At 52.5% G+C, this 140,233-nt stretch overlaps 1 protein-coding gene and 1 long non-coding RNA gene across 4 annotated transcripts; one reads left to right on the top strand and one right to left on the bottom strand.

The window, feature by feature from the left end:
• The first annotated feature begins 10,851 nt into the window (after window positions 1-10,851).
• On the top strand, window positions 10,852-88,265 carry ETS1 (ETS proto-oncogene 1, transcription factor). Of its 3 annotated transcripts, none has more exons than XM_048063358.2 (10): window positions 10,852-10,985; window positions 17,617-17,699; window positions 19,961-20,105; window positions 63,313-63,432; window positions 64,089-64,289; window positions 67,754-67,831; window positions 68,648-68,896; window positions 72,546-72,806; window positions 82,762-82,880; window positions 83,459-88,265. In XM_048063358.2, exons 2-10 carry the CDS (start codon window positions 17,628-17,630, stop codon window positions 83,672-83,674), a joined length of 1,461 nt encoding a protein of 486 aa, XP_047919315.1. In that variant the 5' UTR covers window positions 10,852-10,985; window positions 17,617-17,627; the 3' UTR covers window positions 83,675-88,265. The 3 variants fall into 3 exon arrangements, with proteins under 3 accessions (XP_047919315.1, XP_047919316.1, XP_047919318.1); XM_048063359.2 differs by lacking the exon at window positions 10,852-10,985 and adding an exon at window positions 14,922-15,209; XM_048063361.2 differs by lacking the exons at window positions 10,852-10,985; window positions 17,617-17,699; window positions 19,961-20,105 and adding an exon at window positions 39,842-40,188.
• A 46,918-nt stretch (window positions 88,266-135,183) lies between these two features.
• Window positions 135,184-137,871, bottom strand: LOC106040546 (uncharacterized). The gene is made up of 3 exons (XR_007163285.2): window positions 137,664-137,871; window positions 135,466-136,248; window positions 135,184-135,357 (listed from the first exon to the last, which is right to left on the bottom strand). It is a non-coding gene; the product is annotated as an uncharacterized lncRNA (long non-coding RNA).
• Between the last annotated feature and the right edge of the window lie 2,362 nt (window positions 137,872-140,233).

Raw genomic sequence — 140,233 nt, forward strand, 5'->3', positions numbered from 1 at the left:
TACAAACGGCCCCTGGGGGCTGCAGTGCATTTCACACGTCCATCACAGGGCCGCAGCCTCAGCCCTTGGCACTTGGTCCAAATGCAGAGAAAAGGATGCTTCTGGTGCCCCGAGCTCTCCAGCCCCCCTCCTGCAAAGCTACTGTGCGTACCTGGCCCTTGAAGCACGTCTTTATGTCAGGACACCTTTTTTGCCCAGAGTAGGTATATATATATATACACACACACCTGATATGTATATAAATTTACTATATATACCTGAGAAGTGTATAAGAAGTGGTTCTGGGGGCTTTGCAAACACCTACCAACATCGCTTTCGCTTGCTTTCCGTGCAGGGCTTTGGCAAGACTGGCTGGGGCAAAATTCAGCAGAAAGCAAAGTCGCTGTTGTGTAAGTTCAGTTATGGAGAGATTTTTTCCACCAAAATGCCATTTTCTGGTGCCCCCCCTGCCTCGGCAGCACCGACCACGTGGGCTGGGGCGGCTGGCGGCAGGTCCCTGCCTGCGGCACCCGGAGAGGGCTGGCAGCGAGCGGGCTCCCCGACACCTCCCTTCTCCGGCACGGGCTGGAGCCTTGTTTCAATTATTTCCTCCTGGGGATCCGGCCGCTCTGCCACAGGCCCTCGCCTGCCACTTCCCCACTCCTGGTTTTTGTTCTGAGTTTCTTTTGTCCCAGGTTTCCTCCAGGGGGTCGGGCGGGGAGGGGGAGAGCGCAGCCCCTGCGTAGCCCTGGGTTTGCCCATGGGATTCGGTCCCTGAGAGCCATTAGATGTGTGCTGACCGTGTTTAACACATCCCTGGAGCATGCAGGTGTTGCAAGGGTACTGGGATCAGTAGGAGGCAGCGGCCAAGCTGAAAGATGGGGGAAAGAGAGGGGGGGACATGCCGTTATCCTGGCCCCGGCCCCTGGAGCTAACGGCATGGGCATCCTCATGCCGGGTCTGAAAGGTGCTGGGCATCCCCCGTTCATCCAGCTCACCCAGAGAGCCCCAAGCCTCTCTTGGCCTTGTGTCCTATTGCTGCATGAACACCAGCATGAACAGGAGGGTTTCTGCCACTGTCTATCTAGGATTTACCTAATAAGAGCAAATCTAGCCCCAAATATTCTAAAGCCGTGTAAAAGAACAATTCTTGCACCCCCCTTCTCCAGAGCTACCCAGAAATGGGTTCCCCCATGCTGTTGGTTTCCTAAGTAACTTTTTTTTTTTTTGGGGGGGGGGGGAGGGGGGAATGGATAAAAAAGGAGTGCAGACTTCCAGGTCCCATAGGTCATACTGGCACCGCACACCTCTAACAGCGGGAAGTCGCTCCCAGCGATGGCCGGCCGCCGTCTGGCCGCACGGCTCGACGTGCCGGGATGCCAGCGGGTCAGGAGGGACGAGCAGGGCTAAATTCAACCCGTGCTGCAGATGGGAAGCGAGATTAAGCCCTCCTCCGTCATCGCTCCTGTGCCCGGCTCTCCTGACAAAGGCTGGGGGCTGAGCCTGGTGCGAATCCAAGGAGCCAATTTTAGAGCGCACGCCGCGGACAATCTCCGATTGTTTGCCCCGGTTTGAAGTTTTCCCAGCCTCACCGTCATCGCATCCTGTGGCTTGGCAGGAAGGGCTTTGCGCAGGCAACGCTGTGCCAAGCAGCCCCCGAGGTGGGACAGCACGGACACCCCCCCGCCCCCTGTTCCCCCCACCGGCCTCGGGGAAGGGCTGGGTGACCTCCGTTGGAGGCAGCGGGGAAAGTGCCTTGGAAGTGGCTGCACCGAGGGGACCCTGCGTGGAGGTGGCAGCTCAGGGCCACGAGGCCGCTGTGGGGACCGCTGCGGGTGGCTCCAGCTGGGCACAGCTCCGGGGTGCCCGGGGAAGCCAGGACGTGGCCGTGGGATGCTGCAAGGAGCAGGGGATTTGTCTCTGGGCTGCACACCCATGTGGGAGAGCCATCGCAATCGCAGCAGAACTCCTCCCCTTCCTTCTGCTTCAAAATAACGCCTTTTTCCTCCCAGCCAGCTCCCAGCCCCGCGCCCCCAGTGCCTTCTGCCCCTTTTTTTTCTGCCCCACCACCCTCCAGTGCCTGTGTTCCTTTTCATCTGTCAGTGGTTTTGCCAGCTCTGCCCCAAAATGGGGCACGGCCACGGCAGGCAGAGGTACCTGAACCTGCTCCCCACGCACTTCTAGTCTGGGCTCAAGATGTTTCAAAGCTCCCCCACTTCTATTTCTATCCTCATTGTCATCCTGCTTTGAGAGGAAGGTCTATTCTTCCCCACCCCTTTTCTCTCTACCAAAATGGGACATTGTTTCTTCTTTCTTTGATTTAAAAGCCAAAAACAGTTATAGGAAACTGTTCAGCAGATGTTTTACAGTATGAACCTAGAAAAAAAATAAAAAATAATAAAAAAAGAGCTCTCTGATTTTGCTTGAGGATCTATATTTAGCCTAATGCTTCCTCCGATTCAGGGTTTGTGTTGGCATAGACGAGGCGTAGGTTTAAGCACTTTGATTGTAGTATTTATTTTATTCCTCCCATTTGCTGCATCCATTAAAACCCGGAGCAGGAGCAAAAGCAGCTCAGTCAGTGAGGAGGTAAAGTCAGGCTGCCCTGGGTTTCACCAAGGTCCCTGCAGCCCACAGATGCTGGGGCTGGGACTGAAAAAGAGCATTTCTCATCCCATTTGTGTTAGGATAAGTGAGGCTGTGTCCGTCACCGCTGCAGTGCCTGGTGTTTCTGCCCAGGGTGGCAGCACAGGGGGGGGCAAAATAAAAACTCCCAGCTGAGTTCTGTGAAGTCTCTGGGGGAGGGAGACTTACAGGCGCTGAAGTGAATGGATGTTGTGAGCTCTGGTTCCCTGTGACGTGCTGAAAATTTCATGCTCTGATTTTTGGAAACGGCTTCAAGCAGGCCGGCCAGAAATCATCCTTCAAGGCAAAGCAGCCTTCCCCAGGCCAGACTGCCGCTGACTTCAGAAACCCGGGGAGCTGGTACCGGCTGAGCGGATGGGGCTGGTGTCAGCGACAGCGGCCGCGTGTGTTCCTCGAGCACAAGCTTATAGAAAACTATTGCATGTGGGAACTAGAGCAGCCACCCGCTACCTGTGCCCGTGGGCAAGTGATGGCACCTACCACCCTGCGACGTGCCTGCAGCGTGGTGACAGCGCGGTGACAGCACGGTGACGCCGCGCCGCCGTGCTCTGAATCAGCCCTTCCTGCAAGCCTGGCTCCCTGCTTGCCCGAGCCAAAATTTCCGTCTCCTGCTGCGGGGCATCCGCCCTGAGCCGCCGGCCTCGTCTCGTCCCGCCACCGCCCTTAGTCACGGCTGAGATGGCATTTTTAAATCCTGCCCTTGGGGAAAACCTAAGGGACGTGCGCGTAGGCGGACAAGGCAGCAAGCTGGCTTGCAGAGGTGCAGCGTGCCCCGGACGTGCATTCAGGTCCCTGGATATGGAAGCAGGAGAAAGAGGCTCAGAAGTGCCCTCAGGAAGCAGTTTTTTTCCCATTTTTATGCTGAAAACCCACGGGTTCAGAGTCTATGAATAGAGGGAAGAGTAGGACTTAGTGCTGGGTCTCCTAAGACTGATCTGCAGTGGGACAAGACCATGCAGGAACTGTGCGGGTCAGTAGGAAATGGAGAATCATCAGAAGAGGAAACCCAGGAATTTAATGCTATTTGAGGGCAAATAAAATGCATGTTAATGGAGATTTCTTCTGCAGCTGATGCCGTGACCTAGCTCAGAGATCCTTGGAAAACCTCCTTAACCCACTGCAGAGCCAAATCCAGGACCAAAAGCAAACCCCACACTCACTTCTTGTTGAAAGCTTTCAGTCAGAAAAGGCCCCCCCGGGGTCTTACCTCCAGGGCTGCAGACCCAGAGCAGGGGGAGCAGAGTGCCCCCAGGTGTAAGGGCAGGGGGGGATTGCTCGGTGCCGGGACGTGGGCTGGCCCCGAACGGGGCGCTGGGCAGAGATCTGCACGGCAGTTTCCAAATCAAAATCAAAGCTATGTTTCCAGACATTAATGGCTTGTTTGTAGTCTAAGATGGTGGAAAACCAGATAAAAGTTGTAGCCCAAATGACCTGTTTGATTTCCAATAGGGCATTGTTTGAGCAGTTTCTAAATAGCCTGCATTAGAAAGACAGAGCAATTAAAAAGGCAAACTCACCCAAATTCATGGGCTGTGCTCTGGGATGGTGGAAGGATAAAGGTCTAATTCATAGAAACATCTTTGGCCCCTTTATTTAGGATTTCTGTATATTATATATGCAGACAAGCAGGAATGTCAGTTTTTCCAGACTGCTTTTTGCATAAATTAGGATCGCTCGCTGTTCATCAGCTAACCCCGCCGTGACCCCCTCCCAGCCATCCCCCCTCGCCCTGCCTAAAACCAGCGGGCCCGTGCCGGCCGCTGGGGACTTCTGCAAGCACTCGGCAGGGGGAAGCTGGGGCAGCCCCAGGAGACTTTTTGGAGCTGTGGTAGAGATGGGGAGGTCACTGCACCCCTGGATGGCATGGGCCCACTGCGTGCCTGCCTCGCCCAGCCTCGCAGGACGGCTGCTGGGGTGTTTTCCCCAGGTGGTGCATGGACGAGTGCCTGAGGACCTCTGAGGGTGGGGGACATCTGAATTGCCCCCAGAGATGCTTCTGCTTGCACCGTGGTGTGGTAGGGTCCCGCGTGTGCCCCGGCACCCGCTCGCCGCATCTCTCGGCGGGCTCTGGAGCGCAGATGAGCTCCAGCGGCAGCTGGGCGAGGACGCCTCGGGAGATGCGGAGCCTGTGTCTGGGTGGAAACCTGCTCGGGCCGCTGATAAATGAGATGCTGCTGCTTCCCCTCCCACCCACACACTTCCACTTTCACTTCACATGTGGGACCCAGCACTGCGATCTGGAGCCGGGCTGTAAATAACCCCGCCATGAGCAGCCGGCCACGGTGACAGCGCAAGTTATCCTGCCCCTGCGGGCGCTGCTTTTCGTCCTCCTGGGGCGCTCGGTGTCCTGCACGGCCGGGACGGGCACACCGCTCCGGGGGTGCCACCTGCGTCCCGTTATCCGCCGCTCCCCTGGCAGTGGATGGAGGATACAGAAGAGAATCCATCCGAACGTGCGTGGTGGAGGACCTAAATATGGGCTTAAATATGAGAAGACACAGCTGCTCACAAAGCCGGCTCCTTTCCCAGTGTCACAGACAAACTTTCCTTGACCTGGAACCATGTGGAAAATAAACAGAGAGGTAAAGGACATGTTAATAACTCATTTCCACAAAACCAAGCCTCGCATTTCTGCTACTGTTCCCTCCTCCTCTGCGTGCTGTAACAACAAGAAGCGTTTTGTACGACATCTACCTTTTGGTGTTGGCTCGGACGCGCACCGAGAGCACGGCACCGAAATGTCTCCCACCTGGGCTCCGCGCACAGCTCCCCGGCCCTCCGGCTCCTCGCACGTCAGCGCAGGACGATAATGTTTTCTTGGCGCAGCCCGGAGCTGCCGAGGCACTGCCTGTTCCTGGCGGTGCGGTGGTACCCAGGAGGGCGCGGATTTTGGCTGGGCCTCCAGAGAGCGTCGTAAAAACCACAGCGCCTTTGTTACACACCAGCGTGCGTTGTCCGATGGATAACAAAAAGATCTGCTTGATATGGGGAAGAAAATGAGAGTTCCCCAGGTTTATCAGCTAACCATGTAAAAACCTTTTTTTTTACAGCATTTTAACCCAACGACAATCTTATTTTTTAAAAGAAGAGGCAAAGGGAAGAAGTGAAGTGATAGCAATTCATTTTCTGCATTGCTACAGCAGCCTGAGAAGCAGTTGACTTTTTAAAAATGTCAACATTTTCACCAACGTTTTGAATACTACAGCAAGATGCAGGGAACATTTTATCTGATAAAAGAAAATAAAAATAAAAATCTCTCTCTCTCTCTCCTTTTTTTTTTTTTTTGCCCCCATGTTAATAGTAATTTAAGTAATAAAGAGCAAGTAATTATCTGGCTGCTGAATTCATTTGGAAATCTGGCCAGATGTGTTCTAGCAGGAATCGTTAGTCAACAACATTTTGTAAATCTGATCTTCATTTATATGCTTGCCTGGGAAACGAGCACTTCTGAAATCTGGCTTTATAGTCCTAGATTAAAAGATTTTGGGTGAGGATTTTAATTTACAGATTTGAAGAGGTTATGCGTGACACAATCCTATCTGCTTTTCTCCGAGTACATCAGATAGTCTAATAAAAGATTCCCCTCCCAGCCAACAGGCCTAATATTTCTTGAAATCAGAACTGGCAAGCGATAACTGATTTTCCAGTTAACATATTCATAAATGATAATGAATTTACCTTTTTATTACAGCCTTCAAGAGCTCCTGAGAACCTTTCCCCTGTGCTTTTTAATGGCCTGAGTGGGGCAGACACCTGCGCAAAGGAGATTACACCGATAATATTTATGTTGGCTTCTAGAAAAGTGATTATTCTTTGTGCCTACAAGGCAAAATTTGCAAATTTGCATATTAAGGGCACAGACTGGCAATGTTATGGCTAGAACTTCCCTAGAGATGTTGCTTCACTTCAGACTTAGAGCTGAGTGGAAATTTCTCACTTCCTCTTCCAGAATGAGAAGATGGATGGCACTTGGTGTTATTTCTGGTTTTATCATGTATATATATGTACGCGTATTTATAGTCATGCGTAGAGAGGGAGATTGTACTAAAAATGAAAACTCAGAGTAGAACGAAGGAATTTTTCCGCACATTGTATCACACGCAAGCCAGTCTCACATCTTCAGACACCGGCGTTATTTAAAGCTGGTTTCTGCACGGGTCTCATGCCCCTTACAGAAGTAAGAAAAACCATGTATGAGCGGGTTTATAGCAATTAGCTCAATGCATATGAAGGAGAATTAGCTGCAGCAGCTTCTAACCTAATGTAGACCCGCTAAAGTCATGTGTGGACCCGTTTTAAGCATTCAGGATGCTCCTGTGCCCCCGAACTGCCTCTCTTTTTAGTGTATATCCTAAATCCATCACATCATGTCCAAGATGATGGATCTGAGCTCCTGCTTGACCCAAGGATGGAAACGCACTGCTCTCTTGATTTGGGGACAAACATTTCCCCTTGACTTGGGTAAGGCACACCGTATTCCTGGGCTCCACCCAAGGAGGCAGTGAATCAGGTCCTCATCCCATGCCAGCGGGGCCAAAAGGGCTGAGCCCTGGTGGAGCCTCCGCTTTGCTCTCGGGGCCAGCCAGTGACGGAAAGCCTCAGCACCTGGAGGCCAGATGTGCACGGCTCCTGGGGGACCGCAGCTGAACCATCTGTGGCACAGGCTGCGTGTCATCGTCTCGATTTTGAGGAGGGTCAGGGGGGAATGCTGCTGCAGCCTGGGCTAACCTGCCGGGACATTCGCAAGCACAGGCACCACCCTGATCTGGCCGTATCACCTTTTCCCAGGGCAAACAGTGGCCAGGCAGATAACCCTCCAAAACAGATCCCCACTTGTACCGGGGTCACTGTGTAACGCCAGCTGAGAGCAGACACTCAAGCACTCAGGGCCCTTTTATCAGTTCCCGCTCTGTTTTTGCAGCATAATATGGAAATGAGGATACTTACAGATCCATGAAGTGATGTGGAGGTTTATAACACGCAGCTTCTCACCCTCAGTTGTTTACAACCCTCTGGTGGACCACGAGTCTGAGGGATCTCTCCCTGGCAAGGAGTCTGGGGGCTGCAGGGGGTGAACCGGGGCAGACGTCAGCCAGGGTAACCCCAGCACTCTGGCTGGGATGAATTTTGCCCCAGGGGATCAGTGTTCATCGTCCAGCTCCAGGACACAAGCTGTGAACTCCCCCAGTCGCAGCCATCCTCAGGGTGATGCTAATCTCACTTTCCATCCATTCCTCTACCTGCAAAGTGCAGATAAGGATTTCTCAGCATACCGGGACAGGGCTTCCAGGAGGAGCCCAGGGGTCATTCGTGTGCCCCTGAAGTTAATCAGCCTACCTGTGCACAACCTGTAAAACATCCCCGAGACATCTCAGATTCAGTAAAAACGTTAATAACTGCTTTAATTAGACACTAATGAATCATTTTATATTTTTTTATGGGTATGAAGAAAATCCAAACCATCTGGAATGGAAAGTACTTTGTGTGCGCTATGGTTTTATAAGCTCCATGAACCAGCCTAAATTTAACCCGACTTTTTGTTGCCAGCTGCAGCACCTGGCTGAGGCGACTGAAGTGGCAGCAGCGACCCCAAAATCAGGCGGCCACGTGCAAGCAGTGCCTCAGCCGAGCGAGGTGGCCTGCACGCAGCAGCCACCGTGCTGCCTTCGAAGAGACCTCTCCAGGCAGAAGCCTCTCCGTTTTGCAGACACACAGTCGATTGGACAGCCATAATACAGAGGCTATTAATATATAGATTGCTGGATCGGAAAGACCGTCTGCTGCAGAGCAAAGCCTCCAGCCCAGGGAAAGACATCTTGCTCGCAGCTGCCAGCGGGGTTATCCTGCAGCCTCGGGAAGAGTTGCCCAGATAAAAATTGATTGCTGGATGCATTCCACTCCTTTGGCGCTCAGACGTGACCGAGCCTTTGTACCAAAGCCCAGGAGGCTGGAAACCTTCCTGAGAAGATGGAGCCCTGTAAATAATTTCCTGAGTTAAAATAGCTACAGGAGCGATCCGTGCCGTACGGCTGCAAGTTCAGCAGGTAACGTGTGCTCGTGCCACCTGTCGCTGGGCGCTTCCAAGTCCCCGCAAGGGCTAGCACAGATCCATGCTTTGCTTAGGAGCTTGTGAAAATCCTCGAAGGACCCATTAATGGGTTTATGTGCATACATGCTGTGGGTGGGCGGTTTTGGCTGTTTGTCGCTCCGTGCGTTTGAGCGACCCGGTTCTCCTGGGCTGGGAGGTGAAGAACAGGAGGGTCCTTCGCGCCTGTGAGCACGGCGGTTTCGCACATTTGGTTCCTCTGGGAAGCATTTGGCAGCGGTAGATGCCACAGAAGCCTTGTGCAGGCAGAAATTAAGAAATTACCCACGTGATAGTGTCTGCAAATACTGTTTCAATCTGTGCTTTGTAAATGTCCACTTAGCTGGGAGTAGCCAAAATACCAGGTTTTGGACTAGGAAAGGAGGTCCCTGGGAGTTATTTCTCCCCGCAGGCTCCGCAGGGCTTCAGACTGCATTTCCAGTGATGGCACTTAGACACATGCTGCTGCTTTTTTTTTTTTTTTTTAATGGTAAGGATGCTGCAAACTTCCTTGTAAGCTGACCTCTTCTGCAAGTTTTCTGGCGTCAGTGCATTCAGGCAATAAGGGCTGAATCCCGTGGCTGTCCTCTCACTGTTATATTAAACTTTACTACCAGGATTTCTGGGAGAAATCAGAGCAGATGTTCCCGGCCTCCCATTTCATCCATAAACAAAATGTCCCAGAACAGCACATTTTGGTGTTTGGGCTGCGAATGCTGAGGGGACAGCAAGAGCCTGGGGCTGCCGTAGGACAGGGGCAACCGGAGCAAAGCAGGAGCTGCGCAAAGCGGAGATGGGAGCAAACCAAGGGGGAAATCAGGTCCTTGTGGGTGATTTTGGGCTGCAGAGCTGAGGCTCGCGCCCAGATCCCAGAGCTGCCATGTGCTGGCTGGGCTGGGGGATGCGAGAGGGGCTGGGACCCGGTGCTTCACCCCGCTGCTGGGGCTGCTGGCTGGGGCTCAGCCGAGCAGGAGCTCAGGAAGGTGGCGTGGCGGGGACGTGTGCCGGAGCAGAGCGCATTTCCAGCCTGGAGCCCTCTCCTGGAGGAAAAAGCAGCTCTGCAGGACGGGTGCATCCTCCTGCATCCAGGGGCTGGGGGTGGCACTGGGAGTGTGGGGGTCCCAGCCGGGCTGAGAGGCTCGGGCAGGCCAGGAGGAAGGAGGCAGAGCTGTTCGGAGCAGAGCGGGTAATTTAACCCCAAGTTTTAGGAATGAGCCCACTGCAACCTGTGTTTCTGCCTCGTCCCTTTCTCTGCCCAGTCGGGAGAGCGCTCGCCTGCTCTCCGAGCCCTGGCAGCCCCCTGTCTGTGTACAGCATCCCCAGAGAGCCCCTGCCCTCTGGTAGTGCCTGGGTTAAAGCCGCCTGGGGGGTGATGCAGGATGGGACCATCCACCTCCAGCAGAGGAAGAGGCTGACCCAGGGGCTCCCAGTGCTGCCCGAGTGCTCTCCCCACTACGGGTCTGTGTATAAGTGGAGATTGCTCCAGCCTTTATGATTTTCAAAAGAAGCAGCAGCTACCCTGGCTTCTTTTGGCATTCCTGGTACCAGGAGCACACGGTGAGGGTTTTGGGGCACAGCATGCTCTGCTTGTGGCAGCAGGGGAGCCTGGTGGCCGGATCCTGCCCATGCCTGGGGGTGAGGCAGACACCCAAAAGCACAGCGGTGCCTTGGGGTGTGCGCAGGAGCGGGAAGCCCAGAGGTGCCCAGGGGACCTTGGACGGAATAGCAGTTTCTGGCATCAGGCACTGCCAGGCTGAGCTGAGGTTAGGGGCTCGGCGCCCGGGCTGTTGCTGGATAAACCTTGCCCAGATCGCGCCCTGAGTGCCTTTTTTCTCGGCCTCTCTGCAAGAATAACGCCCACCTCACGGGGACTCGGTGGGGCCGGCTGACCCCCTCATAGCACACCGAAACCCCGGGACAGCTCAGCAGGAGCCCCCAGCACAGCAGCAGCCGTGCAGACCCAGCGGCCGCCGCCGAGGCCGGGCACCCCACGGTGGGCTCGCGGCGTGACATCTGCCAGAGGTGGTGGCCCTTCCTGGCTGGCGGTGGCGGCCAGAGCGTGAGCGGCGTGGAGCTCGCCTTTCCCACCGCCCTGGATGCGGGGCTGACCACTCCCCCTCCCTTTGAATAGGCGGCCCTGCCGCAAACACTATGGTATTTCCATCCTCTCCAGCTCCGGCGCAGAGGATAGCACCAGGTAGCTGGAGAGAGATCGGAGACAAGTGTGGGAAGCCGTGGAGGACATAAGCTTTTTCCCTGGTCTTCCAGATAAGTAGTAAGTGGCGGTGGGGAGAGAGTCGCTTTAAACTCTGCTGTGGGCTGTAGGTACCTGTGTTCATTTTCAGGATACGTCTAAGATTTGTTTTGCCGGTGATTTACTTTTTCTCTCTCCATTCCCAGTTTCACCCAGTAACTGATTCATGTGTTTGCTAACGGTACCGCAGGGTCTTATAAGTGTCTGAGCTGATGCTTCCCTTAAAAAATCCTTTTTATTTTTATATAGAGAGTACATAAAGTTTATATGCATGTTTTGGAGAATGCTATTGTGTTCCTCATCTAGGCAGAAGGCTGCGCCTTGGCATTATTACAGTGGATTGCATTTGCAGTTCCTCCTATTTTTCGAGTTAGGTTTTTGTTTTCTGGGTGGTGGTTTGTTGGTTTTCGCTGTGAGGAGGGGGAGAAGCGAGGTGCCCGGGCTCAGATGCTCGCTCGGCTCACTGCAGCCAGTGCAGCCGGGGGCACAGACACACGGATGGGGAGCGGACAGGCTGACGTTCACCCCTCAGATGGGGCTCGCTTCTGTCTAGGGAGATGCTACAGGGCGTTCGCTGCTGCAGTTCTGCGTGTTTTCACTAGCAATGGCATCCCCCAAAGGGCAGAAAATGCCACAGGTGCCAGTGTTTGCGTTCGGTAGGAGCTGGAGTCAGGAGCCCTGAGTGTGGGAGCTGTGGGGATTTGTGGCTGCGCCGCTGCGGTTCCTGGGGAAGGGCACAATCCTGCACCCCTCGCCCAGCCACAAGGAGCCAGCAGGAGCCGCGAGTCCCTGAGACACGCACGCAAGGCCTTCCCCCTTCCCTTTAGCCTCTAAATCCTCGCTTTGCATGTGGCCACTCGCTTGGTACTGCAGTTACGATCAACTTCCCATCCTGTGCTGTCAACTGACACCTTTGGGGGCTGTGGGCTGGGTCCGGAGCTGTTTCCTGGTTGCAGCCTCATTCATGCTGCCTCTAATCCGGCTGCGTTTTGGAGCTCGCCCCTGCCTGTCCTGTAAACAATTTTCTGGCAAGCCAGATATTTGCACCTCGGGCAGCAGGGAATGACTGCTCTCATCCAGTGGTTGTGAGGTTTTTGGAAGATTGCAGAGCGTTTTGTGCACCCGGCATCAGGACCTGTGCATGTCCCCAGCCCTCAGCTTCACCCCTGGGCTTTCGGGGTACCACGCACGTCTCCAAACCAGAAAACGCCCCTGCGCTATACTTTTTTACATCGGACAATGTACAGAGAAACTAGTTTCTCTTTTCTAACTTTCTACAGCTGTTTGAATACTTAATGCTTAGCATTTTCAAAACACCAGCAGATTTGGGCAGTCTGGTCCCAAACAGGGAGTCTGGAGCAAAACACCAAAGCACAGCTGGGCCTTTGATCCCACAGGGCAGTTTGGGCTCTGTGACATGGGCAGTGCATGTTCCTTGTGGGGCCAGATCCTTTCCCAGGGTAGGGGAACCCTTGCAGAACAGCGAGAAACATGTCCTGTTCTTTCCCCATTTGCTTTGCCCCACCTGGGGATCTGGCCCATGACGCTGTGCTGTAAGTCTGTTATTTCACAGAGGGAAATACATGAGTGAAATAACAGATGACCTAATTAACCCCCCCACCCATTCACATCTTCCTGCTGCTGCAGATAGCTGCTCTGATCCAGGAGCAGCAGTGTGATTATTGGCAACCACCTCCCTGCTTTAGCATCCCACCCAAACCCCCTGCTCGGCACCACCTGCAGGTGTCACTTCGCTATAGATTTGGTGATGCCGTCGATGGTGGCATTACTCTGGCTAAATTACGATATAGAAGCCTAGTAGTAGATGAATGATCAGGGTAAAGGAGAAGTCTGAAGAAGAAAGCAGCTCACACCCAAGCGCAGAGAACAAGGGTGTGTGTGCGTGCCTATGAGACTGATCTGAACCACAACCGTGCTGGCGCTGCCTTGTCAGCAGCCATCCTGCCCAGCCGGGGTTTGTCTGGCCAAGCAGGCAGGCTGCCAAGGCACCACCAAATCTCCTTCAGGTCTGGCACTTACCGAGAAAAGCAAAGGCACGGCGTTAGCACAGGGAGTGATGTGCAGATGGGCAGCCCCCCGCCCCACGAGCTGCGCCAGACCCAGACCCAGCACCGACAAACTTCGTAGGGCAGTGCCAACCCCGCTGCAGTCACTGCTACGAAGTTAAGGCAGAGGCTTAGGGGCACAGATACTCAGCCTCTCACCCTCGCTTCCTCTGTATGAGCTTGGGCAAGTCCTTTAATCTCTGTGAGTATTTACTGAAGGTGCAGGAAAGCAATTAATATATTGTTCTATTTACTGTAGCAACATTATTTCCCACCCTGCCTGGCTTGCCTTCAGTAAATGAAGTGTTATCTTTGAGGATGCTGCGAAGTTTCTAAATCAGAATAAATGTAGGAGCCCCTGATATGAAGCAGAGACAGGAGGTGGCCGATCTGTTAAAAAGCATGTTTTGTAAATAGCTGGCAGCAAGAGAAACATGCTCATTTCTATTGCTTGTATCCCTGCACCAGGGATGCTCCTTTTATTTTAAGCTGGTGCCAGGGTTTGATGAATTGGACGAGCTTTTTAACATGCCAACAGATCAACAAACACTATTCCCCCTGAGGACTGAATTGGCAGGCCGCCTGGAAAGTGTTAGGGTTTCAAGGGTTAAAACCTTGCGGAAGAATGTCATTTCCATGAGCTATTTTCCCCACCCCCTCAAAGATGATAAATTATTACTTGATGAAAAAATAAAATGGCTATCACTAAGCAACTTTGGGGCAGTGAGCTGCCAGCGCAGCAGCCCGTGGAGGATGGGCACGTCAGAGGCGCTCCTTTGCATTTTTAAAGTCTTCACTCCCGTTCTTGAAACTAGAAATATTTTGATGGGGTTACTAATGCTGCCCTTTGCTCCTGACTCCCCATCTAATCCCAAGGAAAGGGAATCTTGTTGGTTTACTGGGATGGAAAAAAGCACCCAAATACTGATTTGCAGCTGTCCCAGTCGTGCTGCCCTTCAGTGAGACCCCTGCTGGGCCGCCTGCCTGGGGATGAAGGATATGGCGTGGGCAGAAGCCTTGCGTGGGCTGACAGCTTGGAAACTGGGGAGCGCTCTGAGCCATGGGGTCTTACAGAACACAGGGAGACCAGTGCACAGGGTGCTAAACTGGGAAACAGAGACGGGAGTCTTGTCTCTGCCACAGGAAAGTCACCGTGGTCTCGCTCGGCTTCCCTTTCCCCATCCTTCAAACAATGTAATACTTAGACACTACAAGGGAATCTTCTAAAGGGTCTTCAGGCATCCAACAGATACAGTTCACCTTTGCTTTATGTACCTTTTAAACTTTTCCCTATTTTCACAAGGGTGTGCATTTAACCAGGAGGACAAATCATTTTTCCCTTTTTAAACTAAGCTTGGTAATTTGTTTTAAATACATCTCATGTAAAAGAGGAGGGAAGGATGTTGAAATGAAATTAGAACTTTAATTTGGTTTAGAAATGACCCAAGAGTCTAATAGCTTCGGCCGGTAGCTGATCAAGCCCCAGAATAAATGCTGCTTTTCCCACACATGTTTTCACAATAAGACAGGAATAATAAGAGCAAACAATAAGACTGAAGTCAAGCTGTTAAGTCATTAAGGATTTTACCAAATGGCTCTGATTCCCCTCTATTTATTAACAGTCTGCAGCGAGCTGTGGACCTTGATTATCTCAGTGTAAATCTGCAGTGATTTCCTTAATTTTGGCCAAGTTACCTGACACAAAGAACGTTATCATTTAATTCAGTTCAGCTGCAAGCTCCTGAGTGGTCATTAAAGCTATCTAATGGCATCCAAGGGGAGGAGAGGAACTATTTAGGCTCTTATTAGAGAAAGCTCAAGAGAAGAAAAATATGGCTCGAACATCAGGGAAACTTGCTGACAGTGAGAGATGTATTGGGCTGTGAAGTAGTTTCCTATGGGAAGTGGTGGAAGTTCTGTTAAAATTAGCCTGGACAAAGCACTCCTGAGCTCCCTTTCTGCTTTTGTCTTGCCTCCTGTTGCTGGCTTTGCCCACCTCATTTTCCAGAGCACAATTTGTCTGCTGTCTGCATGGACTCTGCTCACCTGCCTTTTCCTAGCAGGGCTTGTCTTCCAGCTCTCTTTCACTGTCTAAAAATCTGCATCAGGCTGGCGGGTGCGTGTGGCTGAATCTAACTTGCGTTTGGACTGGAGCTGCCTTAAACTGCCAGGGGTGGAGGTACGACCGACTGCTGAATTTGCACTGTATTTCTGCCCCCCCAAATTGTTCTTTCTAGCAGTAAACTTGCCTTGAGCACAGTGTGCAGGGGCAGAGAAACAGAAGAGTAAGCTCTCCTTGGAAATTTATTGGAGGCACCGGACTCTGTCTAGAGATGATAACTCCTCTTCTGCAGTGCGGGGCTCAGGGGGGAGCTGCCGGTACTGTATTGCAGTTCTGTAGCGATCTTATTAATATTCTTTATTGCATGAAGCCTTGTCCTGGGTGTCAGGAGGGGTTAGTGCTTCTCCAGTGTCTGAAGCGTTGTACTGCTCTGAGCATCGACGTGTGGTACTTTGCTGGAAGGTTCAACTGGCAATGCTATCTTGAAAAAAAACACAACATTCAGCGAGGCATGAAAACAGTTTATGAGAACCGGTGTGACTTAGGTGACTTGATCAAAGGAGAAAAACAAAGCCAAGCCCCAACTGCCTCCTGCGCAAGCTGCGAAGCAGGAAAAAGAGCTGCTCGTGGGTACTGCTGGTTCAGCGCCGTAACTCCTTGCTCTCAGGCGTGTGTGCTATTGAACTAGGTGGATTGGGCTGAAGATTTCTCTGTCTCCCTTCATTTGCCAGTGTCTGTTGTGTTTTGATGCAAGCAGTTTGGTAGCACTAGTCCAAGCCTCAGAGCATAAGGCAGATCAGTCATTTCTAGGTGAGATGGTTATGCTCTTTTAAGGCTATGAGCAGGGCACAGGCATGTGACTGAATGGGACGAGGTGACTTTCCCTTCGTTATCTGAGTCACAGAAACGGGCTCCATGCACCTTCTTTGTTTTCTCCAGCTGCAATGAGATTAAGCAAACATGTTTTAACGCCTAGTTAGAGCAGGCTGGGAGGGTGTGCTCAGATGCTAAGATTAGTTAAGGCTTCTCAGCCACAGCAACTTGCAATATGTGTGCTTTCAGGTTTGCTCGAAGTGCAAAGAGAAACAGCGTTGTTGTTCTTTCACCACATTGGTAGTTTTCAGCTTTGAGAATTAAAAAGAGAAGTAAAAAAAAAAAAAAAAAAACACAAAACTGGTGTTAGAGCAAAAGTTAGTAATAATAAGCAGGAAATGATGATGATAATTTAATACGCATACACATGCAGGTGTTTCACGTTTGGCCATTAGTCACACCGTGTGGTGGGAGGCTCTATCTGCAGTCCCTGTTCGCTGGAGCAGTGAGCGAGGCACGGCGGAGGCAGGCTCTGCCCTTGGCTTTGGTGTTCGCTGGCCCGGGCAGCAGCGGAGCCCCCAGCCCTGCGAGCGGGGAAGGTGCAGGGGGAGGCCGGCAGTGCCTCTGGGGGCTAGTTGTGGGTGCAGCGTAGAGGTGGAGGCTGATGGTAACGTGGCTCTGCCTGGATGACGGCTCGGCTGAGGGTTTGCACCTGCAGCAGTTACAGTTGGTAGCAGAGGAGGTCTGCAGAAATCCAAGGGCAGGTATTCTGCGGGAGCTGGAGTTGCTGTGTCCTCAGAGAGGTTAAAGCAGTGGCAGCGCCTCTGTTTCTTGGGCTATGCCCTGTATTAGCGTGATGAAAATAGCCATTCCCTTTGGCTCCAAGTCATATCCTGCTTGAGTGAGGCCTTCTGAGCTCAGGCAACTCCCCTTTTACTCTTTCCTCCCAGCACCTTTATGTTATGTCCTTCAAAGCACAGAAAGTTCACTGGCCCTTTGTATTCTGCTGTGCGTTTAAAGGAGAGGAGGTAAAATATCTACTTATTGGAAAACAGAGCTAGATTTCAGCTACTCAGCTCTGAAAATGGGCTAACCAGTGATTAAAAATTGCATCCAGCAAATAGCACCAGAGGGAGGACTTGCTCAGAGGAGTACATCCCATGGCAGGAATGACGTTAGTCAGGAATATGAACCTGGATCTCAGCAATACAGGGGAGAGCTTTAGCAAGGGGGACTGAAGCTAATTCAGGTTAATGGAAGCTGTTTCTGGAAAACAGAGAAGTTTTTTGGTTTTGATGAAATTTTTACAGGAAAGGTGTTGATCTCAACAAATTGGAGGGGGGAAAAAAAATTGGCAACAATTCTGCACTGGTTCTCCAGCAAAGGAAATATGATCTCATCCACCCTCAGAGCAGCTCCATCAGCTTCCAGGTGATAATTCATTCAGCATTGTCCGGCTCCCATCAGTTTACACTAACGGATTTGTATTCGCGTTGTTATGTACACATCCAATCACAACACCAATTATTAATACAGATTTTTTTCCCTTTTACTTTTCCAGCTTAAATTCATTAAGATGATAGCCTGGTCCCACCTTAATATGGCTGTGAGAAAACACAAGTTATGCAGTGGGTCTAGCTGCTGCTGTCAATTTTTATGCCATGCCAGACTCCTGCAGCAGAGCATCTAATGTCTGTCTCCATTTCTGCAGGCACCTCAGAGATGATGAGTTACTATATGGACACAGCCATTGGCAGTGCAGGCCCTTATCCTTTGGCTCGCCCTGGAGTGATGGTAAGAAGAGAGATTGGGTTATTTTTCTATCTCTAGAAGTGGGTTTTCTCTTTGGCTGCTGTGACATTGCCAGACCATTCATTGACACGGCTCGGTGTTGACCGCTAAATCGTTCCAAGGTTTCATGTAGTTCAGAGCAGTGTCCAAATGCTGAGTGTTTACCCAGAGCTTATCTCAACCTCTTGAGCTTGCAAACCCAAGCTGGAAATAGGATCGCTGCATCGGATTTCCTGTGCTTGTCGTCAGAGGAGGATTGTTAGGGTAACCATTGTCCTGCAGCCTCCGCTCTCCACACTGACCTTCACCTGCTGTGGATGAATGCAGCGGCATCAGCACAAAGCAGATCAAGCTTTGGAAAAGCTTCGGTTGGTTTGGCTGGAGTTTTTTGGACAAATATGGGGCTTCCTCTCCCCAGGCAGTTCCTTTCTGTTTGTGGAGTTGACGGGTGGTTGTGTGCAATATACGTTACGGTGTGATGCTGGGCACGCCTGTGCCAACTGCCAGCAGCTGTGGGATGGGTTTGACAGTGCCTCGCGTTGCTCCTGAGCTGGGACTGTGCTTTCTTTGTGCTGCCCGTCATCTTATGTTTACACATGACCTTTATTTAGAGAAATCACAGTAATGGACATTTGTCCAAAAAAATTATGGCTAGTGTTAAAGATCCTAGATGAGGTTGGATGTAAGCCATAACTGAGCTGACGCAGCAAGGGATACAGACAACTTGCTAGAAAGCAGAATTTTCACCAAATTAGGAAGAAAAGGCCACTATGACACATGAAAAATGTCTAATACAGCTCGATATCTTCCTTCTAAATGATTCCAAGAATGCATTTGGCATTTAAATATTGATTGGAAATGAAGCAAAACTATTTCTGTGTGGGGAAATAATAAATTAGATGACTGAAAACATCTTGAATTTATTTACAGGTTTCACTACATGTATGTATATGTTATTCTCTTATCAATGTATTCATATATGTAAAATCCGATATGTGGTATACATGCACATACATCTATGTATGTATATATGCCATGTATTTTTATAGGGCATATGTATATATATATTTTACAGCTGTATATATAAAAATTATATCCTGTGATTATTTCCACATATCTATGTATGCTTGTGTGTGTGTATGTATATATATATATATATAAAAAATTTTACGGATCCATACAAACAAGGATGTGGATTACATATAGTGACAATCACAACCTAGGACTATATAACATATGCCTACATAACACATGATCCATACATGTATCTGTATGGTATAAGTAATGTATATAGGGCATAAGCATGTAACAGTCTATTATGTGAAGCATATGCAATAATGCATGTTTATGCACATACATACATTTATATGCGTACCTAACTATCAATAAGATAAATAATTATCACAACAATAACAAACCCAAACAATGCAAGCATCAATGTGGCCGTGAATACAAACACAGTGCTGAGAGCCAGCACATCCTTCACTGTGGGTCCCCCACAATTTTGGGGAGACTGTGGGGTCTTCTGCCTCAAATTGTCTAAAAAAAAAAAAAAAAAAGAGTTTTTAGTTGGCAGGGATGAAATAACAGCCCTCTTTTGGGGTGTCCTTCCCGTGGCACCTCAGCTTGCCCTGGGACTGTCCCTGAGGAGGGCAGCAGTACAGGTCCCTGCCTGCTGCCATTTTGATCACCACAAGCCCCCCACCCCCCTTTTCCTCCATTTTGTTTTTAAAAGGAGCTTTTTGACCTTGTCACGACCTGCTGGGTGAGTTTTGAGGTGAATTACACCAGATGACACTGTTTCTTCAGCTGCTTGACTCCTGGCTGCTCCTTGAGCCTGTTCAGCACAGGCAGTGTTTTACCTGGGAAACAACCAGGTTTAATGACAGGGAGCACAGCTATGAAAAATAGTATTTTCTCCAGAGGTGCAGATGGGTGGAAGAAACAGGTTATAGGGCTGGTGTGGTGGCTGCAATTAGCAAACCTGCCATCCTGGGGATGGGTCTTGTTGCTCCATTGACTGCTGTGGCTTTGCCTCAGTTGTTGACAACAAAAATCATAGAACCATTTAGGTTTGAAAAGACCTCTAAGATCAAGATCACTGCCGAGTCCACCATTAAAAATGCAAACTCTTCCTCCCTTTTGCTGTTATTTTGCACCTGAGTGGGTAGGAAAACGCTTTGTGACTTTCAGCTGAAAGGGGGTGGATGCTTCTGGGTTCGCTTTGCTTGCTGAGGTGACATTTTCCCTTCTCCCATGGCCAGAAGCAAGGCGCTGTCGGCTCCTGCGAGGATCCCTGGATGACCTGCGGGTTCCAGTCCGCCTGCTACCAGCCCAGGGCCTGCTACCCGCTCTGGGATGAGTCTGCCATACAGGAGGTGCCCACCGGCCTGGAGCACTACAGCACGGGTAGGACCCCTCGTCTGGGGGTGTGTGAGGAGGGGTGGCGCGTTCCTCCTTTCTTGGTGGGGTTTGGCGGTGTGCTCAGGTGGGAAGCTGAGGTTTAAAGTCCTGGTTTAATGTGCCTGAGGAGTGTATTCTCCTCTGTCTTATGTATCCATAGAAGAGCTAACAGCAGCACTTCTGGAAAGCAGATCTGTATCTCCCTTGCTGGCCATCAAGGGTCTCCCTCAGAGGAGATGAGGCTAGAAAGCGGATAAAAGCCTTAAAGCTGCTTTGCTTCACTAAAAGTTCTTCTCATGCTGGAAGTGATGTTAGTCCTCCCTGCTTTCAGGTGGGGACTTCTGCGAGGTGTGCAGGGACGTGCACGCACAGGCCCTTACGTCCAGGGATTGCTGCCCTGTTTTTTACTCCCTGGGGTCTTGACAGATGCAGGGTTTACAAGAGGATACCGTGTGCTGTAGCAAGGCAGAACTGCCCAGCTTCTTGTTGCATCGTCAGTGCTTCTAACGTGTCTAATGGCATTAGCACAGCCTTCAGCTGGTTTCTTTTGGATGATGATGGGGCCTCTGTGGAGCATGGAGTGGAGCCCGGGTCTCCTGAGTTTTAATGCTGCTATTACAGTAATTTTGGCTCTCTTGCCCTTGTAGCTCAGCTCTGTTCCCTTGCTCCTGGGGATGGTGGTGGTATAGTGTTCAGGCGGTGCAAAATAACCACAACTGGAGCTGTGTGGCTGTGCTGTGCTGTCAGGGTTGGATGGTTGTGGTGTGCGGTACAGTTAAGCCATTTCACTGACTTTGACTAGATGATACTATTCTCTAATGCATTCATACTTTCAAAGTCGTTACAAAATCGCCTGTGACTAATTCTTGCCATGCACATCGTTCAATCTGTGAATCTTGAAGCAGAGCTTTGCAGTTTGGGCTGCTGCTTGTATAACCAGCCGGCAGTGGGGATATCAGATGGGTGGTGAAGGACTCCCCAGAGACAAGGCATGAGCGAAGAGCTTTGGACCTTGGTGCAAGGCCTGTTTCCACTGCAGTGTGGTGTGTTCCCTGACCCTGTGTGCTGCTTTTCTTGGAGGTTTTGCCTGTCCACAGCAGTGTGATTGGTTTGGGGAAGAGCTTCCACCAGATATCACTTCCCCATTTGTGCTGTGGCAAAGGAGAGGGCTTGGGTACACTGTGGCACAAGCCAACCACAAAACTGAGTGAAAGAGCTCAAGTTGCATGAATGTGACCTTTGCAAAGGGCCAATATGAAGTTTATGTTTCACTTAAGTCCCACATAAGCCTATCATGAAGCACATAAATCCCATGTAAGCTTTTGCATGGCATGTGCTGGTCTTCTGTGACTTGTTCCTGGCTCGTTAGTTATGCACATTGGTCCCTTGGGAGGGGAAAAGCCCTGATGTTTAGAGACTTTTTGCAGCTAAAGAGTTCAGCAGAACCAGTAACTGTTGCGGTCAAATGTACAGTTTGAAATCTCTCCTTGGCAAATATTCAGGCATTTTGATTTTTTTTTTCCTTTGGTGAGCACTTGTGTGTTAGCTGGAGATGGACACAGAGAGCTGTGGCTGGAGAAAAACTCTGCTGTCTATTCCCAGCCGTTCTTATTTCAGCTATTTGCTCAACTCCTGTGGGTGACCTCTCTCAGCGTGATGTCAACTCTGCTCTGATGAAATCTGCCCTTGCAGCATTTGGATTTACTCAAACATTTTGCAAATCTGTGCCTGGAAAGTTTTCTTTGTGTTTTTTTTTTTTTTTCCCTACCCTCTCCCCTTTTCTGTGAAAGTGCTCTCTCCAGGGACCAACATATCTGCAACCCAGATCTTCATTACCCCATGCTGGGTCTGTGAAATTTCTTGCTGCAAAGTTTGGAGCCTGGTTCAAAGCTCAGTGAAGCCAGTAAAAAAAAAAAAAGTCATTGTCTTCAACAGGTTTTGATCCAGCTTTCATTACACCAGGACTGGTAGGACAGGCCTCTCAATCTCTTGCAATACCTAAGAATTATCTTTTAGTTCTTCCTGTTGCAGTGCAAGGTACTCTTTCTCTGATATTTTTTTAATATACTGTCGTTTCTTCAGAGTCTAGAGCAGTTTCTAATTTTAAATGAGAGGAAACTCTCATTTGTATACACTGCTAGGAACGGTCTTTCATTTCTCCTTTGTGTTTCGGGTGCACATTACAACCATTTGTCATCTATTCTTCTGGTGTACTGGAGGCTATTTTGGTTTTCATGGTCCTGGTGTTGGTGAAAGAAACAAGTCAACAAGGAAAATGCAAGTGTGAATATATCCTCTTGTAATAGAAACCCGCAATACTTCTAAAAGTTTTAGAGCTGCTTGCCTTTAGAGAAGGTATTTTGCCTCTGAAACTTGGGTGTTTATTTATGTTGCACTTAGTCTGCTAAGATTATTTGGTGATAAGCATAAAGGAAAGCTTGATGTGAATTTAGTTTGTCAATAGAGACAAGGAGAGAGATGTGGTTTTTTATTATTATTATTAGGCAAGAATTTGGAAATGTATGTAGTCAGTTTTATTTGCTACTTTGCTATCACAATCTGCAATGCATAGGTGGGGACTGTTACTGCCCGGAGAACAAACTATGCTTGGTTTCATTGCAAGTAAAAGGCACATCCCCAAAGTGTTAGAAAATAACTAGCAAGAATGGCCTGGTTATGAAAACTAGCTCCTATGGGAACAGGAGAGTAGAAGCCATTGGTTCTTGGTTGCATTATCTGGTGAGCCAAAACTAAGGGTGCTGCGTATCTACCTGATGAGCCAGGGCCACTGACAGAATGCTGTCATACTTAGCACTCAGATGTTTAGTGCCTGGGGCAATAGTATCCTAATATTACCCTTTGGTAATATTTTTCGGCTGATACAAGGTTAGGCACAAAACTGGAGTGGAGGAAAAGATTCGATAGTGGTATCGGAATTTCAGCACTGACATCGTCCCGGCTGCGCTGCCTTTTTGAGCCAAGGTCACTTTGACAACCCCTTCCACTATGAACTGGTTTATTTTTCTTAGTGATAAGGGAGATAAAACTGTTGTTAATGGCAAGAGAAAGATGAAATGACTCTCGCGGAAGAAGTTTCTATGATTGTTGTTGTGCTGAGTTAGCATTCTTGGACTGAAGGTGTTTCCAGCAGTTTGGACACTACAGGAGCCTTTGGGTGAGTGGTTCTGTTTTCACTCAAGCAAACGGGCTTGAGTTTGAGGTTTGCAAGACAAGGAATGAAATTAAAGCTTCTAGAGGAGAAATTAGAGCTGTGGGTCTGACCCTGCTTCCCTAGTTTATGCTGCTGTGAAAGCAATGCTGCTGATTTTGATCAGGCTCCAGGCACTGAGACGCTGTCAGAAATAAAAGGCACCGCGTCGGGCTGATCCCCAGCACCCAGAGCAGTTCAGGCCAGTGCCGTGGGAGGGCACGGTGCAGAGAGGACAGACTGACCCAGCCTGTGGCCGTGCTGTCTGGCCACATCGCCTCGGTGCCACCTCTCAACCCAGAGCGTTTAGGGTTTGTTAGCTTGGGGGCAGCGTGTCCCTAAGGCAGCGAGCCTGCATCCAAGTGGGCGCCTTAGGTTGGGTCCCTGCAGCCTGGGCCATCGTGGTGTCACAACGGGCTTGGCAGGAAAGTAAAGCCCTTGGAGCTGAAACAAAGCATCGCAGCTCGATGCGTTGCCCCGTGCAGACAGCGCAGGGATGCCCTTCCCTTTGCACCCACCCTGCTCTGGCTGTGATCTTTCTCGAAGCCCCGCTCTCAGCTCAGACCGGGCCGCAGGCAGAAATCCCCCAGGGGCTGCCTGCATCCATCGCGGGCTGTCCCTGCTTTTCCCCACGTTGCCCTCCTTTGCTGCAAGACCTGCTCTTTCCCCCGCTGGGTCCCGTTGGATAGCCCCGGAGGAAAGCTTTCTGTGAGCATTTTCTGGGCTGTCTTCCAGGCCCACGCACGGAGGAAGGGAGCCTGGGGAGGGGGAGAGAGGGGGAAGGTGAAAGCCGACCAGGCTCAGCCCGATGGCTTCTCCAGCTGCAGCACATTTTCCAAGTGAAGCTTAAAAAAAAAAAAAAAATCTGCATTTTTTTTCATGTCCTTTTATCCTATTTTTAACTGCGGCCTCCTTCCTTTTCTCAGCCTCCTCCAACACTTCCCCCCCTCCCCTGCGCCGCTGCCTCCCCCGCACGCTCTCCGCGGAGATGAATGGGCGTCTTTTCACAGGGCACGCACATCTGCTCGCGGCTGCGAGACCTAGCAGGACTTCTCAGGCAGCTCGTGACGGCTCCGCTGGACCGGCCCGCCTGTCCTCTCCCTCCGAAATAAATGAGGAGCGGGCAAGGGAGGACGTGGAGGAAGGTGAAGGGAAACAGCAGGTGGGGGGGAAAAGGAGCGAGCCACCGCGGGGAGGGACCAGGGAGCGCCAAGGCGGTGGGTGCTAATTCATGTCAAGGCTCAACAAAAGCCATGAAGAAAATCCTCTGTGTAGCTGCCTCCGCCCAGCCCACGGCCGCTCGATTCCCCCGCACTCGCAGCTCGCCCTGCCTCGTCCTTGGGATCCCGTTGTGGCTCTGCCACGGGGCATGAACGAGGCCTTTCTGTTGTCATCCTCTGGCCAGTGAGGCAGCGCAGCCTCTTGCAAGCCTTAGGGTCTGGAGCTGTTTATAGCTGGCTGGAATGGGTTTTCTTGACCCTTTTTCTTCCTGGCAGTCTTTGGGTTTTTCATTGGCTCTAGTTCAAGTCATGTCACACCTACCATAAATGAGTGCTCTGGGTTTGTTGAAGGGCATACACAATTTTCTCCATTAAGAGCACTTACTCGAATGTAGCGGTGAAGAGAAAAGATCCCCCTATGTCTTGCGAATGAATTGTAAAGCCACTGGCTGCCTGGGGTGTCTGCCTCTCTCCTGGCCCTTTTGCGAGGGCCCTCTGAAGGATGCTGAGCAGTTCCTGGTTTGCTCTTCACGTTAGTGGGAGCTGAACTCAGCGTCTGATCAGTGTGGATCTTCGTTTTGCAGGTGAGGAGAACACGTGCAGGCGACCCTGCGATTCCTAGTTACGCTCCCTCTGCAGCCCTGCTGTAACCTGCTGCGAGTCAGAACGTGGAGAGGTTTATTTGCACTGAAGCAATAGAATGACAAAAATCCAGGCTTTCACTTTTCTGTTTGTTTCCTGCCTGACTCTGGAAAAATCCCTGTCTCGCCTCGCAGAGACAAAACCCCCGGGAGATCCCTGCATGTTGGGTCATCACCAGAGAACGAGCACTGAGCACTTTTCCCACTTGAGCTGCAGACTGGTGTCAGCTGGGGATCGGCTGCTGCGCGGGGAGGAATCGTGCTCTGGGCAGGGAGTCGGTGCTGGATGAGGCTGGGAGAAAACGGGAAGGCTGTTGCACGTTTTTGGGGGTGCTGCCTACAGCTTTGCTAAGGGCCTCCAGCAGAACAGGGGGGCTGGAGCTCAGCACGAGGCAAGGCGCTGGTAGTGCACTGCACCAGGAGCATCACGAAAATGAGCAGCAGCACCGGCAGCTTCGGTGTGCTGTGGGGAAGGAGTAACTCGATGCAGGAGGCACTAAGCCACAGGCTGGTCCTTAGTGCCTTGAGGGTGGCTGCAGATGCCTCGTTTGGCATTGCTCTTGGAGGAGCATGGATCCCTCTGTAGGGGTGGAGTGAATCTCCCCCTGGATATACTTGTTTCCATCCTGTGCCCCCAAACGCTTGCTTCAGGAAGGCCACGCAAAGCGCAGATGCTTCTTTGAGCTTTCCCAACCCCCTTTGCCTACACAAGTGTGCTGAGACCCAGGAGCGTTTGCTTCAGGGGATACCGGGCAGCAGAGCATCCCCTCCGGGGAGCTGGGGATGCACGTGGCCAGCCCTTCTTGCAGCAGTGCCCGTGGAGGGCTTTGCTGTGCTGGCTGGAGCAGGGAGGGCAGCAGAGTGAGAGCAGCTCCTGTTTTCTCTCTGGATGGACAGGGCTGGCTGGGTGATGCTGGGTATGTGCAGGGCAGGCAGAGGGGGACGTGGAGAGCATGGGGGGGCTGGGACCCTGAAAACAGCCTGTTTCTTTCAGCTCCTGGCAGCGTGAAGCACCTCTCTCTCCCTCCAGATGTTCACTGTGTTTATAGCTGCTGAAGCAAGAGGCTGAACTCTCTCATTAATACATTTCTCTCTCCCTCTCTCACATTGAAGCCAGAAGTCTCAGCTCAGAGGTTGCAGCTGGAAAGGAGCTGGGGGTGAGGGGTGGGAGAGAGAAGGGAGGTGTATGCGAGCCTCCCATCCCATTCAGCTCCCCCCTCCGCTTTCCTCCCCCCGAATCCTCCCAAAATACACATGCCCCGAAAAAAGAAAAACACTAGCAGATTTTTTATTTCAGAAAGTAAACACTTAGGCCATGGGGGTCTGGAGGTTATGGGAAAAGAGGAAACCATTGGGCTAATCAGGCCGGGACACACTTCCCCTGCTGAAATAAACCAGAAATCATTGCATTACAGGGCGCCGCCGCGGTTAACCCTGGTGCTGCCAACACAGCTGAGCGCCGGGGAGCTGCGGAGAGCTCGCAGCCTGCCCACGCGTTCCTTCCCTGCTCCCTGCTTCTGAAGCCAGAGCGAAGAGCTGCTGCGGAAGGGGAGCCAGCGCGCTGCAGCGGCCCTTTGGCATGCCAGCCCCTTGGGAGCGAGTCGTTGGGAATTTTTAGTAGGAAATTAAACCTTTTTTTTCTATGGTTTATGAGCCGTCCTATAGAATTTCATAGCTATTCTTGCCTGAGAACTCTGCCTGACTGCTGCAGACATCTACAGAAAGGAAAGCTTTCTCTGCTTGGGTCAGCAAGATTTGGGGGTAAAGTCTGCAGACCCTTGAACAGTTCTCAGAAAGCTTTCCGCCCTTATTAGGATTGCATTAGGTGTATAAATTATGAGATTACTGATTACTTGGTTGCAACCCTTGGGGAAGGAATCCTTCCTGCTTTCTTTTATGCCCGTGTTTGCAGAGCACACAGCGTATGGGGTCTGCCTGTGGGACGGGGGACCCTTGATGCTCCTGCAGGCCGAAGGATAGCTGTAGTCCAGGTGTAAGGGAGCTAGTTGGCCCTTTGTAGCTACTTTACAAAGAGAGCTCGATTTTCTCTCTCTAAGCCTGGTGTTGGGCTTCCCCTGGCTCCGTTCACAGTGTGAGTTGCGTGCTATACATACCCCCGTGGATACCCGCGACCAGGTCTCATGCATCTTCCGACTGCTGCAGCTCTCTGGGTTTCACAAGGGCTGGATCTCTGAGCGTGAATGTTTATCGCTGTAAGCGGGTATTGGAGATTGTCTGTTACCACAGGCCCGGCTCTGTTTCATCAGCGCTCCTTGCTGTGGTTGCTGACGCCCTTTTCATCCTGCCAGGCTGAGATTGCAGGGGAGCCCCGTGGGCTCAGCACGATGCCCGTGCTCACGCAGCCTGTGGTGGGGTGCGTGGTGCTGCGCTTCGGCGCCCCGAGGCTGCGCTCGCCCTGCAAGCCGCTGCTGGCAATCACCGGGAGGGAGCAGAGCCGAGAGGAAAACCCAGCACGGAGCGCTTTGTAGCCGGGGGAAAGTGATCTTCCCAGTGACACCGCTGCGGGAGGCTTTGCCTCATCTGTTTCAGTAAGCGCTGGCGGTGAAAGGTGCCGTCACCGGTTCCTTGAGCCGTCCGCCAGGCCCTTGCAGCGTTCCCACCAGAAGGCAAAGCCCCCGATAGCGCGCGACCGGGCAGCGCTGCAGACCTGCGGGTCCCGCCCCGCTATCTCAGGAATGCATTTGAACAGGAGCTGTTACTGCAGCCTCTGGAGGTCGAAGCTTCAGATGGAAATCAGGCTGTATGGAGATAGTCCCACAGGGCAAATTTCAGAATTTTTGGAGTTGGTGTTCAGCTCAGATAAGCCCTCGAGAGCTCAGATACTTTATCTGAGCCTTATCTGAGCTATTTGCATCACTTCAGCCTGAGAAACCATGCTGTCAGACGTTTGGGGCGGGGATGAGTTGTCTTAGGATGGTCTGTCTGTCTTTTTATTATTTCTAACACACAGACACCTCCAGGACGGGGCTGTCCTGTGCCACACACAGCTCAAAGGCTGGGTAGATGGAGAGCAGGAAGGAGAAATGCCCTGCGCAGATCCATGCGGTTGTAAGGGCAGGGTTAGGACCGATGTTCCCTGAAAGCTCTGTGACGGATGGCTTCTCTCTGCTCCCTTGCTAAAATTGAATAGAAATAAGGCTGAGCTGCCCGTGTGGTCAGCTGTGGGTGATGTGATTCCTCCTCTTCAGAGCAGAGCCAGGTCTGAGATTTCTCAAATGTGGTGTGCTTTCCGTGCCTTGTTTCCTAGACCTTTGGGTTTGTGCAAAGACCCTGCTTTGTGCACGTGAAGTTCCTTACCTTGCCTGGAGCTCCTGGGGGCTGTGCGGGGTCAGTGCTCTTTTGCTGCTCTTGTAGCATCTCCCCTCTTCGTTCCTGCTTTGCAGCCACGATCTGTTTGACCAAAAGCACCCCGGAGCCCCCGGTCTGTGTAAAGCAGCATCCTCTTCCCTTCCCAGCCTGCGGGGCGGCTTCATTCACCCAAGCTCCCAGTCCTGGTGGCTCTTCCCCAACGGTGATCTTCTGGAGGAAGGGTTCTCAGGGAAAAGAAAAGTGGATTTAGGAGAGTCTAAAAGCTGGAGTTTGGAAGACCTTGGCTACGTGACTTAACAGGAAGTCTTCAGGCATTTAAACCATGCTGGTTTCTCTTGGAGTGAGATGCCTCAGTCATTCAGAAGCCTGCCTGTGAGCAGTTTCTCACGTCGGAGATACAGATGATTAATTCATTGCACATTTTATTGCGATGCTTAATTCATTGAGGTCAGGCAAGTGGCTGGAAGTCTCCAGAGAATGGTGTTGTACAAGTGCTCAATACTGGGAAAAAAAACCAGAACAGACATCTGAAGTGACACCCAGGCACTGGCGGGGCTGTCCCCTTGGAGCTATGTATAGCTGCTGAAACACGTGCTGAAGTTTACGCGGCCCACCGGATGGGCCTTCCCCGGTGGGGATTTGTATCAATAGGCTGTGAAAAAACTCGCAGCGGGTCAATTGTTGGCTGTTTCACAATGGATTCAATGCCGCTGCTCTCCTGCAGCTGGCTCAGGGAGGGGAGGCTGCCTGGGGCAGGCAGGGCTGCCGAGGCTGAGCGCGTCGGGAGGACCGTTTCTCTGCCAGCGAGCGGAGCGGCCTTGGAGGAGCTGCAGCAGGAGGCTCACCAGCCTCCAAGTGGCTCGTGTTAGGTGTGGGAAAGGCTTGGGGTGAAGCCTGGGGTGGGATTTGTACGTGGGCTTCTTCTTGGCACGAGGAGATTCTCAGCTGGCGTGAGTTGGTGCCGGTCCGTCCTTCGAGAGCTGTGTTTGGAGACCTCCGGTCCCCTCCCCTCTTGGAGGCAGGGCTCCCCATCGGTGGTTTTCCTTCCCCTGCCATGCTCCAAGGGCAGCTCAGAGTTCAAGGCCAGGAACCAGTCTTGAAACCCCGAAGCAAGCTGCAGCCTGCCTGAAAAGCGGGCCGGCTTCACCCCGCTCGGTGGGAACGCTGCCATTGATTTCGCTGAAGGGGAGTGGGTGCGTGCACCGAAAAGCAATACAGTAAAGATCAACAGTTCATGGCAGGACTTCCCTTCCTGGAAAGGGAAACAAGGCTGCTGACATGGCATATGCTGCGTGAGCAGCGCTACGTGGCAGAAACACTTGTAGATATTTGTGCTTCCCGTAGAGCGAGTGGGACGGAGCAAAATAAATTGCTCCGCCGAAGTGGGATGTGATTTTAAGAAGCAATGGCCCAAGCTACTTCTCCCCAACTCATCAGCGATGACTTTTCAGGAGTCGCAAATGCCTTTCTCCCCTGGTTTGCGTGATTCACCCTCCACATGCAAAGTTCAAGGCGGGCAGAGGGCACTCGTTTTGGCCGGAGCGATGTCGGCATCGAGGTAGAATAGGAAAAAAGGAGGAGATGCCCCAGGGGAGCCTGCTCATGGAAAATTTCTAATTTGGTCAGCTCCAGGCATCTCACAGAGGAGCCTGCGCTTGGGAGATTTCAACCCAGTTTTGCAGGCTTGAGAGGCACGAATAATTATGGAAGGCTGGGATGGAAATAAAGCCGGCATCTCAGTCCTGCCCTGGACCAGCTCTTCACCACGCCGCAAGCCCGGGGTGCCCGTGCGTGCTGTGAGACGGCTCCGGGGGTGCTCAAACCTTCCCTGCCCCTGCTCTGCATCCGTTACTGCCTCACCCTATGAGACCAGATGCTCCCTTTGTCTGGCAACTTTTGTTGTGTTCCTATCCAGGCAAACAGCTACTAGGCGAAAGTAGGAGCAGTTTCCCTCGCTTCACAGTGATCAAAGTGACAGGATAACGAGGTGAGCCGGTAGCCTGCTTCACCTTCCACTTGTGCCGAGTTCCAGGCTGGGTGTCAGCTCCGTCCCTATCTGGATGAAATACTGCTTTTTGTCTTTTTTTTTTTTCTTTTTTTCTGTTGTTGCTGCCAAAAGTGACGGATCGTTCTGCAGAAATCATCAATGTTTTGTCGAAACGAAACCCAAACATTTCCAGGCAAAACTCAGCGTTTTCTGGTGCTGGCTGTGGTGATGCAAAAACAAATCTCCGTGGGAAATGCCAACATGGAACAAGAACGGGGAAATACGTCGGAGTGCTCTGCAGGATGCTTCCCGCAGCTCTCACACTTAACTGTGTGCCCGAGGGGCTGCGAGGCCGAGGGTGGTTGAACCCAGGAGCTTAACGCGGATCGCTCGGGGTGCTGATTCAGACCAGAACGGTTCAAGCAGCCCCGCAGGCACTTGGGAAGGGCCTGGTCTGTGCCACAAGGTGTGCGCAGCGATGCTCGCTCCCTCCTTCCCAGCCGCCGGGATGCGACGCCTCATCCGAGCCACAGCTTCAAGCTCCGAGAACCGACTTTTTTCGGGTCTCACCAATCTGTCCCCGCATTGCTGCGTATCACCCTGTCTTCCTTTCCCCCACGCTCGCACCTAGCAAGTCTGTCGGTCTGGCTCCATGTTCGGCCTAGCAGATGCTTTTTTTTTACCATCCGTCTTCCGACGTCCCTCCCGGGCCCTCACAGGGCTGCAGCGAGCGGCGGCACCGGGCCGCGGCGGGGGCGCTTTGTGCTCCGCACCCACCTGAGGCGAAATGGAAATGGGTTCGTCGGGGCTCTCCCACGCCTGCCAAGTGCATCCCGCCGCTCCCCTCCCCGCCGCTGCCACTCCTCACTTCATTAGCGCTGGAGATGTTTATAAATGGAAGAGATAATATTTTTCGTTTCCAGTTTGGGTTTCCAGGGCAGCCACTTTCTGAGGCACTTAGGAAGTTTAGAGAAGACGAGGTTATATAAACGATTTTTCCCCCCTGGGCTCTTATTAATCAAGTGGCCTGTGGAGCCATTCCCATAGCTCCGGGATAAAGGGCACTAGCTGGGTGAGGGGAGGCAGGCAGTTAACACAAGGCATCTTTTTTTTTTTTCCTTCTTCCCCTTTTTTTGTACCTTTCCGATGAGTGGAGCAGTCAGACCTGGCTGCTTGGGTTTGAAAGTGGACGGAGAGCTGAGTGGCGCGCTGGGGCTGTGTTTTGGGCTTCGTTCCTGTACTAGCCCCTCGTAGGCCTTGAACCAGGTCGTGCAGCACCTTTTAATGACCATTTACCCGGCCCTGTTGATAAATCCTTGTAAAATTTGATTATCCGATGTAAGATGTTTGCATTGCCTGAGCACAGGGGAAATACGGTTTAGATAGCGATGAGCCGATCCTTGTGCTTTCCACAGTAACACCCTATGGACGTGCACACGCACGCAAACACTAATTAATACATTTCCTGGCAAGCTCTGATGCGTTTCCGAAGCTTCCCAGCGCTTTCCCACCCAGGCTGCAGCAGCAGCTGCTGCCCAGCGTGGCTGCGAGTGGCGAGGGCAGCTCGTGGGCTGGGAAACCAGGAGCAAGCTTCGCATCAGCTCCCCCCGTTCCCACCAGAAGGAAACCGAGCTCTGCCTCCTCCTCCGGGCCCTTCCTCCCACTGCCTCCCCACCAGCAGAGCCGAGGGCTGGGGTCTTTTCTGTTTTCCTTGGGTGGAAAGAGCCCTGGCTGTTGCGCGGGTCCAGCTGTTCCAGTCCTGGAGCCGCAGGTCCACAGGAAATCAGCTCATTTGTCCGCTGACCCACATTCCAGTTCTCCAGCCATGCTCTCTCGGTGTGAAAATGATGATTTAAATAGCCAAGGGTGGAAAATAACGATTTAAAGGAGGTAAAGGGAATATTCGCAGCTATTGCTGACTGTAGACTTGGCAGAGGGATGCTGTATTTCTTCCGGGTCTGGGGAGCGTGTGGGAAGCGGTGGGTTGAGGTGTTGAACATCTGGAGTGATTTAGCAGTTTTGTGCTGTCGTGCGAGGCTGTGTGGTGCAGGAGTAACTCGTCCTGAAGAATCGGGGAGGATCTACGGAGAGAAAAGGTGCTCGGCGCGTTCGGCTGGAGCAGGTGCAGGTCGGGCTCAGCACAAGAGCCGTGGTGAGCCGCCCCAGGGACAGGGGACGGGTGGTGGTGGCCCCGGCATCCAGCAGCACCGCTCAGGATGCTTCAGGCAGCTCCCGTGGTGTTTGATGAGCTCTGAATGACTTGGCTCACCGGGCCAGAACTGATTTTCAGACCGGGAGGAAACTTCAGGCACCGTGGTACAACGCAGAGCCACGTGGTTTGTTTCATCTCGCTCTTGATGCTAAAACATGAGTTGGGCTTCCCTGCTGAAAATGCGTCTGGGACCTATCCCTTCCACGGAAACTTTGGTGAAGTAACTAACAGGGTGCAAAGGGTCTTCTTGTTAATGGGTTATTTTTAATTGACCTTCTTCATTTTGAAATTTCTTCCCATTTGAACAGTGCAAAAATGAAAACTTTGAGCTCAGATGGAATGACACGTGACTTTCCTTATTTTCTTTTGGCTACTTTAGCCCAATGAAAAGCGTGTGAAAAAAAAAAAAAAGGTTTGCGTTAACCCAGAACATATTTAGAAAAAATATTTGTGTCTACTTTTTTTCCCTCTGACTACCAGCAAAACGAAAAAAAAAATCAAAAAAAAAAATCAGCTATTTACACAACTTTGGCCGCAGGCGGTGGGCAAGCGGACAGGGAAGCAAACCAGTTAGTGTGCCGAACCCCTTGTATCTCTAGATCTCCATTCAACAGCTTTCAGAAGATAATTAAAAAACTGAAATAACGGGTGATGATGAGAGCTGTATAATGGGTGATGATGCTTGGAGTCGCAGGCCCCTACCGACCAGCTGTCTCTTGCCCATTTACACCACCGAGGATTTAGGGCTGAGGCGAGCTAATCAGGAGACCCTCATGGGGAGAGAGGCGTGTTATTTAATTAGCTGCACAATGGACTGACTGGGAGGCACGTGGTGGCTCTAATAGAAGGAGATAGATGTCCTTTTAGCTGGGCTAATTGTTAGGAAATAGCAGAGGCTTTGTTCAGCCCCAGCATGTGGCCTGTGATCTCGCAGAGCCTAGGGGCTGCCCGCTTATAATTTTAGACAGATCTATTCAAGCCTGCTCTGCAGCGCGGGGCCGAACAAGACGGGTATTGTTGGAGAGCCAGGACCGCTGTCCAAGAAAACCACCCCGAAAAACCCAAACACGTGTAGAGCGGAATAGTTTCTGTCGTTTATTCGCTAGCGGGCCCGGCTGCCAAGTGGAGACAATTGGAAGCGAGGAGGTTTCCGACGCGGGGCGCGGGTTTTTCTCTTTGAAACACACACGCGGGCGAATCCTTCCTCTGAGGAGCGCCGCGGCGTGCAGGGGGATGGCCCCGCCGGCACAGCGTGCCCCGGGCGGGCGGCTTTGGGTGCCGAGGGGCCCCATCCTGCCACCCCTTCCCAACAAGCCTGGTCAGGACGTGACCCTGGTGTGCTGGGCCGACCGGGCCCATCTCCATGGGTTTGCTGTAGGCACTGCCATGATCACGGTGAGGTGGTTGGGATGGAGGGACCATCTCCATCCTGAGCTGCCCCCTCAAATCTCTTCATGGCTTGACCCCGTCACGGTCCCCACCCCCTGAGCTTTTCCTTTGGGACCGCGGAGCCGATGCTCCCGATCCTTTGTGAAGCGAGCAAGCAGCCTTCCATTAAAGCAGGGGGATGGAGGCACAAAGGTTTGTAAGAGGTCATGTGGAAATATTGACCAGGAATTAAACTTCCATGTCTTGAGCCTCTCTGTCCTGGCCACAGAGTTAACCCGGGGGTCATCGCACGCCAGGGTTTGATCCTCCCACCGCCAACTGGCTGCGTGCAGGCGCCTTGTCCTGGTGCCTGCCCTTCCTCAGGCTCTCGGTTCGTATCCTAGAGGTTGGCACCGGACCGACCTTCCCGGGAAGGTGCTTGTGTGGCCCCTGGCACCTTCATAGAAATAAAATGTTGCTTAATATTGCCTGCAGCTTCATGTTCTGAAGCTTTTCTCGTCGCTGTTGCTTCTGAAAGATTGAAGGAGCAGAGGAATGTTAGTGACTGGTGTTTAGCTGTGCAGGAGATCTGCTTTATGGGGGTATTAGCGATGATCCCACCGCCTCTCCTTTGTGATCCCTCACCTCTTTCCGAGGGAAGTGGGTTCAGAGAGCAGCAGAAGTCAGTTCAGCAGCCTCTGTCACCAAAGATCAGTGAATGCCATGGGGGAAGCTGCGAACAGAGAGGTGCTGCCTGAGTCTGATCTGACTGCATCTCTTTCTGTTGAGGAGGAGGCTGCCCGGGAGATCTGACCAAAGACGAGAGGCCCTACAAATGAGGTTTGATGTGTATGGGCCGTGCGTGCTCAGGGCAATCGTGAGCATCACGAGTTAAACAGCAAAAATCCTCAGGTTATGTTTACCAAAAACTCGGTGCTGTTACTTGAGGACGGGAAACGTAGGAGAACAAACAGCGCTGGAGAACAGCTTACGAGGATTTTCCATCCAGCCAGCTCTTCCAGCGGGGTAACGAGTGAGTGACAGCACCCCCCGCCAACGAAATTCGAGGCAGAATTACATCGCTCGAGCCCAGATTAGCTAATCAGGTTAAGAAGCAGCGTGGGATCGCTGGGAAACCAATAGCAGGAGACACTCAGAGATGCTTAGGCCGCCTGCGGGAGCGCTGATTGAGGTACCCACGGCGTGCCGGCCGGGGCTGGGGCTCCGTGGCAGCCGCGCGGGGCTCTGTGAGCTGGGCTCCTGACGCCGAGCTGGCCACAAAGATGCTTTTGTGAGCCATCTCCGCTGGGAAGCTAATGAGAGCAGGAGTCGTGGAGGCTCGGAGGCGGCTTCCTCTGCTCGCGCCCGGAGGGCAATCAGAGGACGTTATTGTGGCAGCGCTGTCTGGGCTGCTCGGGGCCGAAGCCTGCGTCTCCGCGGCGCGAACACAAACTGGCTTTTAGTGCAGGCGCTGCGGGGGACGGGGACCTGCCGTGGCTCCGGGCACAGGGCGGCCGGGGGACCCCAGAGGCTGCGGCCGTCTGGGTCGCGCAGCAGCCAGCGCTCTCGGCATGGCCACCATCTCCCGGCCACCGACGCTGGACGTGAGCTGCCTGCCTTCCCCGCGGGGAGCGCGGGGGCACCAGCGGCGCGTGCCAGCCGACGGGCTCTGCTTCCACATCAGCCGCTGAGCCACCGAGGGGAGGCTGCAGCCACCAGGCCTGCTGACCCAGCCTCCCTTTACCAGCGTAAAACAACTCCCTCAGATGCTGCCCAGCTCTTGCGGCGCTTGAAAGAATTTCTCATATAATTTTAAATTCCAGGAAAGGTATCTCCCCGGGGAATGGTCACGGCAGCTGCCTGCTCTTTCCTCTCATTGCAGCGGGCCACCTCCACACCCAGAGCCACCTCCCTGCTCCTTCCTTTCTTGGAGTGGTGGCTGCTGCTCCTTCCAACAATGACCCCCTTGCGATAAGTCCTTTCATGTCTCTGCTTCTCCCTGGGATTGCAGGACACTCTTGTGTTATTTTTTTCCTTCCCCTTTGCTCCTGATTTTTGCCTCCTGCCCTCTGGATATTGTTTGCTTGACAAAACATCAAACCGAGGCCCTGACCGCTTGCGGTCATTAAAAATCCCATGGCAGTTTTGGGGAAGGCTCCAATTTGGCTAATTACGTTCCGCCATAAATATCCCCCTGCAGTTTTAATTGGCTGTGGTGTTCTTCATTTCCTGTCCATAGCAGCTGGGCGGTGTTGCTCCGCGTTGTTACGTAGCCCTCGTATGTCGCCCCAAAGGTGGCTGCGCTTCGGTGCTAGGAAAGCGCCGTCTTCACTCGGCCAGCAGCCGAGCGGGTGAATCCCAGGAGCCGTCACAGCCACGCCACGTCTGGAGGAGGGCCAGCAGCTGCCAGTTTGCAGAAGGGCCGTGGCAGGACAGAATTTGGCCCCGCCAAATGGAAAGGGCCAGCCCCGGGTTGGAGAGAGGTGGTGGAAGGGCAATCCTGCCCGCCCTGAGCCCTCGGACATCGCGGCAAAGGCTCTGTAATACCTTTCCTCGGTGCTAAATGAATAATTATTATTATTCTTTTAGACCAAGGTTAGTCAGCGTCCCTGGGAACAATGTGGCATTATTGCCTGGCCTTTCTTTGTTCCAAACTGTTGAAAAACAATCAGACCGCATTGTGGAGGGAGGGCAGATGGTTATCTCCGATCAACGGCGAGATCTTTTGACTATATTAATGGCAGGAGGGCTGTTGTCCGCAACCCAGCACCCTCCCTCGACAGGAGAGAGCACGAACAGATATTAATGGTGAATAACGGCAGAATGGAAAGGGAGGGTGAGACTTGGATGTTGAAGAGGAAAGATTTTTCTGAAGCCTGTGAGCAGCAAATAGGAACCAGTTGCTGAGGCGAAGTCATGTTTGGCAGGTCTCGGACTCCAAATGGTCACATCCCAGCTGAAGAAACTAATCAATGGATTCCTTCCATGCCTTCTGCGAACACTGAGCCATTGAGCGGCTCAGCTGGAGTTCAGAGCCAGGGCTTTCATGTTGCAGGCTCTGAAGTGAACACAAATTAAGGCAGCCGCTAGGACGGAGTTGAGTTCGAAGGAGAGATTCAGCTGCCCTGGGAGGAAGTTTCTGTCCGCAGCCTCTCCGTTCTTTTCCCTCTCCTCTCCTCCACTTTGACTTCTTTTGCCCCAGAGGTGCTTCTGGAAGCGCTTCTCCTGGTCCTGCGGGGAGGGGGGGGCTGTGCATCGCACGAGCAGAACGAAGCAGAAATTTGGGGAGCAGGGCTGGGGGCGAGGCGGGGGAGCGGAGCAGCTCAAAGCCTCGCCGCAGCCATGCTGCACCAAGCTGTGGCGTCGTGTCATCAGCTTTGCGGGATCAGCGCTGAGCCGGCATGCCAAGAGCGTGTGGATCTTCTCTAATAAAAAACACACAAGCTGCAAGAAAGGTCTTTATTAGAGCCTTTGTACTCGTCCAGAAGAGAAGGAGCCTCATTACAGGTGCATTGGACTTGAGCCAGTCCTTAGGACTGTAACACTCAGAGGCGAGGCCGAGCCAAACGCATCAGCCCGCGGGAGCAGGGCTGAAGCGCAGGCACCGGAGAGGCAGCTGATGCCGCTGGTGCCGATTTTTAATCTTTTTTTTTAATCTTAATTTTTAACTTTTATAATCGGCGGCTCCTCTGCTCCGTGCAGGGACCATCTCTGCTGGGGGGAGCCTTCTCCCGCGCCGTGTCAGCAGCTCGTCCCCGTCAGCTGGGGCGCGACACCGCGGCCTCGCTGCGTGCCTCGCCTTCTGCCTGTGTCTGGGGACCGCGGTTTGCTGCAGGAGGCTGCGCTCGCTCTGAGCGGCGAGGATCACCGAGCACCACCGAGCCGGGGGAGCGGTCGGGTCATTTCAATACGGTTGGGACCGCAGGTGCTTTCTGATGGCTTCGCCGCCACAGCCAGCTGCGTAACTGGGCCCCCCGCGCCCTCCCAGCCTGGCCCCGCTCCCCGCCGCGCACCGCAGCCTGAGCGGGGACCTGGCGCTCGCAGCGCTCCGAGCAGAGTGTGGGAAGGGGAGGGAAGGGAAAGGAAGGGAAAGGAAGGGAAAGGAAGGGAAAGGAAGGGAAAGGAAGGGCCGTCAGGCTGCGATCGCTGCCTCGGGTTTCTCTTCCCAAGCTGCTCTGGAAGGGCTGCTACAGAGAGGCAGCTGCTGCTTCTGAATCCCCTTTTGGTTTTGAGCTAGAAACTGCTCAGCCTCCTCTCTGCAGTCTCTTCCTTCAGTCACTGCTGTCCATCTCGTATGGGGTAGAGGGGGAAAAACCAAACGCAGGACGGATGCAAGCCCGTTATCCCACATGGGGAGAGGCAGTGGGAACCACGCTTTACTCTTGCAGCCATCCTCTTTGCACTCGCAGATCCCTGTGGTGGGTTCCAGACAGGGATGCTCAGCCTCCTGCCCTGCCCGCTGCACCGAGCACAGCTCGGAGGTTCCCCAAAGCACGCAGGGAGCCGTGGGGAGTGGTTGGGCGCTGGCCACACGGTGAATCACTGGTCCTACCCTGCCGCCGCTGGTTTTCGGTAAGAATGGGGAACTGAACTTGCGAGTGGATGGTGAATGGGAAATGGGAGTTGCCTGTAAAATCGGAAATACAAGAGCTCGACAGCAGGTGAGGCACCTGGAGCTGGCTGCCCCCCTGCCTTTGCCAGCGTTGGAGCATCCTGAGCGATCTGCGCGGGTAAAAGCGGCGGCTCGCATCAGGCTCTCGCTTTCTGGCCCGGCACCTCACAGCTTCCTTTAGTTACACCGGCGTTTCTTCTATAAATACGCCTCAGGCGAATGAGAAAGGCAGCCCTGAAGCAGCTAGAAATAATTCTGAGCCGTAACATTTGCATCCGCAGCCGATCTTTATGTTTGAAGGTTTCTGTTGTACTTGCAAGTGGGACCCTGGCTCCTGCTGGGGGGCTGCAGGCGGCCCCGGAGCCCGGCCGCTGACGCACTGGGCCCCGCTCGCCCCGTTACGGCCGGGACGTTCCCCCGAGGGCAGCTTTGATCAGAGCTGGCCCCTGCCAGCGTCTCAGGGGCTGCTGAGACTTTCTGAGCGAGAGAACCGCAAACGCTGGTTGCTAATGTCTTTTTTTTTTTTTTTTTTTTTTTTTTTTACACTTGTACCGGTAAATTGCCGCCTGTGAGTCATAATCTCCTTTCTGCTCTGCCGTTTGTGGTCTGAAGTTTTTGCTACCTAAATATAATAAAAACATAGTTTTGTGTGAAAACCGATATTCTTCTGTTAAGCTCCCGGCCCGCCGGCACGACATCCATCGCGCATCTCCAAGAGCCTTGTTCTCCCCGCTCGCTTCCCAAACTTTGCTGTGCCTCCCCCGGCACCGTCTGCGCCCTGAATCCCCCCCCGCACCCCCCCAGCCCGGGGCGCACCCGCCGGCAGCACCCACGGAGGGGAGCAGCACCCAGATAAGGGGCAGCACCCAGATGAGGGGCAGCACCCAGAAACGGGGGCAGCACCCCCGGAGGGGCCAGGGGCAGGGATCGCCACCCGAGCCCTCGTTCCTGGTGGGGCTGTGGGGACTCGGGGGGTGGCCGCAGCCCCGCTTCTCGGCCCCCCCCGGCCCCGCTCCGCTCCCCACCGAGCCGGGGCCGCCTCCGGGGCGGGAGCCGGGGCAGGACAAGGGGCAGAGGCAGGGCAGGGGAGGGCCGGGCCGGGCGGGTCCCTCCCCGCCGCTGTCACCGCTCGGGGCCGGCCCCCAGCGCCCTCCCCTCGGCGGCTCAGCCCGGGCCGGGGCGGCGGCGGCGGCGGCGGCGGGGGGGCGAGGCGGAGCGGAGCCGAGCGGCGAGGAGCGGAGCGGAGGAGAGGGGAGAGAGGGGAGCGAAGGCGCAAGGGGAAGGAGGAGGAAGAGGAGGAGGAGGAGGAGGAGGAGGAGGAGGGAGGAGGAGGAAGCAGGCGCCCGGGCGCCCCGCTCCGCGCACGGCGGGGCGCAGCAGCCGCCCCCCGCTCCCGGTCCCGGTCCCGGTCCCAGCCCCGGCCCCAGCCATGAAGGCGGCGGTGGACCTGAAGCCCACCCTGACCATCATCAAGACGGAGAAGGTGGACATCGAGCTCTTCCCGTCCGCCGGTAAGCGCCCTCCTTCCCCCGGGGGGGCTGCGGGAATCCCTTCTCGGCTCCCGGGGGCGGCCGGGGGGGAGGGATGGATATCTGTGGGTTTGGTGGTTTTTTTTTTGGGGGGGGGGGGTCCTTGCGAAGGGGACCCGCGAGCTGCAGGGGAGCGGCGCTGCCCGGCGGCACCGCTGGGGGAAGGCGAAGTTGCTTTCGGAGCACTTTCAAGACTTCCCTCCCTCCTCCTGAAGAAGAAGCGCCGCACCCCAGCCGCCTCGTCTCCCGCTTCTGGACCCCGAGCGGGGACGGGACGAGCCCCCCCGGGCTTTTAGGAGCCCCCCCCGGGCTTTTAGGAGCCCCCACGAAGTGTCCCCAAGGAGGGGGGCGCGGGGACCCCCGGCCCCCGCTGCAAACTCCCCGAGCACAGCTCGGGCGGTGCTGAGGATGCCCCGCGTTTAAATCCGGAGCGCCCGCGGCTCTGATTTTTTTAAATACTTTTTTTTTTTTTTTTTCCCCCCCCCCCCCTTTCTGAAGAAATGGGTGGAGGAAGGGTGCTGGAGCTCTCGGGGGTGATAGCAGCGTGTGACTGCAACGAGGCGTGTTTTTTTGTTGTTGTTGTCGTCGTCCTAGCGATAAGTTGAGCTGCTGCTGGCTGTGGTTAATGCTGGTAGCTGAGTTTTTACCGTAACAAGGGCTCTTGGGCACGTCCTGGTGCCGGCTGACCCCGGGCTCTCAGCGGTGGCTTCTGCCTCGCTCCCGGGGCAGGGGACGGTGCTGGGAGCCTGCAGGGACAGGGCTTGGCCTTGGGGACGAGACGCGGTCCCAGCGCTTCCCCCCTCCCTGCCACAGCTCCCGCAGTGCTCGAGGGGAGGCTGCTGGGTTTTGCACAGGGCTGAGGGAAATGGAAACAGAGCTGTGCGCGTCTTTGGCAGTTAGCGAGTTTCTAGGAAATCCGGCAAGGGGATCGCGTCCCACCGGGCGACGTGATTTCGGGCTGCCGGGGGGACGCGGAGTGACAGCTGGCTGCTGGAGCGCGGGGGGCCGCGGCCGCGCAGCGCTTAGCGCTCAGCCTTCAAATAGAGCCTCGTGTGGGATCAGCTTGGCCGCAGAGAGCCCCAGTAAGTCAGCACACGTCTGGGGGATCCACGCCGACGGGCTGCACGGGGTCTGATGTGGGGACAGCGCCTTGTGCGTGAGCCATCGCACGACAGCAGCGCGCAGAGGACCCGGCCGCCGGTTGCGGCGGTTGCAGTGCTCTGTGCCCCTGGGCAGGCTGAGCCTGGCTTTCAGGTGTGGGCTCCGAAGGGCCAGGCTTCAAAACGCAGCGGGGATGCTGAGGATGATTTTCCAAAGCACCTTTGCAGGTTAAGCGAGAGGCTCTGGTGCAGCTGAGGGCCTGACTCTGATTCCTAAAGCTTGGGTTAAAAGAACATTTACAGGAGACTCACTCCCGTGCTCCAGGCCGTGACTGCAGGCTTCTTGCTTGCAGAGGAAGAGAATGGGATAGGAAGAACACCTGGTTCATCGGGGCAGGGCCGGGAGGATGTGGGGTTTGTTTGTCTTTCAATTCAGACCAAATATCTGTTGAAATTTAAACATCTCCTGGCGTGGGTGACAGCGTGTTACTGAGGCGTCTTTGTTGTTTAGGTGTTGGAGCATGGGACCAATGTAATTGCCTTTTCCCTCAAGCGAGGACGCAGCGTTTCGTGCTGCCTTAAGTTCATTTTCTTCTGTGAAAGCTCTTTTGCAGCTTATGTCAGCAAGCAATTTTTAGCGTTGACCCAAAGTTTAAACTTTGGCAGGAAGAGCGCTGAAAAACAAAAACCAAAAAGGTAAAAAAGAGCTGACTCCCTATCGACTTCAGCTGCAGTTGCTTCTGTTTTGGTGGCTGTGCTAACACTGAGCCAGAAAGGTCAGTGTTGTCAATTAGCTGGCTTAACCTCATTTCCCCTGTAACTTTTTAGAGAATGCTGCAGCTTTCTTGCACGGTCGGATTGATGCTGAGAGAGGGAGCATGGATGCGGGGAGCTTCTGTTTCAGGCATCCATCGATGCCCTGGATAGGAGATGTCAAGTTTTCTCTATTCCTGTCTGTTTGGCAGTGCTGCTGAGGTCTTGCTCGCCCAGCCCTTGGTCTCTTTGAGGAATCTGCCACCAAACGTGCCCGTTGTCCTTCTTTTGAAATGGGCACCGGCCTCAAAATGAGTCCGGCCCCTCATTCCTTTATGTGCCAGCGAGGCAGCAAATCTGCTCCACAGCATCCACAGGGTTAATGCTAGGCAGGGAGAATCGTTCCAGGCAGAGGTTTTCAATTGTGCGAGATGTTTCATGTGCCAGGTGCCTGATGCCCTGTAAAACTGCAGAGATGCGTTGGCTGCACTGCAACGTCCCCTCCTTGCCTTGAAATAAAAGCCCGCTCCAAGCACACGTGCAGGCAGCCCCTGCGTGTAGGAGCGAGGTTTGCAGCGTGTCCAAAGGGTTTAAAAATAACCTAAAGGGGATGTGAAGTCGTACAAAGCTCCCAAAGCCAAGTTCCCCTGCTGCTGCCAGCAAGAATGTGTGAGGGAGATGAGTAGGTCAGGAACCCAAACGCCACGGTGGTGGGCTCCTGCTTGAATGTGCAGGCTGTGTGCGTGGGTTTTCCTCGTAATGGTACGATGGACCGTACGCTAACACAGTTTTGATTGCAAATATGTGGCTGATCCACCAGTGGGATGGTGGGATTTAGTTTACAGCCTTCTTTTTTTTTTTTTTAATCACAGTTGAAAGTTCATCCTCTGAAGTCAGAACCCAAAGCAGGTAAAAATCAACCCTGATGGGAACTTAACATTGCAACTGGTAAATGCTGCCTGCTGCAAATCAATTTGTTTCCTCCAGTTCTGCAGAGCTCTGTTTGTTCTCTGCGGTCAGAGTTAAAAGCAGCTCCGCAACCCTCGCTGGAAGCTGGCGGTGTGTAATTGGGACTCCCAAGTGCTGAGAGATAACTGCCTTTCTTGCTAATGAGGCCGCTGCCTTGCTGCCCCGGGGCTTCCCGCAAGGTACTGCAGGAGGGCTGCAATGGCAGGCAGGGATGCTGGGCTCCGTCCTCCTGCATCCGCTCCCCTCTCGCTTCCTTCCCCTGTAGGTGCAGCTCGGTGCTGGGCCTGCTCCTGCCTGCCGTGGAACCAGGACTCGGTCTGCCTCGAAATCCCGGCTCCGGGAGGCGGCAGGACCCCGTCCATCCCTCTTGGCGCTTCCCATGCGGACCCCGAGGACAGCCGGGACGCAGGCGCGTTGTTTCCGTTCGCCCGTGCGTGGGTGGCATCCCAGGGGTGTGTTTTTATCTGGCAGGAGCCCTTCCCTCTCTTTGGGGTTTGGGACGTGGTCGGTTCAGGGCTGCAGCAAGGTTCCCGCTGCTGCAGGGTGCAGGGAAGTGGACGGGCTCTGCGCAGCGTGTGTTTGGGTGGAGGACCTGCTGCATCACGCAGCCTCCCGGAGCCAGGTCAATCTCTTCTTCTTGGCCTTTGCTTTCACTTTTAGCGTGCACAAAAGAGGGAGTTCGTATTTAATGCAAATGTTCTGTCAAGCGTCTGCCCCCCTGCGCTGCGCCTTGCTGCAGGGAGATGGCCAAGTGCTCTACAAGCCCGAATGTGTCTTCATCACACGTCTTAGGATGGCGGCCTGGAGAGCCCGTGTCCCCACACGCACCTCTGCTCCCCAGTCCGTGCGTGCACAGAACAGGGTCAGCAGCCACCCCTCCAAGGGACTGTTCCTATTTCTGCCTGACTCAGTTTCCCTGTTCCCTGGTCCTGGTGGCTTGCACGGCCACATTCTTGCATGCAGGGTGAAACCCTGCACCAAAAAAAAAAAACAACAAACAGCAGTTGCCTCTCTCTCTGCTTCAAGTTATCCTCTGGCCTCTCCTCTGCGGTACTGGTGCTGGAGGAGCGTTTGCCTGCGCTCCCTGGGACGGGCTGCGTGCACGCAAACCGCACCAGGGTTTGCCTGGAAACCCAGCAAAGCCCGGGGAAAGGAAACGCTGAAGGGTGAAGAGATTTCAGGGCAGCACAGAATTTTATCCGGCATCTTTCTGAAGGTTTTTGCGTCTGCGTTGACAGCAAAGGTGAGAGCTCCTCTTTGGCTGTGGGTTGTTCGGTGTGGGCATGAATCCTCAGCCGCCAAGAGGGAGACTCTAACAAATTGAGGGCCTCTGGCTCCTGTGGTATTTTCGATGCTGATTGCCGGTGGAGGAGGTGAGAACTTGAGCTGAAAAAGAGCAATTACCTTCCTATGCACTTACAAAACGCCCATCGCTGTGGTATCCAGCTAGGATGGGGGAACAGTTTCCCAGGAGGGAGGAGACTGTCTGCGTCTGTCTTTCGCCAGCCTTTTTAGTGCCAACTTGCGACTACTTAAGGAACAAAGCTGTGAAAAGAGCTGGAAAGGGGGCAGCTGATGATGCCCTGTGCACCTTTCCTTCACCCTTCATCCTGCAGGGATCCGCGGCCTGAAGTGCGTCCCCGGCTGCGGCGCTCTTAGCTCCGGTGCAGGGAGCAGGGATGTTTGCAAGGAAGAGGAGCAAAGCCCCATTCCTTCCTCTTTTTCACCGTGTCCTCCCCAAAGCATGTAACAACTGTGCAATTACAGTGTAGTTACACGAAGCGGCCTCTAATCCGCCATGTAATTACGGCGTGCTATGCTTTGATAAGCCTTATGAAAAGAAGGGCTAGCACAGTCCCGTGCAGGAGCGAGCTCTCCGAAGGGAGCTGAGGGGCAGGCTGCCTGCCGTCCCGCTACCCCAAACCCCGAAGGGGTTGCTGCGGTTAGGCCTGGAGGTGACAGCCTGGTGCTGGAGGTGGGACGGAAGGCGGCTTGGTGTCCTTCTCCTGTGCCGTTGTGGTGCGAGCAGGCGTGCCTCGGCCACTCAGACGCACCTCAGGTGCTACCTCTCAGGGAGGAGGTGGGTGTGGGTCAGAGCAGACTTGTCTGAATCTGGTGTAGGGCTGCAAGCATGCAGGGCTGTCACACTGAGTGCCTGCCTTCAGTCGTAGTACCTCGGTCGGGATTTGGGGGAAGAAAGGAACAAATCCCCGTGGATTTGTCCCAGACAATTAATGAGAACCTTTTCCTCTCCGCACCGTCAGCTGGTGCTCGCGTGGGCGCGTGAGCTGCCTGAAGGTGAGCAAACCTCATTTAGGAGAGATTGAGGAGAGCAAGCATCCCTGCTGTCCCCGGGATGAACTGAAAGGACCGAGCTGCTGGCATCCTACAGGCTTATGCCTTTTGCTCAGGGGAAGACCCGGGCTCGGTAGGGCGGTGCCAGGGCACCGACTGAAGCGAAGCCGGGGGGGACGATCAGCTTTGCTTGGAGATGCACGTTCCCCTGGGGGCAGGGGCTGTGGCCGTCCGTGGCACCGTGAAGCTGGGGACCCCCGACAGGAGCGGCGGGGACCGACCGAAATCCGTCTTCCCCAGATTCACTTGTCGGCCGTGAGTTACAGGCCAGTTTGCAGCTTGTCCAAATCGGCCTCGCTCCGCTGAAGCCAGGGATATATGCTCTGATCCAGCGTAAAGCCTCAGCGCTGCAGAAGCCAGTGGGACAAATCTGTAGCTGATACAAACTCTGCAGCTGTCTGGCAGCCCAAAATTGGGCCTGCGTCCCTTTTTTTTTTTTTTTTAACCCGCGACATAGTTATGCATCGCAGCTCTTTTGTTCCTCTTCCGTGACTAAGCTGCTCACTGCCTTGTTTCTTTTTTTTTCTTTTTTTTTTTTCCCTCGTTGTGTAGTTTATAATCTCCCAACTAGATACAGAAAAAAAAATTTGTTTGCAGTGCTGGCCAAGAAGGCTCTGGTTTCACTGGCATCGGGCCATGCTTACATCCCCAGTCAAAATACTGCTGGTTAAACAATAAATATTTATTGATTCTCCTACAAGCTTCTACATTTTTCCCAGGTGCGGTGGAATCTGGGGGGGCGGGGGGGGCACTAGAGTCCTAAAGAGGCTTCGTTTGGGCCGCAGCGGCTGTGCCGGGTTTCTGTGGAATTTACTTTTGCTCTTCCTGACGACAAAATCGTGAGATGGCTCCGGAGATAGCAGCTCTCCCGCGGGCTGGGATGCCAAGGGGAGCCTCGCAGGCTGGCTTCGGTACCGCTCTGTGTCTCCGGGCACTCAGTCCGTAGTTGTGCTCCATTCAGCTGCCCGTCCAGACTGCCCCAGGTTGCAGGGTTTGTGCCCACGACTGCTGCAGGCTCTGGTGGTAATTATGTGAAAATGTGCAAATCTGCCTTATCTGCCTGAATATCTCCTTGAATAAGGGAGTGACTCCTGTCCAGAGGCGATCCGTAGTTCAATGTCTGGTCCAGAGAGATGGCGAAAAAATAAAAATGAAAAAAAAAATACAAATCAGGGTGGTTTCAGTTAGTAATTTGGTTAAAGGGCTCAGCCTTCATATCTAGACCGTAGAGAACTGCTGGGTCTGAAAGCCTGTAACATTAAGAGACTGCAAAAGTTTGCACGCAAAACCTGAGCTTCTGCAAGGCTGCGAGTGTTCAGAGGGCAGCAAAACTCGCGGTGCTTGCGTTCGGAGGTGCTCAGAGTTATTCTGTTCTCTTGTGGTGGGTGGCTCAGTAACTTCTGGCTTATTTAGCTGGGGAGCAAACCCAGGGCTGCTCACCGTTGCTCGCCTCTTTCTGAACTGTGAGGTGAAACTGCACATCTTTGGTGTTGTTTTTTTTTTTTTTCTTTTTGCCACTCAGACGGCAATTATATGAGGTTTGGTTTGGTCTCGGTGACATGAATGGCATCAAGTCACTGCGACGACGTCTGCCTGTGCAGGGCCATGTTTGCACGGTACATTTTTCCCCATCACCTCCCCGATCTCGCTGATCTTGCACAGCTCTGGGGCGCGTTTCAAATCACGGGCGATGCCCGGCACCCTCTGTTCAGCGCCCTGCTCCATGCACTGCACGCCGGCTTTGCTGTATATCTGCAAGAAGCCACCGGGGTGCTCTGCTGTGCACTCCTGCATCTGGGTCCTGTGGAGCAATGTTCCTGGCCTGAAAAGTACCCTCCTAGAGCCCAGTCGTTTGCAAACTCAAGGAATAGATAGCAGCTTTCCTTCCTAGAAAGGAAAATCCCCTTGTTTCTGTGGTTCTCTCTGGGAGACCACTGTTGTGGGTCTTTAGAGGATTTTGGAGACCTCCTGTGCACGTGGAGCTGCATCGCGGGTTGTTGGAGTCTCCAGTTTTGACCCATGCTCGCTGTGTGCTGCGTTAGCAAACTGCACTCACTGGATGTTGGGAGCCTCCACGATGCCCTCTGAAACACCTCCAGCTTAATTACAGATCGAGAGGCCGCACCTTTTGCCTGAGATGCTCGACGTAGCAGGGCAGCAGCTTCTCTGCAGGAACAAGTCAGCTGCGCAGCCCAAATGAGACGTGGCAGCCATCCCCTGCCATCCCCTGCCCCAGGTGTTCGACTTCTCCTGGCCTTACAGAGCCCTCCATCCATCTCAGGCGCTCGGTGCACGCACACACGGCACGATTCAGGCCGCGACAAGTGTCTGCGGTGCGCCGAGCCCTGCACCCTGGGTGGGTTTGTAGCAGGGGACTGGTCCCCTGTGGGATGTGGCCCTGCCCCAGAGCGGTGTGGGAACGCCTCCCTCGTGCTGGGCTGGCTGCGGAGCTGCAGGCCAGCTCCTCGCCCCAGCTAAGCATTCCGAGCTTGTTAATGAATGAAACGCGTTTTCTTACATGGAGGGGATTTTAAATTGGCTCCACATGGATTATGTATGTTGTCGCACTTTCCCGGAGGGTGATGGCATGATTAGGAATGTGGGTTTGATGAAAGAAGCCAGACACTGAGTCAAAAGCCGAGCGGCTCCCTGCTCCCTCCCCTCCCGGTGCCCCCTCTCCCCCCATCTCATTTAAAATATTTGACGTGGTTCCAGGGCATTCTTCAGATGGCTGCAAGAGGAACAAGGCAGTGGGGCTTTGCCGTGTGTTCATGTGTGGGGTGCTCAGCCCCAAAACCTCAGGGGAACCGATTCCGTCATCTGACACCAAAAGATGGCAAGGAGAAAGGCTCAAAGACCTATTTTTAGGGGAAACTGAGGCACAGTGCCACCATTACGCTGCAGCAAGGGCATGGGGACATCGCCTGCTGCGTGCCCCCGGTCTCCCCCTGCTTTCCATGTGCAGGTTTTCTGGTTCCCCCTGGGAAGCAAGAGTCCCGTGCAGCAGGATGAGGGCTGTGTGTCCTCTTGGTGGCAGCGGGCTGGGATTTGAGCTGCCGGAGGTGAGGATGCTGCCTCTGGAGGGAGGTCTCTGGATGAAAAGTGCTGACTAAGGGAAAGCTGCCCCAGAAACTGGAGCCGGACACTGGGAAGTGCTTTGGGGTTTGTTTTGTGTTGCTTTCTTTTCTTTTCCTGTTAGCACCATCTATCACAGTAATCAAAATGTGGCTTTTTGACCCACATGAAAGTTTTTTTTTCTTTTTTTTTTTTTTTCATAGGTGTCTGCATGTGTTTGTGCAAAACCGCTCTGTTTTGGTCAATGTTCTGGAAGCTGTAGAGCAGCAAGGCGTTTTTTTTTTTTTCTTTTACCTTTTAGTTTTGAGAAGTTGTTTACCGAAACCTGAACCGTCATAAGAAACAACTTGCAAAAGCTGAGCACTCCTGGCTTTTTCCACTGAAAAAAATTAAAAAAAGCTGTAGTGGAACACGTGAAGCTCAGGCTTTTTTTACACATCATTGTTAGAAGCGGTTTTCCAGCGCAGTGCCAAGTGCTTTCTCTTTTAAACCGCTCAAGGCACATTACCCGACCCCGCGTCCCTCCGAACAGCTCGGTGGGGTCGGTAAATGTGATTACCCCAGCTTTGGAGCCGAAGCGGGGGAAAAACTCGTCTGCTCCATCCTCGTCAGGCAGATGCAGCGGCATTTCTCGCAGCCCTGCCCGTGAAGGGACGCGATGAGATCCGGGCTCGCCGTCGCGGTCCCGTCCCCGGTTCTGGGAAGCGCGGTGCCGCCGCGAAGCCGCGCGCGCCTCGTGCCGCCGTGCTGGGAAAGTTTCGATTTCCAACGTCAGCAGTGGGGTTTCGGGGCTGTCACGGTAGCCGTGGCCCAGCAGGGTACTTAGTCACTGGCGCTGTTTTCCATCCCTTTAAGCGGCTCCAGATTTGGAGCTGGCTCTAAAGCTCGCGACTTGAAAGGCCCCGGCCGTGCGTGTGTTTTGCCTTCGAGCTGGATGACTCTTGCATGTTCCTGCGTTCAAACGGCTGAACCCCGAGCAGCCGCTGCCATATGGATCCTATAGAGTGACCCGGCGCAACCAGCGGAGGAGCGGGTTACGTCAACGGGGCTCGGAGGGACGGGGCTGGCGGGGGCGGCTGGTGCCAGGGCTGCGCCAGCACCGAGCCCGCGCCCCTTGGCATCTGCAGGCGTGCTTTGAGTGTGCTTGGGCTGCCGGCGCCAAGCGGCCATTGAAAGCCAGAGTTAGGCTTCTGGATAGCCTAAAAAAAAAAAAATAGAAAGGGAAATTGGAAGAAAAAGAAGAAAAAGAAGAAAAGCAAAGGGGAGGGATAGTGTGCCTTTAAACAGCTGCGCGCCAGCGCCTGTAGCTGCGCTCGCTAACCCGGTGACTAATTCCCCGCGCAGCCCGCGGCCAAGCCCGGCCGTGTCCCCGCCGAATGCGTGCACGGGGCCGGGGAGTCATCGCAGCCGTCCCCTCCCTCCTTTCATCCCGCTGCCGCCCCGCCGCTCCCCGTGGCAATTTATTTACTCATCTGGAGGGCACAGCCCGGCGGTCTCTTGACTCAGCAGTCCGGGGCCGATGGGAGCCGCGGGAGCGAATTCCAGGCAAAGAAACAATCTCATGACTTGTCTCGGAAAAGATTGCTCCGAAAAGATCCCCTTACGGTCACGGAGTGCTCCATGGCCACGCCTTCGTCAGAGCCCTGACGAGGCTCGCAATTGCCCAACCTCGGGGAGCCGGGGTGGCGAGCCAGGGCAGCCCGGGGGACTTGGTGGGAGCCGCTCCTCGGAAAGGAGAGGGGGGCTCGGAGACGGCGGGGCCCTGCAGCCGGTGCCTGCCCCCCTCCGGGCACAGGGGTGCGGGAACGTGGAGCTGGCTTGCCAGGGCAGGGAGCCCAGAGCCGGGCTTTGTGTTGCTTTTTGGGTCATTCATCCTTTTACTTCCCCCACTTCCCAGGGATTTAAAAACCCTTCCTTCGCCTCCAGGCGATTTTGGTTCTTCCATCAGTGTTTGCTAGCTGCCTTCCAGGCACCAGCCTTACCTTCCGGGCGACTTATGAACCATATTTATGCTTCTTAGACTTTTTTTTTCTTTTTCTTTTGATACTACACGTCTCTCTCACCCTGGCCATTTCCCCCCACCTCCTCCCCATCGAGAGTCCCTTGAGTCCCATCCCCTTCCGAAAGGCGCTTTGGGAGGTCTGCTCGCGTGCCCAGTGCCTTCCCACTGCCTCTGGGGACGGGCTGGGATGAGACCAGGTCGGTAAGCAAGGACCTTTGCAAGCCTGCATTTTGCTGGCCCCGTGGGTGGGCAGGGCTGCAGAGCCGACAGCTCCGGGTGCCTCGTCCTCCTCCTCACCCTGCCTCGAGGCTCGGGAGGCTGCGACCTCAGGGACTGTGCCGGCGTCCCGTGCTGTCTTTGGAGGTGCCTGCAGGCAGGAACCAGCCCGTGGCTCCTGCTCCCCGTACCCTTACTGGTTTTGCCCCAGCCCCTGAGCAGGGCTGAGGGCAGCGGGGATGTTTGCTCCCACGAGCCACCCAGCCCAGTCCCTGCTGCAGCATCCCGGGGCTTGTTTCGGAGGATTCCCGGAGTTCCTGACACCAGCTCCCTGCTCCTGAGTAGCCGAATGACGCCCCCACCCCCTTCTCCATTTGCGTCTCCTCCTAATAGCCTCTTGGCCCGAGCAGCCGAATTCAATCAGCCCTTTCACCATCTGCTCCCAGGCACTTCTGCCGGGGAAGGCTCGGGGCCAGCGAGGCTGTAATTCCTTAATAGCTTCCGGATGCTCTGCGCGGGGTGGATGCAAGGCTGCGAGCATCTCAGCCTCTCCCCCCTCTTCTCCGCAGCCCGTGCTGAGGTTTCCAAACTCGGGGCTTCCTCTGGGCAGGTCGGAGCACCTCCAGCCCCCCAGTTTGTCCCTGCCAGCCCCCGGCGGTCCAGGCCGAGGCCAGTAGGTGAAATAATCCCCGTCCTGGACAGCCCTTGGCACCGGGACGGGGATGACTAAAGCCGATGGGGCAGCCCAGCCTGCCTTTGGCTGCCTTCCCCCGCTCACTCCCACCTCCCTCGTCTGGCCCAGTCGCTGCTCTGGTCCCTGTCCCGGTGGGAAGTTTCCTAGAAGTCGGAGCTGGAAGAGAAGACCTTCCTGGGGTCATTTGGGAAGACCCCTGCTCTCCTTTGTGGGGCTGCTCGAGAGCCTGCAGGTTGCACGGGGCAGCCTGAACGGGGCAAAGCCCTGGTTTTTGGGAGGGCTGTGCTTCTGTCTACCTGGTGCCTGAAACATGGCTGGGGAGAGGGATGGAGGAGGTTTATTTCCGGGGCTCTTCAGCCACCTATGTGCTTGGGAAAATCCCCTTTGTCTGCTTCAAAACGATAAAACCAGAAGGAGAACTAGAACTGTTCCTGGGGCGTTGTGAGATGAGGTCTGCCTGGCACCAGTGTTCCCGAGGACTGTCCAGCGCGGGCCGGAGAGCTCTGCGGCCCAGGTTAATCCCAGGGCTGTTTCTGGCCTCCACCACTGCAGGAGCTGAGCTTGGTTCAGTCTCCTCTTAACTTACATGGAAATACTGAAGTGTGGAGAAAAGAAAGTGGGGCCGGATTCGTGCTCCCCGCCTTAAACCAAGGTGATTTCCTGCACCCTTGGTCCCCTCTGTGGCTGACACCAACGCAGGGTCCCCTCCAGGGGATGCTTCAGCTCTCCGAGGTGGGTGGAGAGGAGAATTCGGTCTCTTTCTGCGGACTTCAGGGAGCTCTGCACAGCTGGGGATGGGAGCGGGCCGTGTGCCAGCCGGCCCGGCGCTGCCCTTGGCCCCGCAGAGGCACCGTGTTCCCCAGCAGCGGGGACAGGGAGGCGAAGCAGTGCCCGGCTGGCAGGCGGCGTCCCGGCGTGGCCTTGTCCCTTGTCCCCTCGCTGCCCCGAGGCCAACTGCAGCCGGTCCCCGTGCGCCTTCCCGCAGCAATACTTTCGCTTGCCCGGCTTTCAGCCCAGCCAGAAAAACCCTTCCCGTTTTTCGGCTGCTGGGCTGGTCTGTTGGAGCCTGCCCGTCTCCCGGCTGCTACGTGGAAATGTTTTAGCTGTTTTTGAAATGTTTGAGCCGCACACGCGATTCTTGTCCGTGGGATGGGACAGGATGGCGTGGAGCTGGCTGCTGCTGTGGTGCTCGTGGTGCCCGTGGAGGTGTCCTTCGGGGCTCAGGACCGCTCGCAGCTGTGGGGTGGCAGTAGTGGAGTCACGGCCCTGGGGGGGCCTGGTGCTCGTGGTGCTGGGGGAGCCCAGGAGGTGAGGTTCTTTTTGTCCAGCCACCAAAGCAAAGAGAAGAGCTCCTTTGCTTTGAGGATCCCCGGCCCCTTCTGTTGGGTTGCTTTCTCCCCTCCTGTTAAATGCTGCTGCTCTGAGGGATGCAGCTAGCGCAGGGGAGATGCGTGGGCCGTGCAATGAATATCGCAAGCTACTTCGGTTTTGATTTCAGCTGCGGGGGGCTGTTGTGTGTATTTGTGAGCCACTGAAAGAGAGGGAGGATACCTCCAGAGTGGAGAGCTCAGGGTACCGGCAAGTGCAAGCCTTCATCGGCAGCAAATCCAGTGATGCAGAGAAGTAAATTCACGTACAGAGCAGGGGAGTTGGAGGTATACGGATTGTTACGCTACCTGCGATCTCTTGGCAGCAGCCAGCAGAGCTGACTGTTTGTTCTAAAGAGTTATAAATAATTTTGTGGATTAAAGTGATTGATTATCCTTGGTCCAATATTATTTAGTCAGAGCAAACAGTGCTGAGATTTGCCAGCCGCGCTCCGACCTCCCAACCCCGATCTGTTTGCCAAAGCCTGTGCAATTATTTGATTTCCAAGCTAAATACTCTAATCTCTCCTCTTCTCCTTTTGTAACTGCAAAGCCGGACGGCTCGGCCTGATACGGGAGGGCAGACCTGGAGTCCTCGTGCCCCGTGACAGGTCCCCGGGCGGAGAGGGCCAAGGTGACGCAGCGGGATGGGGACCCGGTGGTCGTGGTGTGACCGGGCTCCTCGTCCACGGGTGCTGCCCGTGCTTCCTGGGCTGAGCCAAAACCCTGCTGCACGGGGAGGAAAAGATGCTATCCCAGGCCTAATAACTGAAGAAGGGCTTTCTCCGGGTAAGGCAGCGGCGGTCCCGGTGCAATCCATGGGGATGTGATACGCTGCAACTTGCGCTGTCCCGTTGAGCAATCGGCAGCGGTTTATCGCAGGCTTGGCTCTGCGTCTGCCTGGCGCTGCCCCGGAGCAAAGGGTTGGCCGGGGAGGCTGCGGAGGTGGGGCGGGCCGGGCGGCAGGAATCTGCAGCTGCAGAGCGATGTGGCAAGCTTCGCCCCCGTAGCCTGCTGCCCCGGGGCAGCGTGCGTGCTCGGGAGGTGACCCAGAGCTGCCGAGCCTTCCCTCCTCGCCGGCGGCTCGGTCGCTTCTGGCTGGCTGGCTTCGTGCTTCCTGCATCACGGGGACGTGTCCTGGGCACGAGGAATGCCGTAGGAGTATCTGTAGGCACCTTCCCCTCGAGGTCTGCCTGTGTTTTGCTTGCGCGGACACCAGCACCGTGCTGTCTGCAGCAGGTCCTGCCCTTCAGCTCGGCCACGCCGCGGTGTACGGAGGAGAGCTGGCGAGTGGAGGAGAGCAGCTTTGATGTGGAGGGAGATACTCCGGGGCTCGAACCTCATCTTGGCCCGAGGGCGCTTCAGCCCGTGCCATGCCATGTGGGAGCCACGTGTCGGGCGTGACGTGGCACCGATGCAGCCTGGGGCAAGGGCTGATGCCGAGACACAGAGATCCGTTTACGCAGGACCTGGGCTGGAAATCAAGTGAAGGTTGGGGAATTCCTTGGGACGGATCGGAGGGGAAGGAAAAGCAGACGCTCGGCCAAGCCCCTCCTTTCATGTCTAATCCCGTTCTGAGGCCAGGAGAATTGGGGATCCCTTTCAGGACCAGTCTGGCAGTGGACTCCCAGTAGCAGGGATATCCGTGGAGTCCGTCTGCACTGTGAGCGTGTCGTGTCATGGTGCTGGACAGCAAAAACGACTGCTCCATTTTTCATTCTGGGCACAAAGTCATTTCTTGTGACCACGCATATGCAGCGAAACCCTCTCGGGCTGTGAGGTTGTGTGTAGCTGCTAACAAAGCGTGTTGGCACGCACGTCGTCCAGGTGTGTCTGAGCAGACTTGGGGGTTGGGATCTGTCTGTGGGGTGGTGGAAGGCCGAAACGTGACCGAAAGTCCCTTGGCTCGCATCCCTGCTGCGAGGGGACAGCCCTGCCAAGAGATCTCAGCCTTCCCTTTTCACACTTCCTATCCTGACAGCATCTTCCTCACACAACGTCCTGCTGATTAACCTCAGCCCCGGCTTGCGACATCGCTGCTCTCCCTTTTCGGGAGGCTGCCACGTGCGGTTCGGCAGCGCGGTGCCTCCCCGGGGCAGAGCGGAGCGAGAGGCTGGAGGCGATGGAGCCGAATGCCCACTGCATGTCCATCCTGCCCGCGGGTCCGGGAGAGATTGGTGTCTGGAGGAGAGACGCAGGGCTCGTTTGGACAGGGGGCTGTGCGATCTGAACTGCTCGGGTGCGATTACAGCAGTGCCCCGATAGCACCTGGGCGTGCTCGTGCGGTCCCAACCAAATCTGCGCCACGGTGCTGGGGTGCCTCGGGCGCCAGGGATGAGCCCTCCGGTCGTGTCGCTTCAGCAGAGGTGCCCGAGGTGGCATTGCCAGCCTGAGGCCCGAGGTGAGAACAGCACGAGGCCTGTTTTTCACCTGGTTGGGAAGAAAGGAGGCTCTGGCGGACGGTGGGAAGCGCTGAGCACAGACCTGCACCGCTGTCTCCTCCTCGCAGCGCCGGAGCCCAGGCGTGGGTTTGCCTTAGGACGGGCTCAGGCCGTGCTCCTGCGGCTGCGCAAACCTCAAGGGCCATTAAACCTCGCAGGGCTTCCAGCCGAACCAGCAGCGGGCAGGGAATTTCAAGAGGCCTCTGGGCCCAGGCGTGAGCCGTTTGAATACCTCGGGCACCGATCCAAGCAGCGAACGCATATCTGGTTGTTTGCTCAGTCAGAATCACTCGGTTTGGGGAGTTGTTTTTTTGTTCCCCCCCCCCCCCCCCCCCCCATTCCTGTTGAGCAATTCGAGCTTTGCTGCAGGGACGTGGGGTGTGAGAAGCTGGGTTTTCGCTGCTGGTTTGTGGGGGAGCATCTCCCGGAGCCGGGGCGCCGATGCGGGGCGGCTGACACAGGCGTGACCTGGGCTCGCTCTTCACACTTGACCTCCTTCCAGCCGGGGCTGGGTGTCCATTACAGGCTTTGCCGAGCCCACCCCGCGCTCCCATTAGTGTGCGTGTGCCTGTGCATGAGGATTAGAGCTATTTAGCAAAGCGGTTAGCGGGGATTAGAGTGAATTAGCACAGGGGAAGCACATCTCGTAGGAGAGCCCTAGCTCCGGGAGAGGCAGGGAGCGTCCTCCCAGCTCTCCTAAGGGGGGGCGTGAAGGCAAAGCAGCCCGAAAACAAGATGCTAATCCCATAATTGGAGGGATGCCCTGGCTCATGTGGTGTTTGCAAGGAAAATTAGGAGGGTATAGGGTGATAAGTGCCTGACCACCAAAAGAAGAGGCTCGGACGCCTGGGCAGGAGTGGCTGGGGCACACGGAGAGGGTTTTTGCTGGCTCTGCTGGCTGCAGCTCTTCGCAGCCTCCCGCCGTGGCCACCTGCAAGGTGCTGACCCGCGGGTTCAGCCTGCACACGCGTGGGCTTTGCACGGGTTGAATGAAACCCGGGCTCTGCGGTCAGGCCAGCCAGCGCGTTCGGGAAAGGCTTGCGCGAGTTTTTAATCACGCTGGTCTGAGATGTAAAGCCGGAGGAGCCGTTTCGAAGCTGCTTCACGAGGGTTTGTTTGCGGGGGGCTCTCGCTGGGTTCACAGCGATGCTGCAGCTAAACCGCTGCGACCAGCCTGCCTCGTAGCGTGGCCTAACCTCTGCCGTTGCTTCACCTCGGTGGAAAAATCTTTCTGCTGCCTTCGCTGACTGCTTTGCATAGTTTTGACGGGTGTCGTTAAACCATGGCCGCGTTCGCTAACCCCAGAGGTGGCTGCATCTCCTCGGTGCTTGCTCTTAGCCATCTGCGCTCCTTCCAGCAGCCGAGACAGGGAGGATGGAGCGACGCCCTGCATCGAGGGAAGCCCGGCTCCCGGTTGCCGCGGGAAGACGAGCCGTAGGTCCCGTCCTGCCTGCTGAGGCGGGGGAAGCTTTCCCATAATTGCAGCGAGCGTTGACTCAAACCCTGTGGTTTTGCTTCGCTTCGATCCAGGGGTTTCTCTTGTGCTTCTCCCCCATGAAAGCCGGGGAGGAGCGAGCCCCTGTGACTGCAGGGGATGCCGCTTTCCCAGGATCTCTGTCCAACACCCACATTATAAAGCTGTGATTGAGGGAATGGAAAAAAAACATTAACAAGGGCAGCAGGCAGGCTTGGAGGGCGAAGCAGGGTCTGCCGGTGAGCGTGATAGCACTCGGATGGCGGGTGAAGCATCCTTTCACCAGCTGGTGCTGCTGCCTGCTCCCTTGGCAGCTGCACAAAACCAGAGCCAGAACAAACCCCGACACCCTTTTTAGGTTGCTCCGTGTCCCGTTTTCCTCGCTTTCCTTGCTTTAAAGCCAGCCCTGTTCAGAACAAGGGTCTTTGAGGTGAAACACCCTGGTGGTGAGCTGGTCTGGGGGCCATCACTCTGTGGGCGAGAGCATCTTCTATCCCAAGATGTGCGAGATTTACACAATTTATCCCAAAGCCTGAGGCTGAACAGCGAGAGCATCCCAACCCGACAGCCAGGCCCACCCGCCTCTTAACCTTCCCCATTCCCCGCTCGCTGTGATGCTCCAAGTGCAAACTTGGGAGAAATGCTTTCATCTGCGTTTAGGAAAGACGAGTTTCCAGGCCCTTTATGTAGTGGGAGAGCTGGCCCCCGTGCCACACGGCATCTCCATAAGAAAGCTGCTGAATGCCGGAAGAAAGCTGGCTTTGTTGTGCTTTTTGCAGCGCTAAGCAGTGCGGGCTTTCGGTTTCCTCTCTTGTTTTTCTCCTCAAGCCCGGCTTTCATCTCAGAGTATTTATTTTTCACTGCTTGAAGGGGGAAAAAAAATGACTTATTTTTCTTTTTTTAAAAAAAATGTATTTATTTTAAATTAAAATAGCAACTGTCAGTCCCTGTTGTGCCGTGCCTTGGAGAGATAAAGAGGGCTGGTCTCTGGCAGGGTGCTGCAGAAAGGGGTACCGAGTCTCTCTCCCCTCCCTGCCCTCAGTCCCCAACATCTCCCTGTGCATGTCCTTCCTCCCCAACCCCTCCTTGTTCCCTGGTTTTCCCTCTGTTCCCTTTTTTTCCAGCTTTCTGTCCCGGTTTTCCTTTCCTCCCCCAGAGTTTCACTGCCCTTTCGGTCCAAGGAGCCCTAATTGGAACAGGCCGGCTCCGCTCCTGCTTCCTGCGTGGGAGTGAGAGGCTACGCTTGTGAAAACAGTTCAAAAGTGCAGACAAATTTTTGCCTAATCCTGCCTAAATAACTGGGGCTCAGCTGGGGTTATTCGCCCAGGCGCTCCTGCCCTGCTGCGGAGCCGGGTACCTGGGAAAGGCGAACCTTGCCCTGGGGGGGGGAAACCTGAGGTGGGAGGTGGTGGGAGGTGGTGGGAGATGGTGGGAGGTGGTGGGAGGTGGTGGGAGGTGGTGGGAGATGGTGCTGCTGTGCCCGAGCTGCCTCTGCTCCATCGGGGGGCGTGGGAAGGGTCTCAGCTCCCGGCCCCCCTCTCTCCAGCCTCCTCTCTTCCTGAGAAAGGCTTCTCAGCTGCTGAACCCGGCCAGCTGGGAGACTTTGGGAATTGTCCGTGTTTCAGCCTCCCCCATCACTACCTCTGCCCTAGTTTTGCTCCTGGTGGCTGGTAGAGGAGCTCCGGGGTGGTGGGTTGGGGCGAGCTGGAGATGGAGAGGGCTGGAGCTGGGTGCTCGCAGGCTCACTGCAGGCACGCGGGAAGAAGGTAAGAGAGCAAATCCTCGTCCCTCCTTGCTGGGCCTCTGAGAAACTCATTTCACTCCATCGCAGGCGTCCAGAAGTGGGGACTTGTGCAGAACCATGGGCACCTCGAGGTGGGATGACCCTGGGGTGGCAGAAGCCCTTAGCCCAGGCGGACGATGCTGTGAATGAGGCTTCTGGGGGACACGGCCTCCTCGCTGCCCCAGGGCCTTTGGTTGCCCTCCAGCAGAGCCAAACGGTGCTCGTAGGAGCATCCCGGAGCTTTGGGTGCTCACAGGAGCATCTCGGCCTGCTCAGGAGACACGCCGGGGCTCAAGGACTGAGCTCTTACGAGGAATTCAGGAGTAAATCAGCAGCTGTTGGATGCACGGTCCTGGAGAGCTGATTTTCTTGACTTCACCTGGTTCAACGCTATCACACACTTGCCCCGTGCCGCCTTCAGGTCTCCAAGGTGCCCCCCAAATCCTGGCGATGCCAGCAGGCTGTGGGATTTGCCATGTCCCAGGAGAGGAGGCAGGGCAGGGAGCGGGCTTTTACCTGCGACAGCGGCGTGCTGGGTTCCTGACCCGGGTGTCCATCCATCAGAGCAAGGGCAGGAGGGGGCTGCCGGGTCAGCTGCCCCCGCTCTGACCCGCTGGGCATCCATTTACACGCAGGCTACTGTGTAAAATCGCGGGGACTGGACAAGGCCACACTGGGGCTTTTGATGGGAAACAAAGTGAGTGGCTGCGGGGAGCTTAAAGGGGGCATTGACTCCGAGTGGAAATTCGGGAGAAAAATGACTTTGCTCCCATCCTCCCACTTTTTTTCTTTACTGCCATTTATTTTGCTTATGCAATCAGATGCTAATGTTTTGACGTGCAGCGGAGTCGCTTGTGTTTTAAGGTCAAAATCCCTAAAGTTTGTAAATCGTAGCCCTTTAAAAAGATCAGAAGTGTAGGAATAGTTTATACATGCGGAGCCTGGTGAGAGCAGGATAGGAATTTGGCTGGGAGATGAACTCGGTGATCTTGGCCTCTTTGTCCGTTTGCCGGCTGGTTTTCTCACAGGCTCCGTGACCGCCTGCCCAACAGCCAGCACAGTGGGGCGCTGGGTTTGGGGTAGGAAGCCTTTAGCTCAAAAGCCACGTAGGGATGCGGTGCTCTTGGCCGTGGCAGGATTGTTAGCATCCTTTTGCCCTTCTGAAGTTTGGTCCCCAGGGATGTCAGGGAGCTGGAGGAAGAGCAGGGAGCTGGTTTTGAGAAGCCTCCGTGGTCTTAAATTGAGCCCCCAGACCCCTCCTCGCTTTGCAAAGCTGCAGCCACTTGCATAGATGTCCCTCCCTGCTTTCCCACCGTGTAAGGCAAATTACTTATCTCTGCTCTACACATGCTGGAGATGATGTGACATAATTTTCCAGAGCGCCTGCAACTCCTGTTAGTGTTTAAAACTCAAACCAGAATACCCTGCCTGGTCTCCCAGGAGGAAAATCAAATGCAGTTCCCCGTCGGTACAACGGCAGCAGCGGGAGACGTGGCATCGAGGCAGCGCGCTGCACGCGCGAGCCGTGTAGATGAGGCTTTAATGGGCGTCGTAAAAACGAGGCAGCAACCCTAGCCCGGGATGCAAAGCTGGCCCCCGCTGCTGTGCTTGCTTTTCGGATTGAAACCCGACGTTTCCCAGCCAGGCTTGGGTGCAGCAGCTGGGCTCGGCGCTGGCCGATGCTCCGCGCCCGTGCGCATGCACGCGTGTGTGCGTGCTTTGTGGGCAGCGGGAGGTGCACGAGAGGGGACGTTTTATTTGTGTAAGATTTGATTAAAATCTTGGAAACGGGTTTCAGATGACAGTGAAAGCTGAAACCGGGGGAGCTAAGCCTGGCCTTGCTTTTGTTGCTGAAATTCTGCTTGGCTCTGACCTTTGCGCACCGCAGGCTGCAGGCGAGCGGCTCCTCCGTGGGCGCTGGAGGACAGCACCAGGGCTCGATCCTGCTGCCAGCTCCCTGCGCCCAGCAAAGTCACACTGGGCAGAGCAGAATAAAGCCCTATAAAGCCCTTCGTTACCTTGGCGCACGCAGGAATCAGCAAAGAAAATGCCACCGAGGTAAATTCAGTATCTCAAAACCAGTGGAGGCAGAACTGAGATAAAAACTGTCCTGTCCCCGCCCCCCCCGGCCCCGATCACGCAGCCAGGACTTGTCCACAAACACGTATGCAGAGCTTTACAAACCCATTTAATTTTACACATGTGAGCTCTTCTATAGATGTGGGACACTGCTGACTAAAATTAGGCTTCTGCAAGCGTTTGCAGGCTTGGGGCTTTTCGGCTGTTTTGTGTTCTGAAGAAATTTCAACTAGCGGTCTAACAGGAAAAAATGCAGATGATGTTTCAACTCTGAATTTTCCCAACGCAACTTGTTTTGAAGGAGAAGCCTTGAAATGCACATTTTGGTTTGTTTTGGTGTTTAAACAGAAAACCTCCTTTGGCACTCGGCTTTTTTTTTTGAATTTGAAAATAGGGCGTTTGCTTCTCCGGTGACCTCTCTCTGGGAATCGCTTTTAAGTATTCCCTGTTTTGACATTTTGTTTGTGCAGAGCTCAGCATTCACCTTACTAAACCGAAACCCTATCCTCTGCTACCGAAAAATTGAGTCGCTGGCTCTGTGCAAACCCCAGCGCGCGGATCCTGCAGGAGAAGGCAGGAGCGGTGAGCGGTCGGTACTCTTGTGCTGCAGAGATAGGAGCAACACTTTTGCACGGCCGAAAGCCTCGTCACCCCCCCTTGCCGTCGTGGTGTGCCTAAGGAGGTCATCTCTGCACAGGTCTTCGTGGGTGATTCAGTGTAAAATGGGGTTAGAAACGTTTTCGTAGCCTAACTCTGACTCATCTCCCCATAGCGCCTGGGAGCAGCGAACTGCCGTTTAACCAGCCACGGAGGGGAGCGAATTCCTGGGTGGTCCCTGTAACCACAGAGCACAGAAAGCAAAGCATTAAAATGTAACATGAGGATGAAGGGAAAGGGGCACCGAACCACTTTCTCCCAGTGTTATCTCAAAGCAGCAGATGGAGAACAGAGATAGGGAGGGTGCCTGCTCATTTTTCCGTGCCCTCTCCAGCCAAATCCAGTAAATAATGAAGTGCAATTTGCCAAATAGCCTTTGAATGTATTATTTGCTTTTGAAGGTCCTGATACTTCCACCGTGGCAGGCGATCCTTGATTTATGTGGTGGGGTTGGTTGGAGGAATCGGGCCCCCAGAGGCTCGGTGTCGGGGATTTCACTGGCGCTACCTCAGCAAAGAGTCATTGGGTGAGGGGATGAGTAAGGTTAGGGGCAGCTGGAAACAGGGGAGCTGATTTTGCAAATCTTTTACTTGGGGCCAGTAGGTGGAAGGTGCGGAGATGGAGGCAGGGAAGCGGCTCTGTAGGGCTGAGCAGCGGAATAGGGCCGGGTGGTGATTTAGGGTGGCTCTGCAGCGTGGTCAGCCCTGGGCTGCGGGCCCGAACACGGGCGCTTATTGACACAGCCCCAGGTCCTCCTTTGGGGAAAAATCCCAGCTGTGTGGAGTTTTGGTGATACCTGCAGGTTTGGCTGCCCGTGAGCACAGCAGGACCCCTCTGCTGGGCGGCTGCACCCCGATTCTCCCCGCATCGGGGCCGCCGCTCGCAGCCAGCACTGCTCTGCGGGCGTACGGGGTTGCTAAACCAGAGCTTCGATCGACGCGGGGCGATAGTGGCTAGGGTTTCCACAAACCAGAGAGTACTATGAGTTTTGATGTTTGCGTCCAGATGTTGATGAAAACGCCAAAAAAGCTTGTGCGTGTTGTCATTTTTCCGCTGAGAACAGTTTTCATTGAAAAATTTCCAGTAGGCTACAGAGTTAAACCAGCCTCAGGCGGAAGGTTTACAATGGGACTGATAAAGTCCAGTTGTTTGAGATGGTGAATGTAAGAGGCTTTCCTTCTCCGCAAATGATGGCTTTCAGGAATGCTTAAAATATATGAAAAAGAGCCAAACCTTTTATTCAGAATGAGGAGATTTTTTTAAAAAAAAAAAACAGTTGCTTTTGTTTATGAAACTCTTTGGCTACGAACATCCACCTCCTTCCAAGTAAATTAGAGAAAGGAAAGAAAGAGAGGAAGACCTTTGCTTCTCATCAGGACTGACTCCAAGGCCCGGCTCTTGGCTTGGCCCCGCGTCTCCCATGGGGGCGGCTGCGCGCTGCTCGGTGACTCACGCCGAATCCGCCGTGCTACGGCCTCGCATGATGTAACTCTGTGCTAATGTGGGATTTTCCAGCTCTTTTGTTTTCCCTCCCTCCTTGAATGGGTTTTCTGCCGGTTCTTCACCATGCCTCATCCTGCTGTGAACTTACTTCTTCCAGGATCGCCTGTTGATTCTTTAAAATTACTTTTTTCCTCTTGCTTTCCTATGGGCCAGGATGCCCAGAAGCGGAGCGGTAATTCGGGGATGTTTGTCTCCATGCTGTCCTGTTCACTCTGGTGTGGGACCCTTTACCCTTGCTGGTGCCTGGCACTGCTCAGCCACCTCCCAGACTTCAGAAGCCACCTGGGGTGACGACGCTGGGTAAGCTGTTGTCTGTGCTGGTCTTTGATACCACCGTCAAATTTCCAGCAGCGCATTTGTGGTTGGCTCGCAGGGAGACCACATGCACCGTGTAACCCAGCTTACCAGACAGGGCTCGTCTGTGCCCTTTAAGCACGCGATTCTTTTTTCTTCTGTGTGTAAGAAGTCTGCCAATGGACTCTCAGGGTTTAGATTTTGCGCTGGAGGGTGTGAAAAACTTCAAGAGCAAAAAATGAATGGATTGCTCACTTTTTGACAACCCAAAGGACAGAGTACTGTGAGGACTTCTGTTGTCTTTCCCAATCCTTATGACCGTTTTTCTCTCCTGCTTTTTTCAGATATGGAATGTGCAGATGTGCCTTTGTTAACTCCCAGCAGCAAAGAAATGATGTCTCAGGCACTGAAAGCCACCTTCAGCGGCTTTGCGAAAGAGCAGCAGCGGCTGGGAATCCCCAAAGGTAAGACACGGCTTCCTGGTGAGCAGCTGTGGTAGACACAGAGATCGTGTCCTCCCCCCAGGATGCCCTTCCCCACCTCTGCCACCCCTTTGACTGGTTCCCTCCGTGCAGCATTGCCTCGTTTATAGGCAGCATCAGCTGGAAAAATCCAGACACGGGGTCCAAACCTTTCAGTACCGCTTGCAAGCTGTACCCGTCAGACAGACTGTGCCTGTCTGTCCTAACGGAGTGAGATAACCTCTGCTGCGAGACTGCTCCTGCCACTTTGTTGAGACTCGGGAGATTTCTATTTACAAGTCGTGTCCACTGTATGGAAAAGCAGCTGGGACCCTTTACAAGAGGCTGATAACAGGGAAACCAAGCAAGATGTGGGTGGAAAAAGGAGTCAGAGAAGTGTCAGGATTATTAGAAGTCCCAAACAAATCCAAAGCTCATTCCTTGTATGAAATAAGTCTGCAGATAGGGCTGATCCAACCTGGCTGTAGGTGCAGTGTTCCCCCACCACATATTGACCTTTTGCCAATTGATTTTCGGTCTCTATAGGATGAGGCTGTGCAGGTGCTTATCCACCTGTAGCACTGTTAGTGTCCTGTTTTCCTGGAGAAATGGCTCGAGCTTGCTTGTTAGTGAACCTTTTCTACAACCCTTTGGTGCAGATCCCCAGCAGTGGACGGAGACGCACGTGCGGGACTGGGTGATGTGGGCAGTGAACGAGTTCAGCCTGAAGGGAGTGGATTTCCAGAAGTTTTGCATGAATGGTGCTGCCCTCTGTGCCCTGGGCAAGGAGTGCTTCCTGGAGCTAGCGCCTGACTTTGTGGGAGATATCCTTTGGGAGCATCTGGAGATCTTGCAGAAAGGTGAGTCCTGGGGTCTCCAAGGTGAACAGCTTATGTGGTCCTGGCTACTCTGACCTTGGGCCTTTCCAAGGAGCTTGGTTTACAATCTGGCTGTGCAATGAGGTGTTCAGCTTGGGCTGCAATCCCAATAAAAGCGTCTTTGAAAGCCTAGCTTTCCAGTAGGGTTTCAAATGGGCATCCCAACCAGCAATGGGCAGTGCAAATCCTGGCACTTGTTGAAAGAGGAAGGGTGTTTACGCCGGCCGCTTGGCCGGGATCCACAGCAGGCAGGGACGCTCTGCCTGCCTGGAAACGATGGTGGGATTTTCCAAGGCATTCTTCCTCAGATCGTTCAGCTCCTGCTGTGAATTTTACTACTTCCTCCAGTGCAACTAAGTACAACAATATCACCAAAATCCCACCCTAATTTCCCAGTTGCAATTGGAAGCGGCTTTTCTTTGTTTTATGTCTCATGAGTGTAATGGCTTTGAGCTTGAGTGGCTGTGTCCCACACAGGAAGGAATGGCAGAAGCCACCTGCAAGCATTTGAGGGCATTAATTTATTTATTTGAGTTGGGTAGGGGACATATGCATTGTTTTAGGTGTTGATTTTGATGGCGTGTGGCTGAAGGATGCAGAAGCAACACTTTTCCCACCTAGGATGGTTCCTAAAGAGTGGGTGAAGATCTTTAAGACCTTTAACCAAGTCATGAGCAGGAGCAGCAGCAGATCTGGGTCCTTCTCTAGCTCATTCCTGTGCAGAGCTAATTGCCTTCCTGGAATATCCCTTGTGCTGCCGTGCTGACCCTGCGTGCTTGTCAGTGGGCCTGTATTGGTGACAGGAAGGGGAGGGGAAACAAAGTTATGCCTTCCAGGAAACCATTGACAGATGGATGTTAATTGCTGATTACTAATTTTACTGCTACCTGTGGTTTGCAAAAGGTAAACATGGCTATTCCCAGGCTCTGTGCATGACAGGCTGTTTTTCTGCTCTTTGTTTGACTCCGTATCTGTTCAGTTCGTCTCGTTTTGCATGATTTTTAATGAGAGCTTATATCAACAGCAAGCAGTATAACCAAACAAAGCAAAGGGTTGTGGTCAGTCCGATTTCTACTTGCTGTAAGCCAGAGCTTGTAACACAGCTCTGCCTTCCTGCAACCCTCCTTCATTTGTCTGTGCTGTAACCCGCAGCAGCGCGATGTGCTGCAGGTACCGACTGAGGCATCAGGGCTGGGTTTGCTCCCAGCCCTGCTCTTCCTGCAGATCCCCCAAGGCACGCAGATGAACTTGGTGATGCAGTTTTGCTAACTGTAAAGTAGGGATCACGTTTCCTGACAGCACTGACACATGCGGGTGCTTAGATGCTGCAGTTATGAGGATGCAAAAGGTGTGAGGTGGATAAGGGCTTTTACAAAGATGCTGGGAATATTTCTACCTATTGCAGCTTTTCCTCCAGAAGGATGAAAAAGAGTAAGACAATTTATTTGTCTCAACACTGTTGGCATAGCCCTGGGAACCAAGAAACCTCCGTTCTATGTTCTGTTTTACTGGTGACTTTGTCACTTCTTGCGTAAGTTATCTGAGCCTTAGCTTCTATGGTGGGTTCTTAACACATTTCCCAGAGGGGCAATATCTATGAAGTATTTGGAGAGTAACTGAGAAGGGCTTCCAGGAAATAACCAACTTCACCCCAAGGACTAATTCCTGTTGCCTGTAAGTCATGGGACTTGTCTTACTTGTTACATCTCCAAAGGCTAGGCAAGGTCTGGGTTCTGTTGTGCTGGTGTTCCGCAAACAAACTGTGCAAAATGGCCACTGCCACATCGCTCGCCTTGTGAGACCAGATGTTTCTTTCCGCTTTGCAGCTGGGGATGTGAAACACGAAGAGCTCAAGGTTTCCCGAGGCTCACCTATAGCGTCACGGTGTTGGTGAGCCCATGTCCAACCGGCCAGTTCCCATCTCTCCCGTCTTCCCCAGTTGCCCACCATCCTCGCTCAGGGGTGTGGGTGCTGAGAGCGGTGGTTAACCCCTCGATGTTTGGCATTACCTGTGGTGGTGTGACTGCTGGAGTGGGGTCATGCTGGGACAGGCTGTGACCTTGCTGTCCCTCCTGCTAACATGCCTCGCTTGTGAGCTCTTTCCGAGAGAGTGACTCATGTACCGCAGCCTGCTCAGGGTTTAAAAACGGCAGCAGATGGGCGACTTTTCCCTGCATGGATTTGGGTATTTTCAGGCATATTTTTCCAAATTTCTTCCTAAAATAACCTCCTCAGTTACCAGCAGTCAGCAGTGCCCTCCACTTGACTGTAAGCATAGCTGAAGGTTGCTCTCTTTCCCTGTGGTCACCCACCCTGCCCCTTGGCAGACTCCGTGGGGAGAGGAAAAGAGCATTTCTCATTAGGTCTCTCTGTTTGCACAAAACCTCCTTTTGTTAGAGAATATTTTCCACCCTGCAATCCCCAGGAGAGAGGGCCAAAATTAGGCTCCTTGCAAGCAAACGTGCGTTATCTTCGGTTCGCTTCTCTTTAGCTTCAGCAGAAATAAACATAACCCGGAGTTGTCCGTGGTTTTTTTTTTATTATTATTTTTGTTACCCTCTGCAAAGAAAATAAAATCTCCCATGCTGGTATCTCTGCCCGCATGCCGTGCTGGAATGAGTAAGGTGTTAATGGAAAAACTGGTCAGGGGAGGAACAGTGCGGCTTTTACATGGGAAAGCAAATTCAGCGCCAAGCCCAGGAGTACCAAAGTTCTTGGAAAAAGCAGTGGAAAGCAGAGAATCTGTGCTTTGATGTGATATTTGCTCATTCTGGGTGAATCACGCCTATAGAAAGGTTAAAATTTGCGGTGCTGCCCGTGTATTCCCTATGGCGTGTGCATCAGGAGCTGGTTAATGGACAGGGTGGTGAAGCTGCTCTGAGCATGGGATCCTCCGCTTCCATCAGGCGTAAGGTAGAGGTGCCGTGTAGGCTGGGAATTAGCACTAATTTAGGGTAGGAGCTGGTTTGGTTTGCGTTACCCACTCACTTGCTCACACCTACTGCTGGTCTAAAATAGGGGCTTTTTCAGGAAAACAGTTGTCCTTGTATGGTGTTTTTTTTTTTTTTCATGAGCTCATACATGTAACTGTAATAAACAATCCTTAAAAGAAAGACAGACAATAAATAATTTCCGTGCTTTCTTTAATTTTTAACTAGCTTTTCAAAACCACCTGGAGCCACTGATTGAGAAGGTTGTTGTTTCTGCTGTTTTGTTTAAATTTGTGCATGCCTCCAGCAAGAATTCCCAAAGGAGCCCAAATGCATCGAGTGCATGTTTCAGTGGGATTTCAGCACCTAACTGTGCACTTCTGTTCCTTTGAATGTCCCAGTTTAACCCTGGGAGGAGCATTTTAGGAAGTTTCGACCTCTCTGCATTACAGCACGTTTTGCAAGGCATGGTATGTCTATGGACATGTGACATTTGCTTCCTTTTCTTCTTTGCAGAAGAGATAAAACCGTATCCCGCAAACGGAGTGAATGCAGCATATCCAGAATCCCGCTATACTTCAGACTACTTCATTAGTAAGTCTCACTTACTGTTACTGTTGTGGTGCTTCCAGGTGTAAAAGTGCCCCCTATTAGAGGTTTGTCTGCATCACATGAGGACTGCACCGTGCAGTTACTTCCCCTTCATGGCACAGCATGCAAAATGTGTAACTCAGTCTTCCTTGCTCTTGTGGGTTGACTTATTTAGAAGTTTATTTAACAAGAAAGGTGTGGGGTTAGGGGAGGAATGGGGCAAGAAGGCTTAATTCTGGATTGCTAGGTAGGAACCTGGCGAAGAAAGAGATGAGTTATCAGTCCAAACTCCTGCACTTCCCATTGCCATTGATTTGGAGATGTTCTTTAAGAGAAAAGTATTTGAGATTTGTAATGTATTTCATGAACCAGCAAAAGAACCCCAACTAAACAAACAAACAAAATCACTTGGATTGGGATTCCAGGTTCTGGAAGGTGACTTTGGAAGTTACTCATGTATTGCAGTCATCAGTGAAATTTCTCTTACCCATAGCTCTTTGCTGAGAGTATGCTCTTCATGGTTTTCGAGCTTCTCCCACTAGCAGCTTGCTTGAGAGGACTTCAGTGTAATTAATGATGTCTTATTTTTTTAAATCACTGCAAGTATAAGGCATCATCTGTATATAGCTTTTAGAAGCCTCACTCAAAAGTATTTCCCGATTGTGCCAGATATTTTATATCCAAAGACAGTCTTCTCTTGCATCACAGACCCTGAATCTTACTGTGCTGTGGAAGACTGGAGGGGCAGTGAGCAGTGCTCTGGTTTCTTCAAGCTGACTGTGTTTGCGTTGCTTTCTGACACTCCCGTCCTGCCAACAGGTTATGGCATCGAGCATGCACAGTGCGTGCCTCCCTCCGAGTTCTCCGAGCCCAGCTTCATCACAGAGTCCTACCAGACCCTCCATCCCATCAGCTCGGAAGAGCTTCTGTCCCTCAAGTACGAGAATGATTACTCCTCAGTCATCCTGCGTGACCCCGTCCAGACGGACTCCCTGCAGACAGACTACTTCACGATCAAGCAAGAAGTGGTAACGCCGGATAACATGTGCATGGGGCGTGCCAGTCGAGGTACAGTTGGGCATCTCCCAGGGCTTGCCGGGTTCTTGATCTCTCTACTTATATGAACCTACAAATGCTGCCTTCCCCTCTGTAGAGATAGTCCTTGACGGGGCCCAAATCCAACAGGGAGCCGTGCGATGCCAGTAGTGAAGCTGTTTCCCTACGTGTGTCTCTTATGGGGTTGAACTCCTAGATAATTCCCTGATGGCTTTGAGCCCTCCCTGCCTTGCACTCCAGGGGAAACAAGAAGGTCTTCCTTGTCTCTGCTCTGCTGCCTGTTTTTACATCTGCGAAAATGTAGCATTTCTGGCTCTGTACTTTGATGTCAAACTTGAGTGAAGCTGAAATAGGCTTTAAGGTGTTATTAGGGAGGACAGACTGCTGTGTGGTTGTATAAATCTCATTTTCCTAGGAGACCAGGCAAAAACCCACAAATCCTTCACAAGTTCTCATCAGGAGTTACTGTCCGAGGCTCTGAAAGGTTTTACACTTGATGATCCAGTCTTTATCCATTATCTCCGTTGAGTTTGATGGCTGTTTGCTTGAACCGATAATCTGTTCCAGTGAACCCAAGCCTTATGCTTTGTTAGGAGACTCAGATGTCACGAGTTGGGTCAATGACAGAGCTGAAGGACCCCCTGAATCCTCGTGCTACAACTCCACATCTCCAAAGAGTTATAAGTACATGATTCCTGTTTGAGTTGATGGGCTTTAAACACCTAAACACTTTTGAGGATCTGAGCCAAGTGCCTTTTCAATTAATATTAAATTCTGAACACATGGGGCCCAGATGCCCAACTATTTTGTAATTACATTGCTTGAAACGAGGCTGAGGATCTGGCTCACAGTATATATTCAAAGAAAGAGTTTAATCCGTAGAGCTCAAAGTCACTTACAAAGGGGTATCATTATCTCCTGATTCCAGGTAGGGAACCTGAGGCACGGGGAAGAGATCTGACCTGCCTGCGATCGCGCCCTGAATAGAATCCAGATGTCCCTATGCCTAAAATTCATTATACTAACGTGTTGCTGTGAGCCGGGTTTGATGTTGAATATTTAAACCCATTCATTCATCCAGCACCGAGAGCTGAAGATGTGCTGGTTCCCTGTGAAAGCTGGAGCCCCTTTGCAGGCCTGCATCGCATATGCCTTGCACAGCGGCGCTCATTTTATGTTGCTCATTCTTTTTCAAGGCTAGGAGAGCTAATGACAGGAAAGTTATTATTTGTATTATTACCTCTGCTTCTGCTGGTTGAGTGTTAATATGAGAGAGGTGACTTGGATGATGCAGTGAATCAAAAGGGTAGTGGTATAATTCTAGGTAAGCTTCTCTTTCCGGGATTGCTTTTCTGGCTATCTTTCATCTGTGCCTTTCCCTTTTCTTGAATTCTTCTTTAACATTTGTGATTTTTTAATAATACTCATTGAAATGCAAGGATTCAGGAATGCTTTTGCAGTTATGCCTTCAGCCTGTTCCTACTGGAAAGCCTAAAATGGTTCTAAGGGAAGGAAGAAAGAGACCTTAACCTGGCACTGGGGACCAAGTGCCCCTGGTTTTAGCAGACACTTTGACTTACTGATTGTGGTTGAAGAAATGCAACAGGCCCTGGCCATGCTTACACTAACACTACATTTTAGCCACCCAGAAGGGCCTTTGGGTGGCATAAATACTCCCAGAGTGGTATAAAGAAGCCTTAATATAAACCAGAGTCCGGCTTATTTATGTTTACATTCACATTTACCTTCCACTCTTTTATAAGGTTAATCAGTCGCAAAGTCAAACACTTAAGCAAGAGTCAGGGTGAAGGTTTTCCAGACAGTTGCCTTTCGCCTTTCTTTGTGTGGGCAGCAGGAGCTAATTTTGTGATTCCCTGGGAGTTTTTTCACTCTGCCTTATCAGTGAAGGCGTCTGGTTGGAAAGCATAGCTGCCAAACTCTTAACAAACTTCTCCTGAGTAGGTGCAAGGCGTGATTTGCAAAAGCTCACAGCTAGGTCAAATTTGGGTGAATTTTCAGTGAAATAGCACAAGTCACGTCCCCGGCACTGAAGCTGTTCATCTGGCAGATTTTTAATTCCTTTTCTAAAAGGGATCGCACCCCAAGACTTCTCAGGGAAGTGGTTATGCCAATGAACGTGCACAAAATGGTGTTATTTTCGCCTTACAGAATTCAGGAAGTGATTGAAGTACATTTTGTGAAATCCTTAAATAATTAAATAAATAAATGTAGCGTGGATATTATCAGGAGAATCATTTTGAAGTGCGGACCCACTAGAAGTAACTACCAGGAAGGCCTTTAAGGGGAAATGTTGGATGTTAGACTACGTTGAGTAATGAAATCATGCTAAGGGGAAGGTGAGCCTAAGCTGGAATCCCAGGCTTACAAGACTAATTGATTTGGTTGAAGAGAGAGCATCTTTTTAGGATGAAGGGGAAGATGCCTGTAGCCGAGGCCAGCAACCAGGGCAGAGCTGACTTTTTGGCACAGCTCTGCACCCACAGTAGTTAAGCCTTTTTGCAGCAAGTGCTCTTCGAACTACAGCACAACAAATATTTGGGGGAGCGTGCCAGCGTCCTTCCACGTTCCTGTTCCCCTGTGATTTAATATCTGGGCCCAAGCTGCGGGTAGCTCTGCCAATGGAAATTTCTCCAGGAGCTCTTGCACAATCCCAGCAGCTGTTTTTAGCCCAGTTTGGGAAATTAGTGAACTTGAATGATCCTGTTGCACTCTTAGTTTGTCAGTAAAGATGTTGAGCAATCGTCAGCGTAAGGGAGATCAGAGAGAGCAATTTCAATTTGTTCTTCGGATCCTTTTTTAGCTCTCTGTTTTAAGTACAGAGGGTATACTTGTGCTGTTTTCTAGAGGGTGTAAATCAGCATAGCACTGCTAAGGATCTGGCCTCTCATGTTCTGGTCTTTACTAAAAATACCCCGGAGAGTAGCCTTGATACAAGCCAGCTGTGCTCACCTTACCAGAACTGGAAACATAGCTGTTTGAGCTCTCAGCCTTTTGCTCTCCTCCTCCATCAAATCTGCTGCTGCTTGGGGATTTGAAGGTGGAAGTCGGTTGTAACATATGGCAATAAAAGGCTGCTGCAGAGTTTTGTAGAAAACGTGAAAAGTCAAGAAGCCGGGTGTCCGGTGCCCTTGAACGTGCCTGAGGAGCACTTGCACAGGGCTGGCAGTTCAGTATGGGACTTGCTGCAGAAAGATACGGGTCTGCAATAAGAGCAAGAGGCCCTGCAGTTCCCATGTTTAGGCACCTGAACCAAGCCCCGAATATCTGTCTAAAGTGGATTATTTCTCTGCCATTGCCTTTTGAAAGGGAGGGCAATTTCCAGTTAGCCCCCGGCGTCTGTCTCGGATAGAGAGTCAGGACTCTGGGCTTTTCCCCAAATTCTGCCTGCCTTGCTCTGCTGCCTGACCTTTTCCAGGGCTCAGATAGCCCTGCTTTTGAATTCTGAAGATAAAAAAGGTACCGCAGACACAGGGCTTACTTTTGAGTTTGGTTGGGTGTGAGGTGCAGCGTGACAGCAGCGTTTGCCTGGCTGCCTTCTGCCTGTGCCGCGGGCAAATGAAGCATCCCGCTCATAGCCACAGCCAGCTGGAGCATCCCGGTGTTGGCCAAGCACCTCTCACGTGCCCTTCCTTCTCCCCAGGTAAACTGGGCGGCCAGGACTCCTTTGAGAGCATAGAGAGCTACGACAGCTGCGACCGCCTGACGCAGTCCTGGAGCAGCCAGTCCTCCTTCCAGAGCCTGCAGCGCGTCCCCTCCTACGACAGCTTTGACTCGGAGGACTACCCCGCCGCCCTGCCCAACCACAAGCCCAAGGGCACCTTCAAGGACTATGTTCGAGATCGGGCCGATATGAACAAGGACAAGCCTGTCATTCCTGCTGCTGCCCTCGCTGGCTACACAGGTAGGGTCACAGCCCTCGGGAGACCACCTCCCTGCTGAGCACCTCGGGTAGAACCTCTCCGTTAGCGGAGGGCAGAGCTTCCAGGGTCTTCGGGTTGCCCGATTTTGCATTGTTGTGAGTGAGGGTTTTTGGGGTGTCCCAACCACATGCATGTGTGCACACCTGAGAGCACCCCCCAAAGCTGCTTGTCCTTTGAGCGTGGGCACTCCAGCCCTCACGGAGGGTCGAGGACACAGCTGAGCACGGGGCGATCGATGCCTTGTGTTTTCGTTTACACCTGGATGCCTCCTGGTTGAGTTTGGTAGGAGCTGGTGTCTGGTGTCTATTGTTGAGAACACAAAGTACTAGAGAGCCTTTGTTTCCCCATCCGCCACTTTTATGCAACGTGCTGGCCACGTGCTTGTGGTTTCCCACCTCAGGCAGGAGTGGCTGCGTTTCAGCACTGCTGTGCGTGATGCAAAATGATCTTATCCCCTTTCAGCAGCGAGGAGGGACTGTGCTCTGCTCTTTGTGTTGGTGAGAGTCAGGGATGGGACAGTGCCAAAGCAGACCCAAATATTTTCCATTCCCTGCGCTGGGAGAGATGAGAAGGTGATAGACCACAGAAACTCTGGCTTTTTATGTGACAGCCCTCCAGCAATCTGGCCATCTCTTCTCTCGACGGAGAGAAACCTAGTGGTATAGGGCTTCATGCTAATGTTGGGATAATCCTTTCCAGTCCTTCCGTGCCGTATCTCTTCCCTGAATTGCAGGTAGAATTTGTAGGACAGACTCCTGGCTGTTCCTCTCCCTTGTTCATACTGATCCCTCCTGCCCCAGCTGGTAGCAGCTGTGGCGCAGAGGAGCCAAGCAGTGGAAATAGTTTGTGCAGATAAAGATCATCAAAAGGTTCAGAGCAGATCCTGAGGTGCGACTGTCCCTGAAATCTCCTCCCACGCACGGCTCGTCTTAGGGCTGATATCTAGTTTTTGTTGGGGGTAAATGCAGAGGGGAGGAGAGGTGGAGAGATAATTTTAGGAGCTATGTGTAAAAAAGGAAGTGGTTTGTTGCTATAGCTTTAGTTAGAAAGAACGCTTAGCCTGGCCTGCTGAATGAGCCAGTTTCGACCAGGTCTATGCAAAATAAAAGTGTGCTCTGCCATTCCTGAATGGTTTTTGGCTGGGGGATGTGGAAGGGAGAGGCATGAGCAGTAGGAGGGGCTACGCCCCCAGACGCCGTCCTCTGCCCTGCCACAGAAGTTGATGCTCATAAGAAAAGAGACCGGTGAGCACTCCACGCACTTCTTTATTCCTCTTCTCTCCTGATAACGCCTTTCACCAGGGCTGTGGAAGTGTTTGGGGTACACGGTGCCTGGGCAGGAGCACTGGTTGCTTTTCAACAGCTGGGGAAACTGAGGCACGGAAGCACTGGCGAAGGTAGGAGCTGTGCTGCCCAAGCTGGGTGCTTCCCTGCCTGTTTGGTTCCTGGAAGAGAAGCGCTGCCCCCGCAGGGAGGCTGCATTCCCACCTCCCTCTGCCAGCAAGGAGCCGAAGCTGGAGCCGGTGTTTTGCCAGGGGGTGTTAGCACCCCAAAGAGTGTCCTTGGACTCTTGCCGTCAGGAAAGTGAGACCTCAGTTAAGGCAGCGCCAGAGCACACTTCCAAATGCTCTGCGCCGCGTAACTTTTTCCCTTGCCTCATTTCAAACCCTGTTTTGAGCTGGGAAGATAATCCCTCGGCCCAAGCATTTTGACATGATCAATAAGTTTTTTTCATTGCTTCACTTGAGAAACTTGAAATGGGGGAAAGGAAAATTGGAGGTTTCCAGAAACATCGGTCACTTGCAAATCCTTGGGTCACAGCACTTCTTGCTTGCCCCGGAGGCCGCTAAGCAGTAATTCAGTGCTGAAACCGCCACTGCCTGCATTCACTGTTGGGAAATATCTTTGGATAGATGAGTTTTGCAGACGTGTGACTCCAGGGAAGTCCTCTGTCCCTTTTTAAAGCCTACTGACCTGTCAGCACCTTATATTTTCTGTGCGGAGGGAGCCCAGCGTGGGTGCAAGGCAAAGCCAGGCTGCTGTGAAAGCAGGTCACAGCAAGAGCAAGTGAGAACATGTTGCCTTACAGACCATAGGAGGACCGGGCCCTCTGGAAACTGCTTTGCAGTAGCATATTTCTGCAAAAAAAATAACATTGAGGCTGTCCATGGAGAAGTGCTGGACCTCTCCTGGGCCAGCTGAGCAAGGACAGTGGGGACTCTCAGGCAGAACTCCTGGCTTCTTCTTCTTTTTATTTATTTATTTATTTTTAACTTGCTTTACTTGCTTTTCACTCAGGGGAGGAAGTGCTGTCTAGTGGCTAGAGCAGAGGAACTTGAAGTCTGGGCTCTGTGCAGCTTGGTGAGGCCGTGGAGCCTCCAAACGAGCAGAGCAGGGGGTTACCAGCCCAGCGTCACCCCAAAGTGCCTGAGACCCCTGCTTCCCATTCCTGACTCAGGTGATGCCTTGAGCACGTGTCCAGTGCTGGGCATCCCGTCGCCAGCCTGCTGGAGCATCCAGCAGACACGCCACATGTGAGACACACCACCGTGTTTCAGCGTGAGCCTTTTAGGACTCACAGAGTGCAAATGGGAGGGCGAAGCCTGGCAAATGGCGTCCTTCATCTCCAGGGCCTCTGGGTTCACGTTAGGCACCTGACGATATCGTTCGGGTTTTGTCACCGTGCCTGTTTTGCCCGCGGCCCTGGGAGGTGGCACAGTGCTTTATCGCAGCCGCGGCAGATCGCTGATGGTATCTGCCCTAGGAGGCGCATGCTTTGGTGAGAAGGTGCATTTTGGCGGAAGCGCCATTTGTGTTTGATGTGTTCTTCACCCTGCTCGCAAGCAGCTTTTCAAAGCTGTGTTATCTGCCCCCACATCTTGACCTAATTTAACAAGTTGCCATGGTTGCTCAGATAGAGGTTGATGCAATTTTCTTATCTTTTTTTGAAGGAGAAATGTAACTGCTCCGGAGTTGGTGAACTTCAGTTTCCATAGCTGCAGGGAGGGCCATCTCTGGACGCCTCGGGTTTTGGGGCAGCCTCCCTTGGGCTTGGCCAACTTGCGTCTTACAATGAGCCAGATTTTTTTTATTTTTTATTTTTTGAAATGACCTAGGAAACGGAGAGAGAATGCATCCGGGGTGCATCAGGACGCATCTGCTCTGCAGGCAGATGTGCTAGGTCTCACGTTGACTTATCTGAGCAGGTTCGTGCAGCCGCACAGCGCTCGGCGTGGGCGGGTGGCTCGTGCTAGGTGCACGCTGGCACACAGATCCCTCCATACCCGAGCTCAGCTGGGCTAAAGCGAGCTCAGCTTTGCCTCCCTGCCACCTGCACCCTGCCCGGGGCTGCGCTGTAGCCGGATCCCGCAAGCTGCTGGCTCCAACAAGCCGCCCCGATCCTTTGTGAGACCTGGCGGATGAACACCAACGGGGCGTAGCAGAGCAGAGCGCTGCCCGTGGTGTGGGTCTGACCGCACCGGTCTTCGGCCTTTCTGCCCTGTGTTTATTTTTCCACTCCTCTGACCTACTTGTGCTGCTGTCCTCCCGGTGGTGCAGGTCCAGCGGAGGTTCAGACCCTGCGCCCCTGTGGCCGTTGGCAGTCGCCGCCCCGGGCTGAGTTGCTTTCAGCTTTTCTTGAGCACCTGCGTGGGTTTGGAGCCGAGATGTGCGTGTTGGCTTTGGGGCGTGCAGGGCCTCAGCACCGGCTGTGCAGGCTGGGGCTTTCCGTCTCGCAGCGCTGCCGCAGCGCGCGAGCCCTGCTGCTGAGCTGCAACGTGCTGCCCCAAATAGCCGAACCAGCGGAGCGCAGCGATTCCCCTCGGGTTTGGGAGGGGAAGGGAGGAAAGAGGGACGAGCAGGGTGAGGTGACTGCAAAGCAGAGCTCGATCCCTTGTTTGCAGGGCCAGTGCTGCACGTGTAATGTGGTCCTTTCTTACGGGCCTGGCTAGGGAGTTGCTGAAGCCTTTACAGACAATCTCAGCACCTAGAGAGTTAATGCCTCCTTCCCAGTTAATATCACACAGGACCTGACTGTCTCTCTTAGCGACAGATTGATGCTATCTTCGTTATCATGCTGCCCTTAGAGAAGACAGAAAGTAGTGCTGGGAATAGCCGACCCCTCTGAGATGCTATCTCGCCCGAGCGCCCAGGAGCGTGTCCGCACAGCTAACGGTTTTGCCTGGGCCGGGTCCAGCCCCGAGCCCCGCTATCGGTGCTCGTGGCACTGTGTCGATACGGCCCGAACGTGCTGGGTAAACCCGTCTGCCCTGTCCCAAGTGTCTGTGGTGCAGAGCCCGAAGCCGTGCCTTCGACAGGCCTCCGTTTCTGAGCGATGCTTATCTGTGACACAGAAGTGAAAGCACGCAGCTGCTGTTTTGCAAGAAAGTCGAGCTAATGCCAAAGAAAGTGGGTCTCTTTCAAGAGAGCTTGTGTGCTGCTTCTTCCCTTCTCGTTGCTTACGCTGCTGGCCTGCAGCTTCCAGCCAGCGAGCTCCCCAGATGTGCTGCGCTCGTGGGCATCCAAAAATCCACCAGCAGCTGCTTTCCTGGCCCCTCTCCTGCTGTGCTCCGGAGATCCGGGTGTCCTTGGCATCCAGAGTCTGTGCAGTTGCTTTCCTAGAAACATCAGCATCCTTCCTTCCTGCGCTCCGCACTGCTGCAAAGCGTGCCTCCATGAGCACCCTAGGTGCTTGTAGCTCTGCTTAGGGCAACCCGGAGGTGCAGGCAGCTGGCCCCGGCAGTCACAAGAAACACAACAGCCCCTCCAGCCCGGGAGGTGCAGGCGATGGTGCTAGCTCGCTCATTTTGTGTCCTGTGCTGTACCTGCCCTTGTAGTAGGGGGATTTGAAGCGTGGCCAGCAGCAGCTCCTGCTGGTTTTCTGCCTCCCCCACGGCGCCTGTCCGGGCCCCGCAGCCCTTCCCGAGCTGCAGGGTGGGACGCGGGGCTGGTTCAGTGGCTCCTGCCCCACCTGCCAGACATGTGCAAATGACAGTGAAATCAGCCCCACGCACCGCTGCCCGACCGTGACGGCAGCTCAGCTCTCCCCAGTGCTGCTGCAGCCCCCTCAGCAGCTTCACAGCAGCCCGGAGGCGAGAGCAAAGCAGCAGCTGCTGCTCAGTGCCCCCTTCGGGGCATCGCACGGCAGCTCATGCCGGCAGGACCACCGGCAGGAGGGAGATGTGAAGCTCACCGAGCCCCTCGTGCTTCGCCGGGCTGATCGTGGTTCTCCTCGAGGCGGAGGAGACGGCTCAGGAAAGCCGAAATAGCGCGGAGCGGCCCATCTGGCTGCTCCGTAAGCACGTGGAGGGAAGGAGCTTTTTGGGTCCTTCCCCGCCTCGTTCACACCTGCTGCTCAGAGATGCTTTGATTTGCACCCCGGTGTCCCCTGACCTGCACAAAACCTGCCCTGGGCAGTGGTGTGACCGGGCTGGGCGAGGGCTGGGGCCGACACGGCGACGATAGGGCCGAGCTCTGCGGTCCCCTGCCTGGCACGGCAACGGGGGGCTTGGGACCCCGGCACTGCGTCGGCGCCACGGGGGGCTTGGGCAAGGTGGGCACGAGATGGAGGCGAAGGCTGTTTTGGAGATGTTGCTGTGCCCAATCGCTGTGTTTGGTTGGAACCACAAACCGCAGAGCGCAAAGCATAGGTGTGCTGTGTTTTTTTTTTTTTTTGAAGTGTTTTTTTTTTGTTTTGTTTTGTTTTCCTTCTTTCAAACAGAGGCCGTTGAGAGGGGTGGGGGTGTGAAACCGGCTTGAGAGACGGTGAGGGTGATGCGTTTGGGGCCGGGCCCTCCCGTGCACGGTGCGCAGCCCGTCTGCGCCGGCAGCGGGGAAAGTGGCCGGCAGGGGTGTGCTGGGCTGGGACCAGGGCCTGAGGCATCGCCTGCCCCAGACTCGCTTGCTACAGGCACAAATGCAAAACCAGCTCAGACCTGCCCAAATTTTTGTCTCGGTTGTCCCCTCCCTCTCTGGCCCAGCCCTTGGAGACACCAGCGGTTGCACTTCACTGCAGTGGCTCCTAAAGTCTGTATAAAAACCAGGCGCTGCCACAAAGGGCTGCCCAACAGGGCCAACACTTCCAGCTCTCAGAAGGTTTAGGAGTCACTTCTGACACGGGCAGGCTTCTCCAGGTCCGAATTTTAGGATTCAGAGTCACAACCACATTTATTTGACACCGTGGGGGGCTCTTAGGTTCCCAGTCCGTGGTTTGGGTTAAAGGCTGGAGCTAGCAAAGCACTTCTTGCAGAAGGGCTGGCAGGATTTTGGAGACGGTGCACTTTAGTTTTAACCCCTCTCCGGAGCCAGGGGCGAGAAGGCAGAAGGGGACCTCCAGCCCTGTCCGAGGATGCTGTGGGGACCTCGGAGGACTGGTGCAGCTCCAGCCGAGGAGGCACCGCTCAGCCCGAGCAGAGGCCGGTTGTCATCCAGCATGAGAGGCATATTTTCCCCCTGACGTGGGAGAATTCCTGTGGTGTGACACTCCCCAGCGGGCCCTGCTGAAGGACCCTCTTCAGTGCCACCGAGGCGAGACAGGGTCCCCATTGTGGCCCTGCAGGGCGGCGAGCCCCCTGGGCGGGCGCTATTCTTAGCAGCCTCCGCGGGTGCCAGGGGTCGCGGCGGGGCGGGCGGCTTGGTCTGGGAAGTCCCTGGGTGTGCACGGCGGGGCCGGCACCATAAAGGGTGGCTTGTGTCCCTGCACCCCACGCTTGGGGCTGCATCCAAGAAAAGGCTGCAGGAGTTGTTCCATCAGGGGGTTTGGTTTTGGGGATGAGCAAGGCAACGAGGTCTCCTGGTGGGGTGAAGTCAGCGAGCTACGCTGGCATGGTGGCGTTGGCACAGCTCTGCAGCAGAGGGAGCTGGACCGGGCATCTGGGTGGGGATTTCCAGCCTCAGCTGGGGATGGGAGGACGAGTGTAAGCAGAAGGGATGGAAAATGGGCCCTGCTCCCAGCTGCTGGGGGTGGAGGTTCAGGGCGCGGAGGCGAGCCCGGCAGCGTCACGCTGGGGATGCGCTGTGGGTGGGTGGATGTCTCTGTGCAAGCTAAGTGCCACGGGGAAATCCTCTCCTAGGTGGTGGGAGAAACACTTCCCTGCACCTTGCTTCGCTGCAGAGCAGGCAAAAGAAACTACCCTCTGAAGATAGCCTTCTCAGCGCTATTGCAGCTATTCTGCCCAACCAGCCCATGCACGGGACCGCCCAGCACCCCTGCCCTGATCATTTTTCCTTCCTCCGCTGACGCCGCCGCTCCCGTGGTCTCCCCAGAGCAGTTTTCGGGCACGCAGGCTTGGGCATGTGCTGGGGCTTGGTTCCTGCCACCTCGTGTCAGCCCCGCTGACATCTCGGCGTCGTGCCCCAGCGGCAGCACATCTGCAGGGCCTCCGCTGCCTTCCCCTCTGGCAGGGTGTGTGTTTATAGGAGCTGAGACATGCCTGCGAGCTGTGCAGTAAACACATTCTTGACATAATTGCCTGTCCAACACAGAGGAATTTGGGGTTTTACACTAGTCCCACAGGCGGCTAGGAATAGACCTTGGGAATCCCTCTTCCAAGGCACAAGCCGCTGCATTACACCGCTTCCTTCAAAATCCCAAAATACCCGCCGGAGCAGCGCCCGGCACGGCGGCAGGAGCCTACCTCGCTCGCTGCAGAGAGGGCGAGGAATCGCTGGGTTTCCCAACACCTCCCCACGCCAGCTGGCAGCCGAGCCGCCAGCACCGCGCGTGAACCGCACCGGCCGCTTGGCTCGGGCGTAGCGGCGCCTCTCGCATCGAGTCCCCGACACCTTGAAAGCCTCCAGGGTGGCCCAGGGGATTTTTCGAAGGGATTTGCTCACCACGAAGCTGGTGCCCAAGCAGTGGGTTTCCATCTGTTATATGTTAGGGGAGGAGTATTCGTTTTTCTGGGCAAGAGAGAAATCAGGATGACAAACCTGGTTGTGCTTCGGTCTTGCTCCCTAGGACTGTTTTTGTTTATCCTGGTTTTGGCACCGGCTGCTCTCCTTACGTGTGGAGGGGATTGGTGTAAAGTGAGATGGGATGAGAAATTGTCCCTGCATGAATTCACCTGCAATTCCCCGTGGAGGGCCCCAGGAGCCTGAAATACCCTCTTGCCCAATAGCTTCCCTGTACGTAGGGCTTGGTGCTGTAAATAGGCCAAGACTTTGCGATGTGATGACATTTCGGGCCAGGCTTTTGGCTCTTCCATCTGGGACGCGAGGCGAAGGCGTGAGCTGCGTTTCCTCCCTTGCTCTGCTGCGGGCGGTGCGACGCGGCTCTGCCTCCGCCCCTACCGGAGGTCTCGGAGTCAGCCTCTGGGCAAGCTGCAGCTGAGGACAGCAGGCTGGAGCTTCTCCCTGCCAATTCCTTCTCATTTACAGCCGGAGATGCTGAGCCCTCCGCTTTGTCCTGCCCGCAGCCCGGGCTGGGGTACCGGGGATGCGATGCTGCCGGCCAGCCGGGGTTTACTTGTGCCCCGTGGCTTGGCGGAGGACCCAGCGCCCTCAAAATCTGTAGGGATTTCTTAGGGGAAACCAGAGCTACGCCCCTTGGGGAGGGCTGGACGGTGCGCGGTGATTCCCCGATCCCTGTGCGCCTGTCCTGGAGCCGGCTCTGTCATTTCCTGCTCTCTAGCAGCCTGTCTGCTTTTTGAGTCACTTGAAACATTGTGGAAAAGGGGGAACACCCCTCTCCTCCTTCAGCGGGTTATCCTGCAGCCACAGCACTGACGTCTCCATTGTCATCCATGGAAATTAGGCTGTTCTCCATCCCTTTTTCTGAGTAAATAACTTTTTTCCCTGCTTGAAGCTTGTTCTCATTGCTGTCAGCAGGCGGCTTTACCCCATCCTGCCTGCCATCCTAATCCAGCGCTATTTTTTTGGTGATAAATCATTTCCTCTAACCTCTGGCTCTGTTTATTATTATTATTGTCATTATTATTACTGAGATTTTCTAAGCTCCATTTGAAACATTTCAGACTCTTTCCCAGAACACGTTCCCTAGAGCTAAGCGCAATATTTCGGCTGTGGCCACAGTTGAAAGTTGCTCATCAAAGAGCTTTTGGCTTGAGGGCTTCTCCTCTACCTTTGATTGGGACACAAGTGCACAGAAGAGATAAGTGTTTTTGGTTTTTTTTTTGTTTAAATCACTCCACATAAACCATTAATCCAGCCAAAACCAGGCTGTGAAGCCTCAGTCTCTCAGTGTGGTGCACCAGCTACTGCACATGAGGTGTGTTGGGCCCGGGACCCTGAGACAAATTGCTGCTGGCCAAAATTGGCATCCATGCGGAACAGGGAGACCGTGGGGTTGTAAAGAGAGGCTGAACATCAGCGGCGAGGGATGCTCTTGCCTTGCTGGGTAAGGAGAACCAGCAGCCCCGGGGAGCGCGGGGCTGAGCTCTGCCTGCCAGCGCCGCCAGCCCCTGCCCATCTCCGTGAGCCGGCGCAGTCCGTGCCTGCAGCAACACGCCCTGGAAAGGGGCCAAATAATTTTCATACCTGGGTCCTCTTTATCTCCGTAAACAGCCACGGAGCAAAGAGTCAAGGTCGGGAAGCAGGAGTCTGCCGGAGTTCATTCAATGGCCAGGAGGTTTTTGGCACGTAGGAAGCGGTGGTGCTCTTGTGCCAAGACAACGACTGCTCGCTGTTTGGGTGCCAGAAAAATAATCCTATTTATGTAACTCGAAGTGAAGCATTCCAGTGCATGAATATTCAGCTCTTGCTGCAAATAGGAAGCTCTTTTACCTGCAGGATTTAACTCTCAAGTTGTCATCCCAGCCCAGATCTTGCCCTGCAGCCACTGACTTTTCTTTTCTCATTGGTAGCTTTTATTTTTTTTCCAGTGAGCACCATTTGCATGCGATTTTTTCCGCCTTGGGCTAGGATAGAAGGGGCTGTGCTTTCCTGGCACTGATGTCTCATGTTTCCTTTGTCTTTCTAGGCAGCGGACCCATCCAACTGTGGCAATTCCTGCTGGAACTGCTCACTGACAAGTCCTGTCAGTCCTTCATCAGCTGGACGGGCGATGGCTGGGAGTTCAAGCTTTCCGATCCAGATGAGGTAGAGTACCCAGGAATTCAGTGCTCAGCCCAAATGCCACTGAAATATTTGCTAGGATAATTCTTCTCTCCACCCTTCATGGCTGAGTTTGGGGCAGTCACGTTGTTCTGGTCTTATGTAGGGGAAAACAATGAATTAGAGCCCAGCTGGAAACTTGTTAAAAACTGGGCTGCAATAATATACATGTAGGGAGCAGTAATGCACACCCACGTTTGGTGGGAAGTAGCTGCAACACTAGAGAAAGGCGTGGTGACAGAACTCTTCAGATAAGGTGTGCAGGTGGGACTTGGGGCTTCCTATTGATTTTGGGAAATGGATGGGCTGTTCGTTCCCTTCCTTGGCTTCTGTACCATTGTAGAGGCCTCCTCACTGCTCTGCTGATCGATGGAGGGGGGGTGGGGGTTCCTAAATTTTAATGTTTGTGACCTGAGTCTATCCTGAGGAAGAGGAGAGCCCTCTCCCTTCCCTCATGGCCAGCACTGCTGCTTGCCAAAGGATGCCCAAGCAGGCCAGAAAGACCCTCCCTGTCCATCCCATGCAGTCCTTCCCCTCTTGAACTCTCCCCACCCCTCTCCCAGGTGGCCAGGCGATGGGGCAAGAGGAAAAACAAGCCCAAGATGAACTACGAGAAGCTGAGCCGTGGCCTGCGCTACTACTACGACAAGAACATCATCCACAAGACGGCCGGGAAGCGCTACGTCTACCGCTTCGTCTGCGACCTGCAGAGCCTGCTGGGCTACACGCCGGAGGAGCTCCACACCATGCTGGACGTCAAGCCGGATGCCGACGAGTGAAGGCGGCCGGCTGGGGTGGCCGATGGCCTCGTGTCATTCTGGAGAGTTGATGGGACTTTGTCTTTTTTTTTTTTTTCTTTTTTTTTTCGTTATTTTTTTTTTTTAAGAGCAACTCAGATCTGATGCTTTGAGGATGTTGGGAGAGAGGGTGGCGGAAGAGTCAAACTTTCCGTCAAAACCTAAAAAGTTTGGTTCGGAGAAGGATGGGCCTTTTTCTTCTGAAAGCTCCAAGACAGGCTTTTTTGGGGTGAAATTCTGAGTTTTAAGAAAGCCAGAAAAATGTAGCTCACTTTAAAAAAAAAAAAAAGAAAAAAAAATCCTCCCCGTCCCTTGCTGTTTAGAAAACCTATTAACAAACGGATCCCTTCGGTTATTGTGCTGTTGGCACAACAAACTGACAGTTCAGGAAATGACAGTATTCCTAAGGATTTGAGGATTTTAAACTTTTTCGGGGGGGAGGGAAAACAAAAGTGGGTGAAACTTCCTGCTTTGGGGAGGGGCAATATAGGAAAAAAAACAAGAACTCGTTGTCGTTCTTGTTACATCGCCTTTCTGTCGATTGTCTTCTTTTATACAAAAGGCAGAATTTTTGCTAGGAGGGATCAAGACATTTTTTTTTTTTTTTAATTTGTTAAAGTTTTATTTTATTAAATTTTGTGCCAGTATTTTTTTTAAATAGTCTTAAGCTCTAAGATGGTCTCAGTATTGCAATATTGTGTGTGTTTGTTTCTGTTATGCCAGCAGAGAGTTTTATCACAGTGAGGAAAAAAAAAAAAAAAAAGAAGTTTATGTAGACCCCACTGGAGAAGTGTAGCGCTACGACTCGTGATCTCTGAATCGTATGTGAAGGAAAATGAACTCCAAACTGGCTCCTGGGGATGCTGGCTGGGTGTGCCGCTCTCGCTTTGAGTCCCACGCGCTTTGCTCCGCCATTTGCTGATAAAGCTGGTTGAAATTTCCGACAGCGCTTTGTTGTTGTTGCTGTTAAAAATAGGTCTTTTTTTTTCTTACAGCTGCATTTTGTGCACAAAGCGGCTTTTCAAAACGTACCGAGATTTGCAGCGAAAATGGCTTTCACGTTTTCCAGGGAGCGTTTTCGCTCAAGGAACACTCTGGTGCTTTCAAGAACTTTTTCGTTTTTGGGGGGTCACGGGGGAGAAATTCCCATATTTTGGATGTGGTAGCTGAAAAACATACAAATTGATGAGGGGAAAAAATCCGGAAAACATCGAAAAACCGAAAGGAAGTGTTTCTTCCTTCCCGTTTTGACCAGCTCTACCTTTATTGCTGTATGTCTTAACCGGCCGGGCACATGCAGAAAGGAAATTGGCCTTGCAAATGGGTTCTTTACTGCCCTTTGTAAGGCTGATCCTGCAAAGCGTGTCAGGGTGTGATTAACATGAAGCATATGACTGTTGTCTCTGGGGTAAACGAGAGGCCTCGTGTGCCTGCCCGTGCACAAGACCGATGCAGGATCGGTCCCGGGGGGAGCTGCTCCTCCTGTCCTCGGAGCCTTCTGCAGCTGCTTTGCCTGCAGAGCGGCAACTCCTGCTTCAGCGAGCAGTCCCTGGGACGCTCTGAGCAAACCGAGGCTGATGCCAGGGCTGGGCTCGAGGTGACAAAGAGGACAGGGCAGTAAAAGTTAAAATACCTAGATATGACCCCACAGCCGGACCCGTGCGGATCCAGCTGCAGAATCGGGGCTTTTGCCCTGGAGAGCTGTTGGGCATTTTGTTTTTAAAGACAGTATTATGCATTTGAACCAAAAGTACCTTTTTTTTGTGTGTTGTTTGTCTGTCCATCTGTGTGTTTTAGGTAGCTGCGTTAACACAGAGGCACTGTGAGACAGCGGCGCGGGGGCGAGGCAGGGAGAGGCTTTCCGGAGATGCTCGGCAGGCGAGGGCGGGCAGGATGGTGCAGGGGGGAAGAAGCCGGGGGCTTAGGTAAGGGGGGCTGTGGGGTATGCTCACGGGGCTGGGGCTGCACACCATCCCGCTGAGCGTACGGAAAAGTAGCGGGGTGGATGGAAAGGAAGGAAAAGGGGACGGGAGGAAGGTGAAAGGAGCACCAAAGGAGGGATGAGACGCTGCCTGCTGGGAGGTAAAACTTAGCTGGTCTCCGCGGGCAGATGGAAGGGAGCAGCTCGGAGCTGGAGAGAGGAAAAATGTAGATAGTGGGGAGCTGCAGCGAGGCGCCGGGGCTTTACCTGGCAGGGACCAGCTCGCCAAGGAGCAGGCATGGTGCAATGGCACAGCAACATGCAGCAGGCGGGGAGCACAAGGGCACCCCAACGGGGCACGCCATTTGGGTGGGGTTTCCAGCAGCCAGCAGTTTTTGTAGGCTTTCCATTGCTGTCTTGCATGCAGCTGCCAAGTGCCCTTAGCTCTCCGTTCGAGGGCCACCTCCAGCATGGCTTCGAAATCGCTCCTTCTGCCCTGAGAAGTCCTGCCTGTGGCACCACGCCGTGCCCTGGGCAGTGCCTCCTGCCGTGCTTGGCCCATCAGGTGCTCGGCTGCAGCTGAAGTGCCTTCTTCGAGCAGAAAGCAGGGATGACATTTCACTCAGATGGAAGGAAACAGAGTTTCCCATCGTTCTGCCAGGCGAAATCCCTCATCTGTTCTGCTGTGCTGATTTTTTGAAGGTTTCCAAAATGCACCTGTTTCACCGACCACAAGGGTCCATGCCCAGGGATCTCAGGAAGACTGATTAAAGGTTAGAAAGGGCAGATCATGGAGAATGGCTCTGTTTTCTGGAAGTAGCCCCTAGCCAGAGCTTCCTCACCGTTTCTTATGGCCGTTTGCCACCCCGGATCGCAGCCTGTGTGCGAGTGCCGCAGCAAAGGGGCAGTGCCGTCCTAGGGACATCCTTTAGCCAGGTTCACAATTCACTATTTTCCTCTACTTTTTGTTCCCATTCTAGAGACCATCCCAGAGAGGGCTGTGTGCTGTTTTTATACACTGGAAATCTGCAGATTTGTTTGTTTTCGTTTTTGTTCCTTTTTATTTTCTCCCGCTTTTTAATTGCATGTTGACTGGTGGAGAGGGATGTGCGAACCAGATGTGCTGGAACCCAAACCCTCTCTGACCTCCTCTTCTTCGAGGCCACGAAAATTTGGTTAACCCATGCACATGCTGAACCAGAAGGATGGGTTTGAGAGGGATGAGAGATCTGCCAGGGACGGGACTCGCTCCTGTGCTGGTTTCTCTGCGCGGGGCTGAGCTTCGCCCTCGGCAGGTACCTGTGGCACTTGGCAGTCGGTAACTGTCTCCTGGTGTGGAACCTCTCCAGTGCGTTTGGTGGCTTTGGGTATTTCCTGTGTCCTGCTCGTGACCTGCTGTTCTCGGTGTCTGACCCCCGCAGGGCACGTCCCCCTCTGTCCTCCTCTGTCCCCTTTGTCCCCTGGCAGAGCATGAGCCCAGCCCTGGGGGCGCGGCTTTGGCGAGCGGCCTCCCCGGGGCTCGGCAGGCAGCACCCGGCCCTGCTGGGACCCTCCTTTCCCAATTGGCTTTTTAAGGTGCGTTTCCCAGAGAACGGGTCATTTCGAACATCGGGGGAAAGGGACCTCAATAAAAGGTGGAAAAAAAGCAAGCAGATCAAAAAGCAAGCAGATCCATCTGCTGCTTGTCCCTCTCCATCCCATCCCCATGGACGATGGCCAGAACCCGGTGAGCGTGCACGTGTAGATCCATTTATTTACACACTACGACCACCCAGCTCCAGGGGCGATCATTCAGCGCAAGATCGCTCTGGAGAAACGCCCGACAGGGCAAGAATAAAGATATTTTAAGATTTAACCTCCACACCTATTCCCAAAGCGCCACCTACTCCAAAAAACGGTCCCAGTAAGCACCAAAAAATTCAGATGCCGCAGGAAGCATCTCCACCTCCTGCCTATTTCTCTTCTGGAGGGGTTTTCTGCGAGGCTTTGGGGCTTGGTTGCTTTTTCGTCATAAATGTCGCAAATTTTGGATTCCTTGGCGTGCTCTGCTCTCTGGTAGGGTCTATATAACATCCGTGAGCTGTTGTCTACATTCCAAAGAGGTTTAAATAAATGATAAATCTATGTATACGTATATGTTATAATGGAATATCTCCAGGAATTAACTGCCTCAGTTAAAAAAAAAAAAAGGTTTTTTTTTTGTTCTGTTTTGTTTTTACACATGGGATTTTTTTTAAGCTGATAAACATAGAAGAAGAAAAAAAGAGATTGTTATATTGTGCTGTTCGACTATTTTCCAACTTGTATTTTCATATAATTTATATTTTTTAAAAGTGGAAAAAAATTTTAAAAGCAAGATTAAAAAAAAAAAAGGAAAAAGCAGGTGCTTTTTAAAAAAACTGAGCTGAGGTAGCTTAGAGATGTAGCGATGTGTGTGTGTGTCCGTGTGTTGTGTTTTGTTTTTTGTTTTTTTTTTTTTAAAGGATACAAAAAAAGTCCCTCCTACATTGAATACTTAAAGAAGGAGGGGATTGGTTTTGTTTTAATTGCTGATGCTGGCACATCATTTTGCTGGAGAGTTTTTTATATACTGTAGCCTTATTTCATATCGTATTTTAAACCATGTGAAATTAAAAGAAGAATAATTCATAACCCTCCGTCTCCGTGTGCTTATTGAGCCTTTGTTCTCGCGCAGGGCGCTGCCTCTGCCTTTCCCGTTCAGGTGGCAGCGGGGACAAGGCAGACCCCGATGTAGCCGGAGCTTTTCCAGCCCCTCCTGCTGCAGCAGGGGCATGTGCAGGTTGTCCTCTCCAGCTCCTCGGAGGCTGTCACCGCTCGGCACTGCAGGCCATGGGGCACATCTGGCATTTCAGTACGCCCTTGAGTCCTGAACCACCACGCAATCTGTAAAAAATACGTTTTTTTAACGCCTTATGTATTTTCCCAGTGAGATTTATGGTGGTTCAGGTATCGCCTTGTCCTCAAGCCAGGAGGAAAGCTGTGCCGCGGCACGGGGCCGAGCGGAGCCCGTTGGCGTGGAGGCCTGGCAGTGCTCCTTCACGGGGTCAGGGTCTCGCAGAGGTTCTTGCAGCCCAGGACACGACGCTTATTTATAGGGCTGGTGAGCTTGTGACGGGGAATTCCTCGTGGACAATGTCACTGACGCTCGTTCGCCTGAATCATTGCTGAGTGCGGTCACTAATGCACGAATCAGACTTGTTGAATACCGAGAAGAGGGGACAAGTCACCGGCGTGCGTTGCATCAGGATGCAACAGATGAATCCAGGATAAGGAATATTTATAACGACATTTACAGCAACGCCCAGCTTGCAGGCGTGCGGGAAGCAAGAAGTCCCGGGGAGGGAATGAAGGCTGAGATGTGGATGGGCAAGAACCACCCTGCTCCTTGCAGCAGCAGCATGGCCCCAGGCTGCTCCAAAAACTTGGATAACCCCTGGATTTAGTTATAGCAGAGCCTGGCTGAGAGGCTGCTCTGAGAGGTGAGACCCCAGAGCGGGGATGCACCCAAGGCAGGTGACCCCCTGGTTGCTCCATGACGGTGGGGGCAGTGAAAAGCGAAAGGGGTGAGGGTGCCCCAGCTCTCTGAGGGCGTTTTGCCCCCTTTGCAGATGGGTGTGCAAGGGGAGTGCCCGCGAAGCTCTGCAGACCGCTGCGGGACGAGAGGGTGCTGCTGGTCTGCGGTGCAGAGGGAAGGATGGGATTATAGGAATCGAAAAAGAATGGGAAGCTGAGCCTGCGGACACCCAGCCACCCCCTCAGAGCCACCTTGTCCCCCCCACTGCATGCAGAGCCCCGAGACAATTGCTTTAATGCTTGCACTAAAAATACACGTGGGTGGCCTGCTGGGGGAAGCCCCCATGCACCTGCTATGGAAATCACGGCGAGCGGTTAACGTCCACGGCTCCCCCGGAGGAAGCACCGGGGGGGGGTGGTGGTGGTGAATGAAGCAAATGCTCTCTCCCCTCTTCTGGTGCTCTGCATCAGCATAGGGTGCTGCAAGACCTGCCTAGGAGTTTTGGGAGGGGGAAGCAGGGTTTGGGAAGGGGCTCACGCTGCAGGCGAAGCATCACCGCCACCGCCAAAAGCCGTCCGGGCTCATTGCTCGTGGCAGCGACGCGTGCAGCTGGCTGCAAGCCAGGAGTTAATAAAAGAGCGCCCACATCCAGCTTTGTTTCCTCAGGAGGAGAAAGCAACGTGCGTGGAGAATGGCACCTTTACGAGGATTTTGCACGGCTTATTGGCCCCCGGTGCCCAGACATACGTGGCTGGAGCAGCACGCAGGTTTTCTTTTCCAGGTGACAGCATGAGGACGTGCACAGCCAGCTGCGTGACCCTGGGGAGCCTTTTTTGCACTCTCAAAGGTGGACACAAAACACCAAGAACGGCTGCTTTAAATAGAGGCCAGGGGCAAAGCGGCCTTTTTCAGGTTGGTGTCTTGAAATGAGACATCTAAACTGGCGCTTGAGGGAAATAAGAGAGATTGAAACAGGAACCGAAATTACTGAAGACTAAACTAAGGGAAGGGCTCTCTAGAAATCTCTGAGATAGAAAAAGAGAGGTCTAAGGAGGCTCTTAGAGGGGAGAAATAGGAATATAGGGAATGGCATGGAGAGGGATGGAGTGGGAGGGGGTGCAAGGACTGGGCTGGATGTCATGGGGGAGCCTGCTAGGACAGGCACACCTTCGCTGCACCGCGTTTGCTCAGCTGAACCCTGTGGCAATGAACATTGCTCCATCCCTTGGGCCATGCACGTGTATGCACGTGTATGCACACACTTGCACATGTATGCACACACTTGCACATGTATGCACACACTTGCACATGTATGCACGCACTTGCATGTGAATGCACACGCCTGCACACCCCTCTGCACATGCTGTGCATGGCCAAGTGCTCGCTGGGGACGGCAAGGGCCCTCCACCAGAATATCTGGGGATGCAGGGCTGGCGCGAGGCACTGGGGCCTCCCTCACACCCCCGGGGCTCGCCGTGCCCGGGCGCTGCCGCAGGTGGTGCCGGGGGTGCCAGGGCCACCTCTCGGCGTCAGCACTTTCCGCCCCTCGCGCTGTTTGCTTTCTGCGGCCGGCTCCCTCCCGCTGTGCCGAGGCCTCTGAACGCCGTCCAACAGCAACTTTCCGGCTCCTCCAGCGGCCTTTCCCCCACGCTGCCATTCCCTGGCCCCGCTTGAAAGCCGGCCCCACAATGCGCTATTGTGCCAGGCTGCTCGGGGGGGAGGCAGCGGCCGGGGCCAAAACGCGGCTGCCGGGGGGTTGCATGCCCACCAGCACCCAGACGCCTTGCTGGGGTCCTGGGGCTCGTGGATGGTCCCCAAAATGCTGCATCCTGGGGTGGGGATGCTCCCTGAGATGCTGCATTGCCCTCTTGCCTGCAGCATCCTTTTGGGGACCGGGGTGGGAGCTGGGTGCTCGCGGCCCCGGTGCGCTCGTGGCCGTGCTGACCTGGGCTTATTTCTTCCTCGGGACAGCGCTGTCCTCGCACGGGTGATGCTGCGATGCCCCAATCCACCCCTGAATCACCCTCAGTGGGCACCCAGCGCCCCCCCAGCCCTGTGCTGTTCCTCAGCTGCCTCCCTGCCCTCTCTCCTTCCCGTCCCCTTCCCCTCACCTCTCCTGTACCCCCAGACCCCCCAAACCCTCCAACCCCCCCATCCCCACCGGGCTGCCTGCTCAGGGCACAGCCTGGGGCAGCCCCCCCCGGCCCCCTCCCTCACATCGCCTGCCGCTGCAGCTCCGGCACCATGGAAAAGGCGTCGTCGCAGGAATGGTGCCATGTATTTTCAGCTTCTATTCATGACATTTACCAGCTGGAAACCGCGAGGCGAAGCCAGCGCCATGCAAGCTGCCGGCTCAGCGCAGACCACCAGCGTGCCCACCGCAGACCACCGGCGAGCCCGCGGCCACGAGCCCAAACCCAAACAGCCCCGGGGGCGGCGGGGAGCTGGGTGCAGGGGGAACAGCAGGGAGAGAGAAGTGCGCTGCAAACCCCATCGGTTCCCTGCAGACACAGAGGCGCAGAGGAGGGGGTTTCTCTGGGGGGACACACCGTCATTAGGGGGTAGGCATGCCAAGAAAATATAAAAGCCCCCACAACGAGCAATGGTTTTTTTTTTTTTCTTCTTCTTTTTTTCCTCGAGGTTTTTATGTTTTTCCCCATCCCAGCTGCTCCTGCAGAAACCTTTGTGCCGGTGGTGGCAGCACGCGCCCTGCTCAAGCCGGGGGAGCTTTTGCTAAGTGAGCTCCAGGAGCCAGGCAGGGGATTTGGCAGCAGCAAGGGGGTTGCTGCTGGTCTGAAAGGGCAGGAGGGGCTGGTTGCTCTCCCGAGGCATCAGCGTAGGGCTAATAGCATGGATTTAGCATGGATTTGGAGGCAGCAGCTGTGTCTTGCGGGGTTGTCACCAAGTTTGGCCTCTTCCACTTCCGTGCCTCAGTTTCCCCAGCTGCAACCCCATTTCCCCTGCCTGGTTTAAAAGCACCACACAAGCACTGCTCCCTGTTTGGGAGCCAGCTGGGTGCTGCTGCTCCTGCCAGCCCCGAGACTCCCACATCGTTTCACCAAAGCCTTCCCTCAATTACCCGTTGCATCCCACAGGAACAAAGCAGGTGCTGCCAAGGCACCGGTGCCCGCAGCCTCTGGCACCTCAGCGATGTGCAAAAAGCAAACCCATCCCCACAGAGCATCGCTCCGTCCCGCTTTGACCCATCTGCTATGGGGGGCTTGGACACACCCAAAATATTATCAGTGGCTGTACCTCACCAGGAGCAAAGGCAGATGGAGGCACTGTGTCCCCCTGCCAAGGTGGCCCTTCCTCGCCCAGGCATTTTGCATCCCTTGGAGCGAGCACCACGAGCATCTGTTTCCAATCCGCCTGCCAGCCCGTGCGCCGCCCCCGGCCCCCCCCAGAGCCCCTCTCCCCCGCGCCCCCCGTCTGGGCCAGCGGAAGGCCCTTGTCGGAGCAGAGCTCCCCGTAAATCACCGGCAGAGCTGCCGGGCTCTCTATCACCGCAAGCTCATTTTTCATCGCGAATGCAAAAGAAAAAAGCGAGTGGAGGGCAGCATGGGAAGGGAATGAAACGGCAAAGCTCAGCCCCAGCTCCATGTCACCTTTCCCCTTTCCCTCTCCTTCGGAAACCCTGGTCCAGGAGGCTGGGGTGGGCAATATGTGTGGTTTTTATTTATTTATTTATTTATTTATTTATTTGTTGCTTTTCCCCCTTTTGGGGTCAAGGTGTTTCTTGCGTGAGATCCGACGCGGCCTCGTTCATGTCAGATCCAATCCCCACCAACGAAAATCAGCACTGAACTCTTTGTGCCGGCTGAGGGGAGAGGAGAAGGACAGGGGGATGCAACATAAACCCAGAAAGGGAAGCGAGTGGCCTCACGCTCACTGGGCTGCCACGGCTATTAATTCGGGGGAAGGTCTCAAATCATGGGATTTTTTTTTACTGTCCTTGGGTGGAGGGGGGGAAAGAGCCCTTTGCTGGTGAAGAACAGTTGGGCTGTTTGGGGCAAAAAGTGATTTTTTTTTTTTGCCCCTAAATGTAAACCCTACGGCCCACTGCAGTCTGGAAGCCTCTGCCACTGCTGGCCTGGCCAGAGGCAGCGCCGAGCTCTTGGCTGAGGCAGAACCCTTGTCCCTTCGACTTGTTCCGATAAAACCATGGAAGGGGTTGGGTGGGAAGGACCTCAAAGCCCACCTGGTGCCACCCCCGCCATGGGCAGGGACCCCTCCCACCAGCCCAGGCTGCCCAAATCCCATCCATGGCCTTGGGCACGGCCGGGGATGGGGCACCCACAGCTTCTCTGGGTGCCTTGGTCAGGGCCTTGCCGCCCTCTGAGTGAAGTTTCCCCTGATGTCCAACCCAAATCCACCCCCTTTTAGTTTGAAGCCATTACCATGCGACTCGCAGCAGGGACGCGGGTGCTGGCACAGCTCTGCCCCGACGCTCCCACCGGCCCTGCCCTGGCTGCTCCCCACCGGCCCCGCTGCAGGTGCCTGCCCTGTGCCGGGGTCCCACGGCGAAGCCGGCAGAGCCTCGGGGGCTCTCCAGCAGCAGTTCTGCCAGGAGAGTATCGATCTTTTTATGACAGAAATATTTACCCCACAAATGGCTGGGTAAATCGTCGAAGCGTTGGGAGGGGACAGCAGATCTGCAGTGATTTTTGCTTTTCCTTTTTTCTTTCTCAAGAGCTCTCGAGTTGCTTATCAGAGCAAGCTGCCACCAAACCAAGACCCTTTCCAGGTTTCCAAACAATTTATTGTGATCCTGGGCCAGCACACACTGGTTGCTGCTGTGTGTCACCCCGGTGCCAGGCTCCGAACCAAGCACACCCTTTGGGCGTTACAAGTGTCACCCGCCTCTGGCTTTGCACGGTATAGATGTAAGGGAGAGCCAACGCTCTCATTTTGAGTCCAGATCACAACACTGACATAAAGAAGTAATTTTTTTTTTTTATATATACCTACCTATACATGAGTGTGTTTCTGGGTCAGCGTGGGTTTCTGTTACCACTGTCATGCAAGGGTATGAAAGCAATTTGCAAGTCTTAAGGCACCTTGTGATGTCCACAAGCACTTCCGACACCGATAACCACATGTTATTTCTTCCTAATTCTGGCTTTTCAATAGAAGTGGCGTATTTTGACCTATGTAAACATTTTCCCCAAAATATTGGCATTACTGCTAAAGGGTGGTTTTCAAATAGCTACAAAATAGGCTGTAAATTTATGAAAAATCTGGGCTGAAACTTCAGCTTCATTAAATGTTGCTTTTATGTAAATGTTGCCCCGTGCATATGTCAGTAGCAGACAGAATTTGTCTTAAATGGTAAAGCTTTATCATATTGGTAAACTCCAGGGAAAAATACCCATGGCATGGCATGAACTTGTCTGGAGACTGAATTAAACCCCCAGACAAGGCAATATGGCTGGTCAAGGGATTGACCCCTATTTCAGGAGAATCCTAAACCTGAAAATTGAGCAAATGGGTTAAAGCCCAGCAGATAGGTCTCAGAGTCTCTAGAAATCCAGAGTTTTGGAGCAGATGAGTTATCCAGTTCTGCAAGATTTTGCTTGTGGCTTTGCCATACAGTGTTTTGCTCTGTGCTGCCGTGGGGTTTGCTGTGTTTTGGTGGGCAGGTGAGATCTGTCCTCAGTTCTGGCATCCATGTGTCCGACGGCCATCCAGACTTACTGCTCTGCCATGCGTGAGCCTGGTGTTGGGGTGAGAAATTGGGAATATTAGCGAGGAGCAGCCAGGCACGTGCCCATGCTGCCTGGCCATGGCACAACAGCTTTTGGGCTTCCGCAGCACCGCTATTTGCAGCTGGAGCAGGGGAGCGGGGAAATTTGGCCATGATTCAGGGCTGTGCAAGGAAAAGGATTGGAATGAGGTGGCAGGAGCTCCATCCAGCTCCTCAGGGGCAGAGAGGGGCTCATCCAGCACCCAGGCTCCCTCCCTCCATGGGGATGAGACATTTGGCAGAGGAGAGATGAGGGATGCAGCAGCAAAGCTGCATGGCGAGGGCATTGCAAGTGGAAGCAAGGAGCACATGTGTACCAGTGAGGTCCATCAGCCACTGGAGATGCTTGTTGGGGGTTTTCATGGCTTGAACAGAACCTGTGTGGCTTTTAGTTTGCTTTTCTATCCCTCTAGTTCAACCAAAGGAGGTCATGCATCATAGCAGCGGGCACAGCAGCTTGTGGTGGCACTGCCAGGCTGTCAAGGCAGAGGTGCTGACAATAAAAAAAGAAACAAAACAAAACAAAAAAAAACAGGGTTTTTCTCATGAGTTTTGTGAGCTTTTTTTTGCAGCTGAATCTTATTCTGAGCTGGAAACTTATCTTGGTGCCAATGGGAAGCCCATTCCTTGCAAACACCAATATTACAGTGTTGCAGCAGTAACAAGAGGTGATTTTGCTCTTTTTCTTTCCTGACTGCCCTGGATTGCACAAACCCAGCACTAAGCTTGTCCCAGTCCCCAAAACCTCTCAGCCCAAACCTCAAATGGCGGTGGCAGCCAGACATGCACGGAAAAGCCGGAGTGATGAGGTCGTCGTTGCCTGTTGGTGGTGAATCATCAGCAACAAGACCGGTGAGGCCATGCCAACTGCTCACTCACCCACCAGCAAAGGAAAAAAAACCCAAGGCGATCCCAAAAAGTTACCAAAAAGCCATTTGCATGCCTTCTCCAGAGGCCAGATGGGAAGAGTCACCCGGTGGACATAGCACGCTGGCAGGGACCGCGATGCGATTTCCATAGGAGCATTTCTGGCTGCAGCCTGGGGATCTGTGCAGTCCTTCTCCGTTAAAATTAGCAACGAGGAATGTGCAATCCCTACCGGGATTGCTTATGGAAATGATAAACAGAAACAGAACAAATAAAGTTTTATGGCTGGATTTAGAAATCTCGGCAGCTGGAGCATTCGATTCCCCCACCGTGAGCATTGGGCTTGTAGGAGAGAGGAAAAAAATCGAGTGCAGGCTGCTTCCAGAAGTTGCACATTTTAGCTAAATTAGTTTAATAAACAATTTGGTTTATGATTCAAGCTCGCTTAACCACACAAGCAAAACTGATACAAATCACTCGTAAGCTGGTATGCGCACACCGGATGGGTTTGCACGAATCTGCAAGCCGGTGCTCGCCCCTTCTGTGCATGCATGGACACGGCCTGCCAGCAGATAAGGGCTGGATGAGATCAGGAAAGTGAGTAGAAGCAGGATTTGAAGGATTTAGGCCCAAATATTGCCTTGACGATGACCAAAAGGAGGTGGTGCAGGAGGAGGAGCAGCAGAGGGTGGGTGATAGTCCTCCAACCCTGCGCTGCATGAGGACTCGGATCCTTTTTGCTGAGCGCAGCCCTCCTTTACCCGGCTGGTCTTTCAGACTTGTTGACGATTTTCTCAAACAGTCATTTTAAGACATCTTCGTTTTGGGTTGCTGTAACTACAGAAATAAACACAGGAGTTTCTGGTAGTGGATAAACGACTTGTGGTTTTTGACCAACCAATTTCCGTGCACCCGACTTCCAGAAGAGGATGGCTTTTGGGAGAGCGCTGCCGATGTCTTCTGGGAAAGGCAAGGCTGTTATAGCCATTCAAAGTGGGGTCCTAAAACTGAGGAGGTGCTGATGAAGCTATGCAGAGGGCTCTAAGCTTAGTGATATGCATGAAGATGCAACCCCAAAACATGCTGGTGACTTTCCATGTGTAATTCTTACGAACCATGAAGTTGGTCTGCAAGGGTTGGTTTGTTCGGAAAACACCTAGTAGATGTGGTTTGCATCCCAGTAGGTATTAGAAGTGCTGACAGGTCTTTAGGTCTTGCCTTCCCTGTTTTCACCCTAAATTCTGAGACTCATTGCAGTACCCAGACTCAGATTTCCATTTGCTTTTCTTGTCATGCTCAGGTGGCACAGAGGTCCAAACCACGCATGACCCCATTTCTGCTGGACAAACCCACTCTGTGAGGTTCATCTCACCCAACTGCAGCCACCATAGTGTCTCACATGGTCCCTGACTTGTCCTCGAAGCCCCAACACAGGGCCTAGATGGATGCCATGAGTGAAGTTGGAGGCTTGGGGTCTCTAGCCCTGTATCTCCAGGTGGAGGGTGACGTTCTCCAGTGGATGAGATCCACCAGCACCTGTGGTTTTGGGAGCATCCCTTGGAAAACCATCCAGGAAGGAGGCCAACAGATTTCCTTTGGAAAAAGCAAAGCCCATAGCAGAAAAGCCGGTGGTAAGTGCATGAAAGTCCAGTAGAGGAACTTGGAGCTGTGAAGATCTCAGCCCGTCAGCAGGGCTGCCTAACCCAAACCAGATTTCTGTAGGAAATAACTCTAGGACATTTCCACCGCAAACTATGCACTGCTGCTGCTTGGATAAGTCCGTACACCGTCATCCCAGTCTATTTTTTCCCCATCTTCCCTTCCAAGCATTGTTCCAAGCCTGAAGACGCTGCTGCAGCCAGCTGGGTGCCCTGGGAAATAACTTTCCCACCACTTTCTCTCTCCCCATGAAGGACACGGGGGGAAGCAGACAAGAGGTCTCGCCGAAGTCAGCGGGAAGTGCTTGCTTGTGTGTGCGTGTGTTATTATTTAGGAGCACGGCTGGCAGGAGGCAGTGCTGGCACTTCGTCCCTAAAAGAAGCGGGATGGAGTCGGTTGCTCAGACCCGCAGGAGTGCGTGGGGCGGGCCGGAAAGCGAGAATCCTGGCTTGAAAATCAGGATGGAGAAGACAATATCCAACTGCTTTCCAGGGACGGAGGGTGATGAGGACCATGACCTCGGGCAGAGGGAAGCAGTTCAGTGCATGTGCGCTCTCTTCTCCCGCACAGGATGCTCGGAGGCACGGGACACCCTGCAGCCCACTGCTCTGCCAACTCCTTGGTCATTGCGACTGCGGAATGAAAGAAAAACCTGAAAGGGGCAGTATCTGCATTCCTGAAAAAGGCAACAGTCACTCAAGAAAAATTTCTAGGTGAAGTATAGGATTTGTGATAAATTAGTAGGTTTTTTTTATTTTTTTATTTTTTTTGTCTGCTTTCCATAGAAATAATAGGATTGACTTTACAAAAGAGTGGAAGGAATCAACACAGACTTACACAGAAATACTCACTGTGTGGGAGTAAACTGGGTAGAGTTTGACTTTTAGCTGAAAAATAACAATTTTCTGGGGGTGGAGAGGAACCAAATTAAAATCAAAACATGTTTTGACCAGCTCTCCAAAAAATTCCAGCATCTTTCTTTCCCAAGGACTTCCCAGTATCAGAGGCCGTACCCTCAGCAGCTCTCCCCGAATGGCAGAGGGGCTCTCTCGTCCACCCTTCCCACATTTTGTAGCCCTTTCTGCTTGCAAAAAGCAAGCTTGGGCCTTGCTTTGAGAATAGCAAACCTGCAACAAGATGACTTTGAAAGCTCAGAAACAGCTGACCGCAAGTGGGTACAAAGAGCTGTGTCTTCTGAGATGGAGCTGATAAAACAATGCAGATAAGATTGAAGTGAGAGAGAAGTTGTCCATCACTGGTAGGCAGAGGGAAAAGCAGGTCAGTTAAGTGTTAGCTGTGAAAGCCAGATATAATTTGGTCACTGGTGTTTCTCCTGTGTCCGTAAGCAATGCTGTGCTGATGCCCTGGGCAGCAGAAATCTCTGAGTCTAAAGATGGTCCAGCTCCGAAGGAAGGAAGGTGCTTTCAGAAAGAACAGGGGATGGAAATGAAGAGGGAAAACGTTAAGGAAAAATCGGTTGCTGGGATTTCTGAAGTGTTTGTGACCCAGTGCAATTGCTGGGAGAGGTCGACACCAATGGCTGGATTATGTTGGTGGATCTGTGGCTTTAGGGGCAACTGAGAGGGAAGGACACCTCTGTCTGTCTGTCTGGAGGAGGTGGCCCAACAGATGCCGAGGTCTTGCTGGTGCACAGCAGTGCTGCTGACGCACCCCACATTACTCGCGCACCACTGAGGCCAACTTGCTTTTCTCTCATGGGCAGGGAGGTTTGCTTCGAGCCCCGGAGATGGGGAACCCTCTGGGATTTCCCTCACAGGTCCACGTTGGCTGGTGGGAGAGCAGCAGGAATTAAATCTGCGAGCAGCTATCAGCCCCTTGATGGCAGCTGCCTTGGCCAGAAGCCCAGGGAAGGATTTATAATGTTAAGAGCAAGAGTGGTGGGCCCATGGGTGCCTTTGGGTGAGGGGAAACCAGGGCTGGTGCAGGGGTTCCCAACCCCACAAGCAGTGTGCGTGGGCTGGTTGGGGCTGCTTCCATCCCACAGCCCTGGAGATCTGCCCAGCTTTCCCCATTTCTCCTAAAATCCCCTCATCAGCTAGGGTATGGGAGCAGTCAGCTCCGGCCTTTGTAATTTGAATAAAGAAACACAAGATTTTAAGGACTAAAGAAAGATTGAACATAATGATCCTTTCGGTAGGGAAGGGTGCACACAGGGGTTAAGTTAGCTGCAGGGTGCTGGGGCCAGGGCATGAGGAGAGGACGGTCTCTGCCCTAAGGTATTGCTGCTGGACAGGGAGGTTTTACCAGAGCTGGGACCCAAACTCTCTGAGCCCCTGACCGGCGTGAAGTCCTGGGAGTCTAAACATGTTCCCTGGCATTAATCACTGGTAATGGAAACCAGAGCTGGCTCTTGTCCCCGCTGAGTCAATGCAACCCTTGCAAACGCGTTGGGAAATACGCACGCAGGCTGAGAACGGGGCATGAAAGAAATTCCAGGCAGGGCTTTTTTTTTTTTTTTTTTTAATGGAATTTCGAAATTGGAAAAACATAAAGTGAATAAAAATAGAAACAACAACAGCAGAAACCTCAGTCCTTCAACGGTCTGCTGGACTCGAACCTTCTTTCTCCACTTCCATCCTCTTCCTCCCTCCTCCACCTCCATGCTCTGCCTCCCCGGCTGCCCCTTCCCACTCCCTACAAGTGGCACCAAGGTTTAGCCGTGCCGGGGGGGCCAGGAGGGACCTTGGGCCGGGCAATGCCTCCCATGACCTGGCTGATAAGCAGTATCTGTAGGTCCAGCTGGACCCCACAGCACCCTGAAGTAAAGGGTGCTGAGATGAGGTCATGGGCACAGCACCCCAAGGGACCTCCGTGAGTCCCACAGCTGCTCCAGGTGCCACCGCTCAACACCAGCACACGGCACCCCAGCCGCTTTGCCATGAGAAGCAGAGGTGACCCCTGGGGTTTGGGTCCACGTCCCTGCTCCCCAGGCACGTCGCATCGCCCCATGGTGGGAAGGGGAAGATTTCCCCCTCCTGCAGCTCTGTTATGTGGGATGAGCTCAGCAAAAGATTGCTCTGGGACTAATTGCAGTCTCAGGGACCGTACAGGCACTTAGGAGAGATGGACTCTCTGAACACTTAACGAGGTTTCACTGAAATGGCAGCTAAATGAGCTCCTCTCCCCACTATTTAGGAAGTGATCGATACAGGGTCATGATGGGGAGATAAATCTCTCCCCAACTTCATCAGACAGTGCCAAAAAGCAAAAGATGTTTTAAGCATCTGGAATTGCTGGGGCATTTTTGAGCATCAGGGCTTGACATCCGCACAAAGAAAATTGCAACGAGGCAAAAATCCCACCCCAAGACCCTACACAACCGTTGCCCCTTGCAGCAGATTTTCCCACCAGAAGAAATCTTGGCCATTTTATAGAAACGTTGAAAACATGATGACAATCCCAGTCCCTGCGCAGCCTAAGGACATTCCCTGGAGGGATGTTGGGCTCCAAAAGCCTTGAAAGAGCCCCAGCTCCTGCTCTCACAGGAATTATCCCTTCAGCAGGGGTTTCAGTGCGTAGCAGGAGCAGTTTCCCTTTCTCTTTAAATTCCTGCTGGCTTGAGGCTGGTCTGACAGAGGGAACGTCACTCCTGGGGACGGCACACGGAAATGATACTCAAAACATTGTTTTTGGGCAAAGATTGCAGCATCTCCCCAAGATAAGAAGGGAAATCAAGGCACAGGAATGGGCAGCAGGATTTCCCCCTGCACTGATCCTATAGGGAGAGTGCAGCTGATATTGCCCCCTCCTCTTTGTCTTCGGCATCTTCCCCCCTTTCCCCAAAAATGTGAAGAAAGAGAATGAAAAGCAGCTATTTTATAAAAACTTCATTTTTAAAGGCTCAGCTGAAAGAGCCCAAATAATAATACAGCCTATTTGCATTAGCGTGGCATCTAAGAGCCTCTCAGAGGGAAGAGGTCATGTTTATATGCGATCTGTGAGAAAAATGGGGCAAAAACCAATGGTTCCTGCCCACGCACTGCGGCGCTGAAAGAGATACTCTGTCCCAGATGGATGCAATTAGGGGGAGGCAGCAAGAAAAAATATTACGCAGGTGCTGTGGGATGTTTCTGGAAACTTCAGATGTTGCTTTTCCCAATGCCTGAGATCCTGCTCCTTATATTTACTGAGTGATTGCAGTTTCCCTGTGTGCCCAGCCCATGCAATCGCTGGTACTGGAGGCTCGAGAAATGCTTGGTTGGTGCTGGGGTATTTGTTACTGGTTTTCTTCCTTTCGCTGCTTTTTCCCTTTTAAGCACAACCCTGTCCCAAAAGTGCGGTTCTTGCAGTTCGGTGGGATCCAGGTACACGTGGAGGGGGCAGCCAGGCACCAGCCCTGCCGGCGGCACTCATTCAGCTCTTTTCTCAGCCAAGAAGATTGCCTTTTCCTGCCAAAACGCAGCGGACAGCTGCCAGCCCCTTTGGGGCACAGGGCCGACCCCAAACCCTATGGGATGTCCTCGCCCGGGGTGGACAAAGGGTCTTATCTGTGGGGGGAGCGCTGGAAAAAAACAGGCATCGGTGCAGCCTCCCTTCCTCCATCGCCCCTGGATCGTTATGGGGGCAGCGAGATGTTTGGATAATGTAAATCCATCCGGCTTTTGCTTTTATGGCGCCCAGGGGATGCATACATCACCGCGGGGCTTGCAGCGCGCCCTCCCTTCGGGGAGCCGCGAGCCTCCCCGCGGCTCTGCGCTACCTAAAATCACGCTGGAGGGGCTGGCGGTCAGCACAGGTTTCTCCTCCCCGTGGGACTTGTGGCTTTGAAATATGCCCTTTCTTGCTTTTATTGCACTGCCCAAATAAAACCCCACGTTTTTTTTTCCAGGGACAGCCCCGCGGGGGAGCTGCGTGCGGAGGCTACTCACTGCCGGCCGGTCACTGCCGGCCGTGAGAACTTGGGCTTTTAGGAGGGAATTTGGCCACTTGGTTTGTTTGATATGATTTTCTTATTTTTTTATTTTTTTTTCCGTAGGGTTGCAAGGGGCAGCACAGCGCTGGGTGGCATCGCTCTGGGTGGACACATTGCACGTGTCCACAGGGAGCCAGGCTGTGGTATTTATTTTGGCCAGGATTAGACAGGGCAGCCCAGCTTGCACAAAATGCCTCATCTCTTCTCCAGGAGACAAAGGGGAGAGTGAACACTCAGTTTCCCCATTTTCAAAATTATATTGAAATGCATTTATGTGTGTTTTTTTGTTTGGTTGGTTGGTTGGTATTTTTTTTGGCAGAAGGCATCCCTGAGGCTCTGCGCTTTTAAGCCAAGGGCATGGACATGAAGAGCATCATTGCAAAAGATGGAAAAAATAATAATACTGGGGAAAAATCCTATTTCCATTGCTATGCACGCTGCACAGTGAGTCCCTGATGGCACCGTTTTGCAGGGGCAGGAGGAGCCAGCTTTTCTGCCTCCTGGTATTTTTAGCAGCTGCCGGCCCTGGCCAGCTCATCCTAATCGGTTAGCTGCCATTCCATGTTAAGAAATTTCAGTGACAATGCATCTTACGTGGGGTCATTTCCTCTGGGGCAGGCTCCTGCTGGCCACAGCAACACTGTGGGCTTCTGTTTAACATCTGGTCCTGCTTCTGCCATGGCCTTTGGGTCACGGGCTCGGCCCAGCACATCTCCCCTTTCACCCTGGCTTGCTTGGTGGGGACCGGGAGCATGAGCATCGCTCCTACCCCAACCCCTGCCATTGCTGCCTCTAACGCCCTGCAATGAGTTTTGGCATCTTGATGTGCTCCTCGCCCCCACACGAGGTCATCCGTGTGGGTCACATTCGGTGGCACCGGCCTTTGACCCATCGCTCCCAGCCGTGGCACAAAGAAAGCCGCTTTCCCCGTCAGATGACTCTGTCCAAATTAGCAAATTAGGTGCACTGCATCTCTGAGCCTGGTGCGACATGAGCCTGCCTGGCACCCACCTTCACACTCCGCACTTTGGATCCAGCAGCCAAATTTGTCATGAACATAGAGGTGTCGGGCTGCAGCGCAAGCTGAACCGCTTATCAGACATCAGAGAATCTCCACTGCAAAGTACACAAGCCTGTCGGAAACTTTGTGGTTCCTGCTGTTCCTGCCTGGTAAAACTCAGGGTTTGGCTCCCTACCAAAAGTGATCAGCTTTCTGCTTCCCAATAAAGTGTCTTTGTTAGTAACACAAGAAAATATGGCCCTCGAAGGAGCCACGAGAAGGAGCTTCAGCAGCAAAGTTCATGGCCCTGGAGCTCTGGATTTTCATGAAAACTCACCAAAACATTGAAAAAAATTTCTTCTCCAGGAGTTTGATATGGAAGTGTCTCACCTGGGCGAAACGCCACCACCGTCACCACGTGGGCTGGAGGATGGGGCATCCCCGGGAAAGGGAGCACGTGGTTTTAATTTTCCTCTTGATCCACAGAGAAAAGAAAAGCAGGAAGATTTATGGCCTGCCTTCTCCTCCTCCAGGTTTATAAATAGCATTTATCAGGTGCTGGGCACATGGTGGCTTTTGGGGAACGCCGGAGAGGGATCAAAAGCTGCGTTTGGTGCCTCCTCCTCTCCCCTTTCAACATATCTAATCTCCTGATCCCATCTATAAGCAGCCACGTTAACCTCTATGGCTCAAAATGGAGATTTGCTGGGGGGTTTTGCTGTCTGTAGCCCCTGAAGCCAGCCCCCAGCCCTGTGTGCCAGGCTCCTGCAGCTTTGTTCTGGTTTTTCACAGGTCCCTGCATTGCTGCAGGGAGAGGGCTCCAGCTTTCCAGCTGAGGGGACCCTGCTCCCATGGGCGCTTGGTTAAAAGGATGCTCAGGGTGAAGGAAGGCAGCTCAGGGAAGAAAAAGATCCCCAGAAATAAAACCCAGGGGGATATTTGCACTTTTCCCCTGGTTATAGCACAGGAGGGAGTCCTTTTCATAACTTTGTTTTGCACCGTTACTTTTCACTTCGCACAGCGATTTCTTTTTACCCTGCCATTTTCCTGGAACTGGTTTTTCACGACTGAAAACTTTTCTTCTAACAGAAACGTTCGATTTGAAAATGAGAAGGTGAAGCGAGTGCACAAGCAACCACGCTGCGAAAGGAAAGGCAGCAGAACAAAAAGGCAGCGGTACCAGGGAGGGAAAAGATTTTTTTTTAAAAAGAGAGGAAAATAGTTTCTGTGCTTTTTGCTCTTCGGCCTGAATTTCTGCACATGTGCTTTAATGACAGTAGGCAGCCTCCTTGGGATGGTGGAAAGGTAACGCCTGGCATATTCAGAGTTGTTAGCCTGATTTACCAGGAGAGGGAAAAGCAGATTTCAAATACCAAGAAGCGAGAGCCTCTGAGGACACTTTCTAGAGAGAAAATAGAAGCTTGAAAAGCTGCAGAGCTCAGGTCCTAAACCACCCTGCTAGCAGTAGCTAGCGGGAGCTCCAGGGTTTGCACTGCACCTTGTTTCCTCGGTCACCCCCCGGCCTTTGTGCCAGAGGCAGCCCAAAACCTCTCCTGGAGAAGCCAGCGCTGATTTTCTTGCCACATTTTCATGCATTTTTAGACAAAAGGGAGGTTTTTCCCAAAGCGGCTTCAGTGCAAGGCTGGAGAACTTTCTGCTGTGAGCTGCACAAGCATTTGCAGCAAGTCAAGAGCATTTATCTGCTCTTGCTCTGAGGCAATTGTCGCATGATCTTTATCTTCCACTGCTAAAAAATCATGATGCACGCAGGGCTCAGGGGCTAATACTCGCCATTGCCTCGTTGGGGTGGCTGGCAGCCCTCTGATCCTGGCCCCGATGAGTACATTTTGCAGTGGGACTACTGCTTCCAGAAGGGCTGATGGTGAAGGCTGGGATTAACCTTTTCAGACCCTTCTCTGAGTTTGGAAAAGTGGCATGGTTGTGAGTTTTGTTTTTTTTTAATTGTTATTTTTTTTTTTTTCAGATGTCAAGCCCAGGAACAAATAGATGAGAGAAGTTTTCCAGCAGCCGATGATTCAAATCTCCTTCCCCTTCCACTTACAAAGTTTTTTTATTTTGTTCAGACGCCTTTTCTGATTTCAGTGTAGATATACACATGAGAAGCTGTAAATGGAGGAATCAAAAATCTCCAGTAAACAATGCTGCTCAAATCACATTTGGAGCAGATTTCCAGGTGATATAACTCCATTAACGTCAGCAGGAATGGACACGAGGTTGGAAAATCATAGTCAACAGAATTGCAAAACGACCAGCTGCTGGCTCTTTGTTTCTTAAAGCAAAATGATGAAATGGTGGCATTTTAATTCACGTTATTGAGTTTTTCATATGTGTATTTGCCTGACTGCTTGGATCCCATGTTAACCCATGCGGGCAGCCCTCCTTCGTGTGCCCAGCCTCTCATTTAACATGTGGCAATGGTTTGGTGGGAACAAGGTGTCTTTGGAGCTCACAACCAGACGAATCACCCACTTTCCACCACTGCCCAGGGCACTGCAGGCACTGCTTGCCCCACTGTGGGTTTCCAGCCCCTCTCTGAGCACCGACCTCCTGGCCAGCTGGATTGAAGGGAAACGAGCCCACTTTCATGACTGTCCCCAAGCCTTGTGTACTTTGCATCTCTTGTTTCGCACAGTGTTGTTCACGTTCATTTTTGACATTTTCTGGGCTGACGCTGTCTCTTGGGGCTGCCCAACCCCACCACTTCGGGTGCCCTGGGGCAGTAGCTGAGTCTTGCTATCAAACCCATCCATCCAGAGCACGAGGGAAAAGCTTGGGTGTGTGTTCGGCATCACCTCAGTGGTCACCAAGAGCCCGTAGATGTCAAATAAAACCTCCAGTGAGTGATTTCAGTCCCTCCATCTGTCCAAAGCATCCTCAGAAGCAGCTCTGGGCTGTGCAATCTCAGGCCATCGCCCCCAACAAGCTCCTTTGAACTCCAACCTGCTGGGCCACAGCGGCCGCGAGCCAGCCTTGTTTGAACATGGTTTTAATCTGGTTGGATGTATTTAATGCACCGACATGTCTTAAACTGGAGGAGATCTAAGCCCTGCCTGGCAGGTGTGATGGAAAGCAGACGCCGTCTTCATTGGCTCTCTGGCTTTGGAGGTCCTGGTGGGAAAAGCAGGATCAGAAGCACTTGCCCAGACGTTTTGTCATGCGCAAACGTCCGCTGAAACTGAGCGAGGCGAAGGGAAAAGGCAGAAAGCCAAAAAGAGGGGAAAAAATACAACACACACTGGAAAAGGGAAAGGAGGCAAAGGGGAAAAGGAAGGTAAACAGAGAAGGTCACAAAGAGATGAGATGATGGGGATGAGTTGATGGTGCCTTGGAGAACCCAGCAGAAGGCACCAGCTCCTCGACAAAAGCCATCACTTTCATGATGATATGCATTTGGGAACAAACATTTGCAAGAGAAATTAGTATTTTCTATCTCTTTCTTGTTTATGTTCTATAAATGTCTTGTTTCCGGCAAAACCCAAAGCCAAACTCCTTTCTTGTGTAAGATGTATTGCAAATAGTGCAATTTTTTAGGGAAATTCTTATTTAATGTGAATATCCTCATTTTTCAAGTAGAAGAGAAAAGATAATCCCAGGAAAAGGGGCAGGCAGAAGTTTTGCCTTAAACGCCAAAATGCTTTCAATATAATTGTACAAAACCATGGTTTTTATAAATGGGAAACACAGTGGAAATGTGTTTTTATTCTGTATAATTCACTGCGGTGCCAGTTTTTGTGGCCTTCCAGGACAAACTATTGAGCTGTGGGGGCTACTGCCCGTTTCTGCCCCCTGGTTCTCTCTGGCCCCAAGAATTAGTGTGGATTTACCCGGCTGGGAAAAGGACAAGGAACAGGTCTGGCCCCTGCAAGGTGAGCAAGGCAAATCTCAGCTCCATTTTCTGGCACTCCCACAGCTGCAGTTGTCTCTGCACAAAGTCTGTGCGATCTATTAAAGATCTCAAATAAGGATTTAATTTAGTTTTAATAAGACATTTTGGGAGATGTTAATTAAATTGAGTTATTAAAAACACATGGGCTGGACTTGGCTAATACATTTCCTTTTTTATTAAGTCCATTAAAAAATAAGGGAAGATGGAAGGAAAATAAAAGCTGTCTTTAGATGCAGAAACTCATTCAGAAGACTTCTTTTCCTTTGCTGAATTAAAAATGTCTGAAGTGTACCAGGAGATGAACCAAAAAAAAAAAACAACAAAAAAAAAACCCAGCAAGGTGAACTTGAATCCTCCCAGGCTCAGCAAGACACGAGCACAAATCATGCCAAATCAGCTTTGGGATGAAGCCAAAATGTTGAAGCCTCTTGAACCCAAGCGTCTGATGGGTCTCTGCAAGCTCAAACCCAGAATTTCCTTGCACCTCCATCTCTGCTGCTGCATGCTGATGCACTATCGATGGGAGCGATGCTGGAAGCGATGCAGGAGTCGCTGCCATACACCATGCTATGCTCCAGCTGGGAAAACTGCCCGAACACTTCTTTTCATCATCTCGCATAATCCGATTTTCCCAACCTCTGGCAAAAATGTTGCTGGGAATCTCTTTAGTTCAAGGAATTGTCAGGGTGATTTGGTTAAGCTGAAGAAAAACTCCCATGTGCCTTAAGCATGACAAATATTTTATTAGCTGGAAGTGTAACCAGCCATAATTAGCTTAGCAGTCCGGAGTTAATAGATTTATAAGCTTTAGAGGATACAAGGCACTAGTGAGATGATCTGTACTGAACTGCATAGGAAATGTATCCTGTACCTCCAGAATTAACCTGCTGTCCTGGCGGGGCTGCACAGCCACCCAGAAAGGCCGTGCTCCTGCTGCAGCAGCTCGGAGGATGGGAACCCACCGAGGGTTTATCGCAGCACCCTCAAACCTACGGGGCCATTCAGGGCACTGCACTATCACTTTGCTCCTTAATTTCTCCATTACTTCTTCTTTTCCAAAGCACCTTTTTCTGTTATTAATCCGCATTGGCAGCTCACGTCTCCCAGCTGGAGATTTGGTGAATCTGAGGCGGTGCAGAGATCTGGTTTTCATCGAAATCTCATAAATTTCCAGGGGGCTAATTTCCTTCCCTACCAAAAGTTATGGTTAATTAGGAAGAAAATAAAATGAAGGGTTTTCTTTTTGGCCAAAATATGTGAATTTCTTTAAAAAAGTGCCCAGGCTTTGGGCAGAGGCATGCAAGGAACCACCAAAAAAGCCTCCACATCCCGTGCTGGTGGAGGCAGTCCTCCATTTTCCACCCTCCAGGCTCTTCCTTTGCCCACACTGGGCACAGGAAGCTGCAGCCACCTCCACTTCTGCATATAACGAAGAATTTATAGAAAACTTCCAAAATGCAGTGCTGCCTTCGGTCTGGAGCAGCTTCCAGCTGAGAAAGGCAGAAGAGGAGTTTATGGGGAAAAAAAATAGGGTGGGAGTTTGTGGGATTTGGCAAATCCACTGATTTTCCAGCTTCTAGATGTCAACAAACATTCCCGCAAATCCATGTAGTTGGCTGCTTCCCATCCTCGCCTCTCACATCTCCTGGTTGGGTTTCGCCCAATGTGCCTGGAGTTCTCCTCCTCCCCCAGGTCCTTTTTCCCACCGAATCCCCATGATGTCCATGTTTACCCAGGAGCTTCACCACAGGCTTCACCAGGAGCAGAGCAGCACTCAGGCTGTTTATAGGAAGGAAAACCCATCCCGTAAATGACAAGGCTTCTCTTGTCACCGGTGAAATAAATCACCCCCAAACAACTCTGGATTGCCCTGGGGGAGTGGATCCTGGAAATACTCCATGGATGCAGCAGCTTGCAGAAACCAGCAGAACCATCCCAGAGCATCCACCGCGGGCTCCCCATGGTCTGGCATTTCCTCCCCTGCTTCATGCTGTAGCTGCCTCTTCCCCACCTTTGCAAGTGCTGCAGTAGTACCCCGACGCACTTCCAATGTCACCTTAAAAATAAAGCTGTGGCATCCTCTTGCTGGGGCACAAAACAGGAGACAAGAAAAAAAACAACCAGATCATCTCTGGTCAGAGCCACCTGGCCTGGAGAAGGTACACAGAATTCAAGTGGCTTTCTAAAATACATTTTGAAGATAAATGTCTTTTTCAGGCCATGTGTTCTCATTATTTCCCCTGCACTCTCCCTTGTCTCAGCCTTTTCATCTGTAAAATGGGTGCCGGTGGGTTTAGTTAGGCGGTGATATTGTCTGGACTCAGCGGATCCAGGTTTGGCTCGGGGACAGTTTTCAGGTCTCGTGCAACCTCCTTTCATGGGTCCTGGGCTCAGATGAAGCTGCTGAGTTTGCCAGCCATGCTGCTGGCAGCCCTGCAGGTGATGGCCACGTGCGAGGCTGAGGTGCGGCTCCGTGCGGGTGCTGCTTGGGATGCATGGTGAGATAGACCTGGGAGACCCTGGGTAGAAGGGAGACTGAGAGGAACTGAGCTCCATGGGCATTGTGGTAGAGCTGAGATTTATTTCATCTTTGTCCCAGGAAAGGCTGGAGGCCGGGGGAAGACCCTGTGTGTCCCAGAAGTTTTCTCCCTGTTTGAGGAGCGTGGTGAGGACGAGGTGCAGGGGAACACCTCCGAGCCCACCTCCACCCAACAGCCGCTTGTACAGCCTCAGCGGTTGTAAAGCCCTTTGAAGCTGCTCAAATCGTTTCAGGAAGCTGATTTTAGGGCTACGTGTCCATGTCCTCATGGACTCCAAGGTATTAGTCCTCCAGAGACGGCTCAGTGCAAGATGACCTGCAGCAAGCAAGGTGGATCTCATGCTTTGCAAGCAAGCACGAGTGTGAGCTTCATGGTGTGCTTGTCTTACTCTGTCCACCCTTTCATCTAGATGCCCAGGAGATAAGGAAACCCACAACTCGGAGTGTTTCTTTCTAATGACCTGAATATAAATAAAGGGAAATTCCATTTCTTGTAGCTACAGCCTTGCTGCCTCCACTAACCAGGCAAAGAACTTTTCCTCTCCAACCACTTTGTTTCACATCTTGCGTAGAAGTTCGACACAAACCCATGTCCCATGGTGCACAAAGGCTTTGGGAAATCTCCTTTGGACATGGAAGAATTGTGGTTTTCTTCAATTATATCATCAATGAGTAACCTGTTCTCTCTCTCTGTACTTCCTTATTAATTAGAGGTGAACTTTCTCTCCCCTGACTGTATGTTCCAGATTTCGGTAGGAACAATATTTTTCCTCTGAAGAAGGGACAAATAGAAAGTGATGGGGCATCTTCAGAGACCAGATCAATAATGCTGGGAACATCGGTATCACCAGGGTCTTGTGTAAGGACTCAGACAGGAGAGCCCAAAGGGAGAAAAAACACCGGGAGAAAACACTTGGCATAAACCCTTGCAGGATCTTTCGTCTCTTCCAGAAGCACCTGGCATGGTAGCAGAGGAAGGTGAAGCCTCCTCAGCTGCATCAGCCTTGCAGTAAATTCCTAGCTCATCTCAGGTGGGTCACCAGCATCTTGCTCGCTTTTTGTCCAGAAAAAGCATATTCCCTTCCACTCCCGTATCACAGAACCCCCCGTACTCCTCGATGCACAATTTCTTTCAGCATAAAGTGCCACCCAGCTAAGAAATAGCTCTCCTTCCCAGCTGCTGCCAGTCTGCAGGAGGAGTTTCATGGGGATGAAAGCAACCCAGGGCAGGATTTACACCAGCAGACGGGTGCACAGTGCCAAGGGAAAGGTCACTTTGCAGGGATTGATCAGGTCAAGTGGGTGAGCAAATAGCCACAGCACTGAGCAACCGGCAGCAGGGCATGGATGGGATGCTCCGGAGCTGGTTCTCCAGCTCCAGCCCAGAGGTGCTGGTGTTGAGACATGGGCCTTTCATGGAAAAGACATACACTATTTGGCTTATTTAATTCAATGAAATAAAATAAAGCTAATTTAGGAGCAAAAACCTAAAGTATTTTTGAAGGCAAAGAGGAGTGTTTGGACATTGTTAAAGGTCTGTTTTTTATTAATTTTTCTCCCTAAAACCAGTTTTGCCAAAACCCGCACATCCAAAATCATACCAGGAGTTGCTTCTGTCTCTAGCCATGAACCAGATGACGTGCAAGCACAATCCCATAGCTGGTTTGCCATCTCATTACTAACCCCTGAAAAGGAAATTTTGTTTCCTTGCCAAGGCCAGCCCTGGTGAACACCGTCGTGACACAGGGACAATTCTATCAACTCCCTTATGGGGCATAATTCCTCTTCTCCACCCCTTTTCCCTGCCTCAGCCCCACAAATCACGACAGCCACAAACTGACAGAGAAGATTTTATTTCACTATTAAATATTAATTAATAGGAGTTGTATGGATTTTTCTTTAGCATTTCTCCTAACCTTTCGTGAAGACCTGATGCGTGCAGGCAGCTGCTCCCTCCCCACAGACAAGCCCATCGCCAGCCCAGCTGAACGGGCAGCCCAGCGCCGAAAAACCCAAACCCTCAGTCCCAGCTCTGGGTAGGAAACATCTGGAAATACACTCGCCTCGCCTGTCACAGCCAGATAAAGAACAAGTGTTAAGTGACAGCCCGTGGGGCCACGAGCCTCGCACATCTGATGGCTCCAGGTGGGATTTCGGAGGGAATTCTCCACCGGTGGCTGGGGGACAGGGAAAAAACAAACCTTGCAACATTGCGAGCTGCAGCACAGCCAGGGCTGCCCCAGCTGCTGTCGGCTGACGCCAGGCTATTGTTTGCACGCTGCTGTTTGCACGTCGGAGGGGAAAAAACTCCCGGTGTTCCTCCAGTGATGACTGGACACAGGGAGTGACGTCCCCACCTGGACCCCAAGGTTGCGGGCTGGGGAAGTGGAGTCCAGCAGCAAAGATAATTATTTATACAGCGCTTGACTAATGAATGGCTTTGAATGGGGGCTTCCTGGAGCGCTCGCTCCACCCAGCTTTTGCAAGGGCGAGATTAACACTGGGAGGTTTCTTGTTTTGCTTTGTTTGATTCCCGCTGCCGGGGCTGCGCGGCGGGAGCAGACCTTGCTGACGGTTATGGCTGTACGGGGCACAGGGCGGGTAAACATTCCTAATGATGGGGCTACCATTTAGGCCGAAAAAGGGGGGAAAATGGGGATGAATCATAGGATGGTGGTGGGGACAGGACAGCTTGTGCACTGAATTCAGAGCCCTGTCCTGCTCGGGACCGGCTCCATCACAGGGGTCATCGCAGGGAAACGCCTGCGCATTTCTTGGCAAGTGCAAGCCCTTTGCCAGCACTGCTGATTTGCCTCCCTGAACAATAAAAGGTAATTCGGGCAAAAGTTCCCTCCTGCTGTAATAAACTGTTTCGCTGATGATATCAGAGCAAAGCGTGTAGAGGTTTTTTCCTTCCTAGCAAATCGTGTGGACAAACCTGGCCTGAGTTGAAGCATGGCCATGCATTTGGTACCAATGGGGTTCCACCTTCTGCTTGTTCTTCGAGAACAAAAAGGCAATTTGGGGACCAAATCTGAGACTGGATGTTGTTTTGGGGGTAAACAGCATTGCATGGAGGTGGCTCAAACCCTACAGCTGCATGTAAAGAATATGTGTCCTGCAAGAAACACAGCAGCAGCACGTTTGATTCAAGAGGTGGATAAGCAATGTGGGAGATGCTCTGCTGCTAGCAGCACTCATTTTTCCTCTGCTTCGGGCCACCAGTCTCAGGACAAACCCATCAGTGTTTGCAAGCCAACAGCATGCGTGCCCCATTTGCAGCTGGGCAATAGCATCCCCCTCTCCACCCAACTCTTCCCAAATTTTGGAGGCCTGAGGGACCATCGAGACCCATCTCTTGCCACGAGGAGGACAAAGAGGAATTTCACAGAGGCAGCTGAGGAGTGGCTGGGTCTGGCTCCTCCCGAGCCCCATAAACAGGAAGGTGAGGAAGCGCGGCGTCGAGCCCCGGCTCATCCAGGACGCAGGGCGCACACAATGCGGCGCCGGAAAGGGGGGTTATAAATACACGGGGTCAGGGCCGGGCTCCACAAACAATAGGGACAGGGAGGGGGGAAGAGGCCAGCAGGGACGAGCCAAGGCCACCGAGACGTCTGCTAAAGCAGCTACAGGGGGCTGTGGGGGCACAGTGCTGCATGCTCTTGGGTCTTCCCAAATCTGCAGGGTGAACCCCGGCAGCAGAGCTGGGCTGCTTTCTTTGCAGCATTGCGTAGGTTGAAGAGGTGTCACTTTGGCAGTTGGATCCCATCCGCTGCCTGCTCTGGCGTTTCCACTCCGGTTCCCTAAATAGGGTGGGATGCCAATTTGTCATGGTGGGGTGGGACGAAGCGGTCGGTTAGGGCTGGCAGGGGTGGTCTAAGATACTTGTGGCTGGAGGAGATGGACATAAGCCCTCCGTGGCATTTTGGGCACCCTCCGTTCAACTGAGGTACAAAACCCTGCATTTGGTCCTGATGGACTTGCTGGTCCCTCACCATCCCCTCCTGAGAAAGGCTTTTGGTGGGGAGGTGGCTTCACGCTGAGCATCCCCAGGGTGTGCAAGGAGACCCCAAATGAGCCAGGACCTCACATCGGTGACATTTCAAGGAGAGGCAGCTGTCAGCAAGGAGCGGCTCACGATCACTCTGGGTATCTTAGGTCACTCTCACTGGGCGTGGCGATGCTGTCTGGAGGCAGGCAGGTTTCCCACCCTGACCCAGCGTTTCCTTGGGTTATCTCTGCACATTGCCATGATTCCTGAGGACGCAGGAGGCTGCAGCTCCGTCTGACCCATCCCATGAAGCCACCTCTGCTCTGCACTCAGACGTCAAAGGAAGCGAGCGTCGTGGGCAGATAAAGTGGGACAGGGAGGCTGCTGGCTGGCCAGTGCACGGGGAAGGTCAGTGATAGCCGGCCCCTTGCTCGATAACGAAAGCCAGGTCAGGGCATGGCTGTCACGGCAAGAATCACAGGAAACATCTTTGCTGCTCATGACCGCTGGCGAGAGCATCGTGTGGGGCTGCAGGGAGCCCGGCCCGTTCCTGCGGGGGGGATGGAGCCGCGTATGCTGGCTCAGGCATCTTCCCTGCCGAGCTGGGATGCTCGGGGAGCTGCTTCAGGGACAGCGGTGGTTCAGTGCCCTCCGACGCATTGCTGACCCTTTGGGAGGTGCACCGGGCATCAAAATGTCCCCCTGGACTTGTTCTTCAGCCTGAAAGGGATCTTCAGCCACTTGTATGTGGAGGTGCCCAAGCAGCGCTGCTGGCAGCACTCAGAGTGCAGTTTGGCCTGGGGATCCCCTAATTTCAGCAAGATGCTGGGGTCATTGCCTGGGCTTTGCTCTGAGCCTGAGTGCCAGAGCACCCTGGTGCTGAGAGCAGGCTCATGTAGCAATGGTGTCCTGCATGAGGCTGGCACCACGTACTGTCTGCTCTGCTTCCCCCCGACTGCAGACTCAGACTTTTCATGTCTCAAAACTCCTCGGGAGAGGGGCCGTGCTTGCTTGCCCATGCCCACATCTCCTGGGGCTGAGCAGCAGCGGTGTGGGGAGGTCGCCTTCTCCAAGATGGGTAAATTCATCCTCGCCCCCTCCCCGCTCTCCTCCAGCTCTCCCCTCATTACTGCCCCTATTAGTGATTGCATTTCCCAGCTCTCTGCCTTAATGGCGTCCCCAAGGAGATGTCGCTCGCTGTTAATGCCTCTGCCCCCCTGGGAATTAGCCAAATGATGGGGTTAATTTGGAAAGGGGCAAAGGGGGCTGGAGGTGCAGCTCCAGGAGACAGCAATTAGAGGTGACAGCTCGTGAAGGGCTCAGCTCCCACAGCCCTGCCTCGGAGGCATCACTTCGGGACCTCATTGCAGGGGCCAAATTGCAGACACCCTGGGATCCCTGCTTCTGTGGGATCAAGGAGGGGTTTAAGGGGATTGTCCAGAGCCCAGAAATCTGGGTGTGGTTTGGGGCAAAACCACGTTCTGTGCCCTCTTTCCACCAATCACACAGCCCTCTGCATGGGTATTTACCCATTTTGGTGCTGCAGAAATATGGGAACACACGGAGATGGGGTCATGTCTCAGAGCCTCCCCACCTCAAGGGACACAGGGATTTAAATTGAGATTCTGCTCAGGGCCTGCAGCGTGCTGCAATCAATACAGCAGAGACCGAAGGCGATTTAATTGCAGCCAAAGCAAGCAGAGAGTACCGACCCTGCACCCTGAGGAGATGCTTGTGAATGGAAGTGGAGGAATTTCCTCAGGTCTGTGCAGGGGTGGGCAGTCAGATGAGTCCCAGCTCAGAGACTTTTTCCCTTCTTTGGAAGAAAAAAGTCTCTTCACCTCTATTTTTTCCCCTTAACTTGAAAATCGCCATCTATTCTTCAAAACAGAACGGGCAGCCAAATATTGCAAATGGCATAATTCCAGGAAAAGCTGTTCCCTTCTTCACTGCGGAGAGGAATTTGGAAAAGCAATTCAAAAAGCCCATGAGAAATAATTATCAATTTTTGGCCACAGCAGCCTGGAGCTTGGGTGGCATTCATGGGGTCAGCATGGGGCTGGCAGAGCTGAACCCCCCTCCGAGAGGGGCAGCGCCACTGCTGTGAGCAGTGCTCCTGCAGAGCAGCTTCAGACAGGTGTGAATACAGCTGAAATGCAGGTTGTAAATAGATATATAAGTCCTGGCAACTTCCAAAGAGGTCTGAAGTGCGTGAGTTGGGTGTTACAAGGTTATGAACTTCTCTGATTCTTATAATGAAATCCTTCTGAATAATCACCGGTGCCTTTCTCATTTCAGGTCTCTTTTGACTGTTTCTTCTGACTGGTTTTTTAACTACAGTTTTTCTGGAGGGAGTGGCTGATGCCATCTTTATGGTGACGGTTATCAGAAGCACGTAGAGGAAGGCACCAGCATCACCCAAAACACTTTTTGGGCCCTCTAGTGGTGCTCGTAGTGCTAAGGGCCAGATCTGCCTCAAAAACCACGTCTTTGTTCCACGAAAAAAAACAATCAGTATTTTCCCTATTATTTTTCTCCAAATGAGGACAAAAAGCCACTTCCCACCCCTCTTTTGTTTTTTCTTTTTCTTAAAACAAACCTATGAAAAGAGCAGTGCATCAGCCTGGTTAAAACCCTTCTCTGCCCCTTTTGAACCAACGAATGTGTGCGAACATTCATTTCAAAACTGAAAATCCCTTTTGAAAAGACAAAGGTGGGCTGATGTACTGTGGGTACGAGCAGGGCAATAAGGGGACCAGTCTCTTTTTCTAATATCTATTCGTCTTTCCTGTGGTTTCCAAAGGAACTGATGTTACAGGGATCTTATCTGGGAGTTAAGAGGGATGAAGTTCTTAGGTAAGAACCAACATGCTTCTTTCCAAGCCATGTTTCTAAAATAAATAGCTGTTTATTTCGGTTGCAAGGGAAAAATATCAGAGTTTGATTTCCTGTCCACGCTGGAAGCAGCAAACATTTTAACAAAGGGGAGAATGGGAAAAGGTGACTTGAAAAGCACCCTCCTTGTATGTTTGGGCTTTGCCTATTAGATAAACCACGTGTAAGAGCATAACCCCCCCAGCCGCCCTGCCTGCCATACCCAGGCTAATTTTTCATGGGGAACATGTGGCTTTATCATCTGACCATGCCCTAACTACCCCACATGGTTATTTGTGCTGCTGCAGCTTTGTCAGTTATGGGTGTGAGTTTTGACCAAAATAGCTGTTTCTTGTACTTGTAGCAGGCGTAGGCAGTGCCACCACTTTTAGCGTGGGCTGCTGAAGGTTTCAGAGTGGATTTCTGCCTTCTGGGCATCCATCCTTACATTTGATTTTCGGCATCTCCACAGGCAGACAGGCTTGTTCAGGAGGTAAAGACAAGGGGCATGGGGCATTAGGATGGGTAGCTGGGGAGAAAACTCTCATGGAGACCCTTAGCCCATGCCCAGAGGGATTTCAGAGCAGATTTAAGTGAAATCTCCCATGCCGTATTGAGTTACCAGCCCAAGCAGTGCTCTGCCACCACTTGGGATGCTGGGGCAGCAGGACCCAGTGCCAGCCAGTGCATGACATGAGCTGGGTCAGTCCTCAGCAGCTCCTGTGGGCGTTCAGTCAATGCCGAGAGCTGCAGAGCCCAGGCAGAGCCTGACAGCCTTGCCTGAGGTGTCATCTCACCTGCTTGCGTTCAGCGCTGTATTTTTCCACTGCAATTCAGTGTGCACACCCCAGGGGAATGTCCCGGAGGGCTCAGCTTAAGGGACCCCATATCCAGTATCCTTCACCTCATCAATCTGAGCCCCAGCCTGCTGTCTCGACTGATTTGCAAATGCAAACCAGCGTGGCCATGCTGCTCTGGGAGCTTCACACCAGCATCCTGATCGCGTTCATGAGGTTTGGGTGCCGGAGCCCTGGGAACTGCTTTGAGCAACTCACATTGAAAACAACAGGGCAAGACCCGTGAGGATGAAGGGATGCTCTCCTCTCCTTAATTACGATAATGGGCGATGCTAAGAGTAACACCGCCTGGAATGATAACTGTAGGTGAATGCAGAAGTGGCTGGGTGGTGCTGAGCATCCCACCGCCCCACAGAGCAATGGTGCCCGACCACGGCGCCACACCGAGTGGTGAATGAGCGAAATGGAAAGAGCAGATAAGGGAGATGGGATGCCAAAAAAGGTGTGCTTGGGGCAGGGGGGGTGCGTTTGCCTGCACACCCACTTCTTCTGGAGGCTGGCATCTCGGGCTGAGTCAGGAGTCCTGAGATGAGTGAGCTGGCGGGCCTGGTAGCCCGCGGCTCCCCTGGGCATTTACCTCCCTCTCTGCTCTCTGCAGCGCACGGGTGGCTGTCACATGCACACACATGCCCCTTTCCTTCGAGAAAAAGGAAAGCTGAGGTTAACACATGTATTTTTTCACAACGCCTCGTTGTGAAAGGGCTGGAAAAACTGCTGAGCTTCAGTGCCTGATCAGCTCTCCTTTGTAGGAGCATCGGCTGAGATCTGCCTCGGCATCAGCACTTAGAGACCATCCTGCCCCTTGGTGCGTTCCTTGGACAGGTTTTCTGCGGAAACTTCCCCGATTTCTCTGTCTAGTGGCCCGCAGCTTCTCCACGAGAAGACAAATACCTGTGCATACCCTCACACGAGCCTCTAATGCTGATCAGCTGCTGACCATTTACATGCATGGGGGAGGTGGGAGAAAGAGCCTCACTAATGCCACCAGCCCCTTGCTATAAAGACAAGGGCAGAATTTTTCTTACAAATGGAAGAAAACCAGGAGAATAGGTGCAAACAGCCCCCCTCGCACTGGGGTGTTTCACTGAATTCACCATTACCAGGTGAATTGTCACCATCTGCCCCCACATCTGGACATGGCTCAGGCTGGATGGGGAGTGAAACAAAAGCTAGCAAGAGCTTTCCCCCCCTTTTTTTATAAAGAAAATACTCCACAGCTCCATTTTCTTTTCATTGGGGTGAATCCACAGGGGCATGCATCTGGCCCAGCACCTGCACTGAAATGCAGATTTTCGGGGGGAAGAGCCCAGGGCCATATGTTGCAACCATCTCTTTGGGGGCAAAGCCACTTTATGACGCTCCCACCCTCACATGCTTCATTTTGCTATAACTGGGGGGTTCTTTACATATGTAACACACAGGAACAGTGGCTTTGGGACAAATATACATATAGGTATAGATACACATATAGATACAGATAAATCTTCCTCTTGATCATGTCTGATGTTGGTCCTGCACCATGGGGCGGGTGTTTCGGGTCCTCCCCCGTGCGCGGGGCACGGGGAGACCCGCTGTGCTGTTATTTTGGGATTGCATTACACATCTCCCCAGATGGAAAGCCTCGCTCCCTGGCGGGCTATAAAACGGAAAAAAAAGAAAGGTCCTGACCCCATCAGTAAAACAGTAACTGCATTTCTTGGGGAGAAATCCTTTTACGAGGCAGAGAGGAGGAAGTTTGGGGCTGGGGGATGGAGCCGGAGGCAAAATGGGGATCAAAAGCTCTGAGCCCATTCATTTTGGGACTGGTGACGGTTACGGTAGCGTGAGGTGGGGATAAAATTACAGCAGGGCTTCATTAACAAACTGCAGCTCCAAACACAAAGATGGGAGGAAGGTGAAATCCCCAGCCTGCAGGATGCTCTGGCCGCTCAGCGCTGGCAAAATGGGCAGAGAAACACGGAGGAACTTTGCTTTTTTACTGGTATTTGCATCGAATTGAGTACATCTTGCTCCTTTCTTTTGAGGCCTTTAAAATATTTTCTCACAGAAGGAAAAGCCTCGTGGCTGATCAAAAACCAAAAACGTATTGGTTGAAATTGGGGATGTTACTGAATGCGAATTGTCGCTGGAGTTGATTGCTTTCCTTCAAAATTTCCCTTAAAAAAGAAAACCTTTGGCTTCAACAAATCTGATCCTGGAGGCTTCTGGTTTCTAAAGAAAAGCCTGATTTGGGGAGGAAAAAAAAAGAAAAAAGAGGGGAAGGGGAGAGGGGGACTCATGACACCAGTGTTCACCCCTTCCAGCTGGTTCGCAGTTGAAAACCTTTGCTTATCTTTGGGTTTTAATGTGATTCTGTATTTTGTTTGTCTGTTTTGGTCTATATGGGGTTTGGGAGGATTTCTTTCTGCTTGAACTCCTTTATAGGATATTTTTGAGGATACGTGAACAGTTTTCACTGAGGTGACTTCTCTTTATTGGGTGAAATACCACCGTACAGAGGAAAATATCAGCTTCCTTCAAAAAACGGTGACTTTGTCAAAATACAGAACAGTTTGCATTTTTGGAGATGATTTTGACCTTTTCACCACAGTTTCCTCCCCTGACTCACTTGCACTCAAAATTTCCCTGGACACAAAAAATTTGTCTCGCTGGCTTGCTTACCAACCCCTCATCTACTCTACCAAAGACATAACAACGAGCTCCAAAATCCTCCAGTAATGTGAAATGTCAAAGCTGCTATCACCTGTCCTGTGTGCACAAGCAGGGCATGTCCCTTTGCCACAGTTCCCCTCTTTATATAAATAGGGGATATACAAATATAAATTTCGCCATTGCAAAGCATCCCTTGATTTTAAAGCTGCTGAGGACCAAATGTGACAGTTCTGTGTCTGTGTTTAGAGCCATCTGTACCACCACAGCAGGATGCGACCCAGCCCCATTGCACACGCAGCGCGGATGCTGCAGGGTTTCCTTTGGGAAGTGAAGGCAAAGCTTCTGCTAAAAGCAAAAAAAAAAGGTTTGCAGCAGGGAATAAAAAGGTTTGCAGCAGGCAGACAGATGCGGGGAGGAGGGAGACTGTTTATTTAAGAGCGTGTGGATTAATTGCATCAGGTCTTGGTTTTAAACCAATATTTAGTCTCGGACACTTCACTCTCCCCGTTCCCATGCCTGCTGCTGCCCGTTCGTTGCTCTGATGGTAGGATGATGTGGAGGCTCGGCGGGCAAGGTGGTGAAATCACCGGGGGTGAAACGTCTGAGATTTCCCCCATTTTATCTTCTGACACCTGCAAGTGATTTTTTTCCCTTCCCATCAGCTATTACCTCCTGAGAAAAACGATGCAATTAAAGGCTTTGATCTGCAAAAGGATTAAAATCTGCCTACAGAAAGCGTAGCTCATCTCTGACCTCAGCTCCTCTCCACCGATTTGCATCGATCTGCGAGTCGTCACAGAGAAGATGCTCCATCCCTATTGCTAAATACCATCCAGAGGGAGGAAGGACTTCGAGCCCATAAAGCCATTTTCTGCCCTGGGCCCTTGCAGCTGAGTCGTCCCCAGATTTTTCCCCCCATGCAACTGCTCGAGAGCCGATGCAGGAGCCTCAGCCACCTCCACCCTGCGTTCGCTCTTGCCACCGACAGCTGCGGTTCCTAGCTCTCTGCACCTATTTATTTTGTTTTTCCTATTGCAGGGTCTCTGGTGCTATTCAGCCTTTATCTTGATTGCAAGCGCTGCTCGGCTTCTGGGTGAAGCGCCTGCAAAACAAAACAAAACAAAGCCAAGCAAGGTGAAGAAAAGCACTGCTGCCTTTACAATGGGCTGCTCCCGACCCACCCTGCGCGCACAAGTGAGACGGGGAGCTCTTCTCACGTGTACTTGAAACCGATATCACACATAACTCTGAGTCACCGCACTGTTTGCCTTGGTTTTGCGGGTGTTCATGGCAACACTCAGGATCCCAGCCCGGGCAGACTCAGAGAAATCTCTTTGCTGCTTGTATTTGATTTTCAGAGAGGTGCAGCACAGGAGAGAGCTTTGAAGCAGTGACACGCCCAAAGGCCTCCTCTGCTCAAGTGCTGAGCGCCACCAAGAAGTCTTTTAAGAAATGTTGGTCCCTTCTTGACTCCTGTAGATGCAGATCTGTGAGCCACGCATCGGGTGCACCAGTCTGAAAAGCTCCAGGCTGCAGCAAAAGCTTGCAGGAGCTTTGGTCTTAACCAGCCATGTGTTTGCTCTGGTGCTGGACCTCCCCTCAGTCCCAGGTGGTGGGACATCACAAGCTTGAGCTGAGCGCCTCTTTGCACTCTCTTTCTCCATTTTTTTTTCTCTTTTCTTTTTTTTTTTTCTTTTTTTTTTTTTTTTTCTGTTAACACATTACCTGCAGGGTGGTTTTGGGGCAGCCACATGGGTGTGTGACTCAGGAACGCCTTTCAGTCCGTGGGCTTGCAGCAAGCTGCTCCTTGGGCGTGGGGTTTGCAGAGCCGCGATCAAAGCCTTTAGGACCTGGGCAGCTAAGTGTAACTGCCACCCCGAAACCCTCCCACAGCAGCCACAGGTGGGAGGCTTTGCAACCCCCCCCCCCTTTTTTTTATTTTTTATTTTTTTTTGCCTTTGGAGCACAAGTACAACTTTAAGGCGGGTTCAACGCCTAAATCATCCAGAAACCTCAGTGCTTCGTACTATATGGTCTTCATAGTGTTACTGTGGGGTGTTATTACTGTTCCCCAAGTGACACACTGATTTACCCACTGGTGATGACATGAGCAATATCCTCATGAATTCCTGCATAAACCTCTCTTTTTTGTAAAATTGTCTTCTCAGCTGGCTAAATTCAATGGAGAGAAAAAAATGCTGACCTACCCCAGTATTTTGGTGGCCACACCATGATGAGGGAGGGAGGAACCGAGATTAGTTTCAGAGATGCCATTGCCACCCACTACGCCCTCGATGGCTTTTTGGTGGGCCTGGCTCAGGCAAGGGACAGTTATTTCTTTTCAAAAGGCCTTCATCTCATTAGGGAAAAAAAAAAAAAAAGCAACATTTCAGCCCTAAGAATTTTTTGGGTGGCAATTTGCTGCTGATGGGAAACATCATCCTCTTTCTTTTTTAAAATTTTTATTTTATTTATTTATTTATTTATTTTAAAGAAAAAGAGCATGGGAGTTTGTTTTGTTGAGCTATCCCTTCTCACAAACTACCTGCACAGGGCAGTTGAGATTCCTGACCAGCTCCAAGTCCTTGGGAGAAGCACAGCGCTTACAAACTGCACGCCTCCTTGAGCTCGAGCATGGTTATTTCGACTGTGCCTTCTCATACCATCATTTTTTTTTTTCCTCTCTTCCTCCTACGCTTACATTTTTGTCCCCAAGCAGCCTAATGCTGCTTGACATCCCTGCAGTGGATCAGCCCCTTTTAAGCCCCACTTTTTTCCTTTATCCTCCCCCGTTCTGCAAATATATCTACCCAGGGCTGCGATCCCAAACCACGGGAGGGCTGACGATGCTGGAGAAGACTGTGGGAAAGCGGGATGAAAGGCAGCAGAGCTGGAGTTGTTGCCCTCACTTGGGTGATTTTTGCTTCTCCAGCCTTTTCCCACCCTGTGCAGCAAACTAAAGCCGTACGTTAATAAGAAACATCCTCAGCAGTGCTGGGGAGGAGGGTGAGAGGAGGCGTTTGCAGAATACGAAGCTCCTGATATTTGCCCCATCAGCTGCTATGCACCTTCCTCATGGGATCAGAGGGGATCTTGTCCCATTGGATCCCTGGGAAATCTCTCTCTTAACCTTTTCCTGGCTGCTGCTCAGGATCACAACTGCTTTGCGGAGCCCGGCTCCCAGCGGGATGCTCAGCACCCCACACGCCAGCAGGAGAGCAAACCCACCCCACGGTGTGCATGAGGGACCAGCCCAGAGCATCAGCCCGGAGTTTCCATCCACACCTGATTTTATTTTCAGATATCTCTGCACCCCCGAAAGCGCTGCACGCCTACAACTGGCCGCTGAGCCGTGCACCAAATATGCACTGGAAAACAATACTAGGCTGAATCTGCCACTAGGCAACGACATCGGCCAAACACATAAACGAACGCGGAGGGAAACAACAATTCCTGCTTGCGCCTATTTTTAAAAGCTGCGGCTCCACAAGGTGGTTAATTATAGCCGGAGCTGCGAGCAGCTGGAAGCTGTGCCAGCCGCCCCGCACTGCGGTGTTTTCAGGGGGTTTCTGTGCCCTGGCTGCGAGGGAAGGATGCTGCTCGGCCGGGAGCCAGCACCCGGAGGACGTGGGCTGCGAGCGGCCGGGGTGCCGCTGGCAAATGCCGGCTGCGGCGCTGCGGGGAGGCCGTCGTGGGGCTGGGGTCCTGTTTATTGGCAGGGTCCTGACCTCCCCTGTTTATGACCCCCCCGGGACCTCAGCATGGAAACGGGATTTGTAATGTAACACTAACAATAACACAGCACAGACAGCCGTGACAGGGGCATTTTCTCCTACACGCCGCAGCTGGCTCCCAAGGATGGAGAGGCGCGGGCGCAGGGGCGAGGAGGAGGATGCTCGGCACGCTCTGAGGGTCGGGCATCCCGGCAGCGATGGGTAGGAAAAGAGCTCGATAATGGAGGCTTTGAGCTCCTGCTGGACTTGGTTTTAAAGAGAGAAAACCCGCGGAGTGCTTCGTTGCTGCTTGCTGAGCCCTGACTGGGTGACCAGGCGGCGACAAAAAAAGAGCTTCCCCTGAGGGCTCTGCCTCGGCCTGGTGAGCAAGTTCAAGTGGTTCCTTCTCTGGAAATGCACTGCTCTTCCACCCCATTGCTGCTGGGCTGATTGCAAGATAAGGGAGGGAAAAAAAAAAAAAAAAGTGAGAAGAAATTGCCAAATCCAGCCCAATGCTGCTTTTGCCTTGATTTTCCAGCCCAGGAGAAGAAAGCAAACCCCAGGACTGACAAAGAGAAAAGGAGAAAGAGGTGCCCATGCTGCAGGCAAACTTTTCTCCCCTGTTAGGTGGAAAGTACATGGGTAAAGGGTGCTCTGCCCCTTTAATATTACCCAGGAGCTGTGCCACCATACAGCCCAATCCCTCCGTGCCTCAGTTTCCCTGAGAGCACGATGTGCATCCCATCCCTTCATCCCCATGTGCACCCTACATTACTCATTGATCTCTGTTATTGCATGGGAGGGGATGAACCACTGGAAATCCAATGCTTCTGCTTTTTTTTTTTTTTTTTTATTTTTATTTTTATTTTTATTTTTTCCCTGCACTTTTGGGCTCTTTCCATAATCCAGATGGAAATTGAAGCCTGTACATTTGAATGCATGGCTCGAGGCGCTGAGTCTGACCCGACCAAGCCACAGGGTCCCTCCCAAGGCAAATGGTGAAAGGCAAATGAGAACCCCATTGTGAGCCCTCCCGTCTTCCCCCAGCATGGAGGGGACCTCAGAGCTCCTGAGCCCATTTAATGCAACCTCTGGGAACGGCCACAACTTTCTGAGCCTCTAAGGTGTCTCGAGCTCAGGTTTTTGAGATGGAGCCAGCTCTGACAGTTCTAGAAGTTTCCTGAATAAAGAAATAAAGAAAAGAAAGCTGAGGCTCATCTGTAAGCATGGGATTCCGGGAACCAAGTCTTTTAGGAGAACCAGAACGAAGTGCGAGACACAAAGTCATGCAACCTGGCACAGATGGGCAAATTCAACAGGCTGACAGATACAGAGAAATTTCACTTGGCTTTTGCATTTTCAGACTTTTAGCTTTCATTGAAATGAAGCCAAATGAGGTTTTCTTTTGATCTTGCACTACAACCGAAAGATGTGGCCCAAATCCTTGCAGGCTCCGGAAGGCAGGGGAGGCATTGCACCCAGAAATTGCAAGGAGGCTGTCATCTCTGCAGCTCCACCCGGCGCACCCATGTCCCCCACCCCAGCCCTATTTCCAGCCGTGCTTTCTCCCACAGGGAGCCTGCAAGGGCCCTGCTGGGAGCAATCTCCAGGTCCCATCCTAGCATAGGCACAGGTTTCCTTCATGAGAGCAGAGAAATCTCCATCTTCCCATGCACCACATCTTTGCTTGTTGCAGAAACCAGGGACATCTGATGGGGACAGCACAGGAGGAGCTGGGACAGCACTCCTGGTGTGAGCCCAACCACACTGGGCGATACCAGCTGGCAAACCCAGCACAAAACCAGCCGAGGACTTCCCAGCCACAACCTCATCGCCGTTAGGTCCCAAACACTCCCCAGCCAGGACGATGCCTCCCCACGGACATGGGCTGGGAGATCTTCAGCTGCAAACTGTCCATACCTGGGGTTTGTCCCTCACCCCACGGCCAGGCTTTCGGGTGGCAGGGGACAGCTGGAGGCGCGGGTGCCCTCCTCTTCCTCACCCTGTTCCTCCCACGCTCTTTCTCTTGGCACCATCTAGTGGCTGCAGGGATGGCGATGCCTCTTCTTGCTAACGGGTTGGGGTGCCCTTGAAAAACAGGCTGAAGTAGGGAAAAAGAGATCTGGAGGAAGCCGATCTGATTGCGAGGAGAGTTGTGAGCATGTCACAAGGCAGCCCAGGACTCCTCTCCCCTTGCTCTGTGCTCGTTTAGCTGCAGTGGGGGATTTTGTGCACATCCATGCTGAGAGCAAAGCCCTCCAGGAGGGATTTTAGGGGCCATGGCATCGCACAGGCAATGGGTTGCTTCGAAACCTGCCAGCCCCATTCCTGCTTCCAGACATGAGACCCAAACCCTACAGATATGTAAGGAAAGTCCAACCCTGCCGGCTCATAGGGTCTTCGGAGCTATTTCCAGGTTAAATTTTGATGCATGCTTAAGCTTGTATTATTCTTTGGGAAACATCTCTCCTCCCCTCCACCATCCATCCCTTAGTTCTTACAGATTCCTACAGAAATAAAGATTCCACTTGGATAACCATGTAAAACTGGTGGGCAGCTGTATTTTCTCACCCAGATGTTTGTGTCCCCTCATTTCCAGACCCAGGCGTGCTCCCCTCAGTGCACACCAGTCCCACCCTTTGGGGACCATGGGGCCATTCAAGCCTTCATCGACCAGTTTTAGGGCATCTTCAAAAGGAAGAAAGCTGGTTAACTCCACACAACATACCACTTTCCTTGGTGTTTTTCTCTTAAAGTAAGGGGAAAAAAAGCCTACAAGTTTCTATAAAGATGTATTCTTTAGATTCAGTGTTTGCGAATGATGCATATTTAGGAGTCTTAGGAATAAGTTTGCAGTTCTCAAAAGACTTTACAGGACTTAGTTGCCAGAAATGGAAAAATGCTTGTTGCTGTCCATTTGAGATTTATTTATTTTTTAATGAGTTTTTTGAAAAATCCAGCTAAACAGATTTTCCTTCAAAATACAGAACTGAGGAGATCAATTATAATTTTTCAAACCATGACTATGGGTTTCTGTGCTTCTCTCAGGAAATTCCAGATGAAGGAACATATTTCATTTCAGGAAGAAAAGCCAAATGTGAAAGGAGAAAGCTGCTAAAAAATTTTCACTTAGCTCAAGGGCTTTGAACCCCTCTGTCTCTGTGTCTCATAATCCTCGCAAAGGACTTCCACTTATCCCCAAACCATAAGCGCTGCAGAAAAGGGCCAGAGATGCATTTCCATTTGACATGACATCCTCCAGACGCAGAGCAACTTTGCCTTGCTGCTTATGTTCAGCATGGCCGGTAGCTCCACAGCACCCCAAATCCCCAGCTGAACATAAAATATCAATGGGTGGTAGGAATGTTTGCAAGGAAAGCATTTTTTTTTTATTTTTTTTTTTAATGGCAAATGCAGTTTCTGCTGAATCTAGGGACGGGGGGGAGGAGAGGGGTTAGCTGTGTGTCTGCAAGGCATCAGGAGGATGCTGTGGGCAGAGAGGACTCCTGCAAGTGATGGATCGCATACAGGGGCTGGGCCCAGGGTGATGGATGGATGTGGCCAAGGGTGTCTGCAGGCAGTCTGGGAAAGCTTCACGATCCTCTCCTGCTTTCACCCCAAGCCTGCACTCTGCATAACCCAGGCAGGAGGGAAGGGGAGAAGGCAGAGTTAGGAAAACCCTTCTTTTAGCCCCAAAACAGGGCAAAGACATGGTCGTCACCTTGCCGGACCTTCATCCCGTCTCATCCAGGCTGTTTCAACTGGTCACTGAAGTGTGGCAGAAAACCCAATTCCGTCACTTCCTCTTAGTCAGAAATAAAAAGCAAATGTTGGGTTGTGCAGCCCAGAGTTCAGATCAGGGGAAAATCCACAAATCTCTCGGCCGTCTGGGATCTTTTGTTTATCACTGCAGCTAATCCCATTCTTTGGGTCTCCGAGGCTCAGCCTCGAAAGAAAGATAAATGAGGTGCGTCAGAAGCTCACCTGATTAACTTGGCTAATTCAATGATTTTGTTCTTTTCCAAGGACGGTTTGGAAAGGGAGCGGGAGGAATGTGTGCATACACAGAGCGGAGTCCCAGCCTTGTGCAGGCAAAAGAAAAGTGCTCTTCTTTTTTTTTTTTTTTCCCTTAAAAAAGGGGTTAAGACTGGATTCCTGTTACATTTCCAGATTTGCGTTAGAAAGACCGAGAATAAAGTTTCCAGCAAAGCCAGCGCATTGCGCTGCTGTCCCTGTGCCATGCCATGCTGCAAATGTAGCAGCTTTTCCCACAGAAAGACAGATGCCCATGAAATGTGCAGTGGAGATAGAGATCAGCTACTGCGATGACGTAGTTAAGCACACCATTTCCTCTATTTTTTTTTTTTTCTGAACAAAAAGGTAAAAAGAGGAAATTACGCCATCTTTTTGAGGGGCTTTTTCTGTAATAGCATCCTGCATGGCAATATGTCACTTCTGCCAGCCCAAAAATCCTCCCTTGGATGTACAAACAGAAGCATGGAGTACACAGAGGTGTTGTCTCTCATTCCAGACCCCTCCGTTTTTTTTTTTTCTTCAAAGACGAGGGCACCAGGACTTTTCCTTGCCATTTTTCCCGTGTGAAATCACAGCCCTGCAGCGGGCCGGGAGGTGGCTGCTGCATTCATGCCTCGCTCCTGCTGCAGGAGGTTTTCTCCCCGGATGAGCGATGGGGAGCAAAGGCAAAGGCAGACCTGTGTACTGTCAAACCCGTGATAAGTCGGGGCTGGGAAACGAGAGAGGATTAGCTCTGGTTCTCAGGCTGGAAAAAGCTCTGCAGTTCTTGCCGTCCAGACAGGCGCCTGGAGCAGCCCCGTTGCTGGGCGTGCTCCAGCTGCAGACAAAAACCCTCTTGCAAAGTCTTGCAACAGCTCAACCTGCTTGGTTTAGCTGGATGCCAGCACCCTGCGAGCCAGCTCGTGTTTTTCAGCACTGCATGTCCACCCCTGCGATAGCATCCCTGCAAGGGAGATGCTGCAAAAGCCCCATCACCAGGGGCTCTGTCCCCAGCTTCATCCCCCTCCCTGGGCCATCTCGCTCTCCTTTGGCAGATGATCCCTTTTCATTGCCCAAGCCCCAAACCAAGCTGTGCTCTCCCATCTGGTTTGGGTTAGGAGCTGGGGGGCTGCGGGCTCGGCCCCTCCTGGAGCAATGGTGCAGGGGCTCGGCCCCTGCTGCTCGCGCCCCTCACCGTGCCCTGGGCACCAAGCTGCCGCCACCGACATCTGCTTCCAATTGCCTGCTCCTCTGGCCAGCGCTGGGAACAGCCGGGCTTTCGCTGCCTTTTGGGGTCTTAAAGGCACCGTGTGCAGCCAAAACCCATCCCTGTGCCTGCTCCAAAGCCTCCAGGGCTCAAATAAACCCATTCCAGCAAGTTTTTCCCTTCATTTCATAACAAATCGAGGTGTTTTCGTTCTGGGTAAGCAATGCAGAGTTGCTAAGATTGTTTCTAAAACACATTTTTTTTTCCAGGCTGTGTGCATGTCACAGTCGTTGGGCATCGGAGTGGATAGGTGATGCTTGTGCCCACGTGTTTGCAGGAGCTGTGTTTTTGCAATTCCTTCTGCACAGCCCTGCAGAGGCACCAAGAAGGCAGCTCTCTGTGCTGCCTTTAGCACCTGCAAAGGAAGAAGCAGCAGCAATTTCACAATAGCCCCAAAATGTGATCTGGGGCCCAATGTGCTGAAAGCAACAGCCCAATGCCTCGCAGCGAGCTGGCTGGAAAAGCTTTCCAGGCTGATCACAAGAGGGAGACAAAAAGCTAACAGCAGTGGGAGATTTGGGCTGGAGGCATTGTTTTGGAGCAAAAATGTTGTATTTCCATGATGAGAGTGCATTGCAATTCTTCTTGTATTTAGGGCCGAGTGGGAGAGTGGCATGAACTGAAAGAGCCCCTGGAGTTGAGAGTTCCTTTTCCACTAGAGGATTGAACCAGAATTTCTTTTTCTGGTGAATTAAATCTCATATCTGAACAACCCTTGAGCCTAACCCAACTGTAAGGAGAAAGACAGAGGCCTTTTTCCATGCCCAAAACACACTTGTATCCTAAGACCTCTGTAAGGGTGAATTTAGACAGAAAGCACAGGGTCCTGTCGGGGCTACGCTCCCATTGCTCCTCTCCTGCACCCGGTGATGCTCAGCAGCACCAATCCCCTCCCACGCCACCCCAACCCTTCACATTTAAGGAGCTGAGCCCACAGCTACATTTGTGCATTAGAAGCTGGAGGGAGCATGAAAGAGCCGTCTTTAAAACACTCAAGATGTACTCAAAGCCAGGCTGCAATGAGCTGTGAAATCTCAGGGTAGAGCCAGGGCTGGGAAAGAGTGAGGGGAAAATCTGTTCCAGAAGTTCAGAGGGTCTAAAACTTGCATTTTCATGGGAAACAAAACCAGGGAATTGGGCTTTTCAGCAGGAAAACTCTTTCTCCTTCTCCTGCTGTGTGTGGTTTTAAGCCCTGGAGAAGCCTTAAGCCCCAGCTGCACAAGGTGCATGGTCCAAGACCTGCTACAGCCCCTGTCCCCTCCATCAGCACCCCAGCTTTGTAAATTTTGCTTTATTCACCCCCAAACGGTAATGCCTGAAGATGGCCCATCATACCCACTGCCTGCTTGCTGGTACATGGGGGAGAATTACTTTCAATATTAATAGCTGCCCTTTATTTCAACTTGCTGACACCATGAAGATGGTTTTAATTAAAACTTGTTAGCAGCAACCTGCTCCTGAAAATGAGCACAGCTAACCTGATTATGGAGCTGCTTCCCTAACAATCCTGCTCTTCCCAGAACCCTGCCCTGGGCACATGTGTAAATCCTCACCCCCCACCCCTCAGCGAGCCTCTTCCCAAAGCTAAGAGGGTGGAAATCCTGGGCAAGCAAAAGCTTTGGGGTGCTGCAGGGTTGGGATGCTGGATGCAGGCAGAGATGATGTGGGATGCAGGAAGGGAGGATTTGAGATGCAGGAGGAGAGGATGTGGGATGCAGGCAGAAGCGATGTGGGGTACAGGCAGAGGTGTTGTGGGATGCAGGCAGAGATGATGCAGGATGCAGGCGGAGGTGATGCTGTTGCATCCAACAGTCAGCCCTGCATGGGGGGTGGGTGGGTGCTCAATCCCCCTGGAGAGCAATGCAGAGCAGTGATTTGAGCTCTGCAGGCAGTTCTGGGTGTGGAAAGCCTATTTTGGAGCAGAGGAAAACTTCAAGCCTATCTCCTGGGTATGACCTTGGGCTGGCGCTGGGAAGCTCCACGCTAGGTGGAAACCTGCAAGCAGCTGAGCAGGTGGACGAGCAGTGAGAGGTGGCCCAGGGCAGGCTGAGCATCCCCAGCATCCCCACCTCCGCACCTCCTCCCCACCTCTGCCTCGTGCCGGAGCCCTGTGCAAGGAGCAAAAATTATGAATGGCTCCTTCCCTCTGCCAGCCCCCCCTGCCCTGCTTTCACTTGCGCCTCGCCATCCCCCACGAGCAGCTGTTTCCTATTACCGTAAAAGCTGACAAGGTGCAGGTCTGGAGCGGAGCCTCCTCTGGCAGGTAATTTTGACGAGATGCAGAGGGCCGGGGCCGGGTGTCTCTGATGGGTTTCCGGCGCTGTTATCAGCCCCGTGCGGCCCCCTCCCGTCTGCGCGTCCCACCCGCTGCTGGGGGGGCTTGGCAGCACCGGCCCTTGCCTTGGGGCTGCTTTGTTTACTTCTGCTCACACTGCAGTTGGGAAAGGGGGTGGATGCTCGTGGTGGGGAGGGGAGAAGAAATATTCCCCGGGGTGCTTTTCCCTGTCTGGGACCATGGAGTGGCTTGGAGATACCAAGAAGGATTGCTGCAAGGTGCAAGCGGGCAGGCAGCATCTTCCCCTCTGGATGTCATCCATCCAGTGAGTTGCAGTGAGCAGCCCATGGTGCATTTCCAAACACAGCCTCAGGGCTCGTTGGTTCAGTCCCCTCCGGTGAGCATTTCACCTGTCTCCAGGAAATACATCTCCAGTGCACCTGGCTTGGACACGTTCACAGCTTTTTATCTCCCTGCAGCAGAAATAACCTAGCTGCATGCTGGGGATGGCTAACCCAGCTCAGGCCTTCAGCCCTGCCTGTATTTCTTCCTGTGCCCTGAAAAAGGCCCCCAGCCCTCTCCCCTTGCCCCGCACAGCATCTGCACCCCACTGCAGGATGCAGGTGAGCAGGCGCTGCCGTGCCACCTCGCCGCCTGCTCCCAAACAGGGCATCTATTCATGCCAGAGGTCAGCATAGGCTGTGAGGCCAGCCAACACTTAAGGATTAAATGTATTTATTATATAAATCAAATAAATAAATGTTCTTTCTTCTGGGGACCAGTTGATTCTCTTCCACAGCTGGAAGGAGCAGCACGGGGTTGCAATGCAAGCTGCACCCCTGTGCCCCCAGACAAATTAATCACCTGCTCCCATGTCAGACACTTTAAACATCATCTCGTGGCTCTGTGAGGGACTCGGAGCACTAGGAGTCAGGGCTGAGGTTGCCCTGGCAGGAGAATGCAGCGTGGGAGGTGGGATGTGGGGGAGCGGATGCAATTTGTCTCCACCCTTTTTGGTGCAGTCTCTGAGAAGTTGTTGCCTTGCGTTAATGGGGTTAGGGGCATGAGAGCACCTGTGTGCACATGCAGGGACTGTGCTTCACCTGGCAGGGGGGTTAAACTGTCAGGTTGTCCTGTATTCGTGCCTCCGATGCCTGGAGCTCCCCAAATGCCTGGTTTTAAGCACAACCAGGAACAGCTCTCAGAGCATCACAAGGATGGGAAGGGCAGGGAAGGCAGGCCAAACATCTCCGAGGTAGTTCAGGGCTGGGGGCCTGAGTCCAAACAGGCATTGTGCCCTTTTGGGCTGGCACGGCAGGGGTCTGCAGCCTCCCTTTCTCCTCCTGGTGGCTGCTTCAGATGAGGTCATGATTTGGTCTCCCTAGAAACTCCATGGTCAGCCTCGTTTGGCTTTCCAAACATTATCCATTACAATTGCCCTTTATTAGCTGGTAATTATATAATTGCTTTCCCTTCAACTTCAGCCCACGCTGTGCAGGCAGCTCGCGGACACGTTGCATCTCTCCCATCCCCAGCCCCATTAGCAGGGGGATGCCATCCTTCTCCAACAAAATTTCCAGCACTGACAACCCTGCCTGGATGCTGTTCCCCCTTCTACCACCCAAACAATGGGAGCTTGGATGGAGCAAGGCAAAATTTGGGGCAAATTTGAGGTAGCAGAGGAATTGAACCAGTCAGTGGTGGAGGGGTTAATGTGCTTACTTTCTTCTCCCCAGCCTCCATCAAGCCTGTCCCCTGCGTCTCCTGCCCCCCCCACCACACACGCTCCGATCTCAGTTGCAGTCCCGCGTGCATTTTGCTAATAAAACCCTTTGGTCCTGCTTAATGTCAGCCAGACCCCATTTCTACATGCCTGACAGCTTCCAGGGCCGGGCGATACCTGGGTGTCCGGAGGAGGAGGAGAGCTCCCGCAGAGAGCCCCGGGCTCCAGCTTTTCCAGATTTGCCATTTTTTTTGCTGGCAATCCTGCCTCAATTTGCTGATGTGCTTCTCAGGATGCTGCCTGGACACATGATGCTCCACAGCACCCTCCTTAATCTCCAGCACAAACTCCTGCTGGACCCAAAGGCATCTCCTCCCACCTTAACCACCCTGTGCGATATCTCTGCAGCCCAGCATGGAGAGGGTGGGCACTTCGGGGCCAATCACCTCTTTGTGGCAATTTTAAGGAAAACAGCAGATTAAAATCTTGCTGAGTTGGAAGAATTGAATCCAAGTGCAACATCTGAATGAGGCTTTTCACACTGAACCCTCTTTGTGCAACTGCTGGCGTGCTGGAGAGCTTTCATCCCAGTGTTGGTTGAGTGTGGGGTTTAATTACCAGGACAAGGTCATTTTTGTTTTTTCATCATCCGTTTCCAAGGCGTTATCTGCTTCTCCACAAAGCATAATTGCCCTTGCCCTGTCCTTGTGTCCCTCTCCTGGAGCAGGATGATGACCTGGGAGCTCTTCCAGCCCTAGAACTGCTCCTGAAGCCCAGAAAGTATCACCCTGTCCAGACCCCAAGTGGCTCTGAAGGTAGAGGTATGTAGGAACCAACTCCAGGGCGGTGGTAGACCTGTTTTAGGTATTAAAACCAGTAAAACCCTACCAGACAATACTGCAGCAGAATATAGCAGAGCCAAATTCAATATCCTATATATTTTGTACATGTATGTTTTGGCGTATTTTTCTTTTCCCAAAGCCACTGTTCTCCCGGAGACAGCAGCCGAAGAACTGAGACACACCAAACTTGCCACGTTTTGCATACAAAGGCAGCCACCATCAGCCAAAACCCAACCCAAGCCCTCTCAGACCACAGTCCCTGGCCCTAAATCCTCACAAAGCTTGCTCCAAAGCAGCATCACTTCCTGGTGCTCCCCAACCTCTCTGCAAAAGCACCACCCTCACTGTGTCCTCATGGAAGTGCAACGTCTCATTGATTTTAGGACGTTGAGGTGCTCAGCACAGTGCATGGGTGTACCAGGACAGTGTAGGATTTGGCCCATAGGGAAAAACTCCACTATCCCACCAGAGGTTTGACTCCAGTGGTGGTCTTGGGCTTGAGAAGCACTTTAGGATGAAAGGAGTGTTAGAAGTGTCAAATATTATACTAAGTAGCTCTGTGAGAACTCCTGGATGTTTTAGGAGTGCTGCCAGGCAGGGAGCTGAATAAAGCCAAACTCTCCCAGTGTATTTATTTTTTGAAGGCTTAAAGTTGTTTAAACAGTAAGGTCAGAGCAGATAACAAGGCTGGGAGCACAGGTGCCCAATTCTCTTCCTCTGCACATTGATGCTCTGCATGGAAGAGTTCAAAACAGGTACCTCAAACACCAAGATGGCAGAAGAATATTTGGGGTGCATCCAACACAATATTTGGGACACCCTTCCCCACCCGTGATGCACAGCCCTGGGATGCTCCAGTGTGCCCTGCCTGGCCCAGGAGCCCCCAAACACCTCCTGGTACCTGGGGCCACTTCATGCCCTGGTTGGGGTGCAGGGACGTAGCTGAGGGACCCAGAGGACACGGAAGCAGACGATCAAACTGCTGATCCGGGCCGAGGTTGTGCTTGCAGAGCTCCCTCCTGTCATTTACTGATCCTAATCAGGCTGCAATAAAACCTGTGATTGCACATCTCATAAGCGAGATCACAGGGAGAACAGGAAATGAGCTAAGTTAATCAAATTAGATGAAAGACAAGGAAAAAGGAGTCTGAAAATCCCATATGGGGAACAATTTTATTAGTGCTTTGCACTCCCGTAGAACATTTTTGATGGGGAACACTCGAGCATTAATTCAGCCGGCCAGTGCCGCTCGGTAATCGCATGGAGCGAGGAGAAGGAACGGAGGTGGGCATTGCCTCCAGCATCGCCAGTGTCCTGCCGCCTCGAGGGGGAACAAGGATGTGCCTCCTCCTGTTAGGGGACAAAGGAGAAGGAATGGAAAAGGCTGGGCTGGAAAAACTTCATATTTGACTTCATATTTAGAAAGCCTTTCCCAAAAGCAAAAGAGATGCGAAATACCAAGCTGATTTTGTTGATGCTGGGCTCAGAAGGCAGCTCCTGCTCGATGATGGGAGGCACTGGGCAGGCGGTGAGATGGGGCTGCCAGAGTGGGCAGCAGGACTTCAGGGGAAAATCAGCAGACAGGCTTCTTGCCTGCTTCTGTGCCCTCATATGTGAGAGACAATAAAGACATATTTCTTGTCGAAATGTTCTCCCTTTGCTGAAATTCAGATAAACCCACATTTTTCTCCCTTGCAGGTTCAGGAGGAGTTTCTTGTCTCTTCATGCTCTTTGGGACTTTCCTTCTGCTGCTGTCTGATCATTCTGCCTGATGGTGAGGAGCCAGAGCTCTCCTCTCCCTGCTCTGGGCTACAGAAATGCAAATGAAATGAGCAGGACACATCTTCCTGTCTTGATCTCACATTTGGTTCCTTCTTCCTGCCTTTCTCTGAATTTCCTTAACAGAAGGAATGAATATTTCATTACATTCCTTCTGACATTGACTTCTCTTGCAAGTCACCACAAAAGCCTGGCAGAAATATAGAAGATGAATGCAAAGTATTGTGTATGCATCGTATTAAACCCATAACTTTCAGACCACCCAACAACACAGAAGACGGGCTTGACGCTTGATGGTGATTTTACCTTGCCCACTGCTATTGGTTTTGGGGTCTTGCTGTCATGCAGAGGCTCACTTGTGGTTGGTAGGTGACACTGAGGGTTCACAGAGCTGGGCTCTCGTGGTGTCCTCCCATCGCTGTGCAGATGTAATGCCCAGGCCATCTTTAGCAGTGATACCCCCTGTGGAAGGAATATCTCAGAGTAACAACCAGTCTTCCTCAGCTAAAGCTTTTGGGAAGCTGTGTGTTCATCCTTTCCAGGACCAGGTGCAAACCAAACAAGGTAGCCATGGCTTGAAGCCAGGCCAGGATGTGTTGCTCCCATCTATAAGTAAATAAAAGAGTAATGTCTTGGAAGACATGTGCCCATGCATAAAACAAGTTATCTTTTTTTCTGTGCCCATATTGCAAGGAAGTCAAGGGTCAGACAGCTGTGCCTGAAGAGCTGGGTATATAAATTGTCGCTGTGGCTGCTGACACCAGGCCACTCGTTGCACTGGGGCAAGCGTGGGTAGCCTTCACCCAGTGCAGAAAACCAAAATACAAATCCTCTGCACCCGTGCCTTGTGCACTCACCTTCTGCACATTGCTGCATTGTACCTGCTTGATACAAGCCCTGGGAGAGCTCTCTGCAATATTCTGCAATATTACCAACCTGGAAATGCTCCGACTCCACTCGCTGCTCCTGGGACCCAGGCTGAGGAAGGAGGAGAGCTCTTTGGAAAGGCTCCCCATCTGCAGCTGCGTTAATGCGTCCCACATGTGGCCCAGCTGAGGGTTATGCATGGGGATGTGAAAGGGCCGCAATGGATCCTGCATGAGCACAGCATCCTCCAGCCTCGCTGCGAGGCTGGCTGGTGCTCCAACAGCTGGGTGGGATGGCATCTCCTCCAGCCCCGAGGCAGGAGATGCTCAGGGTGAACTGTGCAAGCTCTGGTGGCAGATTCTTGAGGTTCTAGAGGTGGAGACCTCTTAGGGAAATGTTCCAAGGCCCCTGAGCATCCCCCTGAGCATCCCCCAGGCTCTCCAGACAGTTTGAAAATCATGCAGGAGGGGACTGGACAAGAAGCTATGCAAGGACAAGACTTATTTCAACATCGGAATGATTTAGGAGTAAAATAAGCAATAAGATCCAGGGCTCCAGAGTCCCAGCTTTGGACTCCCAAAAGCTCTTAGCAAAACCCAAAACTCTTTAGCTCCCACTGCTTTGGCATCATTTTTGGTAGTGACATGGGTTGGATTTCATCCAGTTAATGAAGTGTTGACCACCTCCCTGCCTTGCAAAGGGGTCCTATGTGTAGCCCACCAGGAGCCCCCCACCAGTATTTTAACCCCCCTTGACCTGCCCTAGCCATATTTCCCCCTGTGTGCAAAGAGGGGAAAGCGTTTGACTTGCAAATATTGTTTCGGTTCCTCGTCGAGAGTCGAGCATTTTGAGTAGCACCGTGCTGCACCAGGGCTCCTCCACCATCCACCACCACCTCCTTTCCCTCCTGCATCACGCTTGCACCCTGTGAGGTGCTGCCTGCTCAGTTTTGGGGATGCAGGGGAGATGTCTGGATTGCAATCTGTCATGGGAACATTCACTTGACTTACTCGTCATGGTCTTCGTCTCCATATATCCACTTCAGCCATCCCCTTCCCCACCTCCTGGCTGCCACACTGCTTCAATCTGTATATCTGTATGCATTACCCATTTATGGGCTTTTTTTAGGGGCAGAAATCCACACCCACCTTCAGTACTGAGCTTCCTAGCAGAGAATTTTTAATATTTTGGGGGTGGCATCTTTTTTTTTTTTTTTTTTTTTTTTAACACGACTGTGTCAGAAAGTGCTAGTTTTGTCACAACTGAAACTGTTTGCAGGAAAGAGCTTTCAAACGAGCTTCCTGTTTCAAAAAGAAAAAAAAATCTTTTAGAATGTCCTGAAATTGTCAAAAACATCCTGTTTTGACATTCAAAGAAAATTTGTCTTTTTGTTGGTGGCAAGTTTGTTAAAAACTAATAATTTTCTGAAAGACTGGAGAAAAAAACCCACCCCAAACCAAAGTATACTTCAAAGATCTCCGTGAGCTCATTTCGATACTTGGGGTTTTTGATTGATGGAAGTTGAAAGGGAGCCTGCCCAGGTTATGAAGTGACAAGGTGTTCACTGTCTCAAGATATGGAAAAAAAAATCCCATCTCACTCCCCTCACATGCATGGTTGACTCATCTGATACTGGTTTATGGAAGAAAAACCCAGTAATAAGAGCATCTGTTACCTGCAGGTCCTGGTTTGCAATCAGACACTTCTTCATCCTTGGAAAGCATCATAACTCTGCTTTTTAGGAAATGCAGGAGAGTTGGGAAAAGAAAGTTTTGGGAGCTTGAATCTGGTCTGTTGCACCTAATGCTGCCAGAGCTTTTAGCCCTGGAAGCTGCTTTTTGCCCTGAAAGCATCTCTGGGGTGTTGAAGACCAAGAGTGTCTGTGCGTCGGCATGAATCTGCCAAGTTTTCACACCCACCTCAAAACTGGGTGCTGGCAGCGCCCATTTCAGAGCCCAGCCAATGGAGATGTGGTCCCAGGGCTGCCAAAACAAGGTCCTTGCATCCACTCGTGAGATTTGAACCAAAGCAGGAGAGAATGCGTCAGCGAGGAATGCTGCAACGAGGGGGAAAAGGAGCCAAGCAAAGTTCAGGTCAGGTCAAACCAAAGAGAACCGGTACGATGTGCCAAATTCATTTATTTTCGGAAGTTAGCAAATGGTTCTTTTGACCTGAAGGGGGATTTATTTATTTATTTATATATTTATTTATTTTTTGGTGGAGGAGTAAACCCTGCTGTTCTGGCTTCATTTTTAAGACCAAAATATCCTTGTAAGTTGAAAAAAGAAAACACACGACAAAACAAAACAAAAAGAAACAACAAACCAACACCCAAACATCCCTTTGGAAAATGACAAGACAGGGATTGGATTGTCTGGACTCTTTTTTCGCCAGATTTTGTCAAAATTGTAAGTTCAGTCTGTGAATGCAAAGTTTTCTTCCCGTGCCCCACCAGCCTCCACAAAATCTGCCATGTCTTAGCAAATCTGAACACCTTACAAACACAGCAAACCTTAAGAAGAGAGATTGTTCCCTATATCACCATCCCTGGTAGGTTATAAGTGTGTCTGTGGTACTTTGAGATTTTGGGGGGGTAAAATGAGATGTGAACAGTTGGTGAATTTCATGATTTATAAGCCCTGACATACTAAATTAATTAAGAAACAGTGGACAAAATGCAAATATGGGACTAGTGAATGAGGGCATGTTACTAACCGGATTTCAGATGATGAATATCTAAGTTCATATGTGATGAAAAAGCAAAGCTATGAAAGGTGTCTGCAGTCAGAAGGCAAGGTCTATTAAGCGCACTTGTTCTGGATAGTATTGAACAAAGCTCAGGAGAAAAATTGGATAAAATAAATGCTTTTGATTTTCTAATGTGTTTTGAGCTAAGGCCAAGGACTCAGATGGTTTTCCTAAGAATTACGCTCAGTTGTTTGCAGGGAAATAGCTCTTTACACCAGAACAATCTCTGGAGCTGGTGAAATGCTTCCCAGCTGTGGGCTGTTGAATTCAGATGTCACTTCAGTCTTAGCAAAGCCTTCCTCCTTCGCAGATGCAAATGGGCTTAGTTTGCCGAGTGCTTAATATTAAGCAACAGCCCTAAAAAGCCTGGGTTACGTGGTGTTTAAAGCCTGAAGTGAGTTCTCTCCATCTTAGGGATGCTGCTAGGACTTGCTGGGGCTGTGCAGCCTGTGAGCATCTCCCTGTGCTGTATCAGCAGCAGGAGGGGACCGGGAGGATGCTGTGAAGCAGCCCTGCAGCAGAAGTGCATAGCTGCTCTTGGAAAATGGGGCCAAACCAGCTGGTTTTTGGTGTCCTGGGGGTGTGAGCACAGATATGTATGCCCTTTAGGGTGCCAGCTTTGATGCTGCATGCTCAATGATAATTCACCCCCAGGCCACCCCAAGACTCATCCCTTCCACATTCTCCTTTTGAAGCTTTGCTCCTCCCTCTCATTTAATTTTTTTTTCTTTTTTTTTTTTTTTTTCTGCTCTGGCCAGACCCTTTTGCCAACACATTTCCTGCTTGCAAATGAGAGCAAAAAGGAGGTTTGGGGGAGAGGAGCGATCATATG

This window comes from Anser cygnoides, chromosome 21, assembly GCF_040182565.1.
Source record: "Anser cygnoides isolate HZ-2024a breed goose chromosome 21, Taihu_goose_T2T_genome, whole genome shotgun sequence".
NCBI lineage: Eukaryota > Metazoa > Chordata > Aves > Anseriformes > Anatidae > Anser > Anser cygnoides.

What these genes read in the sequence shown, in the direction of transcription:
- ETS1 (XM_048063358.2), top strand. Translation starts at nt 17,628, where the DNA reads ATGATGAGTTACTATATGGACACAGCCATTGGCAGTGCAGGCCCTTAT. An exon ending in TGGCTCGCCCTGGAGTGATG is followed by an intron (nt 17,700 to 19,960) that starts GTAAGAAGAGAG and finishes TCCCATGGCCAG; the next exon opens with AAGCAAGGCGCTGTCGGCTC. An exon ending in CCTGGAGCACTACAGCACGG is followed by an intron (nt 20,106 to 63,312) that starts GTAGGACCCCTC and finishes TGCTTTTTTCAG; the next exon opens with ATATGGAATGTGCAGATGTG.